Consider the following 144,179-nt stretch of genomic DNA (forward strand, 5'->3'; position numbering starts at 1 on the left):
CTACTATAGCCTCGTTGTGTTTATACTCGCGCACTTGCAAACTATTCCACCTCAAACTTTATCATTTATATTATTTTCCAATTGTAGTGATTTTTCAAATTGTATTTAGCCTTCAAAATTCATAAAAGTTGTGTAAATTTGTAAAGGTTATCTTGATGAACAAAAGGTGTAAGAATCATAAACTTTTGTTGGACACAGAGCTTATTTTCTGCAATAATCCGAAATCCAATGGAAAAATCCTATTGGCTTTTTGTCAAGGGGAACAGATTGATGCTAACTTCCGGGTTGGCCTACAAAAATATGTCATCCCTGCGGCACTCTACAAGCTGCACACACATATCCAATATCTGACACGCATCACATGACCGTGCACTTGGCAACATAGCAGTTACCTTGTACTGATGGTGGAAGACTATGTAGGACTTACTACAGCACATATTTAACAGTTTTAAATTTTGCCTAACATTTTGGACTTTAATGTTGTTAAATAGTCAAATAGATATTTTGGGAATGTCTCTGAATGATGGAACGGTATGTTTTGATATTTGTGATGGCCTGTAATTTGTTCTTCATTACGATTCCCCTCACATATCATGACAACAAATGTTAAGGCACTTTAAATGTAAATACTATTTTTAATCAAGCCATTATTTTAGAATTAGATCTATTTTTGTATATACAACAAGGCTTATTCGGAGCAGGTACTCTGAACAAGATATAAGAACATGAAATTGCGAGATTTTTAATTATTGATCGTGCGACAAAACTATTCCAAACAAAATGTGTGGTAATGTGTCAAATACAATGCACACAATAAGAAAATACATACGACAGCATCAATAATGTTTTTTAACATACATTTCATAGATTTTACTGCAAAAATGTTCTATTTTAGTGCTATGTGGAAAAGCCATAGTAAACGTATTTTATACTTTTGCCCAGCATTACATATTGTGTTGTAAGAGTTGAATTTTTTGACGTAAGTGTTTTACAGTGTTAAAGAAATAAAACCATTTCTTCAAAGAAACCACAATTCCAGGATAATTCCCACAGTATTCAACACTGTACAATGTATAAAAGTGCTTTAACCAGCATCATCTGTGCATAATTAAATGACACAAATAATTAAAAAATGTTCTATATCTCAGGAAAGCATTTTTGAAACTTATGCTAACTAACCAAGTGAGTTATGATGAAGTGATCACCACTTCCATCATCAACACCGTATAAAGAAAGGTATCATTAGCTGGCTGTTGGCGTTTCAGTAGCTTGCTAGGTTCTTTACATAGCTAGGCACACATGTTCCTTAGGCATGAAGCAAAGATGTGCCGCTTACGCATTATCCTGAGTGTTACCTATAAGATATTTAACACAACAGGCAACCGCTACTGAACATCGAAATGACATCTCAAGTATATATATATATATATATATATATATATATATATATATATATATATATATATATATATATATATATATCTCGAAACATAGTAAAAGTACTATGATTTAATTGTACTAAAAAGTACTCTTACATTGTCACATATACTCAAGTACTGTGAGGAGTGTACGTATATGTAGTTCCTTACTCTCCACTCCTAGACATGAATGTAATATGAATGTAATATCTGTTGCCATATGGGACAACAGATATTACTCCTGCACTGAACGGGTGAAAAGTGCTTTCAAATTGGCGAGTCCATGTGCAGCTGCCTAATGATCTGGATGTGTTGACCGAACACATGGTGAGCAAATCTGATCTATTTATGAGCTTTGAAAACAAAAACAAACCTCAGGTCTCCTTGAAGAGTGCACAATCATATAACATATTATACAACTCATACACAGTTATCAAGTGCTGAATCCACAGCCAGTACCAAGTGCTAACTTATAGACCTTTCTATACACTGTGCTGCTTCTATTTCTAGTGTGTGTGTAGTGTAGTGTGTGTGTGTGTGTGTGTGTGTGTGTATGTGTGTGTGTGTGTGAATGTCAAAGAGCCACTGTTAAGCAAGATCTTTAACCCTCGACTGCTTTAAGTCAGTTTATTTAAAAATAAACTGACTCTTTATGACACTTTAATAATACCTACTGATAAATTACTGATCACACCAACATTAATTCCCAATAACAAAGCCTTACTTTCCTCCAGGAGATCTACTACCTTAATATATATCAACCTATATAATTTCTTTCTTTAGACCTTGACTGGTTCAATCTATAATGACTCACATAAACATTTACTGTACATTTTAGACACTGAGGTTTTGGAATAGGTTGAGATATATACAGTAATTCGTATGTAATCAGTAATTAATCAGTAGTTATTATAAATGTGCCATATAAATGTTCTGCAGGGGAAATGCCAGAATCAGTAAATACTGCTTAAGACTCAGTTAACTACTGCAGAGTTAATAGTGAACTCCTACTAACATACTTACTGAGTAATTCAATAGTAGTTTTTAGTAGTTAAGGTAAGTGTTAATGAAGAACTACTACTTGCATAGTTACCTCTGAATTGTTCAACACTATTGTAAAGTGTCACCAAAACACTTGCATTTGTGACACACCCCTAATATCAATCTCATAATAAAGACTTAATGATTCTGATTTAATGGTTTATTTTAGTGCGAAATTGCACAGGTTTTATTGACTCTAGACAATCTGGGATATGAAAACCATCTGGTGTAAAGAATTTCACACCGATAAACATTATTAACCTACATCCACTCTGTCCTGTATGCAAAATCTTATATGCCTAACATGACAGATGCCACATCTCCAATCCTCTGCCATATCATGTGTAAACGGATGTGCTACAGGTGAATTTTGACTGTTTCTGAGACAAGAAATCCAAAATAAGAGAGCGGAGGGTGTTAAACACTATTTTCCCAGTCCTCTCCTCGAAATACAATGGTTGCCAGAATAAACGGCGCCAGACGTTAACCATGTCACTGGAGCCAGTTATTTTCCTTCTTTTCCCCTCCAGGTGGAATTTACTTAAGGCATGCAATTTTACCCTGTCATGCTGTGGAAAGAAAAATGTTTGCGCGCCTGTTTTCAGGTGCATCTTCCAAAGGACAGTTTAATGACATTAGTGTTTAATACAGTGTGAAAAGGTATTACCATTAGTGGTAGTACCTTAGCAGTGTGAGGCAATTAATATCAAGAGGGATTGTGGTCTCTTTTTCCTGGAAATAATAATAATAATAATCATCATCATAATAATAATAAAAACACCAAAACCGTAAGTAGATGTTTAAGGCTGATGTTTCCACTGTGCTCACTCCAAGTTCATACCAGGACCACACAAAAGTGCCTGAATTTCTCTCTACCTCAGCAGAGAATGAGGGAAGTTAGGACTATTAGAAAGTTTGAAATTTCAACCAACTGTGAGGACACTGCTGCAGTACAGCTTATGTGCGGTTTACAGTACGGGTCTGGTCTGCATTATATGCCACAAATATTTTATATGGTAGTATTTATAGCTAGAAAATACTACTACCATGTATGTACAGTATACTTGAGCATAAAAGTATGTAAACTGTCCATGTGAATGCTGCTGCTTGACATGCATGTTGTGCTGTTGAGTATCAGAATCGCAAAAGAGTTACTATCATACCGCATACTATCAAATTGGACACTTTTGCAAGCCCACTGAAGACAGGTGGGGTTACAGTTAATTAGGAGGGATAACTGGTCCGAGGATCTCCGGCTTTGCAGCACCCATTTCATCTCAGCAAAATAGCTAACTATCATATCAGTGATGCTAACTAAAAAAATTTACAGGTTTACCTTGCTCGTTCACGAAAATGCCTTTAACAATCCTATGTAGCCTGTCTAAAATCTACATCAAGAAAATAGCTAGCCAACGATAGATATCTGGGTCATGTTTTTCCTGAGGTATTACCTATAATAGGCATATTTATCTAGCTTTGTTCAACTTTGTACAAATTAGTTTATGGCACCTGATTGGGCAGCACCTCGGCATTCAGTGCCACAATGTCCTCAATGTTGTAATCGTAAAACATTACATCTTGAATGTGCCCTCAAACAACAAAGTTATAATCATTTAGAGAGTTGTATGCCTTTGAAAGTGTTAGTTTAACCAAATAGCACTCCCTGTATGTTAGTGCCAATCCATAGTAATGAGTGGCTAACATTTCAGATAATATCAGTCTGATTCCTAAATAAAATTTTGATAGATTAAATTCTTCATTCAGATTATAACCAAGTAGCGTCATGTCGTGGCTACTTAGGTCTTTTTGCAACCAGGATCTCTTTTTGTTTACAAACACCAAAGAGTTCTATATATTGTGAGCAAGCTGGAGTTAAGGCCTTTTCAAGCATTAATTTTAATGCAGGAATTCAGCAGTAATTAATAGTGATGGGGTTAGGATTAGAGCAAGACAGAGTTGAAACCCTTGGTTGATTGATGATGACAATCGACCAGGACAAGACCTAGCTGCTGGTTGTTCTTGCCAAGGGTAAATGTCTTCATATTAGCATTTGGTGATGCAACATTTAAGCGCAAATCTCCAGCAGACCTTGAAAACGTTCTGAATGAAAAGAGAAGACACATGTGGTTGCAGTGTAAGTTCCACCAAACTAATTTGTTTATGTCACATATTGTGTGCAGATTTTATGGCAAGTGTACATGTGCACATCTGTTTGAAAGCTGCAAGTTTAAATGTCACAAAAGCCTGAACTTTCCTGATAAATGCATGCTGATAATATCCTGGGTTTTAGGGGTTTGGGGTGTGAAAACAATGTAACATTGTCTTTTGTCCTTGGAGAAGCCTCTGGCTCTTTTTGGAATGCTGCTCTATGTGTTTTGGATGACTTCTAGTGGGAAACTGTGCTACATTTTAAGAACAGAGCCAATACCATGTTAACGTGACAATGCGCTTTGAAGCCTTCAGAGAAAACCAAATCCAGATGGAGAAAAAAGTGATAACGTTTTCTTATCACTGTGTTCTGTGTTCTGTGTTTGTTTGGGATTTTTTTTTTTTTTTAAACAATTTCCAATGTATAGACTCATTGGATAGTTAATGGTTGTTAGGTTTCTGAAAGGGTTCTGTTTCATATTTAGGTTTTTGCACAGACCCTTTAAAGGTTCTCCTAAGAGGGACAAACTGAAGAAGGTGCTAGATGGAAAGGTTTTTTTTTCCTACAAAAAATTTACTTTCTTTGTACTATCTTTGGATAGTTAGATAGTTACCCTCCTAAAGACATTCCAAAAGACCATCTAAGGTGTTAGATGGAACCTTGGTGGATGGGTTCTCTTTTTTTTTTTTTTCTTTTTTAAAAAAAGGTCTCTTATTTGAAGGACACTTTCTGCTCGATGGTTCTACATAGAACCTTTAAGGGTTCCCCCAATGGACAAATGAAGAACCTTTTTTCTGCGCTCTTAGAAAAAATGGTTTTTAGCTTTCTAAAGATGTTCTACATTTAGGAACATTTTCTGAAAAGAACCCTTTCTGTTGTAGGGTTCTACATAGTAGATCTTTTAACCGCTCCTCTAGATGGACAAACCAAAGAATTTTTTTTTCTACACTTCAAAAAAGTGTATGGGTTCATCAAGTGTTTTTTTTAGTTTCCTAAAGAAATTCTACCTTTAAGAACCTTTTAGAAAATGTTCTAGATAGAACCTTTAAGGGTTCCCCTAGAGGAACCAACACATTTCTTTACTACAGTTTTAGACAAAAAGGTCCCTCATGGGTTTCTTGTAGGTTCTTTGCATAGGGTTCCTGGCTTCCTTAAGAGGCTTTTTTGTAAAACACACTTTACCTACACCCTGTTGTAGGATTCTACATAGAACCTTTAAGGGTTCCCCTAGATGGACAAGCCAAAACGTTTCTCCATGGTTCTTTGGCTAGTTAAGTGTTCTTAGCTTAACCTTTTCTGTAAAGTTTTATGTAGAACCTTTAAGAGTTCCCCTAAGTGACAAATGAAGAAAAAAATTCTATACTTTTAGAAAAAAAGGGGTCCTCATAGGTTTTTGGTTAGCTAATGGTTCTTAGCTTCCTCAAGAAGTTTCAGCTTTAGGACTTCAAGGATAAATGAAATCACCCTTTTCTACACTCCTACCAAAAAGGGTTCCTAAAGGATTCTTTGGACAGTTGATGGTTCTTAGCTTCCTACAAAGATCTACTTGGAGCATTCTCTAAAAATGATTAAATCTGTTGCAGGGAGAAACTACGAGTTCTTCATCTCTTCATACCGTATTCACCAGACAATATTCATTAATATCAGTTAGGTTTGTGGGTTTTTTTGTTTTTTTTTCCAGATTCTCCTTCTCTAAAATATGGCCTAAAACATTTTACACTGTGTCTCTGGCAAATATTTCCCAGTTCATGTCTTACCTTAGAGTTCATGAAGAGTTTAAGAGTTCTAGAGTCTCTTTCTATTTCACAGATGCACATAAACACACACACACAAAACAAACCACAGAGCACTTTTGTTAATCACAACCAGAGGAAAGCTCTGGCGGCACAGCAGTATGAGTCTCAGGACACTTTTTTGGTCCTAACAAAACGGACACTTCGCCAATGTTTTCATCTGAATTTTCCACCGTGAAAATGGATCATGTATTTCTCCCTGTGGATCAATACACTCTACTCAAAGCAGAACAACGTACCACTAAGTACAGCATTAAGCCTTTAATGTGCAATCTCTATTTATTTAAGTTATGTCAATAACATCCTCTTTCTGTTGTCAGAGGGACTTGTTTGGGTCCTGAGCCTTAGCTGTTAGCCTTCATGGAAAACAAGTCTTAAACGGGCTGTTTTTGGTCTTTCTGATGACTTTCCACGCAGAAATTATGACATACTGTTCCACTGGTGCTGCAGAGTCTAATGTCACAGCACAGCTGTTTAAATATGCAGCTCTGCAAAGAGGCTTCAGGTACTGGCGGGATTGTTCTGCTGTGTAAACAGTTTCTCTCCACCTTCAAGCCATGAGTCAGTGCCACCACACCTTTGGCACCCTGCACTTTGGTCGTCGTCTATATTCAACACGTCTAGAAGTTATAAACAGATGATGTCTGTGATATTAAATAAACCGGTGCAGTGGATAATGTGCAATAATGTGCACAAGCCTGGACTCTCTCAAAAATCCAAAAACACTGCTGAATTGAATGTTTATGTATGTCAGTAATTTTGTGTTTGACAGGTAAGATGTGGTTAGCTGATTGGTTAAAGTGCATGTACTGGTGTCTATGGTGTCTGTCATATTCAAGCTTTGTCAAACTATAATGTGTGGGTGAATGAGACATTACTTAATGTGTGTTTTATTAAGAATGATCAAAACATCAGCAGGATACATGCAGGAAAAGCCAAACAAGGATAAGCCATATTCTGAACCAAGGGAAACAGGCAAGAGTTAAAACCAAGAAGTACAGACAACAAAGCTTGTATTTAAGAGTACAAATGGACGATACAACTTCAGCACAATACATTGAAACAACAGGGTATACATAAGCTAAAAAAAAAAAAAAGGACTAAATCCAAACAAGTGAACACACTGAGTAACAGACCAATGACAAGACAGGGCAGAAAGAGGAGCAAAATTACACGGTACACAGCAAAACAAGCAAACGCACATGATGTGGAAACAGTGCTCGATGTGCTTGGAACAGTAGTACATGCTAAGATGGAGAATTCATCACTCAAACATGTGACCTACATTTTGTTTTCTGCTTCCCCGTGTTTTCCCATATCAACGCAATGTTGTGTTCCCTCCACTGTCTCCCTGTAGTTGCCCACAAAGAACTTAAAATACTGATGCATACCTACAAAGCCAGAAACGGTTCAGCCTATGCCGACTTGAAGGCACTTTTAAAACCCCACTCTCTACTATGTTTCCTTGGACCCTGTGGCATGGCTTGGGTGGACCCACCATCCTACAGGACACAAGGAAGACCAGCATCAAGACTCTTCTCTGTCCTCGCACCCAGGTGGTGGAATAAATGTCTCCTGGCTGTGTGTTGAGTCTTTTTCAAACAAAGACTGTAGGCACCTCTTTGCTAAGCATTTAAAGCATTTCTAAAGGTTTCTTGATGACTACCTACAATTTCTGGAATCCAGAGCAGGTATGGGATCTACTTGCTGTCTTTAAAAGAAAATTTTAAACCTACATAATTGTCCATTTGAGTAAAGATGAAGACTTTTGGGTGCTGCATCTTTTCTCCTAACAGTGTTTTTCCACTGCAGATTTAGAGCTTAAGATCACACCCTTAATCTGTTTAGCACCCTAAAGTAAAACTCCTTTTTAAGAGTATACTAAAACCATATAAATGACCCCTTTTTAGAGTACATATATTTCCATCTCAGTGCTTTTAGGAGTGTATTTCAAAAAGTCAACAAAAACATTGACTCTGGGTACGTTAAACGTATGTTAGTGTGTTTAAAAGCATGCCAGCTAAACAAAACAGAAAGAAATACACACACAATGAACATATTGGATGTCAAACTTTAAAACACATGAAGCTAAGGTAGTAAATAAAGGGTTTGCTATTGTGCGCCTACACACTCTTTTGTTACAAAATGTAATGTATAGTGTATTGTGGTTTTCCAAGTTGTGGCAAGCACTGAAAAAAAAATATATACTCACGAAATGTCAGTATAAGATGAGTTTTATTTAACCCACATGGACATGAAAACATTCCAAACATGATTAATTGACAGCTTTTGGCAAGGGGATCTGTGACCTCAGACTGATTGTAATCAGTTTTGGTTTGATTACTGAGGAAATGTGATGAGGTACTGATTACAAATTACATTACTGAACATGTAATGAGTAATGTAAAATGTATTGTTAACAGAGAATGAAATCCCTCAATTTTCAGGAAACACAAGGACATGCTGTTTTTTCAGGCTGCTTATCAGAACCTGATATTAACCAAAAAAAGAAGGGGAAAAAAACAGTTTTGCATATTACCTTTCAGAGAATTTTGACGCAATACTTTTAAAATTGTCATAAATTGTTATTGCTCAGTGATTGGAGGTTATGCTAGTTATATATTTATGTTTGTCCCATCACCATCTACTTTGAACAGTTAGCTGGGATAATCATATCTACCTGCTTCTTATTTTCTCTCAGGCTTGGTGTTGCATAGTTTATGGTCACATTCATTTACAAATGTACAAACTATGATTTACTGCACTCAACAAAGTGTAATAACTGTGTTCTGACACCTGATTTTGTGTGTATTCTTGTAACTTGAGTATTTTTTCGTAAAATTATAATCAAATTATGAAATCAAAATGTATCCATCCATCCATCCATCTTCTATAACGCTTATCCTTTTCAGGGTCACGGGGAAACCTGGAGCCTATCCCAGGGAGCATCAGGCACAAGGCGGGGTACACCCTGAAGAGGGTGCCAATGAAATTAAAATTTACCCAACTGAAATTCATCCAAGTAATTTTCCATGTGTAGAATAACTGAGTTGTTTAAGTCTATTGGCTTCAGACAGATGTAGAGCTCAGGACATGAATGTTCTCAAGGTTTGGGCCAAGAGCCACTATGATATGGCCTCCAGTTAACAGCTGCTTTAAAAGAAGCCTATAATTTTCAACTCCAGCTTTTATGTCTAATGTCCTCAAGCCCCTCTGTAATCTGTGTAAAGTGCCTGCAGTGTGAAGAGGTCATGGCCACACATACTGAGACCTTTCTTTTGGAAACTGATTAACATTTGGTATCCTTGCTAAGTGTTTATCCTTTGAATACTGAGCACAGTATTGTGTCTCAGACTGGATCACTACATCAATTGTTGAATGACAAACTGCTGTTTGTTGCTAAGTTCATGCCTAACTTTATGAGCAAAACATACAAACAATTCACATGAGCATAATGCCAAATTTACGGAAACGCAATGACCTCGAGACGAAGGCCACTGGAAAGTTTCTCAGCATTGTTTCAACCACAGAAATGAACAGCATAAACCACATACTCCCTTTATACCTTTTTCTGGAATAAAAACAGCCTCACCCATATTCTTCATGCTTTCAGTTTGTCTCTCTGGGGGAACCACTGTAGTTACTATGTAGAACCCTATAAGAGAGAGTTTCCCTTTCAGAAAATTTTCCAATTAGACCCCTGTCAAAAGACCGAGCAAGGCTTTCCCCCCACAAGAATGTTAGTACTGGGTGGCTTTGATTTGCTCATCAACTGTCCAATGAACCCTTAAGAAACCCCTTTTTTCCAAGAGTATCTGAACTTGCTGGTTTTGGTTGGCCCATTAACCCTCTAAAGAATCCTTAAGAAATACCATTTTCCCAAGAATATCAGATGAATGATTTTAATTTACACACTAATCATCCAAAGAGTTGCTTTATATGTGCAATGCCACCCAAGATACTGTAGATACAGTTAGTTACCATGACATGACATGTTTGCTTGTCTCACTCCCTTCCTCCAAGGCTGTAGCTAGCTATTGTTAGTCCTAGCTAGTTTTTACCTCAAATTTCTATGAACAAAATGAATTGTATTCAGTAACATTATGCATCTGAAGATGTCAGTCCACTTGGACCAGGGAAGAAAAAGCACAAAATTCTTGCTGTTTATCTCACTCTTGGGGACGTACTTCCACACAGTAGGTCACTCACTGACCACATTAAACTTTTGTTGCTATGTAGGGAGAAATGATTGTAAAACTTTGGTCAGCATTTGGTCTTGGCTCCATTAGTGAAAGACATTAAAGATCTTGAGGAAATTGGCTCTGCCAGATGGACAAGCACTTTACTTGTCATTGCAGGTGATAATTTGATCATTTAGGTTCACACAACATCAGTGGATTTGTCAAAACTTTCAGCATGAGCACTAACATCTGTAGATCTTAACATCTGTAGATTTTGTGAAATCAATTGAGCAACATTGCAGCCAGCACCCCATTCAAGAGACTCACTCAGAACATCTGAGTCTTACAAGCAGCAAATTCAAAACATACACAAGTCTAATTTGGATAGTGAAGTTGGTGTTAAGTTGGATTCATTTTGATTTGATTTTGGTTAAGTTTGCTTCATCTGAATCCTGAGACCGGCACTCATCCTTCAAATCTTTGAGGTATTTAAAGATTTCTTAAAATATTTTTTTTGTGTGTGTTTTTTTTAAATTGACTTAATTTGATTTCATTGATGGTCATTCTAAATTGCTTGGGTGTGAGGTGTACACTGGCATGCACAATGATCTTTTCCCCTCCATTTTCTCTTCAGTTTGGTCGCCTGCCAATTCCCACCCACTTGCCAGCTCTTCCCCATCATATGACAGCTAGGAACTAGGGAGAGTTAAGGTGAACACATGCTTCCTCTGAGATACGTGAAGGTAGCCAACCACATTTTTTTTTTTAGAACTGCTGCACATATTGCATCACAGGGCAGCGTAACATACTCAAAGGAAAGTGTTATCTGCCTTCTTCTGCATACACATACTCAAAGATGCCATATTGGCTGGTGCTGCTGTCGACTGACTGAGGAGAGACAGTAACAGCATCTCTGCCATTCAGAGAGCATGCCCAATTTTATTCCCTTGGCTCCTGGCCATGGATGGCTGTGGCATCATTGGTATTCTTCAGGAAATTATGAAAATACAGTACTGTAAAAAGTTACTGGATTTTTCTTACAGGATTGGCTTCCTGACATGGACCTCATTTCCAGTCATAGTTAGATACAGTAATCTGTAAAAACTGCCATTCATCTCAAAACACACCTTTTCCCCAGCGATTTCAAATATTCCAGCTGTAAAACCCAGTAACTGTCATGTTTGTTGTTGAATTGTTGTATGTGGATCTACATCACTTTCGTGGTTTGTCTTAATTAGACAGTATTTTGTCATCAGCAGAGCATGTACTGTGTGGCGCTGCCCAATTTTTCTAACCGCACGTACTTTGTACACGCAGGTCATACATGCAAATTTAATTCTTTCGCACTATTTACTTGTTCCACAAGGTGGCAACAGTGACCCAGTGCTGTTGATTCTCAAGGTAGTCGAAGAAGAAACTGAGTAAATGGAAGAGAAGGAAAAGAGTGCAGGTTAGAAACTATCCGCATTTGCATAATTCTAGCCTTAAAGAGTATAAGGATTTGTATATGGGTGATAATCGTGGCAAGAGAGTGCCCAAGCATTGTTCTTCATGTTGATATGATTGTTCTTCGTTGTCGTCCTTTAGACCAAAAAGACCTGCTTTACTGCTCTCTACTGACTCTAGGCCAGGAGGGGTAGTGCAAGTTGTCGTAATGCGCATGCGTCAACCGCCTGTGTATGCGTAAATGCCAAATGGAGTATACTTTGATAGGCTATGCATACGACTGTGCATACGCTGTAAAAAAGTAGTATACCAAAGGCTTTAGATGTTATCGTAAAGCATATTACTGTAAACTGGTTTTGCTGTGGTAGTTCAAAACATATTACAGTCCAGTTCCCACAATCCCGGAAGTCAGACGTTATGTCACTCTTTCTGAATTAAGAGTAACACTTATTTACATACTGTATATATAAATACCCAAATAGTTACATAACACAGTTTTCACAGTGGTAAGCTGTAAGAGGAATAGAAGGCCCAGTGTCACTCAGTAGACAGTTTGTCCTCTAAACTGTGAGACACTTACCCAGCAGAAAATAATGCTGTCACTGAGCTCAGTTCCCATAAACAAACTCTGCAGCACAAGAGACAGAGGGGAGACAGCAGAGGCGTTTTAATGGCAGGAGCCCCTTGGCACAGTTCTCTCAACGTAATTAGAGAAGAATGGAAGTATGGGTCCAAACAGAGGGGTCTGGCTTGCTCTGCTTTTCTGCTGAGTTCATAATCTGCGGTTGCCTGTGAGCAGGGGAGAGCAGGACACAACTTGCAACCCAAACTAACAGAGTCCATATGGTGCCGCTGAAATGGGGAGGGTCAAGAGCTGTTACTACAGCTGCATGTGGTGCAAACTTAATATTATTCCTCTTTTTTTCCCTCTCATAGCCTTTTAAAAAAGCCTCTATGGGAGAGAAATGAAAGTAACAATTCCCATGTGAAATGTTGAAAAAGGATGAATGGATGCAAGATGGATCAACTTCATATCACAAAGCCTAAAAATCAGGACTAAATGAGCAATATTAGTGGGTGTGAGTGTCTAGAGATCAGATTGGGGAGGTTAGAAGTGACCTTGTTTTCTCTTTGCGCCACACCTTGATTATTTTGGCCCACACACCACCAAAGACAGCAGGATTTTGAAGATACCAGAGGAAAAATGATACCGTACAATGTCCGGTTTAATATACAACAGAAATGTATCACAAAAGACCCTCTGGAGATTTGGATTCGGTTCTTAAAAATGTTGTTGTAAATGACCTAATCCTGAAAGAACTCAATCTGTTCTGCATTAAACACATTCAGCAAATATGCATGACTGCGCTGATGGATACAATGTACTAGTTGTAAAGAGAATGCAGTTCAGGCCTTTTCGCCAGCAATTTCGATACAAAATAAGCGAACAAGGATGTGTAGGAAAACAGGATACCTTCTGGGCTTTTTTTTTTGTTTCAACAAGCACACCATGGTTAGCATGCTAGCCTTGAACCATTTAAACCATCCTGTGCCAGATGGAAGAATTATCCACCCTGACTTTAGTATAATTAAAGCTGATCCCAACTGATAAAGAAGAAAATGTACTGAGTTGGATATGAATTTATTCATAAATCATTTATATAAGCATGTACACACACAAAAAACCCCATTTGTATCCTACTCATGCCCCTGAATGTGTGTAAATTTCATGCTTAAGAAAACTAACCTTTGATTGATTGGCTTCATATCATATAATTTAGGATGAATCGCCAGAGTCACATTACCCTGCAGTTCTTGCCTGGTTTCCCACAGGGTTGAGTCTGGCCAGAATCTGGATGGAAGACCTCCTGGGGAAAACTAAGGTTGCTGCTGGTATTAGTAAGGCTAGCAGGGGGTGCTCACTCTGTGGTCTCTGTGGGGCCTAATACCCCATTATAGTGACACTAAACTGTAGAAACAGCATCATCTTTCGGATGAGACGTTAAACCGAGGTCCTGATTCTCTGTGGTCATTAAAAATCCCAGGACACTTCTTGTAAAGAGTAGGGATATAACCCTGGTGTCCTGGCGAAATTCCCCCATTGGCTCTTCTCTATCATGGCCCCCTAATAATCTCCATCTCTGAATTGGCTACATCACTCTCTCCTCTCCACTAATAGCTGGTGTGTGTGGGCGTTCTGGTGCACTATGGCTGCCGTCGCATCATCCAGGTGGATGCTACACACTGGGGGTGGTTGATGAGACCCCCCCCCACCCCCCATGCAGTGTAAAGCGCTTTGACTTTCTAGAAATAAAAAAAGCGCTATGTAAATGTAAGGAATTATTATTTTTATTACTTTACTTTTATTTACAGATTACTTTGTCAAGTTTAAATCACTTGTGTATTTCAATTACATGCACAAATTCTATAAAAAAATTTGTTCTTTCATATTAAATGCATTAACTAAGTTAAATTAAGACAAATAAAACCAGACATTCCTTTAAGAATGCAGCTGTGTAAAAGGACGGCAGGCTGCAATGGCTCAAATGGTGTGTAAATCAGTTCTGTTTACTGCAGCACCTCCTTTTAATGCTGTGCAACACTACATTAGAGCCAGCACTAAGTGGCTGATAAGTGACCGATCTGGTATGTCTCAAGATGAGCAGTTTCCCTGCATGATGTGCCTAGGGTCTCTCCATTAGTATTCTCTGTTTTCATGTCAAACCATTTTCTCTTCATCTTAATTCACATTGAATTCACCTTTTCTGTAATTCAGCTCTTTTCAAGGTGCTCTTTTCAAACGACAGTCTTTTTGCCGTTTACTCCTCATAAAAGTGCTGTGAGCTTAGGTTTTTATGGAGCTTTGTGGGTATAACCAAATGCAGATCAGCTGCGCTGTGCATATACTTGGTAAGTAGTCTACAAGGATACAAAGAAAGAAAGAAAATCACCATTTCTGAAACATTTGTAACTCTGGCAAAAAAAAAACGTTTTAGTTTGGTTTGACTTATGAACACGTTTAGTAAAAGACTGATAAATGAGGCCCTTTGAATCTAAATCATGTTTGTTAACAGTGATCATGATGCACAGCTGGATTTTAAAATAAGACATGCTACGGACTATGGAATTGCTCAGGGGGTTTATCTGTAGGAAGTAATTGTATTGCATCACTAAATGTCTTCCTGTAAGGTACAGGTATTAGGCCAAACAAGCACGGACTACACTAACCACACTAGCTAGTGAGCTAACTTTTTTTTTTTTTACAACCAAACTCTGCTCATGCAGTATATCCCACACAAGTTTGTTGGTAAATGGTACAGTAATCAATATATTTAAAATATTTTACACAGAAAAACTGGATGTAGCTGGAGAGAATGTATCGGCTAAAATATCTCTGTAATTAAGAGCCTGAACATGACCAATTTATTAAAAAAAAAATTCAGTATAACATTTTCTTCAGTATAACATTTTCTTCACTATACATTTCAGATACTAATACTGATACTAAATGTGGGGGAAGGGAGGGAGGTTTAGGTATTGATGTATACTGTACAGGTGAAACAATTTCATTTGTAATCTTGCTTAGGCTTTCTGCAGAGATGTTGTGTAAGGAGCCAGTTTAACAAATGTGGTGGTACAAACAGTCAGTCTGCCTAAAGCTGTGTAAAGTCTTGCTAGCTAAATGTGATTTCTTCACACAGTCACTGCCATGCTCTGATTTGTTGTTGTTGGATGGTTATGTGCCGCAGTGAAATAGACATTAGCCTTATCAAGCCTGATCAGATGCCAGCTGTCAAAATATTTGTGATGAACATGTGCCACAGTTAGAATGTAACCTTTAAATCAAAATTATACATTTTAAAATGCTAGACCTTTATTCAGAAGAGAAACATATTTCTGTTCAGGAACGCTTGTAGCATTCAGAACTATTTATAGTAGAAAATGTCAACGTTTCACCATTTCTGATGGGTTTTCCCAGGCTGCTACATAAATAAATAGCACACATAAACAATCCCTGGTTATAAATACTGTACATTGGATGTTTAACAAACATTCCTAAATGACGATGGCTTGGTGTGTCAATAATGGTTAGAAATGTTCCGTCCCACCTACACGCATAAACAAATTACCTACCCAGATAGCAAATGAGTGATTTCCCAATGCTGGCGCCCACTTCCTACTGTCATCTGGCTCACACACCTCCATGGAGGAATGGTGAACTCATTGGCGCCTGACTGCCAGAACACAGCTACAAGTCAGGCCTGGTAAGACCATATTTCAGACAGGATATGGAGCAGAACTTACATCTGGGCCACCTTTACATTACAATTGAAATGCTGCACAAGCTTTAGATATGATTGGTTACATTCAGACCAATTCTGACCAGACATTGTCTAAACTCAACAATATGGCACTGTTTCAAGCAAAATATACTGTTTGTATATCCTGATGCAGATTGCTCCTAGGGAGCATGAAGAGGTTTTAATTAGGGGTGTTGCAACATGAATGCAAAAGTGTGATGTAATTGTTTTTTTGACTGCAGCAAAGAAGCTCTATTGCTTTGTGTGTGTGTGTGTGTGTGTGTGTGACCCATGTCATGCCACATCAACTTCATAACTTCTTACTGAATGGCTCAAAACAATGCAATGTAGCCAAGTTAAACACTTTTTGACTAGAATTTAATGATGTAGATCTTTTGTATATGCTAATGGTAATGACATAGACCTATTTAATGGGCAATGTTTCAACACATTTGTTGCTTTCGTCCTTGTCCTCTATAACCTTAGTATTTGTGCCATAAATGTTATTTTTCTTTAAAAATTTTACTTTAAAAACCTGATATAAGTTTTGCTTGATTTTTGCCATTTTGCTTGCCAAAGTTGTGGGCAGCATTTCTGCTTTGAGAACCCTTGATTGAACACCATGTTTCTTTAGCAAATTTACTCAATACATAATTCTGAAAAATATATATATTTGATGCAACCCTACACCAATGTCTCAAATCACTTTTACACATTGTTTACATCTAATTTGTTTAATTTTTTAATGTTTTTTTTTAAAGGGTTTTTTTTGTATAAGATGCTTGCAGCTGCCACTAGGTATCCCCATTCCCATGCTTATGAATTGCACCTGAAACAACAAATTTAAAAAAAAAAAAAAGTTCTTTACAATAGCTAAAAGTATACTGTAATATGTCTGAGAAATATGCATGGATCGACCCAGGGCAATGTTGGCCTACTGTTAGCTAAATTTTAAACATTGTGTTAAGAAATTTACATTGATGTTGGTTGGTGTTTCATCGTAATGGCAAATCAGTCTAATCATTCAATTAAATGGGCACGTGCCCAATCGGGCCAATCCATCCCTATGTACCAATATCCATAAACGGCATGTTCTCTAAAAATCACTTACAGTTCATTTACAGTTTGAACAGCCTGGAATGAGTAAGGCTCATCCAAGACAAGCCAGATAACAGATGATTCCAGCATTATGCACATAAGGATTCAGGCTGGCAATGGTAGGTATATCATAGGGCCAAATGTGGCAAAACTGTTAGCACTCACATTTAATTTTTAAGTTTTTTTTATTATTATTATTATTTTTTTTTTGTTATGCGGTCCAAATGCACCCAGGCATAGCTAATGCATGTACAACCCTTCAGTTTTAGCCCAAAGGTGACCCATCTGGAAGTTCACGTCAAGCCTGAGATGTGGTCTCATTAATGCTGAATTGTAGCTCAATTTGGCAGCCAAATTTGGATGAGTAGAATGGAATGATGTAGGCCAGATAAAAGTGGTCCGGATTGTGCTCCAGCACTGGGACATCAATCGTTTACTATCTGTGTTGATTTGAACAGCCCTTTCACCAAAAGAATAAAACACCTCTAAAACACTTATGGCATCTTAACGGTGTCCTAATCCAGACACATTTTTCCAGACTTAAAGAGTTGCTGAATGAAATGGCAACCACTACACAAAGCCATAATAAATCTGTTTTGTTTCACAATGGATAGTAATAAAACAGCTTGTTTATCTAGCTGGAAATGACTTCCATACTATGGAAACTACATTGATGCATCTTTCTGACAATCGCCCAAACCACACTAAGTTCTGACTCTTATGCCAGCCTCATGCTACCTCCTGCTTAAGTACTTTCAGTGTGATTTACATCACTGGAAGAGATGAGGCCTTCAAACTTTGGCTTGCATATGGAATAATAAAACCTGACTATTGGGGCTTGGTATGAAGCATGTGGGGCCCAAATGCTGGAGCTCGTTCTGAAAATACCACCAGCTGACAAACATGTGAAGAATTATGTTTATCTGAGTAGCACAAATGGTTAATTAATTTTACAAAAAAAACCCAACAACTTTTGCTTATGAAAAACAAGGTCCAAATTCAAATCCAAAAGGTAACCCTGCCAAGCAAATGTCAAGCAATGCAGACATAGCCAAGTGCTTCAGGACAGCAGGAAGCTATCACATGTCTCCAGATTTCAACCCACAGCTGACCTGTTTCCCGCATGCCACACGCTCAGCAGGAAAAGATGTTTCGTGTTATGAGCTGTGAAGTGTGAGGTGATCTAGTTCAATCACCATTCTTTTAATATGGTTGGCATACTTTGTCTCAGGTACGATACTGTATCCTGAACTTTCAGATGGCACAGCATGAGCGTCATTAGAGAAAGACAACTGAGCACAAATTAGCAAAAGGGAGGAAAAGGAATAATAAATAATCCTTCACTGAACATCACATGCTGTTGGGAGAAAGCTGCTGGTCGGTGCCAAAAGAATTTGTGCTGTCAGCTGAAGAAGCCTACAAAGTCTTTGCTGTCTCAGATGCCTCTTGTGTGAATCAGCAGGAGGAAGTATGCTAAATAAAGTGTGAAACACTATGAAATGCATGTGGGAATCATGAAATTTACCACAAAATGGAGCTTCATGCATTCATATTCAACCCAGTCAGTGGACATGGGGTAGGTTTTTTTTCTTGTAGCACATCAATAACATTGAAATGGTGGTGTAATCTAATGTTTCAGCAATCATTTGAGGAGCTTTAATAATGAAAATGAGTCTTTTTTAATCACATATGCATTACAGCACAGTGAAATTCTGTTCTTCGCATACCCCAACATGTCAGGAAGCTGGGGTCAGAGCACAGGGTCAGTCATGATACAGTGCCCCTGGAGCAGAGAGGGTTAAGGGCCTTGCTCAAGGGCCCAACAGTGGCAGCTTGGCAGTGCTGTTGCTTGAACCTCCGACCTTCCAATCAGTAACTCAGATCCTTAACCACCAAGCCCCCACTGCCCCTCTCTCACTAATCAGCTCTCATGAAGCTTCAGATCTTCATAAGCTCATCACAAATGTAGCAGCTCAATGAATAATTAAGAAGCTCAAAATATCAAGATAATACTACGAGTCCAGTCCACTACCTTAATTTGCTATCAGTAGATATTTGTAAACCCATAGGCAACTAAATAGCTTCACAGACATAAAGCACCTTGCATAAGTATTCACCCCTTACACTTTTCTACATTTTGTAGTGTTAAAGCTTGGAACAAAAATGTATTTTATTGGGAGTACATGTAATGAATCTACATAAAATAGGTTATGATATTGAAGTAGTATTAATATACATTTTTGTAAAATTATTTACAAATAACAACCCTTGTTATTGCAGAAGTATTCAACCCTGCTGCTGTTCTGGTACAACTAGCTGGCATCAGAGAGGACTCTTGGTTGCTTTTCTGACTAAAAGCATAGACCCTTAACACTTAAGGGTTATTTGGTCATTCCTCTGTGGAACTCTTAATGGTTCTATATAGAACCTTACAACAGATCGCCTCTTTAGGTCGGTTCCAAGTAGAACCCTGTCAGGAAGCCATATACCTTTAACTGTCCAGAGAATCCTCCATGCATCCATCTTCTATACACTTATCCTTTTCAGGGTCACGGGGAAACCTGGAGCCTATCCCAGGGAACATGGGGCACAAGGCGGGGTAAACCCTGGACAGGGTGCCAATCCATCGCAGGGCACAATCCCAGAGAATCCTTTTTAAGGCTAATATTGTACAGTATAGAGTATATTCTGTGTCTTATTTATGTTAAACTAACTGTATATTTCTGAATCAATGATGGTGCTATTGAGGCTGCATTACTTCAGGTTCATAACCCTTTAACTGTTGTTGTTTTCAGTGACATTATCCATGCAATTCCAAGCTGTCTCTCTGAACCTCCACTCCATGGTGTGTGAACTGTTCAATCAGCCCCATGTGTGCACCATATTTCCTTGCATCACAGCAGCTCATCTCCAAAGTCGTTCTCCTCCGCCTGCATTTTATGGGCTTATTTGCTTTTGTTGGAGGCCATGCCAGCAAGCGGGAACACAGTTGAAGGGCACATCCATTTTTATTTGTGTGGCAGTCTACAATCCACACCGCCCACCAGCTATAGTCTTCCTATTCATTTTTAGTTGCCGTGTGTGTGTGTGTGGTCCTTACAAAATGTTTTGGCTCAAGCATATTATAGTGAATGCTGAGGTAAAGCTATAGCTGACCAGGGTTGGTATATGCAACTTATGGAGACCTTGCTTGTCTGTTTTTAAACAAGAAGGTAATGGACCCTTATGGTATGGTGGGGCCATACAGAACCTCAGACTCCCCACGTAGCTTAATACATGACAGCACATGACAGAGCATGTGGCATGTTTTGGGCAAATTTTATGTTCTTGGTGTTTTAATTTACCATAAAAACTGTACACTTAAAAGAAAACTTTATCTAAAGGTAAAAAACTAATAATAATTTTGGGTGGATTGCCCCTTTATATAACTCAATAATGATGGTTGTCATCACCATCAGCTCTCCAGCGAGCTGACATAGTTAGCAGTTAGCTATGAGTGGGTCATGTCAAGTGCTTTGCAATGACTAAATCTTTCTTGTATACACAAACTGGAGCAATCCACCCAGCTAAGGCCATTCGAGGCAGTTAAGGTCATATTATCCAGCCTGGCCTTCAGCTTTGCCAACATAGAAATGCTTCCTCCTCAAAATGACTCCTTTCATTTGTGACTGCAAATCAAGCTGCTTGGTGGAAATTTCTTAACAATCGTGACCTCAATGCGTCTAAGGGTTAGATGTGCTTTTTTGTAAAATAAATAAAAGTCCACCACTGAGTATGAAACATCTTTATAATTAGGAAATAAAAGGTGTGTGTAATTAAATACATCAAATACAGCTCCACGGTCCCCAGTTCAACCCTGGGTTCCCTGTTTTCCTCCTCCCTCCCAAGAGCATGCAGATAAGCAACCTGAATATGCTACTGTAAATTATCCCCAAGTGCGAATGATTGTGTGAACGAGTGTTTGAATGTGTGACCTCCAATGAACTGATGTCCCATCTGGGGTGAATGGTTTTGGGATATGTTCCTGATCCACCGTGACCCTGACCTGAATAATATCCTTAATGAAGATGAATAAATATATTTTGTTAAGTGTGTTTATTAATTTTTCTTCAGTAACTACTTTTTTCTGATCATGGTCATAGAGAATCTAGAGCCTGTGCTTGGAACATTTGGCATGAGGTGCGAATACACCCTGGATAGGATGCATGAATTGACAATCTATGTATATGTATATTTTACTTTATTCAAGGTGTTATGTGAAATAATAAATAATACTTGTTCTGTTTTATTTGTTTTCTTTCTATATTTTATTCTATTCTTTGTTGTAAAGTAATGGCAGGTGTTAAACAATGTTTATAGCGCATTTCTGCCAACAACAATGCTGGGATATAGAAATAAACAAAGCAATACATAACAGAGGACTGACCCATGATTCTTGTATCTGTTCATTATACTTAAAACAGTAGTTTGTCCAAAATGTACATAATTTCACTCTTAATTAACATAGAAACTCGGGAACATACAGAAGATTCCTTGTATGTGACTTCTATCTGAAAGATAATCAACAAAAAGGATATATTTAATCTGATATAACTTATTTCTACAGTTTGTCTGACTGAAATAATACTATGCAGTTTTTCTTCTCCTATTATGATGGTGTTTAAAGTTTGATTGAGCCATAACTGCAGCCTCACAGGGTGAAATCTGAACTCTGTGTGATCTCCTGAGAGCAAAGCTAAAGAAGCAAACTTCACACACACAAAACATGTCTTGACATTTGGCTAAACTATCACTTATACCCTAGAAAAACGCATCTGTTTCCCCTGTATGTTCCCCATGAAGATATAACCAGTTTCAGAGAACAAAAAAGAGAATTTCTTCTGAAGAAATTGCAATACATTCATTCTAAGAGTCTAAGAAACACTCGACCAGTCACTAATCCTTCTGTAGTTTAATTAATTTGTTTCAATTTCATGATTTAATTAAATAATCACTGAAATTCATAATGAAATTAATAATATGCTTTATGAGTTATACATGTGTATAACAAAATATTATATTTTATATATATATTTTAAATTATTATTATTTAATTTAGTCTATAAGGTCCTTCATAACAGGACCTGGGTAGTCCTTTAAGGCTTGTTAAACAAAATGCTGACACCTAGTGGCTTGGAGAGAAGTCACATTTTCTTTACTATTTCTTACTAAGTGAAAAACCACATACTCATGACTTAGCAATTTATTTATATCCACTCAGCAAAGCAGTAATACAGGACATACATAACAGAGGTCTGGAGTACAGGGAAATACACCAATATGCAGATAAACAGGAACCACAGATTATCAAGGGTATAAGTAGTAGAGCATGCAAGCCCCTAATGCCTATAGATATGACCTAGGTTTTTTTTTTTTGTACGTACAGTAACTAACTCTAAATCTAACTGGTAGTCAAATATTAACTCACTTGGTCAATTTTCTATCTAGTAATTGACTGTTAAATTTATTCAATTTTACAGTGTTTAAATTTGCAATTACTCTTAACCTGTCCGTCTACTGGTCTGTTTTTGTGGGGGAGGAGGAAATTGGAAAACCCATTATTGTCGTGAGATGCATTATCTATCATGTATTATGCATTATCCAAATTGTATGGAAAAAACGCTGTATCTATCCTATCCTGTATCCAAACTATCCTGTCAATACTGTCTGTAAACACAAACTCCAAGCACAAATACAAACAAATATAATGGTTGTTTTTTTTGTTCAACTTTATGAAAACACTCAAACAAACTAGTCACACTTGGTATATTCATACATGGAATAAGCTATTGCTTCGAGATAATAATAATAATAAAAAAAATCCTTGTTTTGTTCACTGTATTATTAAATGTTAATTAAATTAAATGTAATTTAAAATGTACTCATTTGTTTTGGTCCTCATCCTGATCACAGAATTGAGAAACCGGATCTCTGATTGCAAGAGCCAGTGTCCCGTCCATTTTCTGTACAAAATCCTACTTCCAATTACAGCAACTGCAGTCACAGCCAAGATACGCTTGTAACATACCTGCAATAAATAAGATATTAATTAATACAATATCCATTCATGAATATTTTATTTTATATTTCTCAAAATGTTTGATTTTTCAAATCTGATTGGTCAATAGGTATTGATAAATTTTTTAAATAACAGCAGCTCTGACCATATTTGAGGCCTTAATTCAAATCACAGGTTTAAATTAATGTGCTCTTTCCTAATACGTTATTGTTTCATAACAGCTAATCTACTGCAACTTGTATAGTGCAAGTAAACCAATTTTAAAAAATGTTTTGTTAGTTAACAAAGAAAAACATATATTTGTTCATATGGTGAGTTTTCTTGTAAGGAGAACAACTTTGTGCAATTGCAATTTCGCCAATTCAAGTAGTTTTCCACAAAAATTTTCCATTGCAATTTTTTTTTAACAGCCGTAGCAAAATCAAGCATTTTTGGCCACAACAATCACAAAAAAAAACCTCAGCAAAATCCTGTATGAACTGAATAACAAGCTACATAACAACTGTTAATAGCTGATATATCAGGAACTAACAAACATGGAACTTCCACAACATATCATAATTAATTAACTATAAATGGGTTAAAAAATATGACATTATTTTAAAATGAAAAGTTTTACAATGATTTTACAATAATTTCAACATCCAAGTGCTGTGGTATAATAGGTATAAAAGACTTACAGCACTGAGAAATGCTCTTAGTGGAAAATTACATTTAATAACACTGATAAACACTAATAATGAAACCATCTCTACTCATTGGTACTCACCTCACGCTGATGTTTGCTGTATGGCTTTAGCCAATTTCCTGCCGTGCTGATTGCTTCATTATTCTTTGAACAGTTCAGCAGTCCGGAGTCCTCATGGAACAACATGTCCACCATCTTCAAATCTTTCCTTTCATACCGACTGCTGCTTGGTGGAATGTAGTCAGTGCTGAAGGTGTGGTGAAGTACTACCATTATGGTTTTCTTACCATCTAGAAAGTCAAATAAATTAATTATAGGTGAATAATATACAAGTCTTACATTTTCAATTTTTCCAATTAATTACTTCATTTGATTAAAACAAATCTGTGCTTGGCTTTCAGAAACATAGCTCTTTGATTAGCATCCCCACTCGGCCGACCCTTATTTATTGTGCTTGATGATTAATCAGTCCTCATATTTCAGTTATTCTGAATGACTTTATCATTTTGTATTGCTACAAAAAAAGTCAGAATTGTGCGATATGAACTCATAATTGTGAGAAAAAAAATATAAGAATTGTGAGATGTTTACTCAAAACAGTGAGACATAATGTCAGAATTGTGAGATGTAAACTCGCAATTCTGAGGAAAAAAAGGCCGGATTGTGAGATATAAAGTCGCAAATGTAAGAAATAAAGTTGCAGGAAGACATAAAGTCACTATTACCTTTTTTATTTGTTTTCTCTGTGGTGGAAACTGTTTTCAAAACCTTAGCTGACACTTTAAGTGATAAAAACGTACCTACTGGATTCGTTATGTAAAGCAGGCCACTGAAACAGTTTACAGACTGTACTTACAGACCTGTCCAAGAGCAACATCGCTAATTCCATGTCCAGCTTCATTCCTTCATCAGTAATAAAATACTCCTTCTTGGATAAGCACTGCCAGTGTTTATCCTGGTGATGCATTTCATATCTTTAAGGGTTTTTCTGGGTTTTTTTTTTTTTTGCTTTTCTCAAAGCAACAGCATGGCTTCGGCCATGTTTCTCTTCTCTCCCAGTAAGCTGTGGTGGATGGTGGAGTGAAGTGGTGATGGAGTGTCTATAAAACGATTGACGTAAGGCCCATCCAAATATTCTGGTCCGGACTGTAGTGCATTTGCAGACCCCACCCCCAGCTACAGTATCTCACAAAAGTGAGTACACCCCTCACATTTTTGTAAATATTTGATTATATCTTTTCATGTGACAACACTGAAGAAATGACACTTTGCTACAATGTAAAGTAGTGAGTGTACAGCTTGTGTAACACTGTCAATTTGCTGTCCCCTCAAAATAACTCAACACACAGTCATTAATGTCTAAACCGCTGGCAACAAAAGTGAGTACACCCCTAAGTGAAAATGTCCAAATTGGGCCCAAAGTGTCAATATTTTGTGTGGCCACCATTATTTTCCAGCACTGCCTTAACCCTCTTGGGCATGGAGTTCACCAGAGCTTCACAGGTTGCCACTGGAGTCCTCTTCCACTCCTCCATGATGACATCACTGAGCTGGTGGATGTTAGAGACCTTGTGCTCATCCACCTTCCGTTTGAGGATGCCCCATAGATGCTCAATAGGGTTTAGTCCATCATCTTCACCCTCAGCTTCTTTAGCAAGGCAGTGGTCATCTTCGAGGTGTGTTTGGGGTCATTATCATGCTGGAATACTGTCCTGCGGCCCAGTCTCCGAAGGGAGGGGATCATGCTCTGCTTCAGTATGTCACAGTACATGTTGGCATTCATGGTTCCCTCAATGAACTGTAGCTCCCCAGTGCCGGCAGCACTCATGCAGCCCCAGACCATGACACTCCCACCACCATGCTTGACTGTAGGCAAGACACACTTGTCTTTGTACTCCTCACCTGGTTGCCGCCACACATGCTTGACACCATCTGAACCAAATAAGTTTATCTTGGTCTCATCAGACCACAGGACATGGTTCCAGTAATCCATGTCCTTAGTCTGCTTGTCTCCAGCAAACTGTTTGCGGGCTTTCTTGTGCATCATCTTTAGAAGAGGCTTCCTTCTGGGACGACAGCCATGCAGACCAATTTGATGCAGTGTGTGGCGTATGGTCTGAGCACTGACAGGCTGACCCCCCACCCCTTCAACCTCTGCAGCAATGCTGGCAGCACTCATACGTCTATTTCCCAAAGACAACCTCTGGATATGACGCTGAGCACATGCACTCAACTTCTTTGGTCGACCATGGCGAGGCCTGTTCTGAGTGGAACCTGTCCTGTTAAACCGCTGTATGGTCTTGGCCACCGTGCTGCAGCTCAGTGTCAGGGTCTTGGCAATCTTCTTATAGCCTAGGCCATTTTTATGTAGAGCAACAATTATTTTTTTCAGATCCTCAGAGAGTTCTTTGCCATGAGGTGCCATGTTGAACTTCCAGTGACCAGTATGAGGGAGTGTGAGAGCGATGACACCAAATTTAACACACCTGCTCCCCATTCACACCTGAGACCTTGTAACACTAACAAGTCCCATGACACCGGGGAGGGAAAATAGCTAATTGGGCCCAATTTGGACATTTTCACTTAGGGGTGTACTCACTTTTGTTGTCAGCGGTTTAGACATTAATGGCTGTGTGTTGAGTTATTTTGAGGGGACAGCAAATTTACACTGTTACACAAGCTGTACACTAACTACTTTACATTGTAGCAAAGTGTCATTTCTTGAGTGTTGTCACATGAAAAGATATAATCAAATATTTACAAAAATGTGAGGGGTTTACTCACTTTTGTGAGATACTGTACATAATACACTCCTGCTAAGGCAATGGCTTCAACCATTATTATTATTATTATTATTATTATTATTATTATTATTATTGATCATGTTCTGCACATTTTCCAGGATATTTGTACATAACTTAAATCAGTGATTGTACCTTTAAACATGAACTTTAGTTTCAGGATTTAGCACAGATGCTAATGGAATGCTCCATGTCCTATTTTACCTAAAATAATGGTGCATTTTAATTCATGTTAAATTAGTCAATTAAAATGGACTTTTTAATGTAGCATTTTCCTTAATTTACTGTAGTTTTTCTGCAGCTGTGTTAGGGGTTGGTGAGCGGAAGCAGAAGGACGCCATTTTGTCCTGTATGCCCTGTGACTCACCTGTGAGGCGAGACAGAACCGCTTCGATGTCGGTTCCTGCGCGAGAGACGATCGGACAGAAGACCACTTTCACATCGCACTCCTCCTCCTCATTACTCACACTGATACTGTTCGGCAATTTAGACAGACGTTCAATGATTTCAGCACAAACGTTCTTGATGTTACCGCGATTTTCGACATAAACCTTGGTCGTAAACGTCTCTTTGCACAAAACATTAGGTGTGTATTTTTTAAGTTGCTGGCCATAAAGCGCAATTCTAGCGGGAATTAAATTCATCCTGTGAAACACGTAAAAGAGGAAAGCTAGATTTACTTATTACAGCCTCTCCAACCTTTCGTATTTATGTCTGAGCTGCGGTTACTTTCACTTTTCACATTCGGTTTGACCTCACCGCTTCAAAGTGAAACTAAAGATCTGATTGGTTATAACAATGAACGTGGGAAAATACTCCTTTCTGATTGGCTGGCAGAAGTACATTTGCGTACATCTGGTGTAGCCTATATATATATATATATATATATATATATATATATATATATATATAGGCTACACTATGCTGACCATATATATATATATATATATATATATATATATATATATATATATATATATATATGGTCAGCATGGTGTATTTATTGTTTTACTCTTTTTACACTCAAATAACTGTACCATGTAATTTTCCACGTGTCTGGGGTGGTACTATTAAGTGTGCGTGTTTTGTACCTCTGGTATGTATCTTTCTGCTTTAAAAGTGATTTAATGTACATAAATAGACCTTTCATTTGGAATTGGAGTTACAGTTAAAGCTTTACTCACTTGCTCATTCACTCTTAGGAACTGCTTCATACTGGTCAGTGTCTGGGTGGATCCGGATCCTATCCCAGGAACACTGGGGATGAAATGGGAACACACCCTGGATCAGATGCCAGTCTATTGTACTCTTACTGACTACGGTTACATGCACATCAAATTTCGTTTAAGGTCTATATTCATATCGCAGCCATATTCCGAATACAACGTTTATATGCGTAATGTGCAGAAATGTGATAGAAATCAAAGTGATTCTGATGTGATAGAAATCAAAGAGCTATGGAACAACTAGATGTTACAAACAAAACAGGCAAAATGCAGGCACATGATCTCTGGCAACAGCTTTCTCATAAGTAAACATAGACATTGGTGGGTGAGTGTCTTGCTTGTAGGTTATAAAATAAAGTACAGATTCATGGAATTTATGTCATCTGTTAGCTTTTTACTCATCATAAAATGCAGCAGCTATTAAAAGAAAAACAGCCTGTGCTATCTTCCCAGATATCTTTCACACAATTCTGAAATGATAGAATTTGGATACAATATAGTGTCCGTTACGTATAATCCCTCTAATAAACCATGAACAAGGAAAGGTATGTGGTTTAAGATTTATTGTTTTGCATCCATAAGAAAAACAAACAGGAAATGAACCAGGGCTAGCATATATACGCTGCCATACATCACAGAGTCAGTGTGCTTGTATTAGCCTCTGGCTCTCATAACACCTCAAGAAAAGAATTGAGCCAAGATTTACAGCACATGAAACTACACAATTCATGGTAGACCAACATCCAAGCCCTGATCTTTAAAAATTTGGAAAGAAATGTGGCAATGTTGCAGAATCAGTTATGGAATAATAAAACCATGCCATTCTATCCCTCCAAAGCACAAAATGACAATCTGCACTGTAGAAACATCAACAAAGATACCCAGAAAAACAATCCTCGCTTCATGAACAGCCCCACCACATCAGATGCTGCTTTTTCTTGGTAACTGTTGGTAAATTTGCTCCAAGATGATCCAGGCAAAATGCTTTATTGGCACAGGTAGTGTTTAAGATGCACAGCAAGCAAATTCCTCCATTACAGCACACACTGGAGTTCCTCTGAGCATGCGCACATTTTTAAGATGTCAGGTCTGATTTGCAGATCTTTTTTTTTCCCAGTTACATAAAATCGTCAGAATCGTTACCGTCCTGTAAAAAAATTGAGAGTAAATGTTAGACATTACATATAAAACTTGGGCATTATATAGACCAGTGTAACTCACACCACACTGTCAATACTGTTAAAATGAAATAAAAATATGTTGGACCTGTATTTAATAGGCTACCAACAAATTACTTACATACATACAGTCATGTGTAAAAAAAAAAAATAAGTACACCCCATGGAAATGGTTGACTTTTTTGATACATTTGGACAAGCGAACATGTGATCCTCTTTGAAACAAGTGCCTATTAATAAAGTTGATACACTATCAAATGACACATAAAACTGACATTTTTTAGTGAATGTAGTAAAACAGTGTAGTATTTTTCATACATATTCATGTAGTATTTATCACACCTTCAAATCCATAAAATTAGAATCAGGTGTTCAAGATCGGGTGCCAGTGATTAGGACCTGCTTAGGGAGTGCAGGTGGAACCTTATTTATACCCCTCTCATATCTAGTGTCCGGTGTTCCCTTTGCTATTGAGGTGTGTGGTGTTATCATGCCAAGATCTAAACAGTCTGTAAGGCCTTCAGAATCAAGGTTGTGGATGCCTATGAGTCTGTCAAAGTATTTAATAAGATCTCCAAATTATTTGAAATAAGTCATTCCACTGTAAGGAAAATCATCTAACAATAATAATCTACAAAAAAGATTTCAAACGACTCGCAATTAATCCAGGACTGGCCATCCAAGCAAATTCAGCCCAAGAGCAGACCATCTGATGCAAAAAGAAGTCTCCAAGAACCCCAAAATTTCATCACAGGATCTGCTAGTAATTATATAAAACACCTACAAGAATTTATTTCTGCTAAAGGGGGCAATACTAGCTTCTAAGGGCAAGGGTGTACTTACTTTTTCCACAGAAGAATCTCACATCTATTGCTATTTCTGTTGAATAAATGATTGAAAAAGCTAATTTTCCTTGTAGTTTTGGTCAAGTATATCAACTTTATTGATAGGCACTGTTTCAAAGATGATCAAATGTTTGCTTGTCCAAATATGTCAAAAATGGCAACAATTTCCATGGGGTGTACTTACTTTTTCACATCGGTATTACATGTATTTTGGCAGGATTCATACCACTACTGAAAATTTCCACACCTATACATATTATATACACACATATACATATATATAAATAATATGTGTGTGTGTGTGTGTGTATATATATATATATATATACACACACACACACACACACACACACACACACACACACACACACACACACACACACACATACACACACACACTCTTAGATCAGGATAACTTAATTGAACAAAAGGTCCTACCTCATTTGTGGTCATGTTTTCACTCTTCATAAGTGATGAATAATTCCTGTAAAAGAAACACATTTGATGTATATACAGTTGCAGTCACAAGTTTACATACGCCTTGCAGAATCTGCTAAATAATAATAAAATAAGAGGGATGATAAAAGTTGCATGTTTTGTATATAGTTCTGCCCTGAATAAACTATTTCACATAACAGATGTTTACATATAGTACACAAGACACAACAATAACTGAATTTACACAAATGTTCAACCAGTTCAAAAGTTTACACACGCTCGATTATTAATCCTGTGTGTCGTTACCTGGATGATCAACAACTGTTTTTATATTTTGTGATAGTTGTTCATTAAAGTCCCTTGTTTGTCTTCAGCAGTAAAACTGCCCACTGTTCTTCAGAAAAATCCTCCATGTCCTGCACATTCTTTACTTTTCCAGCATCTTCTGCATATTTAACCCCTTTCCAACAGAGACTATATGATGTTGAGATCCATCTTTTCACACTGAGGACAACTGAGGGACTCGTACACGACTATTACAAAAGGTGCAAACATTCACTGATGCTCAAGAAGGCAACACGATACAAGGGGGTGTAAACTTCTGAACAGGATAATTGGTGTAAATCGTTATTATTTTATCTTCTGGGAAACATGTAAATATCGTATCTAGCTTCTGAGGGGTAATACTAAAGGGAAAAAAAAAGATCTTTGAACAAATTAATATTTTACACCAATCAACCTGTTCAAAAGTTTACACCCCCCTGGCTCTTAATGTATCGTGTCGCCATCTTGAGCATCATTGAATGTTTGCACCTTTTGAAATAATTGTGTACGAGTCCCTCAGTTGTCCTCAATGTGAAAAGATGGATCTGAACATCATGTAGCTGCTGTTGGAAAGGGGTTAAATATGCAGAAGATGCTGGAAAAGTAAAGAATGTGCAGGACCTGGAGGATTTTTCTGAAGAACAGTGGGCAGTTTAACTGCTCAGGACAAACAAGGTTCAGTTATTATTGTGTCTTGTGGTCTTTATGCAAACATCTGTTATGTGAAATAGCTTATTCAAGGCAGGACTAAAAAATAAAAAAATTAAACACAATTTTTATGATCCTTCATTTTTTTAAAATTATTAACATTTTGCAAAGTGTATGTAAACTTATGACCCCAACTGTAAGCTTTTAGGTTCAAGATTTACTGACTGCTCAAACAGTTTGATCCAGAAGCACAGTAAGTGAGTCCCTGTGATACCTCATCTCCTCCTGCTCCTTTTTCCTCTTCATTTCTTCCTTTTCCTTTTTCTTTATCTCCTGAATCTGAGCCTTTTTCTCGTTCCGGTCCTCTCTATCTCTGGACTCTTTCTCTGCTGCGAGATCGGGGTATTTCTCCTCCTTTGTCTTCTCCAGCCGATTGATGATTTCGTTGATTTTTTTTTCTACTGCCACAGTTCTCACCTGTTAATGACATGATGTTCATAAGTAATTATACTTGCACTTCCTTAAGCGATTCTAAACACAGTGTATATCAGCAGATCGATACCAAATTTTGTTCTATACGTCTGTAGACTGCTGTAAGTTACACTGTGTCCTAAACTTTAGTAGAAAGACATCACTGAAGAGCTGGATATGGACTGAGAGATATTTACAGAAAGATTTTACTCTTCTTATTTCTTTACAGTGAAAAAGCAAACACTGCAGAGTGGCATGTCTTAACTGAACAGCTATATTTGAGGTGTGTTCAGTTTTCAATCATGTACTGTGTACCTCTTTCTGGCGGTGAAAACCAATCTGACCCACGTCCATGTCTCCGGTTTTCTTCAGGTTGCCCCATGGCGTGTAAACAACATTGATGTTGTTCATCTTGCAGCCTGTCAGTGAAAAGCAGCTGTGTGTTAAATCAAGACAACATACGAAAACCAGAGTCCCTCCGGTTTTTGGTGATCACGGAGCACAACGCAACATCAACAAAATTTGTTTTGTGATCCTGCATAATTTGCCATTTTAACGCATAATTGGTCATTTAACCGCAAAATAATCACAAAAAATAGGCTACAAATGATCCCTAATCTAATTAGAGTTAACCTACTCAAGTTTGGTTTTCATAAGGCTACGCATGTCGCACACTTGATGTCAGTCAGTGGTCTGTGTGAAACATGGCAAAAGTGAATCCTTGGACCAGGCGAGGCAATATCCCAACGTATTACACGAGAGTGGGGGTAAATTGTTTTGCAGTCCACGTAATAAAATATCGGATCACAAAAGAAAGTCTACTGTTGACTTTTTTTTTTAAATTACCGTAATGTCACCTGCCTTTTTGCTTTATGTGGGACCACCGGAGATATAGTGCCTGTGTGAACTGGAGTTACATACAGTATCTATGTATAAATTACTACACCTGCTATTTGTGTGTTCACATAGGACAGGTGGGGAAATTTTCTATTTAATAGTCATGTACGAGTATTGTACATCTAATACCATACATTATATTACTTTATACACCATACCTATACATTTATTTGATATATTTCTGTAAAGCTGCTTTGGGACAATGTCCATTGTTAAAAACGCTATACAAATAAAACTGAATTGAATTGAATTATATGGTAAATGTGGTATCCTAATTATTAAAAAATGTCGCAAGTTTTCCGCAAAATTGTGGAAAAATGACCACCACAAAATCAGACTGCAAAAATTACAAAACAACAACAACAACAACAACAATAAAAACGTGAAATCCTGGTGGGACTGGAAAACTGTGCAATCTGATCTAGTGACAAAAATGTTGTGAATTCAAATACCAGGAATCTCATAGAATCAAACATAACCAGAGATGATTTACCGAACTTTATATATACACAAAGCTTAAATCACTTATTTATTTCAATTACACACACAAAGTTAATGAGAAATGTCGTAAAACGCAGTCATTTCATATTAATGATTTGGGGGGGGAGAAAAGAAAATCATTAAGTAATTCAAAACAAATCCAAAAAGAGAGACAAATAAGACTAGCCATTCAATGAGGATAAAAGTAATGGCACCCTATAAAAGGAGGAACCGTAAGTGTGTGTCTGTTGTAGCTGACATGCTGCAGTGGCTGAGCTGCATTACTGGAAATTAGCGCATGCTACATTTTGGCGTCTTTCACTGTTTACTTGTCGTTTTGTCATTCTCAGCTCTGTGAGCTTTGCCTTTTGTGGAGTTTGCAGTGCTGTGATCACGCTCTGTAATTTATAGCTCGTTGAAATTTATCAACATGCATGTGTGTACTAAGAAAATCAGCATTACTGAAATTTTTGGAACTCTGGTGAGAAATTTTTACATTTTTAAATTTTTAAAATACGCCAAAGATCAATTAGTATGCTTGTGTTTTTTTTTATATTATTATTATTATTTTTAATAAACATTTGATGATAGTAGCATTTGCTGCAGTTTGTAAGAGTGGAATGACATCAAGTGATTTTGATCCAAATGAATGCTTTTCTATTACAGATGCTCTAAACATAAACATGACTCAGCATTTATTCTGTCAAATAAACATTATAAGAAGCTTTACCTTGAATGCTGTTGTTCTTTACGAGCTGTGCACAGTCGATCAGGACCTCTTTGGGTATGTCGTCTATTGTCTTTCCCTTTTATGCAAAGAAAAACAAATTTAATTACAATCCTATTAGGACAAGAAACACCGAGCTTTATGTATAGCTATATAAATTAAAAACTTTACCTTGGGCATTCTCAGGTATACGTGTGCAGAGGAGAGTTTATCCACGTGAAACCTGAAACACAAAAGATCGCTGTTTACGTTTTATCTCCATCGAGTGTGACTTAAGCTTATGGTTAAGCCTTGAGCTCATTGAAGGTCAACTCCAGAATTATCGGCACCCCTCATGAAAACGTACACAGAACGACACAGGAAATTAACAGTGCATCCCTGCTGAAAAAACAACAGAAACCCTCATAGAATTTGTAATGGTTTTAATGGAAACTGTAATGGTCCCTGTGGGTCTCTACCGGTAATTTGTTACCTTCTATTGGTGGATACCATTAAGGACCAATAATGGTAATGGTTTTAATGGATAGTTGATGGTTTGTGATGGTATTTGTAGTGGAAACCATTAGAATTTCTGCGATAGTTTCTATTGGATTTTTTCAGCAGGGATGCAATGAGCTTAAGTCGAGTTTAAATTAATGGGGACACAATATTAACATATTTATATCAAAAACAAGTTTTTAAACTTTGGAAAGTCTCAAGACCATGGTTTCCTTACCAAATATCCTCCGGCCATCCGTATTTTATGAGATCTTCATCTGTTGAGAAAAGAAAACTGTAGTCACTAAAGTACAACCGTGAAAGAACACAAAAGTTCATGTGAGAGAACGAGCACTTACTTTCATATTTGTCCTTCCCCATGTAGATGGTATAGGCGGGTGTGAGAACTGCAAACGAGATGGAGGAAAAAAAAAACCCTGTTCAGCATAAACCATAAAGCCTTCCTTAGACAAGTAAATGTTTCCTATAACACACGTATACCACCACAGCTCTGCTGAAATCCTGATGTAGTACAAGAGGAACAAAACATTTCTGGACATGCAGTTATAGGAAAATAATCAACGTTGAGGTAGAAACAGTAACAATGCTTCTTCTCAATCTATAATCTTAATTCTCCGTGGTTTAAGATAAGCAGCTATTTTACAAATCTCTCTATCCTAGGTTATTTCTCCCTTGTCCATATTCCGAGATGAACACTTTCATTAGCCAATCGCGGCACAGACAAGGCTACCTTTAGCCAATCGCGGCACAGACAAGGCTACCTTTAGCCAATCGTAGCATAGGAGGCGGGACCTATTCGCATACGAGTGGATAAATACCGCTTATATTGCTCTCAGATCCCGCCAGCTCTTCTCTTCAGATCTAAAATAGCACTCACCGGCGCTGGTGAAGTAGAAAACCATGTTTCTGCGCTTGAAGAAAACACAGCTCCGATCAAAGAAGAGACAGGTGTGAACACAAACAGTAAACACTCGCGTTCAACATTACCTAGCAGCTAGCGTGCTACGAGCACTGACAAAACTGACACCGGAAGTGAATCAAACATCAGCTGTGCTAAGGAAAGGAAAGGTCATTTCCGACACCGCACGGCTACTGGTTGCCCCCCCATTACATTTCAATTGCACTGAAATCAAAAGAGCTCCCAGTAACTTTCTGACACATTCTCTAACACCTTTCATTCATTTTGCGATTTTATTTTCCATTTTGGTCGTTTTAGTGTGCTATAGTTTACTATTCATGCATATAGAGTGCTGCAGGGATGACGTCATTTTGTACCGGAATCCGGAAGTTAGCATCACACTGGTTCCTTCGACGAAAACCCAATTTCCCCATAGGTTTTTGGATTATCGCAAAAAACTAAGCTCTGTGATCGACAAATGTTTACAATACTTACACGGTTTGTCCATTAAGATAATGATCACAAATGTACAAAACCTTTATGAAGTTTGAAGGCTAAATATAGACACCAGGAATTAAAAAAAAAAAAACCTAACCGTATGCTATAAACGAACTACACCACGGTCGCTCGACTTCAACGTCACCATCACCAAGCTTCCGACAACTTTTCCAAATTTGATTTAAAACATTTTCCATAATACGGATTTACTCTGTGGACCAATCTTCATATACATTTTTTTGGGGAATTGTGCGCAGCACACCTGAACCAATTTATCTTTTTTTCCTGTTCGGCATGATGACGTTTATTGTCCCCGACAACCTCTGTAGTCCAATTTAGTATCATGTTAGCAACCGTCTTTTTCAATACACGTAAAAACTTTCAAAAATCATCAGTGGGGTTTTACTTATGTATTTTATGTCGTAGAATGAAACGTGGAAATATTTTGAGCTTGTGTTCACCACAGACCTTATTTCAGGCTTTTAACCAAAATCCCATTCAATAAACCCTCTGACTTTGGGAGGATGGAACCGGAAGGGCTATAATGCTAACTCGTTTCCGGGTTTTGGCATACAAAATTACGTCATACCTGCACTACTCCATTTAGCTTGTTTTTATTATTATTATTATTATTGTTGTTGTTGTCGTTATTATTTTAAAAATGAATTTCCTTTACCTTATTTGGCAGTTAAAAACTTATTACTTGCTGACCAGATTTTACTCCATTTATATTGTACTTGGGTCCACGTTTACTGTGTAATATATATATTTTCCTCACATTTGGGCTACTGGGACTTTTATTCTGAAATCACCTCTACAAGCAAGTCGTCGGAAGTCGTATCGCCGAGTTTGGCGCGCGGTTCAAAAGCCAAAATTGTCAGAGCGCGCGAGTGAGAGAGCAGCTTCACAGATATATAGGAGCTTTTTTTTAAGAGTTAAATTGAACCGAGTTTAATCATCGGATTGTCCCAGTAAGTGTTTTATTAGTATTATTACTATTATTATTCCACCACAACATGTTTAACCCGCTTTATCTCGGTGTGTTTGTTCGGTTATTAACGTCTCTTTCACAGCTAGAGCTGACTGGTGTTATTCGCGCGCGCGTCATGTTCGCCTTCCTCGCTAGCCGAAACATTTTACCTCACAGTCAGTCAAACACCGCCATTAACTGCCGTCTACAGCCATAAATATCTTATTCCACCTCCTATATCTATAGCATTATCTTTATTTAGAATACGTATTGAGTAATGTAGAGACCCAGACAGAAAACCCGGTCAAATTTGAAGTCGACTGTGAGCTAGCTAGCATTTTATATATATATATATATATATATATATATATATATATATATAATAAAAATAAAAGTGGGGTGGAGTGAGCTAGCTGCTTTATGACGACTCGTTTATTTATTTATTTTAAATAAAATAAAATTCCTGCTTGGTTCAGTCTTCTTTACATGGTCTAAATACCTACAGAAGACATTAGGAGTCAGTTTTCCGTCTTCACATCAGCTTCAGTTAATCTGCACTGGAAGCAAACACCTCACTGAGTTTGTTTGTTTGTTTGTTTGTTTGTTTAAGACTCTGAACTAGTGATTAGAGTTCAAAACCCAACCCAACACCCTTAACCCTTATGCGTCAATTAAAAAGTTACACTCGGGTCCATAAAGGATGATAAATGCTAAAAATACTATATATTAATATTTTTTTTCCCACTTTCACTAACTTTGATTCATTCATTTTCAGAATTATAACCCTTTAAATGCTGGGTTGTTTATATAATGTCACAGATGTTTGTTTTTTTTTAATGGAAAAAAATGGAAAATAGTAATTATTTTACATGTACTAGATGCTAAGCATAATCATTTCTTTGATTATTACAGTCTTTGATATGTCTGATTAACAACAACGTTAATTTGGATGCATTCATCATTTTTATGCAGTGTTGTGTGTGTGTGTGTATGTGTATGTATGTGATATATTTAAATAAACCTGCCACTCACGTCCATAAAGGCCAAAAATGTCCATGTGAAAAAACTGTCATAGGAATATTATATATTAATATTTTATTATCATCCTGTTCAAAAGTTTACACCCCCCTGTCTCTGAATTTTCTGCAGCTTTTGGGCCCAAGTGATCATGTGACATCATCACAATGCACATAAAGCCAAAGCCCTCGTCTATTCACGTGTTGAACATGAGTACAGCTAAAAAGCCTTATTTACCAACAAACATCACTGTGAAACACGTTCATGCAAATTGCAATTTCGCCAATTCAAGTAGTTTTCCACACGCCAAAAAAAAAAAAAAACTCTCTGCAAATTGCATCGCAAATTTTGCAAAAAGCCGCAGAAAAGCAAGCATTTTTTTGCCGCAACAATCTCCCGAAAAACCCTGCAAAATCCTGTACGGGCCGCTAAGTACAGGATGAGGAGTGCATTTATAGGAAAGTAATCAAATACGGGTTGTGTGATCTAATGTAGTTTTAGTTCAATGTCGTAGAACGTCCCTGACACAAGTCGGTTCCTGTTATCGCTTACGTTTTAATGGCTATAAACAGTCGTACCATCACCAGTTTCTCTCTTTTCTCTCTTAGTTAATAAGACAAAGGAAAAGAAAACCCCACAGCATGTTACGTTACTGAGAGACCGCAACCTTTTAAAATCCTTCATCTTGATGACTTTACAAATTCTCATTTTATTTGTCTCATACACAAACACACACACGACCATGCACAGTACGACGTGTAGCAAAATGCTTTTTTACGACTGTCTGTGACATAACATAGCGTTTACACAGACTAGAATTGACTTGTACGCAGATAGGAAAAGGAAAAGTGTTTTTAAAAAATATCTAATTTAAGGATATAAAAATGGGTGGCAACAACAGTCTGACTGCAGCGGGGATAAAGTGCAGATATGTTTATTCCCGTGTCGGAAAACTTTAGTCGGAAGTAAAGCTGTTACTGGAGACTCCTTCCTAAAATGTTACGCAAACCACTTCTTACAGAAAATTTCACCATATCAACAATTAAACACGCTTTGAAACATGTCTGTGTGGAGCACTTGTCCAACACGTGTAAGTTCATACTATTGAAGTGATAACATGTCAGAGAAAGTACACTAAAATAAACCTTGCAGCCAGAACTGCTGTCAGTCTTAAAATGGATGCATTTATCAGGTTAAAGTAAGAAAGCAGATGTACAGTTTAGGGCTAAATTGAGTTCCCTGCTTCAAACAGTTTCCATATGCATCCTTCTCTAACTGTATAATTGTCTGTTGTGCGTTTGTGTTCTCTTTTTTAAAAAATAACTTGTACACCGACACAGTGATGTAATGCTGAAAACTGTAATATTGGACTCGTCGTTCTACCTCGGTGCTTTTGGTTCCAGCTGAAGTCAAAGGTTTTTGGTTTTATTCCCTTTTTGCTACAGGCGACATGAAAATGTCAACCAGGACATCAAAGAAGAGAAAACCGAGCTCTCCGAATGCTGAAAGGTGTGAATAATAATAATAAAAATAATAGTAATGATGTTATTATTCTACACGGTGTCTGAAAAGTCAGGAACCATTCTGGATATGTGGAGAGAAATCGGCAAAAATGGGATACGGTGAAATGTAATGTAAATCATGTGTTTGTAAGTAACACGTACAAAATTAAGGACATGTAGTTTTTTTAGTCACAGTAGTTCCTGATTTTTTCCAGACATCCTGTACATACTACATCTTGTTGTTTTTCTCCTGATCCCACTAAAGCTGTATAACTTCCCTCCCAGTAATCCAGCGAAGAAGAAAGCCTTAACTCTGCTGAAGGAGAACCGCCCGTCTCTGCTGAATTCCCCCGAAAGGATGCGTTCCCCATCGTGCTCTCCCCGTGCACCTAGAAAGGTGGCGCGCACATCCACGTTGGAGTCTCCTCCTAAAAGAGCGTCTCCTTCCAAAGCTACACTCGGAGCAGGGTCGTTTTACAGCAAGCAGAAACCCCTGTACCTCACACCACTCGAAAGGAAGGTGCTCAAGGAAACCAAGTTGCCTCCCTCGAACCCGGATCAGCCGAGCGCTCCCGTGCCGTCACGGGGCAACGTCAAACCCAGAAAGCCTAAAAAGAAGGAGAAACCGAGAGCGCAGAAATCTAACTTAAAGGGCTACTTCGCGCCTAAACCCAACTGGAGCACGAAAGCGGATTCCTCCACAAACGCGCTGGAAGTGAAGAAGCAGGCCTCGATCACGTTCGGCAGTTTGAAATCCAAAAACAAACCCCGGATCGTCATCGGCGCTGCTTTCTTCGGGACCGGAAAAAAGCCAGCGTCCATGTACAAGCCTCAAGCCGTGAAACCGAAGCCCAAACAAGCCAACTGTCAGAAACCTGCAGCGGAGAAGGGCGTGGCTCTAGCACAGAGAGACCGCTCTCCGGTGCGCCAGGCTGTTTTTATTCACAAACCTAAACCGAACCCTCAGCTGCCGCCTAAACCCGGGGACTGTGGTGTGTCCGAGGGAATAGACACCACGACACAACGTCCTCAGTCCTTGAGCTCTCACAGTCTTTCACAGACCGCCGCTGAGGTCATCACGAAACCTCGTTCACCAATCAAATCCTTAATCCCCACCGCTGATCACCAGGTAAGTCTCATATCACGGTCCTGGTTGTCATAGTGATGTCCGAGTACATTCATGGGGGGGAGAATGACTCGGTTCTTTGTTAGTTTTGTATCAGAGCTGTGAGACAGATTAGTCTAATTGTTGTGTGTAAAAATGGACAAAAGGATGTCACAGATGAAAAACTGGAGCAGGTTAACCTTGGTGTGCAGAAATTTCTTTATTAATTGTGTATTTTGTGAAACTTATTAAGCAAAATTACACACAATGCCAGCTGGATGCTTTAAGCTCAATTGACTTTGTCACTTGAATGGTTTGTCCGTTTAAAAAAAAAAAAAAAAACAACACCTTTTTAGGACACACCTGCCGATCCTGGTTCGGACACAGAGTTGGACATCAGTGAAATCAGCGCCTCAAATAACAGCAGCTGTTCGGATAACGGTAAGTTCCACCTGCTCCTAAAACAAACCAATGTTTTGATTTGACAAGTAATGACTTAAAAAGTAATGTGTCTTGTCTTCTCAGAAACGTCAGCCGTGTACCCCATCTTCGGCTCCAGAAGGTAAAATAGATTTATCAGACAGTCAAAGTCTGTGTGAGCGCACGGTGTCCGTGTCTCCGTCTGAATGTTATCTAGAAGTTCAAGTCGTGTCGAAATGACTAATTACATGACCGGTCAAAAGTTGAGACACACTCATTCTTTATTTATTTATCCCCCCCTACATTTTATAATAAGAATAATAATAAAATCCTCAAAACTCTGGAGTAACACAAATGGAACTATGGGAATTATGTTGTGATAAAAAAATCCAAAAAAAAAGAATATTTTAGCATCTTCGAAGTAGACATACTTATTGCCTTGAATTTCCAATGTATTCTTTGCATTTTCTCACCCGATTTCTTGAGGAATTTCCCTGAGCTTCTTTTTAAACAGGATTAAAGGAGTTCACACGTACGCTGGACTCTTATCGGCTGCTTTTCGGAAGATTTCGCACCGAGTTGTCCGTTTAAACAATATATTTTTTTGTAAATAAAATGTTAGTTTTCTAATGAAATAAGTGAGTACGTCAGCACGATTATATTTTTGTCTACAACAAAAATATAATCAAACATTTAATCATACACCTTCAGATCAAAAGATTTTTAAGCTCATGAAACATTTGTCAAGTGTCCACAAACTTTTGACCGGCAGTGTATGCGAAAACGTTCTCAGAAACGAGTCGTTTCTACGGCAACGTGCCTACGCCAACTCAGGCAGATCGAACACGTTTTGTTGTGTAGTTTTAATTTTTATTAAGTCAATTTTTATAATATATTTGGATGTTGCAAAAGGAAACGAGAGTGAGACGTGTACATGCTTTTAAGCGAAAGACACGCTGGTGAGTGAAAACGGGAGTAAACAAAGCAACACGTGCACAAACACAACATGGAAACCTAAAACAGGGTGTGGAAATCTGAGTTGTGTTCAGTCTTGCATGCTAAACTACACTGTATTGCTGATCAAGGTCGTTACAAGATCTATGACGTTATATGTCTGGTTATGACGAATGCCCTTTGTTAATCTTTAATAGTATTTTCTGTCGTAGGTCTCAGAAGAAGCGTGGTCTGTCCTCGCCTCTGAACCGCAGCACTCCGTCTGTCTTGGTTAAGGAGAGGAGCTCCAGGAGGAAGAAGGAGACGAAGAAGCAGAACGATGAAGATCAGCTGGTCATTGTGAGTCGGAGTGATTGTAAGTAAGCGGAAAAAGCAGCGGGTTTATCCCAGGTAAGCTGAAAGATCCTCTCTTTCTGAACAGGACGCCGGGCAGAAGCAGTTCGGTGCCACGACGTGTAATTCGTGTGGCATGCTTTACAGCACAGATAGTCCAGAGGATAACTTCCAGCACACGCAGTTCCACCAGCGCTTCCTCGACACCATCAAGTTTGTGGTGAGGAAACACACTCTTCTCGAAATACATTTGCGTCGACTTGGAAGACGTTTTAACGCTGCATACAAATAATACTTGTACAATCTCAGTCAGCACAGAGCTGTTAAAGGTAGTGCTTCAAGCCTCTGTGTCCACCTCAAACTGAACAGAAGAAAATCTTGGTTCTAGACCGCTACAGCTAGAACCTAACCCTAACCTTTATAATAGCTTTTCTAATGATCTTATTGTTGGGTTTGTGGAGGGTGGCATGGTGGTACATTGTGGTAATGTTGCTGCCTCACAGTTCCAGCATCCCCAGTTCAATCCAGAGCTCTAGTTACTTTCAAGATGGAGTTCTCCCCATGTCCATTATGGGTTTCCACTAGGTTCTCCATGTTCCTTCTACCTCCCAATACCGTGCAAGTAGGTCAAAATTGCCCCAAGGAGGGAATGTGGGTAAGGGTGTGTTCCAGAGTGTATTCACGCCTCACACTCAGTGGTCCCGAAATAGGCTCCGGATCCGAGAGCCTGACAAAAAGAAATGGAACATACCTTTACAATATACAGACATGCAAATATGTAATGTTTTTCCTGAGTATTGATTTTGCTTGTGTGGTTCCATGAAGGGCTGGAAGAAGGAAAGGGTTATGGCTGAATTCTGGGATGGTAAAATCATCCTTGTTCTTCCTGACGACCCAAAGTATGCAACTAAAAAGGTATGTGGGGATGTGTTCAGTATTAAAGAGTCCATCGTTAAGCCTTATGTTCTGTTCAGGTTTGTTTGTTTATTTATTTATTTATTTATTTGTTGCATTTTTATTACAGAGGTTACATTTAGGATGTTTTGACACCGCACAGTTCGGCTCGGCTCGCTTTACTTTTCTTAGCTTGCTTTTCCGCTGCGGTTTAGTACTGCCTCAATGCGGGTGCCATCTTCCACTCGCCTTCACACAGGAATAATGTTATTATTGAAGCCCTGTACAAATACACGGTCAGGCCGTATTCCAAATGCCTTACCTGTTCATTGAACACGGACCCTATTAAGGATGTAAAATAACAGCGCTCTAGAACCTGCGTAGTGCTCTATATGACTAAGTTAGATTCAGCCACGACAGGAGTGACTGATAAACGCCTGATTGGAAATCAGTAACGAGCGAGATGTTAAAATCTAAGACAAAATAATTTTGTTGTAATTTTATATCTGTAATGGGATAAACGATGCATAATTTTCCATTAATAGAATATTACCATACGCAGTGTATGTATTAAATGACACACGTTTATTCAGGCACAATACAGAACCACTCATTAAGGAGAATTCCCTACTTGCTCAGTGCGTGGCTCACATTTAGTCTCGGCTCGCTTGGAACCTCGACCGAGGTGGTACTAAAAAGTACCGGGTACTATCCACAGTGGAAAGCCCCCAAAAAGTGGGCAGAGCAGGGTTGAGTCGAGCTATAATGCGCAAGTGGAAATATAAACATGTCTATATAACCATAAGAAGGATAAACCAGGAATGGGGGAAAAAAACAAACTATATATAGAGATTACTGTTTGTAAATCTGAAAGAGAATAGTGAGTTTATTGTGGGTTCTCCTGTTTACCCACCACCTGGTCAGACATGATGAGTTTTATGCTTTTATTACTAATATATTTGTGTTTTAAATTAAGGTAGTATTTATAGAGGATATTCAAATGCATTTTCTTGCTTAAACTCTAAAGACTTGGCCTGCACTATTTATTTGTCCCCCAGTGGAGTTAAATGAACCTGTCTGACCTGTGCTGTTTGCTTTCAGGCAGAGGACGTGAGACGTATCGCAGATAGTGAGCTGGGATTTCAGCAAGTCAACCTCAGCAGCCCCAGTGCTGCCAAAACCTACCTGTTCATCAATAGTGACAAGATGGTGGTGGGCTGCCTGGTGGCAGAGCCCATAAGACAGGTGTGTAAGTGTTAGTAGTGATGCTCACTTCCACGAAGTACCTGTCAATGATCAGATCTTCCCATATGTGCCAAGTCTCATATTACCACGTTTTGGTCATTACTGTAACTTTCATACATATTTATAGTAATAAGTAGTACTCATTTTTGTATGTTCATTTTGTACATAATTGGTAAATTATGTCCAATTAATCTACATCTAGCTCGACTGCCACAAAGACCAAACTGTAAGCATGAAAACTTGCACTGCTTTAGCCTAACTGCTAAAGTCTTGTTGTGAAGTTCATTTTAATCGGTCCTATATTTTAGTAGTTTCTGTTCTTTATGATCAGGTTAATTCACTAATGAGGTATTAAATCATAATGCAACACCTGAGCTTGTTAATGTAAATAAATATGTTTTTGTGAAGTTGTAATATTGCAGTTAGTAATTATTTAGGTTTCTTATCAGCTTTGTGTTGGCTGTAAATGTTAACTTCGAATGTGGAGTGGAAAATCACGGAGGAGAAATAAGCTGACAAGAAGAGCACAGATCAAACGGAAACGCATCATAATCTGTGCTTTTTATTCCAGCAGCCAGCTTTATGATTAAAGTGTAATTCTATAGAGGCTTTGCATTGCAGGCGTTCAGAGTGCTGGTACAGCCAGATAAGCCCAAGGACATGACCAAGGACGACTTCATGGAGCGCCACAGAGCCTGGTGCTGCTCCACCATGCCGGAGAAGGCCATCTGTGGAGTGAGTCGAATCTGGGTGTTCAGTCTGATGAGGAGAAAGGGCATCGCCACGCGTCTGCTAGACACCGTCAGGTACACACCTATCAGCATCTCTTAAAATACTTGGTACACAATTTTTATGTTGGTTTCCCCGAGTTATACGATTGTTTGTTTTTGGCCCTCTAGCAGGTGTATGAACACGACTGCTGCACGGAAAAAGGATGAACATGTAGTAGTTTTAGTATTATGGCATGCTGTTATAGGAGAACAATCAATAAAGCATGATGTGAGGTTATCACCCCCCCAAAGTTGATTATTTTCCCAAAATATATATATTTTTTATTCCTCGTACTGCAGTAATTTTCCAACAATGATCGGGAGTGTGATTATTGCTTTTATACAACAGTTCTATAAACAAGAACTTTTGGACACATTGCCAAATGTTCTGTTTGTTTTTGCTCAGTTAGTGGAAACAGATCTCGAAGAAGCTACACTCCCCTTCTAGCAAGATAGCTTTGTTATATTATACATTCCTGTTAAAGGTGCTTCTGGTGAAATTGGTGTCTCTTCTTCCTTTTCATCTGACAAGCTTTTATATTTTAACCCTCCACCAATCAACGTGTGTCTTTGGGGGGGGAGGGGGGGATTCCTCGTGAGAGACCTCTCTTTTATGGACACACTCTATCTACACTATTGGTCAAAAGTTTGTGGACACTCGACTGAAATGTTTCTCATGATGTTAAAAACCTTTTGATCTGAAGGTGTATGATTAAATGTTTGAAATCGTTGTTGTAGACAAAAATATAATCATGCCAACATATTCATTTCTTTCATTAGAAAACTAACATTTTATTTACAAAAATATTTTTTTAAACAGACGACTCGGAGAAATATTCCGAAAAGCAGGCGATAAGAGTCCAGTGTAGGTGTGAACTCCTTTAATACTGTTTAAGAATCATCTCAGGGAAATTCCTCAAGAAATCGGTTGAGAAAATGCCAAGAATACATTTCTGGAAGTTCTAGGCAACAAGCATGTTTACTCTGAAGATGCTAAAATATTAATTTATTTTGGTTTTATTTTGGATTTTTTATCACAACATAATTCCCATAGTTCCATTTGTGTTACTCCAGAGTTTTAATGACTTTTTATTATTATTATTATTATAATAAAATGTGGGGAAAATGAGTGTGTGTAAATTTTTGGCCAGTAGTTTGCATTGTCAGTAAATAAAATACTTTTTTTTAATTCAAAAGTTATATTCCTGAAAAGTATTTATATTTGCCATGTTCACTGCTGAAGTAATGGGACTGCAGTAGTGTAGTTTTGAACTAGGAAGTGGAATTTTCAGTTGTGTACACAGACAAGCAGAGTGAAACACACAGTGAAACGTCCCAGTGCACTTATAGGAAACGTAAGCGCTCTTCAAACACCGCTGTATATCAGATTATTGGACTAGAACTAACTGTTGTATAAACGTCTATTAAAACAATTACTATTGACTTGCTATATAAACTCTTCTTAAGTATCAACATGTAGACAGATCTAAAGCATATGTACATTTGTGTGTGTGAACAATAAGGGACTTTTTATTTAACTTCTTACTTCTATCTTGTTTCAGGGGATCATTCATGTACGGAAGCCCACTGAATAAAGAAGAAATCGCCTTCTCCGACCCCACTCCTGATGGCAAGCTCTTTGCAACGAAGTACTGTGAAACTCCCAGGTTTCTTGTCTACAACTTCATTGGCTAGTTTTTGTAAACATGGTTTGCTCACTGTGTTATCCTTTTTAGACTGAGAAATGACTTGCTGCTGTTCTGCTTTATAATGTGTTTAACCGTTTAGTTCTGAGCCAATAGATGCTTTTGCCAACACGCATTTAATGGGACAGTTGGTTTAAAAAAAAAAAAAAAAAAGACAACCTGACACGTTGCCTTGAAATACATTTGGCTCAGCAATCCAATCTGTAAAGTTTCATAAATCTGTGTATATATACACGTATAAAACTATTTCTTTTAAAGACATATACAAGTGAAATCACATGCCGTTATTTAAACATGCACACACTTTTCATTAGTCATCCAGTGATGAGCAAGAAGCAAAATTCAGACAATGATCCAATAAGTTCACTTTTTAGATGTGAATGAGTACATTTCCAAGTTCAGGCAAGGTTGTTTTATCTCCTGTTTTAAAGATAAGATCATTTGGAGTAGTTGAAGTCATCAGGTCCTCATGTTTTGAGAACAATCTGCTGGTGTAAATGATTTATGTGCAGTCTTTATTTGTAAATATTTTAAATAAAATGTTGCTGCTAAGTGTGTGTGTGTGTGATGTCCCATGTTCTTTCATATTAAGTGATGAGTGCCACATGGGGTAATAATCCTTGAATATCCATTACAGCCCCAACACCATCGCTAATCAGTTCCTACATGTCCAGTATCTGCTCTTGGCCAGGTCTGGACTGTCTCATTAAAGGCAAAAGCAGAAACACTAGCCTGCTATACACTCTTAAAAATCAGCGTTCCTCAGGGGTTCTCTGGATAGTTAAGTATTTGGTGTCCTTAAAGGGGTTTCACATGGATTTTAAGGGTTCTGCTTGAAGGACAATCTAAAGGGCCATAGATAGATTTTGTTTCCTATGTACAAACAGGATTAATCAGTTTACTGGTGTCCAGTAAAATTCACCAGCCCAAAACTCTGGTGTTAATACGAATGTGTTTAATTCAGTCATCACTGCAGTCCAGATTCCCATGCCGTATTCCAGCTACGGCACCTTTCACTATATAAGTAGAGCAAGTGCTAAAGTGCATGATGCTAGACAATCTACAAAAAATCTACCCCTTCAAAATTCAAGAAAATACACCAAAACAGATTACATTAATGTTTAATAACTGGAACACAAGTCTAAATCTACATCCAGTAAAGCCAATAATAAAGTTGTAGGTGATAACTGTAGAGTGAATTCTGTATAGTTTTTAGGGAGAGGTTTAAAAACAGGACAGGAAAGAATTGACACTGAAACAAAGACAGACTTGACAGTACAGTGAGAAAACACTACAGCAGACCCATCAGACGTTAATCTATAACAATCACCTCACTGCGTTCATCATCCAGCTGGCTGTTGGACTCCAGAGCCTGAACGATCTGAGCAGCTGATGGTCTTTTGCTTGGATCTTCTTCAGTACAAAGACAGAAAAGCTCTACCATCCTCTGGTAGGCGCTGCCCAGAGAGTCCAGTGGCGGTCGGGTTCCCAGCCTCTCGTAATACGCATCCTCATCAAAGTCGTCCTCGTCAAATGAGTCGTCTAGAGGAGAGAAAAGTGGACGCTTTATAAAATATTTCAAATAGAGAAAAGGCCATATAATCAGCATTTCCTTATTCTGGTCCTGGATTATCACTTCACCGTTATTCACACACCTGATTCAAATCAGGAGCTCACTAAAAAACCGTTATGGACATACAGTAAAGGACCAATATTCTGTAAATGATATCGAGCCAATGCTAAATGCTAGTTTTCACAACACAAATCCTAGCATCTTGCGTTAGTCTAGTAGCTCTAGTGCAAACTTCAGACACCAAAGTCCTTCACTGACTGAATGACAAGTTCAACAAGTTTTTTTCTTTCCTTCCCAACATGAGGCAACATCTCCATAGAAAATCACCCAAGTATCATGGAACTGAATTTTTTGATAATTTAGTAATAATAATTATTATGCCTGTAATTTTCACATACATAGATGTCTATGAGCATAAACACTACTGAGCTTTGGTAGTAAATGTTCAGTGTAAATAAAAATGGAATCTAACCATCGCCGCAGTCCCCCTCACTGTCGAGCATCTCTAGGTGAGGCACAGAGAGAGTCATCATCTCCCATAGGGTGAGTCCATACGCAAAGATATCCGCTTTGTCTGTGATTAGTCCATCCTCCAGCGCCTCTTTGGGTTTCCACGGCTCGGTGCCGATGTAGTGGGCCTCCGGGTCGCTCACTACAGAGACACAAATGAAAAACACAGCAAACAGATTACAAACTGATTTTTTTTTTTTTTTAAATATAAATTTTATTTTACCTGCGCTTAAGGTTTACTTACCTTGCATATTTTCATCTAACTTAAGGGAAACACCGACATCGCAGATTTTGATCGTGTCAAAGTCGCCTTTAATGACGACGTTGCAGGATTTCATGTCTCCGTGCAGAAGCTTTTTCTCGTTGTGCAGATACTAAAGGGAAAATTGTAGTGTTTGTTATACAGTGGAATGAAAAACTATTGGACGACAAAAAAAAAAAAAAAAAAAAAAACCACACACACACACACAATCAGGTGTGTCGAAACGTTTGAGTCAGACGATGATGGATAACTATAACAGGAAGGAAGAAGGCTTTATCTGTGCAGTCAGTACCTGCAAACCACGAGCTACATGAAGAGCCACTTTTTCAATAGTGGCAACTGGGAAGGCCTGTAAGCCCGCCTCTCTCCTCTTTTCAATGAGGTCATTGAGAGACTGCTCCCCTCCGTACTCCATTGCCAAACACTTGGAGCCATCCTTTGCGGTAGTGAAAGCTCTGAAACCTGTCATTCAAAAAAATTGAAGAAGAAGAAGAGCAACAATCTAAGTGACTCCTGTAATGTACACAAAGTCCAGTTGCGACTGAAAGATATCATTACCAACAATATTTGGGTGTTGCAGTTCCTTTAAGATCTCTGCTTCCTCACACAACCGCTTCTGGTACACATTCTTGTGAATGTTTGCACACTTGCTGCTGATCTTCTTAATGGCCCACGGCGACTGAGTCTGTTTCCCATTTCTTGAAAACAATTTCGAGACCGTACAGTGTTAACGGTGTTCCTTCAATCCATTGAATAATCAAATCAGAGATTTCGACCAAGCGTACCTGTTCATGAGGTAGACGTTCACACCGGTGCCATAGCCGAGCTTCTTCATAAACGGAGACGCTGGAATTGTGATTGGGGTTCCACATGCACTAACTGCAATGAAAGGGGGGCTGGGGGGTTAACCATTGAGTATTATACAATTAACTGTTCAATCCAATAGCACAGTTTTCATGAAAGTCATGAAGCCAGTAAAATAGTACATTTTGTGAAACTGCTTTGCTTCAAAGTGAACTTGTTTTTTGGATTGCTCTTGTATACATTTTCTGTTTTTCTCCAGGAATGTTTATTCTTTAAAAAAAATAAATAAATAAAAAATCCACCAAAAATGACGTGCATATTAAAACAAGTAAGCCTAGCTCGTCTGCTTTCACTTTGGTTAACAGTTTCCTACACGACCCACAATGCTGTTCAACTACTTGCTGATCGTGTTGCCAATGGGAATCATGCTGCATTTGACTCACGGTCGCAATTTCCCGCAACGTAATTCCCAACCTCCAACCGGTAAAATAAAGAGAACACCACCTCAATCTGCGAACCTGTCGCAAGGTTGCGAGGGACTTTAACAGCAAACATGCCAAGCAAATCACACACACGACACTGTTTCCAAACTTATTAACAAATTCAAAAAGACTGGAACATCCACTGATGAAGGTACAACCGACGTGGTGCTGGCAAACACATTCTTCTGTGTATGGAGACTTTTGGGACACCCTGTACAACACTGACTATAAAGTTAATTGCTTTTCTCATCACTCATAACAGTCATCTGACTAGATTGTTGTTAACAAAAGGCGAACAATGGAAGCATCCACGTTCCTCCCTTGTACGTATACGAAGCAGTGTTTTAGTCTGTCCAACTCTCTCCCCTCTTCATGTGTACACTCCGCTCAAACACATCAGCATCCAAAGCTTCAACTTCCACTAATACTGTTTATTACACCTCACAGATCATTAACTAGCAGAATCTTTCCTCTTATATTCTGAGATAGAAATCTTTTTTTTTTTTTTAAATCAAACAGTGCAGGTATATTGTTTTTATTGTACAATAAAGAAATTATATTTCAACAAACTGCCCTGTAAGTCTTTCCCAAGAGTGTCTTCACATTGAAATATATTTATATTTTTACGTAGTATGCAAGTTTCTGCGTGTTTAATTTGCATAAATAAATGTACTTACTTTACTGGCTGTATTATTTACTGGTTGTTCTACTATCTATGGCCATCATTATAATTTTCCATGCAAGTGGTGGCAATTTATTTTTATTTGGAAAATATCTAAACGGACATTGTTGAATAAAATAATCAATAAAATTGCGTTATTAAGGTTAAATTACTCGTGAATATAAAACTGTGCTTAGCAAACTAGATACCATGCCACCAGGATTAGCCCTTCATTACTAGGTGATGCTAGTGTTAGTTAGCTAATTAGCTACAACAATAAAAGCTATACTCGACAAAAAAAAAATACAATCTTTAAGTAGTAAAGTAGAAAAATTTGTAAAGATTCAGACGTTAAGTTTATGATGTTTTACCTGGACTCTTCATCTTCGCCGGTTTACACGGAGTTTTAAACGCGTCCGGTGACTTGGTCTCGGCCATTTTACTGAAATTACAAGCAATAAACACTGTAACTGCTAAACAAACAGCAACACATATTTATATATTATATGGATATAATGTTAAATATTTTGTCGTTATTATATTATTTAGTCAGACAGCTAACTTTACTCAGCTAGCAACAAACCTGTTTCTTCCTCTTTTTTTTTTTTTTTTGAAAATCCGCGCCCGTCTTTCAAAACTCTTCCGTTTGGATTAGCTGCTGCGATATTATTGGCTACTAGGCTACAGCGTCTTGCGTTAGGATTGGCTACAATTTCCAATAGTCGCTTTAAGGCTGAACTCACAGCCAATACTAGCACAGGAGGCGGGATCTTCAAAATCTTACAAAACGGGTAGGGGAAAAATTGTAATGATGACAGTTCAGTTAAGGACACAGCGACAAACTTTGAACTGAGTTTCGAAAACTAGTCTAAATCTTCAAAAATGATATATTTTCCCCTGACCTAGTGAGAAGGGAAGCAGAAATATACTGGCGCTTGGGTTAAACAGTGTTCGAGTCAAGTAGTTTTAAATCACTATCACTGGATGAATCATTAAATTGTACCCGTTTTAGTTCTTCGTTAAGGTGTTAAATCGTTAGTTATAGTTATAGTCCATTCTTATATTTTAACTCAAAATGTAAATGTAAATTATTATTGATATGTGAATTTTTTTTTTTTTTTAAATGAAGAACCTATCAATGGCCACTAGATGGAGGCTTATATCAGAAGGCTTTTCCTGGAAAACTGGAGAGTGGATAATTGCCAGGACTATATTCAGAGTCAGATCACTTGAATCAACTCACCAATAAGAGTCGACTCCTTCGGCTTTCAAATGTCCTATGTTTGTTTATTACTATGTTTGTTTGTTTGTTTTGTTTTCCATCCTATAGTTAGATAGTTTGTGATATTTTGACCAGTGATTTGGAATTGTTTCGTGAATTTTTATGCTGACTTTTAATAACAAATGATAATTACTTTAAATTGCAATTTACAAAATATACACAATATGGCCAAAATTATTTGGACGCCTGATGGACCCCAATATGCATTCCTTCAGCAAACATTTTCTATAAAGTTGGAGGCACATAATTGTATAGAATGGCTTTGTGTGCTGTAGCTTTACAATTTCCCTTCACTGGAACTAAGAGGCCCAAACCTGTTCCAGCATTACAATACCATTGTGCACAATGCAAGCACCATGAAGACATGATTTACCAAGATTGGAGTGGAAGAACTTGCTCAGACCTCAACCCCACTGAACACATTTTGGTTTTGGTCAAAGTATTCGTTTAATTATTTCTACAATCAATTGATCGGCCGTATGGAGATGAGGGCCCATTTTCCCAGCCACGGCTCTGTAGATTGCTAGATTGCAGTGAAATGGATCAGTGTGAACACTCTCTCTAACACTTTAGTGTACAGTATGTGAGTACTTTATGATGCTCCTAGGAAACCAGGATCTTCTTTTTTTGTCTCTCTTTTGTTACTCTGAGGTCAAATTTTCATTTCATTAACTTTTCATGTGTTTGCCTTCTAGGTCCTTTGTCATAACTGTTTCTGCTAAATGATCCACACATAATATGCCCTGAGCCAAAAAATATAATGCATCATATGGTGCTTTTAACCTGGTCTAACTGCACATGGCAAGAGCTCATGGGGTGTACTGGAGTTATACGGGGAAAGTGAAAATGAAACCTGGGGTGATGGTTTCAAACTTTTGGTTATGCAGGCACATTTTGTTGTTTTGATATAACACAAAGATGAAGCTGTGAAGACGCTGATGCTCCTGTATTAGCATTTTCTCTTCCATGGAAAGCTGGGAAACCGTGGAACTTTGTCAGAAAAGACATACTTTATACACTTTTCTTCTTTTTTTTTTTTTTAAATAATTTTGAACACACTCTCTGTGGGGATTAACACAAGCCCCTCTACATCAGCTCCAACAGAGTTAAACATGTCTCTCTGTTCTCCTCTCTACAGGAGTTTATTTATACTGACAACTTTAGATTTGCCCTCATTTCGCCTTCCAGTCACTAATTTATCCAGTGTTAGGCAGAATCCAATCAAAGCACAAATCTGAGCAGTGGAGAATTAACATCGCTTTTCAAAGGTCCAACAACTATTTCTTAAAGGAATATTCCTGTTGTTGTTTTTTTACTTAAACTCTATTTATTGTGTCTGTAGCTTATTGGGGATTATCAAAAAAAATTCTAACACATTTCTGTGCAGAGAAAACCCCCCCCCCCCCATAAAATTCAATTCACTGCCATTCATTTATAAATCAAGTCTAAGGGCAGTTGTTGAATTCCGTTGGAATGCCGACTCCACACCAGGTCTCCTCACCCAACATCAGTGTCTGATGTTCAACAAGCAACTGGTCCTGTTGTATTAGTGTCCAGTGTTAAGTAGTTGGAACTGATCGCCTCCCTTGAGAACATCTTCAAGAAGCCTAATAAGCAATAAGCGAATGAAGCACATGGCTCACCATTAACACCGCTGTTAAATGTTAAAAATACACCACTACATTATGCAAATTCAAAACTAGGCAGAATGAGATAAGGGGGAGAGAAAGTGAGAGAAACTTTCAAACCCAGTAAAATGTTATTATTTACTTTCCCAGAAATTATATTGTGTCCAACAGACCAACACAACTAGCGTTAGTAACACATAACTGCAAATTCATCCTTCTGAAGAATTTCTGTAATTTAAGGCTTGATTTCCAAATCCCTTTGATTCAAATCATTCATTCCTTCATTCCTTCATTCATATATCTTCAGTAACTGCTTTATTCTGGTCAGGGTCACTCCATATGGGATCCTGTCCTGTATCCCTGGTACACTGGGTGCGAAGCAAGAATATACCCTGGATGAGATCCCAGTCAATTGCAGGGCACCACACACACACACACACACACACACACACACACATATTCACACACTCGTTCACACATTTGGCTAATATAAAGTAGCCAATCCACCTGCAAGTTTTTGGGATTTGGGAGGAAACTGGAGAACCCAATGGAAGGGTTTCATGGACATGAGGAGAACATGCGAAACACCACACAGATAATAAGTCTAGTAGCACATAACTACAAATTCTTCCATTTGAAAAAAGTAGGAGAAATTATACAGACTAAACGCTTCATTTTCAAATAACTTTAATGGACGAATTAATGCAATCAGTTCTGCATAAAAGTTTATCGACTCAATTCAACAACTGCTCTTAGACTTCAATTATGAATGAGTTTTGAATAAACGTTTTTTTGTTTTCTTTATTTTCTCAGTACTGGGAAATGTGATGAAATGATCGTCTGTGGTAATCACTCATACATAAAGGTGTGGTGGATTAAGAGATTGAAAACTGCTGGAGCATTCCTTGAATATAGAACGTTGAACACCGAGCCACCACTGCTGATCTCCTACTGCCTGGAAATCGATTTTCTTTGCTCTTCGTGTTCGGTTTTTCTAGTGAGTTTTTTGTGCGCCTAGAGGGACAACATCCACTCTGTGTATGAGTGTTAGATAAGAGGAAATGTAACCCCTTATGTTTGTGTACATTTTCAAAACCCAAGGTTTGTTATCCAGTAACTGCAACAAAATGCAAAATGAGTCATTATATTATATTACTAAGAGTAAAAAGGAAAAGATTTAAACCCATCTGTGGTTCATTAAGGGATAAAGAAAAAGTCTGGGAAGTTTTCACATTCATATATGGGCTCCTTTAATCACAAAGACATACTCGTACGAGTCAGAGATAGTAAAAGAATCGCAATGCTAACGGTCTCAGAAGGTGGTCGCATCCCGGCGTCTCTCGACTCGGACCCCCCTCAACTATATAAACTGAGGTAATATTATCTAATGATGCTGACTTCAACATAAGGGATAAGGGAATGTCTTCTTGCCCCCCTGAGTGGATCTTTCAGAGTGAATCCAGATTGTTTTCATGTTCAGTTACCCTTATCACAGTCATCCGTGTGTAATCAGAACTATTCATTAATGACAGCGCGAGCAGGGCAGCTGGCAGGGATCTCTGATAAACGCTCGAGCGGTAATGGTGACATGAGCATTTCGAGCGTTTCCTATAAAACTTGTTTGAGATTACTTTTACACAACACATGCACATAATGACCATGGCTTCTTTTTTTGATATCTCATTTTCTCAGCTCGAACAGAACCCAGACCGGGACAGACAAAATGCGTGCAGGAAATACAAATAAAATGCTAGAAATATACTAGGTAGGAAATCAGATTCACAAATGATCAGAAAATCGGAATGATTCTTTTCTTAGTTATATTTTTGTCATTAAAAGAATGGTTTGGCAAAACATCAAATTTACACAGGAATCCCCCTTAAATACAGTCAATGAGCCAAGACATGCCTGATGTGTGAAGTTTGCGTTTGCACCAGAGCTATGATTCTATTCAGACTCACTTTCAGTAAGCACTTCATCCTGATCAGGGTCTCAGTGGATCCGGAGTCTGTCCTAGGAACCCTGGGTGTGATGCGGGAATACACCCTGGATGGGACACCAGTCCATCGCAGTGTTTCTACTATTGCTAACATAAAATTTAAGTCTCATGTAAATTCTTTTCAACTAATCATTGCTTAAACCTTCATATACTGCCTCAAACGACAAAACTAACTCCTTTTTTTTTTTTAAATAAATGATTTTGTTAAAAAGCAGCCTGTATTTACAAATTTAAGTTCAGTGTAGAACTATATTATCATCCGCATCACTTCCAGCTTTCTGATTCTATTCCTCCTTTAGACTTTGGAATCCTGAAATGATGCCAAACTGTTAATGGTTGAAACAAACAAACAAAAAAGGATTTGTATTACCATCATTGTTATTATTAATTGACATAATAGTCAGTCTGTGCAGGATTTCGCTGAGTTTTTATGAGATTGTTGCGGCCAAAAAATGCTTGCAGAGGGTTTTTTTTTGTGCTTTTTTTGCAGAAAACTACTTGAATTGGCAAAACTGCAGTGATGTTTGTTGGTAAATGAGACCTTTTAGCTGTACTCACGTTCGATGCACATGAATCAAAGAGGGCTTTGGGTGAATGCGTGTTGTGATCACGTCACATGATAATGAAATAATAATGAATTTATATTAATTTAAAAAATAAATAATTATTGCGTATTTTTAAGATAATCGAAGAATATTCTTGAGAATGAAGTCTTATCAATAGGATATTGCTTTATAAAATGGAGCTAAAAAATATAACAAAATATAAAACCTTCAAAAAAATTATATTGTTTGTCTAGAATAGAGGGTGAGATGGAAAATACCAAAAAAATACATTTTTAAAAGACTGTATCTGCAATCCAGATTTTAACGTTAGAGTATATGGGGAAAACATGCCAAATGCCATATTTTTTCTAAAATAAAAAACAACAGAGCCAATTGACATGTACAGGTGTTTTGAACTCGCTGATATTAACTGACACTCTCTGGCAGCCCCGCCCCTTCCCCCGTTTCACACTTGTACTGTTTTGGCCCGTGATTGTAGTGCTTGAAAGATGCACTGATGCAGCACCCTCATTTTCTGTCGAGTTAAATGGATGTTTTGTGTTTATCGAAAACTTTTGGCCGAAAATAGTCAAAATTCCCTGTTTTTATATACATACATAACTTTGTTTTTGTAGGATGGTGGTGACAGTAGTGCAAGTTCTCCAAAAACTGAGATGTAGGCCTCATTGGGAAAAAGTTTGAATAGGTCAGGTCTAGAATATACAACTAAACCCTGTTTAGAAAATCTCGAACCTGTTTAGCTGTCAAAACGCATTATAAGCAGAATTCTTTTGGAAGCTGAGAATACTTAATTATCCAGTGAATTTCAGCGGATCACTTGAATAACGCTTTCTAAGAGCGCATGAGCAAAATTTCACGAAGGAGAAAAGTGATTTTGGGTTATCCAAGATGGCCGTCCTGTTACAGTTTTCAGTTACACTGTGAAGTTTGCCCATGTTTATAGATTACAGGAAGTCAGACTGTGTCATGCCTAAACCGCATCAGCAAGTCCGTGTGTGATGTCACTGAATACCAGGATCAGATTTACGACAGATAGATATTTACAGAAACAATTTTGGGTGAGACAGACATCTATTACTTGCTAGCTACATTTGCCAGACCTAAATAAGCAAACTTCAGACACCAAACAAGTCTTGGCTGATCAAATACATCTGCTGTAAGTTATAAGTAAAACTGTGTAAATTTCATTTTTTGATGATATACACTCCTTTAATGTGGATCAGTCAACTGCCATATAAGACACTGAGAACTGATCAGTCATCGTGAAACTCCAATTCTTAAAAACAGCCAATATATGATTTCAGCCAACATACAAACAGATCATAAGGTGTTTTTAAAAAAATACTAACTTTCCATAAATCCAGGTTTAAGAGAGTGAGTAATAAAAGGCAACATTCCTCTTGCTCACACAGTCAGTCTGTGAGAATGTTTTAACTTAGCATGCATCTCTCTTAACCTTCATCAAGGACTCTGCACCTCCATGTTATCCAGTAAAGTGTCTTTCTTAAGGAACTTTAAGGTGCGCACTGATCTCCACACGCCCACAAAATTGTCACTTAAATTCTGGTTTTCAGGTTTGCTCTCTGGCACCTGCGCTGATGTTTGTAACTCTATAGACTCACACACATGACCCCGGTCACTGTCTTCCTGCGATTCAGTCAGGCAGCCATTTGGAAAATTCTCCACATCTCCATCAGGTTTGGAAGGAGGATCCACGTATGGCTCTCCGGGTGGTTCCTCGTCCTTCACGGTCTTGTCCATGTCCTGGTAGCTGAGCTTCTTCTGGGTCTCGTAGTACTTCACTATGCAGTAGGTGATGGAGCCGACGGTGTTGACCACCACGCCGGCTATAAACAGGTTGGTGGGCTCGACATCACTGAAAGCCAGCATGCCCACTGTGATGGTAGCGATGCTCTTTACCACCCCCACGAAGCTGGTCGTCACTGCCGAGTTGATGTACGTGCAGTGCAGTGTGGTGAAGTTCATGGCGCAGCCAATCACGACGCAGACGCAGAAGATTCCAGTGATGGATGGATTATTCCAGCCCTCGTAGGTCCACATGTCGATGGCGTCCATGCTCACGAGGGAGCAGACAAGCAGCACGGGTGAGGCCACCAAAGCGATAATGTATTGAGCTGTCAGCGGGCCGTACTCGCTGTCCACGCTCGTCTTTTGGATGAGCACCAAGTATGAGGCGTGGATAATGACAGCTAAAACGCCTGTCACGTAGCCAAAGGGGTCGCCTGTGAGATCTCCTGCACCTGCACCAAAGAAAATATCAAATTCAATATCAAAATAATATCTGGTCACCACCTATGGTGGTACCCTTTCAATGCACAGTGTTGATAAACTGTGCAAAGCAAAAGATGGTTACAGGCAGTGACTGTACACCTACAAAGTGTTAGGTACACGTACACTGCATCCACTAGGTGTCACTACATGGTAGCATGGCTGTAACTAGCTATGAGGAAGTCCAGACCGTAGTAGTTTGGACCATTTTGTTTTATATCCAAATGTCAACTTATATATCCAAACACTAACATCCTTATGTGGTGTCATTATATTGTCAACTATGAGGAAAAACTTCCAAGACCCAATCAGCAGTAATGACTGGTTCTCACCTGACCCCAGAGCAGCTCGGGGGGGACACATTATATATTTGTCTACAGACCTAATCGCCAATTGGGTTGAGTTTTCATGAAATGCTACACTATACCAGACTTTAACTTCTTGTTGGGAAGTGCACATACTGTATTAACATATTAAAATCTAACATTCATAGATATAGATATGATAAAAAAATGTATGCATTAATGTAACTTACGATATAACCATGAGTGTTTCAGTTTGTGAAATGCAAACCTCAATTTAAAAAAAAAATAAAATGGACGACTTGTAACATTGCTAGACAAGTGAGCTTGCTAGTTGACAGGGTTATATCCATAGTTGGCTATGAATAAACACTTAATGTTAGTTCATTGTTAAGTTATTCTACAGTATTGTGTTCTATTGTGAACTAATGCTACTCATTAATAATATATGATGAACATGATGTTCATAGGATAGGCTCTAGATCCACAATGGCCAAGATTAAGATAAAGTGCTTACAGAAAATGAATGAATGAATGAATGAAGTACACATTCATCATTGATATATTAACTATGACACATTTCTGCAATGTCGAATGTCCTCACTAAAATTTGAATCCTGTCTTTGGCTTAGGCACACCTACCTTGTAGCCACTAAGTGTCACTGCTAGGTACCTAATAAACTCGCTCTATGTGAAATATACAGTATAATATATATAAACGGATCATTTTAACAGTTCATATGATTGCAACATTTTGCCATTTTCAATGTATTGGGTTCGTTTTTCTATATCGCTTTGCATTTCGTTTGAAAAATCGACAGGATCCACACACAATCAGTCAGATCTTATGTGGTTTAAGAGTCTTTCTGAGTGTCTACAAGAAAATAGAAATGCTCCAATGAATAATAATGAAGCCTATTTATGGCTGATCAATATGACGGTATGATAAATTATGCATTGTACTTTACGGAGAATTTCACAGGTATCACCACGTGTCAGCAAATCACTAAGCATTTATAGACATTAAAAATATGACCGAAACCATTGGTTTTCATAAGGTTTCTAAACATGGTCACCTATTGCAGGACACTTTTATTTTTTCAGCACAACTAAATAATCTATTGCAGTGGTTCTGAAAGTGGGATTTGTGGACCACAGGAGTCCATGAGGCACAGCCAAGGGAAATCGTGTGTAAATCACAAAAACTCATCAATGTCAACGTTGTTTATTATTATTTATTGTGTTTTTATAGTTTTTAGCCTGTTTAGCTGGTCACTTGAACTAAAAGAGATTAATTCAAATCTTAAAAACAAGTCGCCGATCATGTCGAAATTATGTCAAATTGGACCCTAACTTGCTCTAATCAACAGACAAGATGTTAATTATATTGTCCTCACTGAAATGATGTTCATGGAGTAAATCAGTACTGTGGAGTTTCTTTTACAGTTCGACGATTGAGAACTCCTGATTGATTGTATCCTGGAAATGTGTTTGGGTATAGTGAGATGATGTTTTTGTCAACGCTGGCGAATTATTTTCCTCAATAGCCTAAATCAATGACCAAGTATAATGTTTTTGTCGCATTCGTTTTAATTGGGTTCTCTTTGTCGAGTTTTAGGACTGGTGTGAAAATCTGATGATGTTTTAGATCATATTTATGCAGAAATGTAGAACATTCTAAAGGGTTCACAAACTTTTAAGCACCAGTGTAGGTACTACAAAACTAGTTAAAAAGGCAGTTGGAGATTTGAATGGATCTTAATGCGTTTTTATTTTAATCAGTACTGTGTGTCTGTGTGTGTGTGTGTGTGTGTGTGTGTGTGAGTTACCCGCCAGTGCCGCTCCGCCGGTGGTGATGAGCACAGCCACGGTGACCCCGACTGAAGGCGCTCCGTCCCGCAGCACACACACCCCGACAGCGAGCGTGACGAGCGGCAGGCAGCGCTTAAACACCACGTACATGGGCAGGCTGAGGCCGCGCAGAGACCACAGGGTGAGCGTGGACTGCAGCGTGGAGAGCGCGCACACTCCGGCGAACACCCGGACCAGGCGCGCGCTCGGCGGCGGGATGTTCACGGCACCGATCCGGCGCAGGATCTCCAGCGTCATCACCGCCGTGAAGCTGGTCAGAAACTGGATGAGGGTCAGGTACGTGAAGTGGTAGGTGGTGATGAGGAACTTCAGCAGGATGTTGAGCGAACCGGAGAAAACGCCGTGCGCGATCGCCACCGAGATGCCCAGCATTCTCCCTTTGCAAACTTCCATCGTGCGCTTTTTTATTTCTTTTTTCAGTTTAGAAAATTTCAGTCTCCTTCCTGCCCGAGCGCTAAATGAGACCTGGCAGGTGAAATTTCTCCGAAATGCTGCATCAAAGTCCAAATCCACTCAGACTCACTCATCCCACTGTCCCGGTGACACGAATCCCGGGGATTTCCTGCAGCCCTGTTATCTCATTCTACACTCTGTCCGGATTTAGAGGGGGAAAAAAACTGTGTGTGTGTGTGTGTGTGTGCGTGTCCTCCCTACCCTGAGTGTGTACGTGTGTGTGCGCGCGCGGGAGGTGCTGATCTGAACTCAATGCGCCACACACTGCGCCTCCTGCAGCTCCACGTGGCTGATTGAGACTGAGACTCACTGCAGCCAATCATCTTACTTTCACTTACTTATATATATATATATATATATATATATTGAAACACCACCACCACTACCATAGATTTGAATAGTTTATTAAGAGCACGATGGTGTAGCAGTGTAAAAATGAAAACAGGTACAGTAGTAACCAAAAATATTGTGGTTACAAGTATTGTCTGCGCACGGCCCGGGGTAGATTTACTCATTACATTACTTCTGTTCCGAAAACAGGCTTCAGAGAGTAAATACTAAAGTTGTGTCCCAAATGACGAACTGTACACTTACACTATGCACCATGTACTCTACCATCTAGTGTATGTATTTTAGAAAGGTAATATCGTCTCAAATGGAACACTAGCGAGTTTTTTACTTCCCGGAAGTATAATCCACTTCCTAGTCGACGACGCATGACGTCATACGCCGCTAGCCAGAATATCCAATCACCGACAATGACTTTCTACAGTTTACTGTTTATATACTTAGTTTACAAGTATTTATGCATTATTTTTATGGATGCACCAAAAGCACAGAAATAAACTACAGTCCTAAATAAATAATCTATATTCTGGTGTGTGTGTGTGTGTGTGTGTGTGTGTGTGTGTGTGTGTGTGTGTGTGTGTGTGTACTGGGTTCTTTTCAGTCTTATATAATTGGACAAACAGTTGTGTAAAGTTTTACTCTGAACTTTATATTTGTAACACTCAGTTTGCGGATTTTATTTTAAATAAACAAAAAAATTTACTTAAAAGTTTCCCCCGCCCCCATCCGATTAATCGAAAAATAATTGGCCATCTAATCGATTATGGAAATAATCGTTAGTTGCAGCTCTAGTTTTATTCTTTACACAATATATAGTACATTGTGAAAAGTTACATTGTCAAAAGAACATTGACCCCCCCCCTCCTCCACACACACAGACCCCACTACTATTTAAGCGAGATGTTGGGCAATATTCAAAGATGAATGTTAACCGAAAGAAGAAGAGATAATGTCTAGGCTTTATATATTTGCTCCCTGTTCTTCACGTTTAATGCAGGCTGCAAATCCTTACGGAGGAGGGATCGCATCTTTATTATGTTACGCATGGTGATTTGCATTCAGCGCAACACACTCCTCCTGGGAGAAAAAGGGCACTTTTCCTCTTAGTCCTTTGGAGATTGCGGGAAGATAAAGAACATCTCAACAGCAGTGAGAGAAACAGTAAATTTACTTACATTTTTTAAAAAGCTTTAAACACATCCAAGGATATAAAGACCCTTGATTTGTCATCTGTTAGAAATAAACAAAAAGAGCAGGATTTTTATTTTAAAAACAGTACAGGCATCTGATTTATAAGTGTCTGCCTGTGTTGGAAAACCTGTTAGATGTCATGTGACTAAATTCTAGCAAACAAACCCCCCCCCCCCCCCCCCCAAAAAAAGCTTATTTTTGGGCTATAACATACTGTATTATTGATACCTCAACTTCAAGAATCTATAAATATATTTCACCAAAATGATGTAGAAATGTTTGTACTTTCTAGGCTTTCTGCAAGCATCATGCTGGATAAAGAGCTGGTTTAACTTCCTAATACAGGACCATCGCCTGCGGTGTTATAGCAGAAAATCAATAAAAGACAAAATGTGCTCTAGTCATACATACATTTACGATCACAATCAACAATCAAAGCCAAGGTCTGAGTCTTTATTTATAGGCCTGAGCTGCCCGATTTTCCCACTGTGAGAAGCAGGGCTAAATTAGAACCCTACGGTTCCTGTTAGCGGATCTTAATGGCTCTGATTTGTGAACGAAAAACTGTGCTATAAACAGTGAGCTTGCCTGAAGATGTCGAAAACCTTGCTAGCCAAGTGTGATTTCCTCACACGGTGAATGTCACGCTTTGATCAAGTTGTCCATGCTCCAGACTTGAAACTGCTATAACGTTACTTCCGACTGAGATACGCGGAAAAGAGGAACACATTTCAGTTCAAGTAAGTCTGTAGGTTTTAGTATATGCAGTAGAAAATGTCGACGAAATGAAATTTTCACTGTGTAAAAGGTTTTCCCAAACATGATGAATATCCATCATTTTAATTAGAAATGAAAAACTTTATTTGGATTAGTCACTTTCCATGTAAGACACTGATAACATGGATCGGTCTTTAGGAGTCTAGATCTTGTATGTGTGTGTATCATCTAAAAGGAGCCAATATGATTTCACCCAGTTCAGCATCAACTTTCATGAAGGACTCTGAACCTGCATGTGGACCAGCAAAGTGTCTTTTTGGTGGAACGTTACGCTCCACACAGATTTACACATTGACTTCAAGACCAGGTTTCATGTTCACGCTGATAAGAAGACTTGTTTTGCTAAACTCTCTGCGCTCTAACACTCATCAGCAGCTTTCTTGAGTCTGTTTCCCTGCTTTAGCAAGAGTGCAGCGGCAAACCTCTAGATTCAAAGCCCTGCTGTGTTCAGGATGTTATCTTCTCTTTACGCCAAGCTGGGTTGCATAGCAGCCAGACATGGAGGGGTGTAGATTTTTACAGTTTCATCCCAGGAACAGTCCACCACCTACAGAAATAAATATATATATATAAAAAACACACAAACACAATAATACTGAATTCAAATGTATAGTTCAAATTAGAAGCACAGGAACAGAAATCACACTGATTATGGCCCATTTCTTAGGTGCTACTGAAATCCAGTGACATGATTAAGCATCATTGAAAATTAATCTCTGGTTGTTGTTCTGGTGATAACACACATAGTGTTGAAGCTCATCTGATTTAAGTACAGTATGTTGACTGGAGTCAATGATTGTTAGCATAGTAACATATTCATCCCTCTAGCTAAGTAAAATCAGTAAAAGTTCAACAGGACTTGCTATTGAACAAAGTTGATCCAAGCTTCATTCTGATTGGCTTTTTGGATCCTCAACATACACTATAGTCCCCATTTGATATTATAGTAACCTCCACTCTTCTGGGAAGGCTTTCCACTAGATTTTGGAGCATGGCTGTGGAGTCTTAGTGAGGTACTGATCTTGTGTAAGGAGGCCTGGTGAGTATTTTATGTTCCAGTTCATCCCAAAGGTATTCAGTGGGGTTGATGTCAAGCCACTCAAGTTCTTCCACTCCAACCTTAGTAAACCACGTCTTCATGGCGCTCGCTTTGTGCACAGAAGCACTGTCGTGCTGGAATTTCCGGTGAAGGGAAATTGTAATCCTACAACATTCACAGACATTCTAGACGATTGTGAGCTTCCAACTTTGTGGCAACATTATAGGGAAGACCCCATATGGTTATGATGGTCAGGTGTGCACACACTTATAGCCGTATGTTGGTTGTAATCGTATCATCATCTTTTCATCGGTCCATGGCTTAATTTTCTCCATTTTAAATCAGAAAATCCAGTCTTCTGAAATCTCAGTGCTGTATCAGTCACAAAAATGTGTCTTGGCCCACATTAAGTATCACTAGGCCTTCTTCTTGGAGCCATTATTGCATGATCGGTATTTGGTGGAAAATGTACCAGCTTTCACAGGATATTTGTGCAGGGAAAAAAGGCTCAGTTGTTGGGAAAAGGACAATGACCCTTCAATGGACTTGGAAATTTATACAAAATGGTTTATTATTATTATTATTATTTTTAAAGGTAAGCCTGTGTAGAGTTTCTGTGAATTCTCTTCCTGTATCTGTTTGTGTTTCCTTCAGGTTCCTCACACCTCCTAAACAGATGGGTAGGTAGACGAGCTATTCTAAATTGTCCATGAGTGTGAATGAGTGTGTGAATGTGTGTGCATGCTGCCTTGCAATGTACTGGCGTCCCATCTAGGGTGTACTGCCTTACACAGTGTTCCTGGGCTTGACTTTGGATCCGCTCCAACCATGACCAGGATAAAGCGGGTACTGAAGATGAATGACTAAATGAAAACATTTTGTACCCAAAAATGTCTTTCAAAAGTGTGCTACTTCATGGGCAAACATGGTGGTCACATGAGAAATAAGATAATATCACAGGCTAAAGATAATCGATAGAATATGCTACAGTTTAAAGGGATAAACATAGTACGCTGTCTCTTTCAGTGACCCCTAGCTATGCATAGAATGAGAGGCAATAAGGAAGTGAAAACGTCCAGTGTTAACCATGAAGGACAAGTTGCTCTCTCTGAGGTATATCCATATCTATTTATATGCAGCGTTAGAGAATAAAATACAGCAGGCTTTTACAGAGCGACGCAGACTGCCTTTGCCAAGTCCAGCAATGCTGCACCAGCACTGGCGGTATCACTCTAATGGACTAAGCACCATCGCTGAGGACGATAAAAATTCAATCCCAGTTTTCTTTACTTCATTGCTTTAAAGGGCATTGAGCTCTGAATTTGAACAAAGGACACTAGCTGACTAAAAGGCATTTGTCTTGTCTTGAAATGCACGATAAGGACGTTTTGGCTCAATATGCTCGAGGTACACATTTAGGACAGATGCCATTTGTTCTTTTGAAGAAGCTTCAAAGAACGAATCATGAAGAATGAAAAATAAAGTTGAATTTGCATGGGGGAAGTGCATGTGAAATTTATTCGTGTTCACCGCTCCTTTATTCTCTTAGACAGCGATGAAAAAGCAACAAAGCGTCGCAAAAAGATGAGGATGTCCAGAAAACTATGCAGCGTTTGATCTTTTGAAGGCAAAAATGAAAGACGCCAAACATGTCTTGGCTAACTGATTACATTTGGGGTGAGGGCAGAAGTACAATACACAAGTTCGGTCATCGGGGAGAACGCGTGTCCTCGTACACCAAATGGAGGCAGTTAAGATTGTACGAGTTAAGACTGTATAAGACGTGTTGGGAGGACGTTCACTCAGAAACAAGCAGATAGATTGGGTTCTACACAGTTACTTAAACAGTTCACTGGGTTTCATACCAAGCTGCATAATACTGTACAAAACGGTGTGTCAAAGAAGTATGCCAAATATGTACAAGCAATAGTGTGCCATTTATGAGTAAGAAATAACACCCAACACGAAATGCTGTTATAGGAAAATAATTACTTTTAGCACCCTGAAGAATGTTGTTTTCCAATAACAGCACGTCCCCAAGTGTTCCAGTCGTTTGCTAACAGTTTGCTAAATTTTTATTTATTTTATCGACACATCTTACTTTTTTATCCATTTATAATTACATTTAATGCTGCAATAAAAGTTAGTTCCTGTTATCACTGACGTTATAGCGGCTATAAACAGTGGTTCCCTCAAATCCTCATTTTCCCCCCCTTTCTATTGACATTAATAAGAAATTAAAAAAAAAAAAATAAACAAAAAAAAAAAAACAGCTGGTCATGAAACCACAAAGCACAAAGTCCCTTGTCCCAAAGATGTTCCCATGTTGGAAAACTTTACAGATTTACCCTGGACTGTTACAAAGCACTGATCTGGAGCAAATAGCACGTACATGTTAAATGACACTTTTTTATGCATTCTTATTCATAAGCATCAATCTGGAAGTTGTTACTACAGAAAAGATAACAACAAAATAAACCTAGCAGCCGGAACTACTTCTAACCAATCAGAATCGAGCATTCAACAGCACTGTGGTATAACATACTATATTGTATAGTACAGGCATACTGTAGGTTGCACATTTTTTTATTAAATTGTAGCTTACTGGCTACCTTTTAAATGTGCTAAAATTTCAGTTCTGCTTTGGAGCTTGTGAGAAACTTTCCTTGATATTTAACACTTCGTGATGGGTCAACATGAGGTACAATTCTGACCTGTCACACGTCACGAATTCGAGCACACTGCTCACACTGCCTGGAATTTTTTTTTTATGTTTAAAAAAAACAAAACAATTTGATAGCCCACACACCACTCAGAGGAAAATAATATATCTTGCACATTGCAAGCAGGGATGTAGAGCACCAACAGTTTTCTAAAGATTCCGTCCCAGTGGTAAAGCCATTCCGGACCACAGAAGTCTAATCTGATATCACCCGGTGTACGCCATCCTGAAGGGGAAAACTGTGCAAATGTAATTTCTGGCCGAACTATGACTTTAAATACATGGCAGTTATAGTGTACAGCCCACTCTCCGTTCTGGCTTCTGTCCTATAGAGGAAGTATGGGGGAGACATTCATTTAATTAAAGAAGCCATGAGATGCATTACTTTGTCGTTGCAAAAGAACGAGAAGTAACAGAGGGCACGACATTCCCTTTGTGTAAATGTAGCATATGCATATGGAATGACAGCACGAGTAAAAGAGTGTGGGGGCTGGCTTCAGTATAATGCACAATGATGTAGTGAATTTAGTGGTCTAGGACAGATGATATATGGCTCGGTCCTGTTTCAGTGCTGCTGTTCTTTCGTCTCAGTCTCAGAAGGGAGGGAAGCTCATTATTCCAGAGTAGGAAAGGAGCCGGTGCACACCACTGCCAGGCCCGTGACTCATCCATTGAAGGAAAAAACGACTTCCATTAATTACTTAACTACACTAGTGAGACTGGACAGCATAGAGAGGCCAGTGCCGCAGTGAGGAGGGACAATAATGTAATGGCTGGAGCCAGTGGGTGTGAACGCGCAAAGGAAAGTTCCATTTGAGGGTGAGTGCTCAGATTCGATTTGAGACGCCACACGACGTGATCTTTTTGAGAGGGCCCAGCTCCTGTCTGTCTCTGGCTGTCTGTGTGTGATGTGATACCTGCAGCTGGAGCAGAGGGGCTGATGGGATATAACCGCAGTGTGGAAAAGTCATAATGACTACACAGGGCTGCAGGTTAGTGGCTGGTGGGAGTGTGAGGTGTCATGAGTACAACTTTCAGTAAATGAATTCTGAGACCAAAATTAATCAACTACTGAGCAGTGTGCTGTGTTACCACCCTGAACTGTTTCATTTTCAATAACAGCATGTCCTGGAGTGTTTTATTCTGCTTAAATTATGACTATTTGCACTAAACCTTTTCTGAGAGAAGACGCGAACAGTCACAATGACAGCAGTGGAAATGACTGCATCATCGTTTTGAAGTGCATCAGTGACATTGAAATGTTCAACGATGAAGCAGTGCAAGCTTTAACATGGTTCCTTTATCTGATTGGCCTTTAGGTTAATACATTTCACATCAACAAAATCACAGAGAAAAAGGCTAGCCGATGAAGGGTTTTAAGTTCCTCGTAATAAATTATACGAAATAATAACAATAACGACAAGAAAACATACAATTCCAATAGGGTGCCTACATACCTTCGATGCTTGGCCTCCTAAAAATCTATACAGTACCAAAATTACAAATATTTTCATTTTAACTGATTGTTGATTAAATGAAAATAAAATTGTATGTTTATCAACACATAAAAAAAAAAACTGTTAGGTTGGTACCATTAGAGCACAAAATGACTGCCAAAATAATAATAATAAGAAGAAGATAAATTAAAACTTAACATCTGTGCAGGTTTTTTCTTTGTGTCTTTGTTTAAATTGCGTTCGTCTGTGTGTATGCTGTCACAGTAATGAGCATGCATCTAGCCCCACCCATGAGTACCAACAGTTCTTGTTCTCTATCTTGAGAAGCTATTAACAAAGTTCCAGTTTTCTAGTGCCAAAAGTTCTGGTACTTTGTAGAGAGGGAAAAAAAAGACCATGTTTACTCAAATTCATAATCTGTTACAGGCTTTTTATGCACTCACCAAACAAAAACAGTTCTACTATTTCAATTTTAGTCTTGACTAAGAAATCGGTGCCAAAAACAACGATTGAAGCATTCAGAGCTCTATGACCCTCACTCCTATTAGTAGTTGCCACTTTGCTTCACTTCCTATTTACATATAGTTAAAATCTGTTTGACATTGTCCACATCCCCGATGGTCGCTATACCAAGTGTCTTTGTGAATTCCTATGTTACTGAAAATGAGTTCTGAACATCAATGCCAGTGTGAACCCAACACATATATACACTATGTGGCCAAAATATTGTGGACACCTGACCATCACACCCATATGTGGTTCTTCTCCAACGTATAGAATGTGTTTGTATGCTGTAGAATTAGAATTTACAAACCTTCACTGGAACTAAGATGCCCAAACGTGTTCCAGCATGACAATGCCCCTGTGCACAAAGCGAGCTCCATGACAACATGGTTCGCCAAGTTTGGTGTGGACGAATGCAAGTGGCCTGTACAGAGCCCTGACCTCAACCCCACTGAACACCTTCGGAATGGACTGGAATACTGACTGACTGCACCACAGACCTACTCACCCGACATCAGTTCCTGACCTCAATAATGCTCTTAATGAACACAAATCCCCACAGCCACACTCCAAAAATATAGCATAAAGCCGACTCAGAAGAGTGGAGGCTATTATAACAGCAACGTGTGGACTAAAATCTGGAATGGTTTGTTCAACAAGCTCATATGATTTTACTGGTTAGGCATCCACATACGTTTGGCCAAATAGTGTAGATATCAGGGAGCAGTAGAATAATATACTGTATTATGATATGGTTGATTATGGTAAAGGGTGGAAGCAGAACCTATGTAGTGGAACTGACTGGGTGTGAGGCAGAGGAGTGTGACAGGTTGTGTGTGATTGTGTGTAGGGGGATACAGTAGAGAAAACCAGTTAAGCTGTGCGCTTTTGTCTCTAATGAACATCCCAGTCCATTCACAGGCTGCCAACAGCTGAACGTTCTGATGTGGAATGGACAAAAAGAAATAATCCACAAACATGTGCTCTATTCTTCAAGGCCTCATCCTATAATTTGGCTTGGGCATCAAGCAGCATCTTTATATTCTTTGTCTTATTTCTCAGCTTCTTCCTGCACTGTGGAAGAGTTCTTTTAATATATATATATATATATATTTAAAAAATAATGAACGTGCAGTCATTTTTATTTTGTTTTTCAATTTTGAAACCAAAAACGAATGAACGCAGCGTACACGGGCCAGAAATAAATTAAATTTGATGTACAAACATTTATTTAAAAAAAAAAACCCTCAATGTTACAGTGGATTGTTTACATTTCTTGAAGAAAGGAGGATATTAGGTATAAGACCGCTTTTCAGATAAAACACTGTATGAGCTGTTTTGAGTATTTGAGAAACTGTTAATCTGCTGCTAATTTTCATTCACAACATTTTCCACAGAATAGTGTGAAAAACAAACACACACACACAAAAAAAAAACATCCAGAGGGCAACAGCAAAGCATCTCAGAATGCACAACACATCAAACCAGTGTATGGACTACAGCAGAAGACCACACTGGGTTCCACTTCCATCCAAACTGGACAGGTGTAGACTAGAAAATTACCAGGCAATGTTTTTCCAATGTAATCTACACGTTCTTAACCATCCCCCCCCCCCCCCCCGCCGCCCCCCAAACAAACAACAAAAAAACAAGTGGCCATGTATAAACCCATTCATTTTAATATTTTGAAAGCGTTTTTGTTTGACAGGTTTCCTTTACATGTGCCTAAGACTTTTGCACAGTACTGTACATATCTTTTGGAAGAACGGTGTTAGTTAATCGCTCCAGTACAGTTCCAGAGACTTGAAGAATCTGCACCAAGGAGCTTTGAAGCTGTTCTGGTGGCCCAATGCACCTAAGATGCTATGTTAGTTTTACCTTGTGTACACACGTTTTTTCCTTACTTGAACACAACTGATCGTTGTAAATAATGTTTGGACCACTGCACCGTGCTCTATAATGTCATGTTTCAGTTTATATTTGAAGTCTTTGATGCAGTGACCCACAGAGCAATGAACAATACTCACTTTATTTCCATCATGTTTCAATTCCACAGCTGGAGATGGAGGAAAATGAGCCTGTAATATTGATTGTACTGAAAGACTTCAAAGCAGCACTGAAAGGGTGTGTGTTTTGTGCAAAGTGTAGCTCAGTGGGACATCATGCGGACGATCAGTTGGGTTTGTGAGTGACGGTTCATTAAATGATCTGACCTCAGGCTTGTTCTTCATCAGTGTGAGTGCTGGAGTCAGGCAGGGCCGTATCCCCTGAGGCCCGAGGCTCACACTGCTACTCTGCGTTGGCTGGTATATCTCTGTCTGCTGCCAAACACACTCTGGCTTCATCATGAAACCTGTGTGTGGGTGTGGGTGTGTGTGTGTGTGTGTGAGCAGGGTTTATTTTCCAGGAACAATCAGAATGTCGAGTTTATAATCGCTGATTAGGCCTGGTTATTATTACAAACGTAGATTAGGATGGCGTGATGGAAACAGTGATGCGGGTCTCAGAGATTAATAGCTGTTTGCTTACAATAAAATGACTCGGCCATGAAGAAAGAAATCTTCCGCAACTGGGAAGATTAAGGTCGGTAAGCAATGAAATGAAATGTGAATGCTTACACATATGTGAATATATTTAAACGATATCCGCTGACTACTGTATTTTCTGCCCAGTAATTCGCAATCCGTTACAACTGCTAGAACAAGACTAGGCAAGTCGAGTCGTGCTGGACCGCAGTCCACTGATCGGACGCTGGAGAAGTCACGACTCTGGAAACCGTTGCGAAAAAGCGGAACTCGAGATGCATGAGAGTCGCTGGATATTCTGGTTTGTCAAAACAAAATCAGACTCTAGAGAAACAGCTTTACCTCAGTGCAATGATTTCTTTTATAAATGGTTAAAAAGTCTCCACAGGAAGCTTCACCACGTCAACATGTATACGTTTTACATTGTTATAACACCACTATTTTAAAATGTGTTTATTGTTGGGCTCAAATTCTGTGAGCGTCCGCCATACAAGTCTCTGTGAATTAACTGTTGCCATAGAAACAATTGAAAAAAAAAACCAAGCAGATGAATATAAACCTGTGATTTACCTAACAGCCGACACTCTGCCATAGCAATGCAGTTATAGTAAATTAATCAACACCTTCCGACCAATCGGATTCAAGAATTCATTTTGTGCATGTCTGCTGGTAGAACTTAAATCTGTTGATCTAGAACATTCTGCCATGTTTCCTATTATAATCTTTAAAATAGCTGCAGTGTTTAATCTCTCCTAGATATATTTTTTTAACATAGAAGTGCTGCTGTAATCGTAAAGACTGTCGTCTGTCGACTCATCCCAGGACTCTGCTCGTACTGAACATCCTTTCAACACATGAATACTGTAATGATTTATAAACATACAATCTGCTGTCGTCCAGAAGAGGACGGGGTCCCTTTTGAGTTTGGTTTCCTTCCTCGTGTCATCTCAGGGAGTTTTTCATTACCACTCTCGACTCTGGACTTGCTCATGATCAATCTAAATCTACATGTGTATTTCTGTAAAGCTGTTTTGGGACAATGACTGTTGTTAAAAAGTGATATAGAAATAAAACTGAGCTGAACAGAGTTACTTCTGTTGGATTAAGTACGTCTGAAATCTTCAGTAATGAAAAATCCATGCATCATAACTATTATTAGAATAGTTATATCACATTCATGAAGGGACTGGACTATCATCTTAACATACGCTATATTGCAACTTAATGAATGAGCATCTGTGAAATACACTTGATACACTTTATTTTCCTAAAATTTTTATTTTGTTCAACTGTGAGTTTACCTGGTTGGGGATGTGCAGGTTGAAGTCTAGGCCGCACACGAACTCCGAGTGGTGCTCCATGGTATCGAGCAGCGGTGGACTCCTGGAGAAATCCCAGACCCTGCAGATGGAGAAGCAATCACACTAATTGAGTGGTTGTTTTTCTTCCTCAGTGACGGGCCGAATGGCTCAAAGCCCTGACGCAGCTCTGGCTCAACGCGCCTGGTCTCATCCATTCAGCAAAATTAAATCACCTCCCTGGTCTTGGCAAAACGTTAGGCGAGCATTAATACTAGTGTCGCTCACAGACCTGGATCAGACATATTACTTAAGTGTGATTAAGACTGCGGAATAATGGTCTTTTAGGAAAAGATGTCAGATGTCATTATGGATAACGAATGAATTAAAGGAAGATGAAAAGGTGGTGCATTGTAAGTTCATAAGCTTACAAATCACTATTGATCAGAAGAGAAAAGACAAAAAAAAAAATCCTTGAAAAGGTTTTGTGTCAAACATTAAACCAATCATAAACTGATTTATATTCATTTCCTTTATTTTCAGGAAACCATTTTCATGAAAGCTGTTGTTCACGGAAGCCCATCTACCAACATTCTTACCATTAAAGTAACATTCAAAGGGAATGTTATAAAATATAAAATCTTATAAAGCACGTAATAAAATGAACAAACTTGTTTCGTAGGCGTTCCACGCCATTAAATGCAACTATAAATGGCTCAATAGTATGACGTGTCACTTTTAAATTCTGAATTTAAACATTTCGTTATGAAACAATGGTTAGTATTGGCAAATTGCTGTTTTACTCCGTACGTGCACTATCTAGTTTACCGGGCCGATAATATTCCAAGCACGGTGTATGTGTTTTCTAGATTTTTCATGTGTTTTCCATGACAGGTGTAATCCAGTCATTTAGATCTTAGCTAAACAATCCTTTCAGAACAAACACACACACACACACACACACACACACACACACACACACACACACACACACACACAAGCATCGTCTTGGAAAAATCAGAACACTTTCCTAATATCCATGTGGGGACATGACTGAAGAACCAATTTCCGTTCCTAATTAACTCTTCAATAATGCAAAATTTACCCTCTGAAACCAACCCTATGTAAACAGGCCAGTTTCTATGACTAAGCCTCTGCACGGCTGCTCGTGTGGGCAGTTTATTGTGACGGGAACAGGAAGGGTTATCTCTGGTAAATATGGAGACCTCATGCTTTTGAAAGCGGCCTGAACAGACTTCGGGTAAGCAAACAGAGCGGTGTGTGTGACAGCAGGTGCCTCTCACGCTCTCGTGCACGTCATCCTTTACAAATGAAGACGGGTCGGTCGAACAAGCTCGCTTCACGTTACAGAAGGGGAACAAAGGATTTTCCTATATATGCAAAATTAGTTGTATTGCCTCGGTGAGATTAGTACAACATGGTGCAACATTAATTTAATTCTTTTTAAGATTAAGATTATTCAGTTTGGCTGTAATACACATCCTGTTATCTTGGAAAGCAGACAACAGAATCAGCTACAACCTGCAATGCTAAAAGTGATAGATTGTGTGATCAAAAATATACACAATGTCCCCCGTGTTCGCTTCTTTAGCTTTGTACTGAAACTACAATAGGAAAATAACCCATGATTAAGGGAATGGTTATAACATTATGCAAAGTGCACATGTAAATAATCACACATTTGCCTCAAAGGACAATCATTTGGTTTAGTATCGTCATTTGTACATACGCAGTTTCATAAAACAGAATAATAGAATCTGAATTAAATACACAAATCAAAATAAGGACCCATATAATTACCCATATGCACAATTCACCATTCAAACCTGATGCTTGTATAAAGTGAATAATAACTATGTGCTGAAACTACGTATTGATTTACTTTCAATATATCTGCCACTGTTTTCAGCTCTGTGACATCTTTTTGTCTGTTTTTGATTCAAGCGTTTCACTCATTTACATTTCTGGCATTTGCAGACGCCCCTTATCCAGAGAGACTTACAGAAGTGCTTTGAAGCCTCCATCAACAAATACACCACGATACTGGTTCACTAGGTCACGGACTAAGAATACCATCAGTCTTAAAACTCTGTAGGGAGGTAAAATAGTAAGAAAAACAACAATTTTTTTTAAATGAAAAGTGCTAATTTAAGTACTTCATGAAGAGGTAGGTCTTTAGACGTCATTTGTACACCGCCAGGGACTCAGCAGTTCGGACATCTAGGGGAATTCATTCCACCACCTAGGTAGGAAGCCAGTGGAGGGAGAGTAGCAATGGGGTGGTGTGGGAGAATGTAGGAAGGTTGAAAACCAGTCAAGGAGCTGCATTCTGGATCAGTTGCAGAGGTCGAATGGTGCTCGGAGGAAGACCTGCCAGGAGTGAGTTGCAGTAGTCCAATCTCGAAATGACAAAAGACTGAATCAGCACGAGTGGCCTCTATGGATAGAAATGAACGAATCCTTCTAATGAATCCTTCCACATCCGCTCCCCTCAGATTCTTCACTGGTGTCCCACAAGGCTCAGTACTTGGTCCTCTTCTGTTCTCCATCTATACTCGATCTCACCATGTCAGGATCTTGTGATCTCCCTGGACAACTCTCTGATCCCACCTTCGGTTACTGCGCACAACCTTGGGGTAACCATGGACAAGCAACTGTCCTTTTCCTCTCACACTGCTAATAGGACACGCACATGTCAATTTGTTGTAAAGGAGAAATCGACATGAGCGTGTGCATAAAATACTCCTCAAAACGGCAGTGATTATACAGTGAGACGTCACATGAAACACAAGGATAGATAACAGGGTGTCCTAAGAGTGTCAAAAATCACATGAGCTTGAGATACTGAGCAAGATCTGAGGCAAGTGTGTGATGCTTTCTGATACAGCACTTTTTCCTTTAGGGCCTGACTGATATATCGATAGAAATCATGCTGATAAAGCATCATTAATGTCTCATTATATATTCTACAGGACACACATTATGGATGTGATGCTATTTTGAAAACAACATCAACAACCACCACCAAACACACTACAGGGTGCTAATCACTCAGAGAAACTTGTTTTTGTGGCATTCCTAAAATCTGAAATGGGTTTTAAGCAATCTTTTCATGGTAGGATAAAACTTTAGCTTTGCCCCTCAAGAGCCTCCAGAAAGTGACAGAAAGTTTAAAGTTGCTCATTTGAGATTTCAGCGCTCTGCGAGTTCACTGTATTTACACATTTTTAATTTCCGTTGTGTTAATATCTATAATGTAGCTTGTTCATACATTTGTATTGGATTTTGTTAAGCAAAAAAACACTTGTGGGTGTGCCGTTATAGGAAACTCAATTCAATTCCATTCCATTTTATATTTATAGTGCTTTTACCAATGGACATTGTCACAAACATTGTTAACAAAAAAAACAAAAAGCGCAAAATCCTGTGTGCTGAAGACTCTCCCCTGGTGGAAAACTTACTGACTGTTAAAAAGCATTAATACCCGATACTCCTTCCGTAAATGTCACCATATCATTTACTATACAATTTTTTTGTTAAGTAACACATTAAAAAAAAAAAAAAAACTGTTTATTAGCCTTACATTATTGTAGCGTGCCCTCTATACAAATCCTTGTGAATGATGCTGTTACTATAGAAACAATAATATATTAGAACAAACACATTAACATCAACCTATCATCTAAATTACAGGAACTACTGTCAGAGCTGCTGTTATAGAAAATTAATCAACACCTACTGACTAATCAGATTTCAGAATTCAGCAGCCCTGTGGTATAATTGAGTTTAAGAAATACACTGTAAAGCCCTGATTCATGAAACTATTACTGCCTGTTTATGTATTGAAGCTAAAAATGTATTTATATATTTCATCAACAATAAGAAGAATTATCAGCTACTTATAATTAGTATGTTTAGCAAAAAATTTCCTATCGATTTTCTTCAAGGGTACATTACTGAGTTAGGATTACTGAGTAAAACTGGTACCTGAAAGATCACAATAGGAAAAAAAAAAGGTTTTTGGACCTGTCTGTGGTGTGTCTGTAGTGCGTGTGCGTGTGTGTGCGTGTGTGTGTGTGTGTGTGTGTGTGTGTGCGTGTGTGTGTGTGTGTGTGTGTGTGTGTGTGTGTGTGCGCAGCTGCTTGAACAAATACGAAGAAACAATAATGATGGAAACGTAATTGGCTAGCCGGTCTGGCCCCGAGAGTAAAACACACTGACCTGCTCCTGAATGCCCTAGGCAACAATTACTGCACTACAGCCAAATGATGTTCCTTTAAAAGGACTGTCATTGCAATAAAAGATCTGCTGGCACACAGCTGGCATCAGTTCAAAGAGTCATGAGCTGGGTTTCCAGGTACAGGTTAAGCCCAATTTCAGACTGAATGACACTGTCGATATGGAGTCTCCATTAAAAATGCTCCTTGTAATGACATGACATTAAGTAAATTGCCATCAGTTTGTCTTTAAGCTTTAGGGTAAACAACCTGACAAAGGCACATTATTGATCTAAATTCTAAATCTTAAAGAATTAGTGAATGATTCTGCAGACATTCAGCTAAAGCTTTATTCAATTTATCCATTGGCATAAATTTGAGTGCTTGAACTAAACAAACATTTTGAAGTAAACTGCTGACCATTTCCTCTAATTCTGTCATCTTCATGTAACAACGTCAGGACGGAACCATGAATAATTCAAGAGCAACTTGATGACTTTTATTGAGCTATTTATCATGGACATCATGGTGGGTGTCTTTCAAGTTTGAATTCTGGGATTAGTACTAATGTCTGGAAAACCCAAGTTTTCCTGGAACTCAAATAACTTTAAAGCAGAGAACCAAATGGGAGCAACTCTGAGGATATCTTCGATAAAACACTGCTCAGAACTAGGGATGCATCAATGGCATTTTTTTCAGGTTGAGTATGAGTACCTGTTTTTTGGTATTGATTCAAGTCAATTCAATTTTATTTGTATAACGCTTTTTACAATGGTCATTGTCTCAAAGCAGCTTTATAGAAATATATAAACACGGGATACAGATTTTAAATGTGTGAATTTATCCCTATTGAGCGAGCCGGTGGCGACAGGGGCGAGGAAAAACTCCCTGAGATGTTAAGAGGAAGAAACCTTGAGAGGAACCAGACTCAGAAGGGAACCCGTCCTCATTTGGGTAACAATGGATAGTGTAGAAATAAAGGAATGTTTATTGTGGTTTCATATGAAGTCTTGATATATGAAGTATTATATTTATATAATACTATATTATATTTATATGAAATATTGATACGGTAATAATACCAAAATGAGTAACACACTTAGTAGTAATCAATCAGAGGCATCATGAAACATTACATTTTGCTCTGTTGATGTTGGATGCTGTAGTGTGAAATCCACAGTTATATATTATAGATGTAATGGGATTTAAACAGCATCTTTAATGACGAGCGCAAGGATAGCCAACCAGTTTGTGCAAGGTACCGTGAATTGCACTTTGACATGTGAGCAAAGCGTGGACCCTGGCAAGTCAGTGGAAATGACGTGTGTGTCTCAGTGCTCTCATAACTGAAGTGCTCTCCGTGAGACAGTTTTTCTGCACACTCGCTTTACTGCTCCATGCTCAAAAATACCGTTGTATGCACGCAATTCATGGCACCTTACGCCCGTTTTGAAAGACCACGATCACGGATACGGCTCTGCGTGCTCAGGTCGGCCATCCTCGCACTCGTTTTTACGCAGGTTACTTGTGTCGTAGAAAGAAGCTGTTGTTCCTCCTCTTGATATTTTCGCAGAATATGAAGGGAGACTACCAAGTAGAGTGTTTGAGTAGTCAAGTCTGGAAACAACTTGAGCACAACCACTGCAAAGTGCAAATGTCCATCCATCCATCCATTTGCTTATCTCGCACACAATCACGGGGGAGCCCTATCACAGGGAACTTGGGGCACAAGTGGGGGACACCCTGGACAGGGTGCCAACCCATCACAGGGCACAATCGCACACCTACGGACAATTTGAAATGCCAATCAGCCTACAACATCTTCCTGGGGAGAAAACCAGAGTACCCGGAGGAACCCACACAGCATGGGGTGAACATGCAAATTCCACGGACACACGGCTGGAGGCGGGCTTCAAATACCCAAAATCCTCACCCCCCGCCCCAAGTGCAAGTTCAGACATAGCTATATATGCCAAATGAAAACCTCCTAGGGTGTATTTTCTTTCTCCGGTTGTTGAACCTATTTGCCCACTGGGCAACTATGAATAAAAAAATTGAATAGCCCAGACACAAATTATGCTTGCACTGTTTACCCAGGCAAGTGATTTTCCCCCTCCGGGCAAGTGATTTGACCCCCTGCCCCGGTGATTTATCGTATCAATAGCCCCTGAAAAGTGGGGCAGTGGTAGCTCCACGGCCAAGGCATTGAGCTACTGATCGGAAACGTTGTGAGCTAAAAATGCCGGCACTACCAAGCTGCCACTGCTGAGTCCTTGAGCAAGATCCTTAGCCCTCAGCTCCTCAGTTGTATTCTGTCTCAAGTGTAAGTCACTTTGGATAAAAGCATCAGCCAAATGAGGTAAATGCAAATGAGGTAAATGTTTACAAGGATCAAGGACACAAAAAGTTTTCCTTCAGAGCTTCAGTGAAGACCAGTTTCAGTAGCTTGCATGTACTTATATCGAACTGGTTATCATCTAACAGGGGGTGTAGTTGGAGTTATTAAGATAGCTGTGTGAGAAAAGCATGTAAAATGGTTTCAGATGGCAATGAAAGGTGGGAAACAGGTCTGTACTCGATGATAACAGGCCAAGCATTGGGCATGTAAGCAGAGACTTGATGACAGAAGAAACCAGACCTCTGACAGTGCGTTCATCATAGTGGTAATACACTGTGCCAGACTGTGTGGATACAACTCAGTAATAAATGGCAATACACTGTATCATAGTCATGTGCTACATTACATACAATATATAACTAAAAATACTCACTGTAAAGCATGAAAAACAAACCTGGACTATTCTGAACATTCACTCTATCATCAACACAGTGTTTAAAAGCTGTTCTATGAAACTGTTATTTCAGGCTGTAAATTTATTCCTGCACACATATGTCAGCTGTACAAGCTACACAGAACAGATGCAGTAGCCTAAAGCAAAAGTGCTTACAATGAGCACACATCTGTTTTTATTTAAACACTACTTATATTTCAAAAAGGCTTATTATTTATATTTTAAATATGATGTATTGAACTGGTTACCTAGAGAACATACATGACTGAAAAGTATAGTGAAGTTAAATACAGCCCACATGAACAATTTTTTAGTGTATAAAATGAACATGTGATATAATTCTGTATAATTCAGAGTTTATACACTGGCATATGATATTACTGAAGGCTTTGTGATGAACACCACACTGCACAACAGCTTGAACTGCAAAATGAAGCACATTCGTGCTAAAAAATAATATGCAAACAGATCATACGTGAAACTCTTCAGAATCTACACAGTACTTGGAAGATTAGTTCCATACATCATAAGGCAGTATTTAGCATTTTAATGTTAAAAGTAAACTCTCCCTCACAATTGAGCCTCCAAATGGGTTTTTACAATATATATCACACACACTTTATCACTGGTTTATCCCGGGAAATCCATGTAAAGACATGGATTATTAATGGGTGAACAATGCGGGCATATATATGTGTGTGTGTGTGTGTGTGTGCCAAGCTCTTCAGCATAATATGCTGTAACCCAAAAGCCCATTTCTCCTTTTCTCACGCCACTGTAAGCCCTGCCCATGACCGCTACCACTTTCCAGGTCAAAAACTAATTATAAATATAAACATTTTAAGAAAATAAACCAATTTCTGTGGAAGTGAAGATTGAACATGGCTTATCGCCGAAACGACTGCTTCATCCTTACTCTTTCAGACAACTTTTTCTTTTAATATTAAATCCTGCAGACAGAAATAGGAAGCACACCACACAATCAGCATATTATGAAATTCTTGCCACACTACACACACCGCTGAATTTATTTTATCATTCAAAATCCTTTTATTCGTTTTCAAGCTGACTCTCATTCTATGAAACTGCATGCGGATGATTATCGGTGACGTTCTTCTTTAAACCGCTTTCCGTCGGTTTAAAAACCCGCATGCTGCGACATGATTTCTTTAACACGTTATTCTACAATACCATACGATGATATCTACAGAAATATCACTCGCACTAATGTAATAAAAGAAAAGATTCACTTTCAATTCCCTCAAATGCAGTAACTGTGGTTGTAAGCGTATCACGATCGGAGGCCAGAACAAAAACGACGATCTGTAATCAGAACACGGTGCAGCATGGCTGAAGAGCAGTGAACCGTTGTAGCCATGAAGTCATTAATATCTTTCACAGCCTGTGGGAGCAAATATTATCTCCACATGCATTATGAACACAGCTGATGGCCCTCTGAAAAGCAAATAAACCGGTTTAACCTGAAATTAAAATCAGCATCTTTCACAACTCCATTAGATTGAAAAGGCACTCGTCCATCCTCCTGCTTTATCCGCACCCCACACGCTGTGATATATTGCTGCTCAGCATCACAAACACTGATCTGTCTGAACAGGGAAATGTCTGAAAATGTCACAGTTCAGTAGCGTTGGGGCGGGTGGGGTGGGTGGAATGTTGGGAAGCAAATGTAAGGAAAATATCGGAGAATATTGAGTTCTTCCTATATATGCGTGTGATGGATGAGATCTCATTTACATATGTAAATATCATTACCAGTCCTGCATTCCCAGGATAGGTTTCAGATACACTGTGCATAAAGCTCTTACTGAGGATGTGTAAATGAGGGAATTAGTATTTTGCTAGCTTTTATTATTTGCCTTAATTTTACTGCCACATTACTTTTACATTATTAATTAAAATTATTAGATTTTTATTAAAATTTTTTTTATTTCTGTCACTGATATCGTTTATTGTATTTTTATTATCAGCATATTTCTCAATTTTATTTTTTGAATACCTTTTGTTTCATTCATTTTTTTTTATATTTATTAGATTTATTATTTTTTTAATTCGCATTGTAAAGCAAATAATATTGAATATCCATCCATCCACAGGGTCATGGGGGAGTCTGGAACCTATCCAAGGGAACTTGGGGCACAAGGCGGGGAAACCCTGGATCCATCGCAGGGCACAATCATACACACATTCACACATGCATTCACAATTTGGAAATGCAAATCAGCCTACAGTGCATGTCTTTGGACTGGGGGAGGAAACTGGAGTACCCGGAGGAAACCCAAGCACGGGGAGAACATGCAAACTCTGGGCACACAGGACAGAGACAAGATTCGAACCCCCAACCCTGTGCGAGACAAACATGCTAACCACTAAGCTACCATACACACACACACACACACACACACACACACATACACATATATATATATATATATATATATATATATATATATATATATATATATATATATATATATATATATATATATATATATGTTTATGAAGACCATGAAATAAATTCTGTTATAAATCATGCATGCAGTTTGATATAAATTTGCTTTACCTGACGGTGAAGTCATAGGAGCAAGATGCCAGCACGGTCTTGAATAATGGTGAAAACTGTAAAAAGTTAGAAGAAAAGATGAATAACACAGCTGTATGAAAGAATACACTGTTGTATAAACATAACATAAGGCTATAAATGATATGACCCTGCGTCTGCACCGATTTGCTGTGTTCTCAGGTACTGACTATAATCAATCTGTTGCTTTTCACATCCAACCCAACATCAGTGGAAAGGGACCACCACAATTGATAACATTCTGTGTTATCAATGCAGTCTTTATGCCTACATAATTGTCCATTTCTCTACAAAATTCATTTTAATGTTTCATTGAGGATGTGTAGCATTTTACATCTACAGGATTCACCCTCTATTAAGATTAATAAAATATAGAATTTTTTTTTTAAAGAAGTGTTTTTTTTTTTTAATGATTAAAGCATGATGTTGAGTTAGTACTAAACACTACAACAATAATGAAACCATCACCAAACAGTACCCGGGGTGGACAATACACTGAGAAATTAAGTGCAACTGAAGTGAACATATACATGACGTGTCAAAATGAAAAAAAAATTACATTTCAACCTTAAAATAAAAAAAAAAAAAATTCAGCTGAAAAATATACGCAAGTCAAAGTAAAAAAAAAAAAGTTGCTACTTTCAAATGTATTCAAATATTAAAAACTAAAATGGTTCTAACTGTTGAAATTAAATTAATGCCATGTTTTCGTGTGAAAACTCATCAGAAGATGATTGTTTTAAAGCACCTATGCTCTTTGGCCTGAACACATCATTCAGTCTGTTAGATTGCAATATTTTCCCCTTAGAAGTTCTCTTGTTGCCTAACTGATTTATGTCAGCGACTGGAAGACTAGTCGATGGTAATCTAACCAGGCATTATCAAAAGAAAACAGACTAACTTAGTTAAATATAACCAGTTAACGTTACTAAATGATCAACATGCTTTTTCAGATTACATTCACTTCTTCTAGTGAGGCACATGGGACGCCTGAGTTTTTGAGTCTTTGCTTACTCTGGCATGCTGAAACGTTTTCTTGAGGTAGGGCCAGGGACGCACATACTCAAGTTCATATTTATATCTTAAGTTCATATCTTGTTCATATTTATATGCACATAAATAGCTATAGCGCTAAATTGTATAGAACGAGTTCATGATGAACTGGTACAATTCTTGAGAGAGTTTTCTGCTTTGATGAACCTGTTTGGATGATGTACTGAGCCCATTCGACTGATATAGAGCGTTCAGACATTGGTTGGTCGAGAGAAGAAAAGACCTTCGAGATTTGTAATGAGTCTAAATAAAAATGCAGGAAGTAAGAAATAAGGGGTTTTTTACCACCTGGTTTTAAATTTCAATAATACTAAAGTAAACTTTACTAAAAGGACACTATAAACACATCAGAATAATACTTGTGTTGTAATGAAGTATACTAAAGTAAACTTTACTAAAAGGACACTATAAACACATCAAAAGTATAATTAGTTTAAGTATTTTCCACCCCTGTACAGTATGAGTTGTTTAAGACAATTGCTATACTTCACACGGTAATAAGATAGTAATCATATATTAAGTATATCTAGTTGACTTTTGAGTCCACCATCAGAACTGAACTTCAAATATAATTCAAGTCAAACACCAGTTTTGTTTCCCATATTCACAAACCTGGAACTAAGATCAGTTTTACTTGTTATATTCTGATGCATTGTCAGGTTTCAATACTCTTGTAACACAGATCAACTAACTGCACAATATACTGTATGTTTCACCACAGTGGTTCATTTAACCACTCATCAAAGCTGTCTGGGGAACGCTGATGAGAGGCTTTTAATGCAGAAATCTATAGTGGTTAGCGGGCTAAAATAACACGCTGACAACTTCAGACAGAACAGCCCAGACAAACTAGAGGAACCTACTGATTACGCTGGCCTCTCACACCCAGCCTCTCATTTTACTGACAGTTAGGTAATTTATTAATCAGCTCAATATTAATGCATCATACCTTTAATTAAAATGTGCAGAACTGTAGAGGATGATGGTACGAGTTTAAAGTGGCTATATGAACTGCAATGAGTTATAGATGAACTGATTAATCGGTTTTACTAAAGTGACGAGGCTTTGGAGAGACGGTGAGGTTTTATTTATGGCAAGTATGACAGTGGTTATGACAGTACTCTAATGGCAAGTCACAGGTTTATATTAATGTACACAATCTAATATTTCAATATTAACATGCTTAAATAGTCAGCTTGAAATGAGTAAAAATGTCTAAATATTAATGATTTGATCACAGTGCCATAATGAGAAATATTAGATACATTTACCTTTAGATATTTTCACTTCTTAAGAATCCTTTTTTTTTTTGTTATTGTTGCGGTGTATAAAGTTATACACTACAGATACAGGCTGTTTTGACGCACAATTCACTGAGCATCTAGTTCGCTGTCGGAGCTTAGGCTTTAATCGACACCATTTCTCGATCACAAGGTGACGCCATAACGGCTGTGTGTTGGCGTGATCGAGGCTCACGTTACTATAATGTGAAAGGAAAACGAAAACTCCAGATATGCTGAATTCTGCCAGTTATCACTTATTGAAGTCTGCTAATGCATCAGAACAACAAATCTATGGACTTTTGTATTTTGCTGGAATATTCTGTATGACTGGAGAAGGCTGGATTAGTCATTCAGCAGTTTAACCTGAAGTTGATTATTTTTCTGTAACAGCATGTACCTTTAACACCACAGCAATTCGCCAATGTTAACAATCTTTTATGTATTAAAGACTGACACTTCGTACTGTTTATCCATTTATAGTTACCAGCCTCTCTTTTTTCCTCTTTCTTGAAGTTAATAAGACAAAAAAAACCTGCAGATCAGGATCGAGTATTCAACAGTACCGTGGTATAAAATGCATTACTTGATGTTACCTTTACTCTCCGGATGGCATAGGAATGGCCCAGCATTTGCGCTACAGGCTGGCGGACGTTTCGCAGATCCCACACACACACGCTGCAGTCGACGGCTCCCGTCGCCAACACATTCTGTAAAGAAAAAATATGTGAATGTTGACAGCACTGATGAAAAAAACCCCAACAGAAACCCTTGCAGACTTTATAATGGTTTTAATGGGAATTGTATTGGTTTTAATGGAAACTGTATTTGTCCCTGTGGGTCTCTACTGGTAATTTGTTGTCTTCTATTGGTGGCATGTTATGTCTAGTGGATACTAGGGCTGCACAATTAATCGAATATCGATCGCGATTATGATTTTGACTGCCCACGATTAAATGAACATTATCGACTGTGATATTGATGTTTAAAGTTCATCCTCCGCTCATAGAAAACTCCGCTGCAGATCAAATCAAGTTACAGTTACAGCCAATCACATAGAGCGACGCAGGGATGACATCATTTTGTAGTGCCAAAACCCGGAAACGGTGTTAGCCTTTTAGCGCTCGAGCTGCCAGTTTTGCTGCGAGCTCCAGCGCTTTGCGCGAGGAGAAATCATGACATTAACATGATGCTTAATGGCACTACAGAGGTTGTCGGGGACATTAAACGTCATCACGCCGAACAGGAAAAAACTTTGCAGATAAACTCAGGGCTCTATAGTGCAACCATTTCACTCGCATTTGTGACTGAACAGTACTTTGTGCGACTGTGAATAAATACTTAGTCGCACCGGTGCGAGTGACCTGTTCGGAGTTGTATAATACAATCAGGATAAAAACTACAACTCCAAAATGCATCTACACCACACAACAGTTACTTTCACATTGCTTTTCATCACCTCAGTCAACTGAACAAGTGTGGAAATACTGCAGAGAAGCCATTATGATGACAAGAGTAACACTGAACATCATCTGCTTCTCTCAACTTCCCGATCTCACAAACCGCCATCTTTTATTGATCACGCAAAATGACCTGAACTTTCACCTGCTCGTGTAGACACAGTGGCGTCGGGTGGAGTAAATTAATAATAATGCTAACGCTACAAGTTGGGTTTAATTCAAACTTCTTTATTAAATAACTCCTCACCAATCATAATAAAGAGTAGCAACTGTTCAGAAGGAGTACGTTGCTGCTCTCCTTCACGCTCTTCACTAACTCTAATACATAGCGTATTCACTTCATTTAAACTTAAGATTGCCAGATATCACTAGAAAAGTTAGCTCCAGTTTCCATGTTTTGATTTAATCCCCCAAAAAACAATATTATCAGCGGACATGGCAACACTGTACTGGAGAACCGATCTAAAAGGAACAACTGATAAACAAACAAACAAACAGAAAACTAATAAAATGTAAAGAAAATGTGCTTAGTTATAAATAAATCATTTAATATAAAAAATAGATATTATAATAACTTCATAAAATATAAATAAAATGAGAAAATAAATGATGTTTAATTACTATGGGTTGCATTTAATATCAATTTGACATTAAGCTTAGTTCGTTATCTCCTTAGAAAGCTATTAGCCTTTTTCCGAATATGGATCATGCTTGTGTTAATCTACTTTTAATTAGGACTACTGTTTAAGATATTTCAAAATAAATATTTTATGCTTGTTTATTTATCAATTAACCAACAGTATTTCTCATTGCTATTATTTAAACTCAATTAACAGTGACCATGAGCAGAGAGCTTACATTTAACTGTTTATGACAGACCTCCTGATTAAAGCTTAAATAAAAAAAGATTGGTATCTGGATCGGTTTCGGTCGTAAAAATCCTGAATGGAGAATCAGTAATGAACACCATTACACTAAAGCGCTTTGCATCTGACGGGTAAATACCCGATACTCACCTAATCACATCCTATATAAGATTATTCAGATATATACACAATATACACAGAGCGGTTTGAGAACTGACTCCAGCCCAGAACCATGACAGTGGGAAATGTCTAATAGTGTAGCTTTAAATATATTTAAGAGGAGCAGACTTCAAAGACTGAACATTGAAGTTTATTGTATTTGTTTACAAGGTAAACAGGTTAACGGTTGTTTTTTGCATACAGTCTGTAAAATTAACTGAAAATGTTACATTTAGTTTATCGGAAGGTAAATTAATTTGTCATGGCTCACACTATGTTCCTAAATTCTGTCATAATTGACCAGCTCAAGTTTTCTCATGCTACTTGTGTGTTATATTGTGCACATTAATGTTACCATCTCTAAAAATAATAATAATAAAATGAAAATAAAAACCCTCAACTTCAACTTTGCTCCTAAATTTTTGTAATTGAAATTGAGAAAAAGAAATTGTCTTGCATCTCTCCTCCTGTAAACACTGTTATTGCCTTTTCTGAATTCACCTGAATTGTTTTCATTTGGTTGCATATTGTTATATTTGATTTCATATTTTCATTTGGTTGATGGCATTTTTATTTATTTACTTATCCTATATTTTGGGTACAATTTTATTTATATTTTGCTTCTACGAGATGATGCACTTTAAGGATCAGTCTAATTTGATGCAAAGATTTATACATCAGCAGGAATGTAGCAAAACATGGAGGTGAAAGCAGCGGTCTGTTTATTTAAATGTGAAATGCAATAAAAATATGTTGTCCCTAAAATCAATGAATAATCGTGATAAATAATCGAGATCTCAATATTGCTCAAAATAATCGGGATTATCATCTTGGCCATAATCGTGCAGCCCTAGTGGATACCATTAATGACCATTACGACCTACGTAATGGAAACCATTTGGTAACATTGTGGTTAACAGCTGATGGTTTGTAATGGTATTTGAAGTGGAAAACATTCGAATTTCTGTGATGGATTCTATTGTTTCTTTTTCCAGCAGGGAGATTATATTAAAATGTATATACTAACTAAATTTAAAGTCTTGATTGTCAGAAAGCGTTTCATCAGAGTTTCATCATATACTCCAAGACTGACAATCATGTTTAAACACAATGTGAAAATGGATGGATTAACACAAAAGGCAATCAAATAAATTAGATTTACCTTCAGATTTCAACCAGAAAGCATTTAGTTATTAATTCTATAAAAATTATCCTTAAGCAATAAATATTAACTTATAAACCTAGTTGACTGTAATTGTTTTATTCCCTGTATGTATGTTAATTTCATTTCAAGTTTTTATTTGCCTTTTGTTATTAACTCAGCTCAATGAATAATAAGTGAAACCTAAGGTGTTTTCCTACAACATGAGAGACGAAATTAAACCCCTACTGTGCATTACTAAGGTCACCTGGTCATATTTGCACCAATCACAGCTAAGGACCTCGGCTTTGTGTGCCGGAATGGCCAGTTGACACGAGCCGGCTTTCACGTCCCAAACTCTCAGCGTGCCATCTCCTGGAAACAGACAAGAGAGTATTATTCACAAAATATACAATTATTCCACATATGATATATCAGTAATTCGTGGCTTGATCCTTCATGATTTAGTGAAAATCACCCATACAACCCTGCAAAATAAGCTGAAAACTGTCTATACACTTGGATATAAAGTCAGCACATTTTACTACTGTAACGCGTGGCATATAAAGTGCTAATTACTGTATGGCAAATCCATACATCGTCATCAAAGTCAATTACAGGGTTCAAATATTCATAAACCTAAAATATGAACACAAAAATATTCATATAATCATAAACGTAAACATGGGTGTTGGTCAAGACCTGCAAGTCATATGAGGAACGAGGAAACAAAGGCATGCTGAAACACAGGTAACCACAGCTCTGAAATGCACACATACTATGGCAAGACTTCGCAACAAAACTAAGACACATGTGCGCATAAACAGACAAACTAATCGGTCACTCAACAAGCAAGAGGTGGCCACAATCAGGATCAGCGCCAATCGCCAGGCAGGGGTGGAGACACGACGCAAATCAAAACAAAATGCAAATGATGAAGTAAAACAAAAAACAAAAAAACATGCACAATGTGCTCCTTATGGAGATATTTCTACGGCCAAAAACCTACTGTCTATTACAAAGAACTGACACTGGAGACTCCTTCCATAAATGCTAAAAAACGGTCTCCTTAGAGAGAAGCGTTTTTCTTTGTTAAATAACATTTATTTTTGAAAAACAATCATTATTAATCCTAGGTTATGTTGTGTGTCCATCATACAATTCGTGTGAATTAGTTGTTACTATAGAAATGATAACAAGTGCAGAAACTAGACAAACAAATATGAAAATTTGAGGCAGGTGCATGATGATTTAGGCCCAGTAACTTGCACACTGCTAAACTACTGACTATACAGTCTTTACTGATGATGTAACTCATGATGGTAGCAGCAGAATGAATGCAGAAGTTTAATCTGTCTTCCAATTTACAGAGAAATGCAGCCAATCTAATTGGGAAGACCTTCATGCAGCAAGAGAATGACACAAAAAGCACTGCCAATACAACAAAGGACTTCATCAGGGGGAAAAAGTGGAATGCTTTAGACTGGCCAAGTCAATCACCAGACCTTAACCCAGTTGAGCAGCATTTCAGCTCCTGAAGAGGAGACTGAAGGGAGAAACCCCCTGAAATAAACAACTGAAAGAAGCTTGGAAAAGCATCACAAAAGAAAAATGCAATGTCTTGATGCAGTTATTGCAAGCAAGGCATATGCAACCAAATATTAAGTGTTATTTACTTTAATACTATATGTTCCTTTACTTTTGCCCACCTAACAATTGGGTGGTCTGGCACCAAAGTTGTTTAAAACATCTAGATGTAAATATCGGAAATCTATCGTCTCATTCATCTTTCGATCTCCCACCCAAATGTCTTCAATGTATAGCGAAAAAATAGCATTTATCTTGCTGTTCCCATACTTTTGGAGGGGACTGTGAACATATATTAGCAAGCTAGCATCATTAGTCCTGTACCTCAAGTGCAAAACTAAAGAAGTGAACTTTTTGAGTCCTGATCAACTGATTTTGGGAAACAGAGGAACGCTGTGTACAGTTCATTTTTAGCTGAACTGCTCTTTTGAAATGAGACGCTACAATCAGCAAATGGTGGTCTTGCCAACTTCTCACAGTTTCAGGCTACAGCAATGCTGTAATTGCTGTGCACACAATAGTGCAGTGAATGCAACCCATCTCTAAATCTCAGAAATATTCCCTCTACAAACATTCTGCAAAATCCTGTGAATCATGACATCATTTCAAGGAACACTTAGGCATGAATGGACGAACAGCAGAACTGACAAGACGATGCATCAGTGTGTCAAAATGTACCAGCCAGACACTGAATTTCAACAAGCACCTTCTCTCTCTCTCTCTCTCCGTAAAACCCTCTATGACCTTCATTCACATAACATTAAACCCAAAAAGGAGGGGATTGCCTCATAAGGAACTGTACACTACATTTAACATCCTGTAGTCAGCAGTAAGTGAGTTGTGTGCTGGCCATTCATCGTATAGCGTGTCCGTGGAGACCTGCAACATCAGCGCCATTTACAGCACTGAAAAACAGTCTAGAGCTGACAAGAAAAACATCATTCTAGTGGTATTGATTATGGTACATATGCTCTGCGTTAAAGTCATGATCAATGAACTCATCAAGCATTGTTCTACCGTTATCTAAGTCAGGGTTTTAATTTCAGTTCTTCAGTTTGAAGTTTTCCCCTGCTCACACACCCGACCCCGAGTGATCAGATAATCACTAAGCCTTTAATGGTTTGGCAAGGTGTGTTGAGATTAGGAGAACTTATTAACTTGTCAACCCCAATGAAGGAGGTGTGGCCTCTGTACCTGTCAGTCACAGTGAAGGAGGTGTGGCCTGTGTATCTGTCATCCCCAGTGAAGGTGTGGCCTTTGTGCCTGACAGTTCCAGAGAAGGAGGTGTGGCCTGTGTACCGCTCAGCCGCAGTGAAGGAGGATTGGACTGTGTACCTGTCAGTCGCAGTAAAGGAGGTGTGGCCTCTGTACCTGTCAGTCCCAGTAAAAAAGGTATGGCCTCTATACCTGTCAGTCCCAGTGAAGGAGGTGTGGTCTCTGTACCTGCCAGCCACAGTGAAGGAGATATGTCCTCTGTACCTCTCACCCCCAGTGAAGGAGGTGTGGTCTGTGTAACTGTCAGCCCCAGTGAAGGAGGTGTGGCCTCTGTGCCTCTCAGCCCCAGTGAAGGAGGTGTGGTCTGTGTAACTGTCAGCCCCAGTGAAGGAGGTGTGGCCTCTGTACCTCTCAGCCCCAGTGAAGGAGGTGTGGCCTTTGTAATGCTGCTTTTAATATACTTTTAAACTCACCATACACAATCAATAATCACATATAAAAACATACAATGTTCTGTCTCAGAAGAAGAGACAATGCAATACAATAATGGACAGCTTTTATCATAATCTTTTATCTTAAAGGCTGTTTCTTAACACTGCTGTCGAGAACCTTATAAATTTTCCATGCTTATGCGACACGCATTCACCTCTCTGCATACTAAACAAGCCTCTGCTTCGAGTAGCTAAGTATGCACCACCCAAAATATTGTTCTCATTGACAATTCAATAACTCACTACTTAAATAAATGGCCTCGATTTACTTAACTACTGCTGGGGAGCTTTTATGCAGACGGTATGCACAATAAGCCGCAGTCGATCAGAAATCCGCAGTGCTGAGCTCGAGCCGAATGAATGCCTGCACAAAACTAAAACTTGTGTCTATTTCAGACTGTCACATTCATCCAAATGGATAGCTTTATTCAGCCTGGTGTGTTTAATGGATTCTCATTAGAAGGACAGGAAACTTCTGTTCCTTGAACTACTGCCATTCTTCTAAAGTGGATTGCAGAGATTCCAGAAGAAACTAAGTTCTGAGGATAAATTAGCGTTTCCTACAGGGCTGGTCTGCAGCGTTTCGTTAAAACCTTTGATTTGCAACCCGCTCTGTGCGCTGCTGACTTTAATTGCGGCTAAATGGATCTCTCAGCGAGATTGCTGGCACGCCAAGCCTTTGCCTTTAAAGCTTTCATGGCATGGTTGCCAGCCGAGGCTGAGGAAGTCCGTATCTGCAGTGTGCGAGGGGGAAAAAAAACAGGATTGCTGATAAGCTTTAATCTTGTAGTACTGCTATTGTTTCTCTGCAGCTCTTCAAAGCAAACCTTCACTGTAAACGACATTATCATTCAGCCATGTGCCACAGTGCTGCTGTAGAACAAAAAAAGGCTAGAAACACAGCACTACGTAGCCTTTTACATTAAAAACAGCAAGAGAATTTGCTTCCTACAATGACACAATGGGACCGAATAGATGACTAAAATTAAGCTCTTACTGACAGTATAACGTAACGAAAAAGCAAAACATGACATTAACACAAAATGTTGAGGTCACAAACAGAGGAATATACACCGATCAGCCATAACATTAAAACCAATGACAGGTGAAGTGAATAAGATTTATTATCTCGTTACAATGGCACCTGCCAAGGGGTGGGATATATTAGGCGTCAGTTCTCAAAGTTGATGTGTTGGAATCAGGAAAAATGGGCACGCGTAAGGATCTGAACGACTTTGACAAGGGCAAAATTGTGATGATTAGATGTCTTGGTCAGAGCATCTCCAAAATAGCAGGTCTTGTGGGGGTGATCCCAGTATGCGGTGGTTAATACCTACCAAAAGTGTTCCAAGGAAGTGTACCAGTGAACCAGTGACAGGGTCATGTGCGCCCAAGGCTCATTGATGCGTGTGAGGAGCGAAGGCTAGCCCGTCTGATCCGATCCCCCGGCTATGATGGCGAGATTTCAGAACACACAGTGCATCGCAGCGTATTGTACCACCTACCGTAACATTCTTGCAGAACAAGTACACCCGTTAGAGGCCACGTTACTCTCTAATGGCAGTGGACAGCAGGGGGTGTGAACTGAACCCACCAGCCTGTAGGTGCTCTTTCATCATCGAGTAAAGGACAGAAAGTAATTTCATGGTAGTGCATATGATGAGTGGCTCACAATTAATGCATGCGAGTGGTTGTTTGATGTACTAGGACCCCATTTTAATGCATGTTAATGGGCAACTTTGGCTTGAAACTTGGGTTGGTTAGGCACATGAAGGATATTGCTGGTCATGTGTGATTACAGTTCAATTAGTTAGTTAAAATATCGACTTGATAAGTAGCTCACAAAAGTGTTCACCCTGTCATCAGGAGAGCGAGTTCAAATCTCGATGATGCCACCGCAATACGTGGCCGGGAGTCAAGACAGCAGAATTGGTCATGCTCTCTGGGTGAGAGGGATGATACATACTCTCTCTCCCCTGTCAATCACAGCACCACTAACCAATCGTAGCCGTCTATGAGCTCATGTATGCAAAAAAGTGCAGATTCTTCAGCGTGTTACCCTTCCCTATATCTGTAAATATTTTACCACTCACAAATGGTTTGGAGTCAAGCCAGAGAACAGAGTTGAAGAGAATACTATGAACAGAAGCTCTAGGTGTAAGGAATAAAACACTTGGGACGTGCCGTAATAGTATTTAAAGACTAATGATGTGGTGTTACTGTGTTGTATTCATCGCAATTTGCCAATGTGGACAAATTTGTCATATGGTAACAAATAGCCTGTACCTTTTAACCCTTTATAGTTACATTTTTAATGTTGTGGCATGCCTGCAGAACAAGTTAGGTCCTGTTATCACTTGCAACCCTTACTGGCCCCTTTTTGTTTCTCATATTTCTTGAAGACTGGCGGGTAACTTACTCACTGTTACCAAGTACTGACACCAGAAACTCTATACCACAGCGTGTATAAATGCTCGAATCTGTTTGCTCAGAAGGTGTGCGTTATTTCCGTATAACGGCACGGGTAGATACAGTTGTTTAACTTATTTGATGTCTCTGCATAAAGTACTAATATTTTTACTCAAAAGGACTGCTATATTAGTTGGGTGGCTGTGCCTCAGGTGTCCACTAATCGTAGGGTTGGCGGTTCGATTCCCGGCCCACATAACTCCACATGCCGAAGTGTCCTTGGGCAAGACACTGAACCCCAAGTTGCTCCCGATGGCAAGTTAGCGCCCTGCATGGCAGCTCTGCTACCATTGGTTTGTGTGTGTGTGTGTGTGTGCGTGTGTGTGAATGAGACACAGTGTAAAGCGCTTTGGATAAAAGCTCTATATAAGTGCAGACCATTTACCATTTATAATTAGGATCATCATGAATAATATTATTCAATATATTTACTTTACAACATATAACTTAAAATAAATGTTCATTAAATACGTGTGATTTTTTTTCCCCCTACTTTGAAGGTTTTATTTCTAGAATATGTCCTTGTTAGACAAGAACGTTCTACAACAAAAATTAATTGGCATCAAACTTTATAGCATTCTGTCCTCGAATCCTATTTACTATGTACACACGGTAAAAGAAATGAGAAATCCTGGCGGTATTGATCTTTTAGAAAAAATAAGATTATAAAATGATGCATGTTCCTCCTACAAATGATGCACAGATCCATTTTTATAGTCGATGATTTAACTCAGTATAAAGACGACACATTTCTGCAACATAACACAACATAAAACCCAGCTATAAAGCACAATGCCATGAACTTTATTCGCAAATATCCAAAATGCTCAAATCAAAAGCGGCACGAGAGTATGAATGACGAGCTTCGCAGCATGTTTGTAACCTTTGAGAAACGCTGTATCAGCAGAGGCACAAACACTTTTTCCACATGATCAAATTCAGCACTGTTCCAGCATCGATTTTCAGACATCTCTCACTACACGCATGCTTATGGCTTCGGCACTCCTATTTTAATAAGAAAGAAAAGGGCTTTCAATCAACACGTCAGTGTGTAACATTGTGGCTAAATTCCCTCTAGATGATTTGAAAACAGCGGGAATAAAGCAACGTGTGTGCTTTCATGTGAGCAAATGAAACCTTACGAATGATTAAAGTGTGCTACTAAATCCTGCAAGGGCCCAAATGTGGAGTTACAGTGGTCCTCTGCTGTTGGAGTCCATCTGCTTCATGTTTCAATATTCTGTAGGGTTTGAGATGCTTTTCTGCTCACCACGTTAGTAAAGAATGGTCATTTGAGTCTTTCTGTAAGCTCGAACCATTCTCCTCTGACCTCGCTCATCAACAAGGTGTTTCCTGATTGGCTGATTGGACAACTGGAACCTAATGAAGCGAACGGTGAAGAAAATTGAGCAAATACACTCACAGAGCACTTTATTAGGAACATACAATAATATATTCATCCAATCATTTGGCAGCGGTGCAATGCATAAAATCACGCAGATACGGGCCAGCAGCTTCGGGTAATGTTCACATCAACCATCAGACTGTGGGGAAAAAAACGTGATTTCAGCGATTTGGACCGTGGCACGACTGTTCATGATTGAAGCACGTCAGAATGCACAACACCTCAAACCCTGAGGCAGATGGGCTACAACACATTGGGTTTCACTTCTGCCAGCCAAGAACAGAAAGCTGAGGCTGCTACAGACTATTTGAGTATTGATGCTGACCGTGTGCAGCCCTTCATGGCCACAATTTACCCATCTTCTAAGGCTTACTTCGAGCACGACAAAGCAAACGCCATCTCAAATTGGTTTCATGAACACGGCAAAGAGTTCCGTGGTCTTCCGTGGTCACCGGATCCGAATCCAACAGAGCACCTTCGGGATGGGGTAGAACGGGAGATTCGCAGCATGAAAGTGCACGTGAAAAATCTTCAGGAACTGCTTGACGCAATCATATCCACATGGACCAGAATCACAAAAGAATGTTTCCAACATCTTCTGGAATCCATACCATGAAGAACTGAGGCAATTTTGAGAGCAAAATGGAGGCCCTACCGAGCATTAGTATAGCGTTCCTAATAAAGTGCTCAGTGAGTGTATAATAATTATTGACACCCCTAAGAAATATGTCAAACAATTTGTCATTCTTTAAAAAAATGAAAAAAGGAGTGTCTTTATTCATGATCTGCTATATTTACGTATATTTATCTACAATAAATAAAAGAATCGATGATAACCTTCGGCTGTACAGGCCACTACCGTCGAGAGCTTTATTTCTGAAGCACTGGCGCGCAGCAAGGTTGTGACTTGCTTTATTTGGAACACAGCCGCTGGGTGAAATGGGAAGGTAACTAAGCGCATAAGCTGCAGACTCTCTGTGTGAGCTGATAAGATCTGAACAGCGCAGCTGGGAGCTGAACAACTCTGGGACATGATGACAGAACCTTGTGATTCGCTCAAGAAGTACGTGTACAAACACACACGCACACACACGCGCACACACACACACAGCAATGCCTCTGGCGCTCTCAACTTTCTCCTTCTCTGTTCTGATAAAACAAATAATTTAAAATATTTCTCTCAAAAGAATAACCGCTCTAAATGAAAAAACCTTTACCCTGGTTAAGGAGAATATTCGTTCACTTTAGGAACTCAGGGCACAGGTGTTTGTGTAACTAAACTAATTTTGTTGGAATGAAATGAAAACCTGCACCCACACCGGCCCTTTCCGGATAAGACTGGACACCCCTGTAATAGAGCATTACATCCAGAACATCCACCGTCCACCGTCCACCACTCCCAACCTCTTACACACAGTGCTTTAGTGAATGTATAAATCCTGCAGAGTGCACTTTACAGTGTGCACACAACTATACCAAGATCAACACTTAAGTTGTCTTAAGCTGCACAATACTTTGCGCCATATAAAAAAATATCACCACAACTACTTTAACCGCCTTTTTTTCACACAACATTTAATGATTTATTTTATTTATACAAGTTATTAGCATTATTTATCGGTTATTACGTTAACACGTAACAGGTTACAGAAGAGCATGTCAACTTCTGACGCTCGCACTTAAACCACCCCCCACCACCACATGCCTGTAAAGAGAATTCAGCACACTTTCGCCCCCTGCTTGTGAAAACAGAGAACATGTCCATACACCATGCAGAGTTCATGGATTATCAACTCAGAATTAGGACTATTGATCATTTTGGTAATAGATTAATCGATAATTTTTTTTTCCCTTTTCTGATTAATCCATTTTTGGATTATTTAAATATATATATATTTATTTAAAAAATATATTAAATTCAATAATCGAACTCTTCTACAGCGCTCTTAACTAAACTTAATTAAATAACAGGTCACTAAACTACAATACAACATTACTGACATTTATCATATAATCTGTCACAGCATGTCAACCAAACGAGACCCAAACTAGCATAAGGTGACTGCAACTTGTTAAATTCAGCCAGACGAATCCAAATTAAAGGCAAAATAATCATCCTCTGCCTGCCTCTCTAACTGGAACCCTCCGAGGCGAAGTTTGTTTTGCATGCTGAGTGTGCGCGTGAGGTGAATCGTTTTCAGCATGTGGAATCGACTCCAAAGCTTTTGGGGTTGACTCTTGGTCTTAGTTTCAATGCCTGGAATCGATGAATCAGCTCTTTTTTTGGGATCGGCTTCGAAGCAGGTGAACCAAAAGCAGGTTTAGAGACTTGATGACTCGACACATGCATTTAGATAAACTACAAGTTACCTGACTCAAATAGTTTCAAACACTGCATGATGTACATGCTTCATGCCGTGAGTTTGATTTTGAAATCAGAAAACGTCCATCACCTAGACTAAACATTCATTTTATTTATTGGGGTTGTCACACAAGCTAATGATGTTTTGGTCAAAGTAGCATGAAATAATGCTTTCTGGTAAATATACTGTAAATATCACCTGATAAATATGACCATAAATTTGAGATACAGCTAGAAAACTATCAATATATACAGTGGTTAATAAGCATGATTCAACCTGGGACACTTCCTCCGTTACCACAATCGACACAAACGAATGATCACTAAAATCCAAAATATCACTCACATGAAAACACACATTGGTCATGTCATGAGAACTGCAGTGTAGTGTAATGTAATGTAGAACTCCCATACATTAGAGAAGGTTTTCACTGTGTTAACATACCCAGTCTTTTATATGAAATGTGCTTGAGGGAAGTGAAGTGGCACTACAGCATGCTTCACAACACGGCCCAACGAATCGATAATGAAATTCATTGCCAACGAATTTTATTATCGAATTGGATTGATTTTGTTGATTAGTTGTTGCAGCCCTACTTGAATTAGATTACTGTAATGCACTTTTGCACGAATGCCAACGCATCCATTACGAAATTCCAGTTAGTCTAAAATACAGAACAGCAGGTCCTCATAAGAGCTAGAATGTTTAAACACATTAGTCCCATCCTATTCAATTGATGTTGGTTTCCAGTTACTATACGTTTGGAGTGCAATGCTTGGTATCTAAAATAAATAAGACGCAGCACTTTCTACAGCCCGGGTCACTTTCTAACACACAAATCACTTGACATGTTCATACTGCTGCTCAGGACTATTAACAGAGTGTATAGTATCAATACAGTGCAATATATCGTACTGTATAGTTTATTGTATAGTCTGTCAGTAATGCTTGACTTTTGCATCAGTAGGCACTGTGACACTTAACCTCTTGTCTGACATTACAAGATTACATGATGACATGGAAGCGTTATTTACTTTAAGAGTGCTCAACTGAAAATTGGGTGGTCTGCCACCAAAGGTGCCATGTTCCACATTTAACACAGCTAGACGTAAATATCAGGAAATGAAAGCTGGATTTCTAAACTATCATCTCATAGTCCAATTCCAGATCATTCCAGAAGTAACTGAACTTCTGCTAAAAACAATCAAGTCTTCCCTTAGCACTGGTTATGAACACAAATCATTTAAACTAGCAGTTATCAAACCCCTGATTAAAAACCCTGATCTCGACCCCTGTCAGTTGTCCAACTTCACGCCAATATCAAACCTCCGCTTTATCGCCAAGATCCTAGAAAAGAAGAGGGCCGTTTCCTTAATGCCAACAACATAGTCTAGTCTATTAAGGAGAATAATGTAGTATGATCAATGGTATATGCGCTAATGTCAAGCAACACAAGCAAGGAGTGCCCCTGATCAGTGGCCAGTAGTGGGTCATTTACCACTTTAACCAGCGCTGTATTTGTGCTATGATGAAGCCTGAATCCCGACTGATACATTTCATGAATGTTATTCCTGTGTCGGTACGAGCATAACTGCTGTGCTATAACCTGACTCAGGTCTCATTTGATTGATCGTTATCAGTTTGTAGATGTACATGGTGACTTCCCTAAGCGTACTAAGGTAAAATTTGGTGTTCCTCAAGGTTCTGTTTTAGGCCCACTGTTTTTTTTTTTCTTATACAGTCAGTATATACCCTACCTATGAGTAAAATTATTTGAAAACATTTAAATAACATTTTACAGTTGTAAACTACAAGCTTTTTAAAAATGATATTATTATTCCTTTGCGCTACCTGTTATATCTGAAACTTCCACACTAAAACTGTGTATTGGTCTCTGTGCCTGCTGTCCTATTTTAGTAATTACTGTACTGTCTAGTACTGTTTGTACACGTTTGCACGTGCACTTTATGTAGAAATGTGTAGGTTTTATTTAGCTCTGTCTCCTCTCATGTAGTCCTGTGCTGTTTTATGTAGTGCCATGGTCCTGGAGGAACGTGGTTTCGTTTCACTGTGTACTGTACTGGCTGTACATCGTTGAAATTACAATAAAGCCACTTGACTCGACATGACTTGGTATTAGCTTCCACTGTTATGCTGATGACACGCACTGGTATGTTTAGGTAAAGCCAGATGACAGACATCAGCTTAATAAAGTTGAGGAATGTGTAAAGGACATCAGACACTGGATGCTTATTAACTTCCTTCTACTTAATTCTGACAAGTGAGAAGTACTTTTACTAAGACCACATGCAGCTAGAAGTAAGCTTTCTGATTACATATTAACTCTGGATGGCATATATAAAACATGGCAACCACATGGGGTGTGTATCTACAGGTGCATGTATATACTGGCATTAACTGGCCCTGTTTGTACATTGTGGCTCTTTTTTAAAAAAAAATAATGTTATATCTTTAATCACGATCAATAAGCTCACTCACCTGAGGTTGAGGCGAAGCAGGCTGGGATGTGTGGAGACCAGATGGTGCTGTACACGACTCCCTCGTGACCCTGAAGTGTGCACACGGACTGAGGGTGCTCTGGATCCCACTGTGGAAAAACATATTTTACTGCAGACATGCTCCATATCGTTCACAGCTTACAGTACTTACAGTCCTTTTTTTACTGGGTTAAAGTGGGATATTAATTTAAAGGTGCACTGTGTTTAAGATTTCTTAAAATTTGTCAAGATTAGGTCTCTTTCGGTTAAGTAGGTGGCGCTGAATAAGGCTCAACTAGAGTTAGAATTAGCAAGGATTGCCCTGACATCACTTTCAAGCACACTATATAATACTAAAAAGATGCAAAATCGGACTCAATGATTTATGAGAATGGTCACGTGGTTGCAGTCGCTGTCCTATCTTTCCCTTCGTAATAAGCTCTTGTGAGTGCTAAGCTGTGATATTAACATGTTAGCAGGGTGCGGAGTGGCTATAAAATGACTGACAGGATGGCCGTGTAAACACAAACATACATTCCTGGCTGTAACGCAGTTTTCCAGAGGAGTTTTTCTCAGCCATGTAATACTTTTCTCCTTAAACTATCGTTTGTTTGGTTGTTTTAATCACATTCTACATAGTTTCCAGCTTATTTGTGTTATTATTCTTTTTAAAACAGCTACTTCACCGTAAAACTATTGCACCGTTAAGCTGACTAGGAAATTCTTCTCAATTAAAATGAATTCCGCTGCTTCTCAGTATATACCTGCATACAGGAAGGAACAACATCTGATATTCGCTCGGATTTTTTTTCTCTAATACTTTCAGTCAAAAAGAGCCCAGTTTTCTCGAATCATGTTTGAGAAATATAATCTGACATACCTCTCAACAATATAGTTAAAAACTGAGCAAAACTGACAAAATAAAAACGCTTGTGGTGAATTACATTGATTTTTACTTGATTTCACAATGACAACTTTCAACAACTTGAAAACATACAACCTTCTGTTTTAATTAAAGTGGCACTCAAATGTTTGTGAGTAATCTATATTTCAACATTTTTGTTTAAATAAGTGTAGTGGAAATACTCGAAAATATCAAAATCTAACCAAGAAATAGGTACAAGTGAATCAAGAAAAAAAATATTATTAAACAAATAATTTAAAAAATGACGATTATTTAAAAACAAAAAATTATAGAACTAATTTAATCTAGGCAAAAACCATGACCACTCTTACAACTCAATCTACACGTTTATGTTTTAATCTACACACATTTTTTATCTACCGGTTTATCTACCCTTCGAATTCTCCTGACTTTAATCAAGCTCTCATTTAGAATCGCATGAGGATCTGAGAGTGAGCAGTTAATAAGCTCTATACATGTAATAGTTGTTTATGTATTATATTGTTTGGTGTGTAGCAGTAATAATGATTAATTAAACTGCAATAAATCCTAAGTAACTTCAGGTGTTCAAGCTCTAAGGCCCTGTGTACACTAGTGCGTTTTGGTTATAAAACGGCGTTATAAAATGAAAACGATCCTCGTCCACCCTGGCGTTTTCGCTGTGTTTCAGAAACGATCTCCATCCACACTACATGAATGAATATGCATGTCCCATTCGTGCACACTGGGCATGCGCATACAAGTGTAAACAGGAAGTTGGTTGCTAGTCCAAACCTGCGTTCCATGTAAGGCTTACGCTGCTTGAAATGAGATTTGTTGGTGATCGCTCTAATTGTAGCTCGCCTCTTGCACGTGTAGGCAGCTGCAGTATTATAAAATACAGAATTTAACTGCACAATGGCTGCTAAGAATGACAAGAAAGCCGGCAAAGCTTGCGGTTCAGTCTCCGTGTTGTTGTGTATACGATCAAGGCAGCATAATGGTCATATGGTAGGGGCTTGACGAATCCAAGAAGGATACACAGTGATCCAGAAGACCCAATCAGGGGACGAATGTAGGCGAAGCCACGCCTTTTTATGCCTTTTTACACTGAAACGCTAGCCCGGAGTTTTCAAACTAAAACGTCCAAAAAGTCTCAGTTTTCGAGGGATTGAAAACACTGGAGTAGTCGACAGCGCGCTAGTGTAAACAGGGCTTAAGAATATAATTGTCTTTTCAAAAAACTGTCTGAATTTTAAGTCAGGATTTGTGCTGTTTCTCACCACTTTGGCTGTGTGATCCCAGGATCCCGACACCACCAGGTTCTCGGTCCGCGTCTGGCTCCAATCCACTGCGTACACCTGAACACACAGAGTAACACTTCAACACCACTGTTTACTTCTTACCGATGTCTCACTAACTCAGGCAGTGTCTTTAAATTTAACAACACACCAAGAGAAATAATAGTAAAGCATCAAATATCTGTATATCTACTAACAGTATGTACGGAAACAGACAATGAAAAGTTCTTCCACGGCTTTGGGATGTTCTTGAGAGTTTAAGGGAATAACAATAAAAGCTGCCATTTCTTTTTATTTCGCCTAATCTCACGGCAAATCTGCCTGACCGTCATCTGTGTCGTTTAAATATCATTTTAACAGTGTATTTTGTGATGTTTAACACAGTTCATCAACCTATAATGGCAATTTCAAACATTAGAAAAATTGTCACAATAGTGCTATGAGAGAAATCTGTATATTTTTCTAGCCCTAAGATTAGCTCCACCCACAGCCAAAACAGAGCTGCTGTTTTTTTCTTTTTCTTGCCATTAAAAAATAAATAAATATATAAATAAATAATTCACTTGGATCATACTGACATACACCATGAAGAAGTGCTACATCATGTAGAGAATCCAAACGAGTAACTAAGTCGTGCATTTCACCTCTTGAGTGTGCTCCTTCAGCACTCGGATAGGCCCTTGCGGGTTGGCTGTGTCCCAAATCTGCAGTGAGCCGTCACCAGCTCCGGTCACAAGCACGTGCTCGTTGTTCTCGCTCCACGTCACGTCAAAAAGCCCATCATTCCAGTCAAAGCTGTGCATAAGGAACACACAGCAAGGGGTTATTAAGAACTCTGTGCCAAATGAATAAACAGAAATGGAAAAGCATGTCCAAACCACACCTTCTCATGAGCACAATGTCCGCTTCCCTCTGCTCCAGCACCAGCAGCGTTCCACATCCTGAAACATACAGAGAAATTTTAAACACTCAAAATCAACACTATGTACAATGGGTACATTAAAGGAAAGATTTACCCTGAGCAACATGCATACTGATTTATATAATTAACATATAACCTTCAATAGCATGCAAGATTTGTTCAGAATGTAATTCTGAGCTGCTTTTATTTAGTCTAAAATTCTTGTTGGTTTATTTTCACTTTGGCTGACGGTTTTACCGGAGTTTGCACTTTGTGCTTGCTCGCTAACATGACAAGGTGCACCTTTTTTGTCTTATTAACATTAAGAGAAAGAAAAAGAGACACTGGTGAGGGAATGCCTGTTTATAGCTGGAGGCATGACATGGGGCGGAGCCGGCATGGGGGCAAAACAATCCTTTCCCCCTGACTGGAAAAGCATGGTGTTAACCCAGTATGGCCTACGTAGAATCACTTCTGCCGCTCGACAGAGCAAGATACATAGAAAAACTGAGCCATATTGGGTCGGATTGTCCGTACAGTATCTGTGACTGGACGAATGACTCAACAGCCAGAGGTGCTGTTTCCCCACATTTTTTGTTACTTGATTGAGTTTCCAGGTAAGAGACAGCTAATCTCAGATTATTCAATCTGACTGTAATATCAGTATCCCAGGGTCAGCCAACAGTTTATATTGTCATCCCATGTCCATTAAAGCTATGAAATAAAAAACTAGTATGTCTTAGCATGTTAAATGAATACATTCCATGCACAGTTTCAACTGTAGCAGTGACATTCCTCAGTGCTACTAGCCTATATTAGCCAGCGGCTGTGTCTCAGTTGGTAGAGTGGGTTGTCCACAAATCGTAGGGTTGGTGGTTCGATTCCCGGCCCACGTAACTCCACATGCCAAAGTGCCCTTGAGCAAGACACTGAACCTCAAGTTGCTCCCGATGGCAAGTTAACGCCTTGCATGGCAGCTCTGCTACCATCGGTGTGTGAATGGATGAATGAGAACCAGTGTAAAGCGCTTTGTAACCGCTAACGTTAAAAAAAATCGCTATATAAGTGCAGACCATTTACAACTTGTATATCGGCGATGTGATAGATCACACAGGAATCTACTCGCAGAGCAACATGAAGAATTACAGGTCCCCAGAAGCTCACAATTTTTCCACCAGTGCCACACAGCAACTTTTCCTCATTGCACCAAGCAAAAATCAATCATAATCATTACAAAGAGCCTAACACGGTCTATATGCGTTAATTTGAATAGCCCCCCCACGGTATAAACGGATATGACGTTTTCGTGGGCGTTCCCAGTAATACCAACAGCAGTAACTAACTTGTCTCTCTGATGTTTCACGACATTAAAGGTAACTATAAGTATGAAGTATCATCAACTAATAAATAAATAAATAAATAAGTGCTGTGGTATAATAGGAATAAAGCACTCTGAGACGTACTGTTATAGGAAAGTCAGTTTGATATGCAAATGACCACGACGATGCAATGAATATGCAAATTAGGGTATGGCGTCTTCTGACGACTCCTAGTGACATTCTGAGCATGTATTACCTACTGAACTTTCCCCTGAAAAGAGTTGTCAGATAAAGATGTAATACCTGCTATCCCGTAATACTGAGCTGTAGCGCAGGCCATTGTGTTGTGGAGAAACGGGGACATTTCCACCGCATAACCGTGTCGAGCTGGAAACCTGAACCCCTTCATCCTCCCTCTCCTTTATCTACACTGACATGACTCCGAAAATATCCAGAGAAACCGCTCCACCGTTAACTAATGCTAAAGCAGTTCCAAATACTACCTGGCTAACAACCATTATTAGCTCCTATTAATATTACAAAAAAAATACGAAATGACACCACTCCTCAAAATATTATTTCACATAATTAGTGTATTTTTAGTTCATAATTCAGTCCGTGTATAACGTATCCAGCGCTAACTTCGCTGCTTCACACGTTTCCTTACTACTTCCTTGTTTTGGTTCTTAGGAAGAAAGGCCAAGTTACAAATGGCTCCAAGTCTCTACATATGTGCACTACATAGACTATAAAATAACGGATTATAAACGCTTTTGTAGTGCACTAGCTAGCTAAGAAGAAGTCGTTTGGTATTGAGCCCTGAGAGTCTAGCGGTTATTGGTGGATTGGTAATTACGTAATCAATATTAAGAGCATTCATTGGCTGAGGAGATTGTCATCGTTTCTCCACCAAAGGCTAGAGTTGTATCTGTCAGATAAATAAGGATTATTTGTTTGTTTGTTTGTTTGTTTGTTTGTTTTTAAAGCCACCGTGTTTGTTCTTGTACAGATGGTTAATCACACCACATACTTCCGTTAATACAAGTAGTCTTACTTTACAGTCGTCATAGCAACCGATAGTCTCAAATATATGTATTTAAAAAAAAAATGCTGGAAAAAATTCCCGGATGTTAGACTTGTATACTATGGCAGTATGGCAGTACACAGAATTCAAGTGGTTATATGAATTGAAAAAGAGCCACACTGCTTTTATGCCCCCCGCGGCTTCAGTTCTCTCAAACTGGACTCAAACACTTGTCAGATTATTTAAGTAAGGCATGAGGTGTAGTACATAGTTTATCCACTGTGTGGAGCCATTGTTCTTACAATACGCATCGAATAGCTGTGTGTTCGGTTTTAAGGACAACTCGATCCCAGATGAAAACACATTCATAATGTCTATGTTGAAATATTTGTGACCTTCTTAGCGATCCTGTTGCTAATTTGTTGGTCAGTACGGTATTTTCGTTACTCCTCTGAAAACTCCTTTTGTGATACTCTGACGTCACAGGGTGACGTCGCTAGCGTGCTTAGAATGGTGTTTAGTAAGAGAAATAAAATCCAACAATCTCAGAGACATAAGGGATAAGAGTCAGGTTTTACTGCTCCTAAAAACCAAAGCGCATGAGTTTCTTTTCTCACTCGCCATTTACCAGCCATGTTCAACATCATATTAATGAGAAGTAGTGGAGATGTTAGACTGAAAGTCCCAGAATGCAGGGCAGCACGACAGAGACTCGGCTCGGCTATTTAACAATTTTTAGGAGATGACGATGAACACGATGACATTGATGGAGATATTAGCATGAAAGTTGAAGCTCTGTATGCTGATCTGTTTGAGCAGAGTGTACACATGAAGAGTTGAGAGAGCTGGACAGACTGAAGGACTAAAGCGCTGCTGCATCACTCTCTTTAGCTAGACATGAAGCGAGAGCGAAATCTCACTGGCACCACGATCATTCAGAAGATTAATGTGCAAGTCGTTTCTCGTTTTCTGCTGCTAATTTAGCATATGGTGTAACCCTGTAAAACCAGCTGGACTTTCTCACACCGGTGTTTATAGTGGTGAAGATCACGTGTGTGTCTGATATACGGCGGCCTCTTCAAAGCCGTGGGCCTGGCCTGAGAAACAGTGTTCTAAAGCAGATAAGCGGCGGATTTACGGCCCCGCTCCGTTCCCATGCGTGTCTGCGGTCTGCAGCCGCCGTCTGCCCTAATCCCTATTCACTTGGAAATGCTGATACTTTTCCCTTTTAGGAATGTAAGGACAGGGTTTAATGGCGTGACAGTGATTTACTCGTGTAAAACTGTCCAGCATAAAGGGAGTGGATTAGAGGGGCACAGGGAGCCATTTTGGGGAGGAGTGACCTCTCTTGTTTTCAGTTAATGCTTTGAAGGTTGCAAGTTTCGAGGCCGGAGGTTCACACACACCAAAACGGCTGCACCTCATAAGCGTGTCGTTTTGAAGTTCACTCTGAAGACGCATTCTTGCTCTTTACGCGGCTTGAACGACGTCTTCCAATGGAGTTCATTTAAGAAAAGCCAATGAAATTGCTTTGATTGTAGTCGATCAGTTTAATATCGCTTTAATCAGAGAGCAGGTCTAGGGTCTGTAATACCTTCTTACACAAAAATCATACGTATTTCAGGTGACATGGCATTGTGTGAACAATACAGAATTTGGAAAGCATGTGAAGCTGCATTTTAGCATGTTATGCCTTCAAATTGGATATGTGAATTTAAGTAAACACACATGACATCATGGGGAAAATACCTGATCACGTTTGAAAATAACACCACACGCCCTACACGTGAAAAATGAATGAATCTGGGGGAAAACAAATCAGATGTGGAAAATTTTTTAAAAGGCCACAGTCCAAGTGGGAAAAAGTGTATAACATGAAATGGTTAAAAGCCGCGTGTGAATTTCATATATTAATTCACACGTGAATTACTCACAGCATTCATCAAGAGGTTTTTTTGTTTTGTTTTGTTTTGTTTTGTTTTGTTTTTTAGGAGTGCTAGTTTTCCTAAAGGTTTCTACCTGGAACTCATTCTGACAGGAAATCATACTATTCCGGGGATCAACGACGAACCTTTAGCAGTTCTTCCACCTTTAAAAGTTCTGGGAAATGAACGTTTATTTATTTATTTATTTATTTATTTATTTATTTAATCAAAACTGTCTCCCCAAATTTTTCATACTTAGTTTATACGATAGATTTTGTATTTTTCAGATCGCCTTTAAGAACGCCTTTGGCAAAAGAAGAGCGTATTGAAATCATCCTCATGGCTGGATCGGGAAGCTGTCGCAAGGTTGCGATCCACTTTAAGAGGAAGCGTGGCGAGCACGTCACACGCGACACTGCAGCCAAACTTATTAACAAATTCAAAAAGACTGGAAGACTGGACGTCCATGAACTTCCACTGACGAAGACACGACCGACGTGGTGCTGGCAAACTCATTCCCCTGTGTATGGAGACTTTTGGGACACCCTGTAGATCAAAAAATGTTTCTAAGTGAACTCAATGTATAAAAGGATGGTTTGGTGAAAATGAAAGAAAACAATGATAATATTCCATTTACCCAAATCTTCAGGGCATGCTGTTATAGGAAAATAATCCATGATGGTGTAGTGTGATGAAGCCCGATGCTGAGCCCAGCGTTGACTATTTTCCAATAACACCATGTCCCAATTTGCCAAAGATTACAATTTTTTTTATTAATTAAAGAACATCCTATATATTTTTTAAATTCTTTTATAGTTATGGAGCGTCTATAGAACAATGAATGTTTTTGTATTCTGTAATTCTGTAAGGTTACAACATTATAAACAGTCGTTCCCTTACCAGAATCTCTTTTTCTATATCTAAGTTAACAAGACAAAAAACAATCGCAGCTTGTCAAGTTACACACCAAGCGCAAACTCGTCTGTCCTGAAGACGTCGGAAAACGTAAAGTTACAGCTTTACGTCTGACTTCTACGAAGCCCTGACACTGACGACTCCTTCCGTTAATGTTAAGTAAACATCCCCTTACATAAAACCCTCACCATATCAACGACGATACATTTTGACTTCATTTAGTTGGTGCATCTGTTATTATAGAAACCTAATCACCACCATGTGACCCACTAGAATTGATCCTTCAACAATATTGCTCTGTGGATTGTTTTTTTTTTTTTTCAGCAATAATTAAAGTGTTGTTGTAGCCACTCTTGAAATGCATGAAAGTAAATGAAGGAAGTGCTTCTCTTCTTGGAACACATTACTTCATCTGTTTGTTCCGTCCTTTGATGGTTTCTTTTTGCGTTATTACAAAACCACACTAAAGCATATTATTTCCTTCACCAAACAGTTTCTGGAACTCGGGTCGCGTTTCAACAAACAAGTCTGTCCTCCGGTTTGTGGGCGAGGGTGAAAGAAAGGATGAGGACCAGGGCAAATAAAAAGGGCTGAATTTTAATCTGTGACATCTGCTTTTCTTTTTTTTTTTCTCATTTTGCATAGAAAAACAGTTACATATTACAAGAGCAGGATGGGGATTAAAAAAAAAAAAAGAAAAGATACAGTAGTGTAGTTTACTGGCAAATCTGACATACAACACGAGCGAACAGTGAGAGCAGTAGCGCAAATATGATAGAGAGAATCCCGTCTCTCCGGGCAGTAGTGACCGAAGTGCATCATCATAACAATATACAGCTTCAGTATAAACTCTAGTTACACTCTTACACATGTACATATTTACAGACCGAGTGGTTAGTTCCTCACAACACACACTCTCATTCACACCTCATAATTCATTGTTCTGTGATTATCTGGAAAACCTTTGGTTTATTGTTTGTTTTTTGTTTTTAAGTGAAAGTAAAAGATTTGAAAATCAGACGTTTTTTTTCCTGATGGTTAAAGTCACTAAATCTGTGTTTGATAAAAGGTTTATTAAGGTTAAAGTTGGTCTTATGGGCACAATGTCAAGTATGTCTACATGTACTCAGAAACTGTAACGTGGGTGGGGCTTAGATTTGCGTAAGTTTAACCGCCACCGATGACGAGGCCGGTGTCGTCACACCGCTTTCAAAAACAACTTGTTTTCTGTGTCCTTCGCGTCTGATTAAACTTGCACCAACGGGTGTGGCGTTGTAGGCTGGGCGTGTCACTCATGCTCATTAGAATACTAGGCCACACCCAATAAGACAACTTTAAATCGGTTTACTTCAGCTGGAGTGGTTAGTGTTAGAGCAGGTTTGTGTTATTATTATTATATATATATTTTTTTATATATATACCATGGCCAATAAATGCAAACCACATTAACAAACAGCAAACTTGAAAACACATCGATATGAACTCGAACTGTAAACTGGAATGGGTGTGTCCTTATTAAACGTCCCATACTCGTTGCCGATTGGTTACAGCGCGTGTCAGTCTGAGACCGTGGGAAACAAAAAAAGTTGAAGGATGTTTACAGTAAGATGAAATATGAACCTAAATGACTCTACTTATGCTTCTATTTGTGCTTCTATTCATCAAAGTCATTCATATGACGTTATTATAGTTATTATAGATATGCCGTTAAATTTGCATGGCATTAATATAAATATGAGCTGAAAACCTGCTTAAAGGAAAGAAATAATAAAGTAAGTAGCGTCTCATTAAATCGCTTTGACTAGGTTAACTAGATACCAGACTGAAAAAGTGCCTTTTTTTTGTCATAATCACACGCCGTGTCCAATCACCTGTAAGAATGTGACGCTTAATAAGGAACCTCCATTTTGAGTTCATGTCGATGTGTGTTTCTGAAATTTGTTTTTCGTCATGTTAAAGTGTTTTGCTAGTTTTTCCTCATCCAACCTTTTCTGGATGTTTAATATAATAAAGAATGTTAGACCATTTTGCACAGTTTCCTGGGACTTTATGCGCAGACATGATATTTCAGTACAACAGTTGTAGCTCAGCAGTGAAGGTGACCGGAAGGTTGTGAGTTCAAATCCCACGAGAGCCGCTACTGAGCTTGGATTTGATTCGGCGTTAGTAAGGTCTTAGTTTTAAGTTGTATTTCAGGTCACACCGTCCTGCAGAACAGCATCATCCCTTCATGTGAAACAAAAATCATGGTATTTCTCCATGGGAAATGTCAGGGTAAAGATAAGAAGAAGGAAAAAAAAAGACAGCGATGGGCCTATTTCATTGAAAATACCAATCTATCATCCATGTGTGATGCGTACAAAACATGATCCACTCTGTTTTCCCCTCCCAGGTGAGGTTGAGGTTTACTTCAATGATACACACAGCCAGGCACTTGTCGAATTGATTGTGGCTGAAAGAGCAGCGTTTACAGTTCACAGTCTCAGAGCTCAGAAGGCTCCCACTTCAGTCCCCCATGGCCGATACGGTTTAGCAGAGCTGGAGCCGGAGCTGCTCTGCTGTGACGTTGATGACGTGGATGAGCTGGAAATGGAGGGGCTGATGGTCGCCGACGACGTCATGCCAGGAGCGAAGAGCGGGAATCCAGCAGGAAACGACAGGGGGAAGGTTGCCGAGAGCGAGAGCAGGGAGGTAGAGAGCGGCGGTGCTATGCTGCTGGCGTGAGAGAAAGAGGATCGATGTGGCTCTGAAGAGGAAGACGAGGAGGAGGCCGATGGTGTGGCGCGTGCTACAAAGGCTGCGGGTAGCTGGTGCAGCGGGTGGAGCGGATGCAGGGCTTGAGGATGGTGTGTGATGGATGAGGCGACGAGTTGAGCGGCACAGCTGCTGAGGTGTGAGACGAGGCGAACGCGCAGAGGGTCACTTGAGTCCAGTCCTTCTACCGAGCTCAGGTAGCGAGCCACTTCGGTGAGACACTCACGGAAACCGATGCTCATGAAATCCATGGCCAGAGAATGGAAATCGAAATAACCTGATGAGGAAAAAAAAAGAGAAAGCACGGTTAGCCCTTTACTCTGAGAGTTATCATGCTATTAAGATGGTCATGAAAACAGTATATGATATTGTTTGTTGGATTAACCTACAGTCTAAAGAACCATGAACGATTCAACATTTTCACTTACTCCCCTGATGACATGGCAAAAAGTGTGGAAATGTCAGAAAGCAAATCCAATAAAAAAAACCTGTGTATTATCCCAATAATCAGTTGATTCAGTGTATATACGCCGCATTAACACAGTATCTTTCATTTTTTGTACATTTACATTTATTCTTTTGGCTGATGTTTGTTTTTATCCAAAGTGATTGATTATAATTGAGACAATCTGAGCAATTAAGGGCTTAAAGATCTTGCTCAGTGATACTCACAACCTTCGGAAACCTTCCCACAGCCTTAACCACCACTTTATTTCCAAAAAAAAAAAAACCCAACAAACAAACAAACAAACAAACAAACAAAAAATTCTACTTTTTTTTTTGCCATAAAACAAAAAAAATGATCAAAAACACACCAGGATGTTAGAAGTTTATGTCACATCCTCCTTCTTGTTGTTTATTAGAGATTTAAAAATCTGCTGTCGAGGCTCAGACATTAAGTATTTAGCACAGGGATTTCCGACATTTTTAGACAAAAAGGGTTCCTCAAAGGTTCTTTAAATAGTAGACGATGTAAAGATTTGAGATGTACCGTTTTTTAAAAATAAGAATCTAGTTACTAAATGGTGGGCACGGTGGCTTAGTGTTTAACACGTTTGCCTCACACCTCTAGGGTTGGGGGCTCAAAACCCCGCCTCTGCCCTGTGTGCACGGAGCTTGAATGTTCTCCCCGTGCTTCAGGGGTTTCCTACAGGAACTCCGGGTTCCTCCCCCAGTCCAAAGACACGTCCTGTAGGCTGACTGGCATTTCCAAATTGTCCATACTGTGAGAATGGGTGTGTGAGTGTGTGCGTGATGGGTTGGCACTCCGTCCAGGGTGACCCCCGCCCTGTTCCCTGAGCTCCCTGGGATAGCCTCCAGGTTGCCCCAGTTCAGGATAAGCGGCATGGAAAATGGATAGATGGATATTTACAAAATAATTTGCTTTATGATAAATCTAGTGGTACAAAGGGATTAAAATTCCCTTTCTATACTGTTATCACAATTATTTACAATTTTTATGAACAATGTGTACAAAAAGCTTTTCCCATGCTGGGGGTTGGGGATGCTCCAGATGGAAGATGTTTGTTCACAGATGGGAGTGGAAACAAGAGACAAGGAAACATATATATTTATTAGGATGTTTATTTTACTCTGTGAAATCATTCTTTAAAATCTTTAACTTTTTCAATCATTTATTTCCTGATATGTATTGTATTAGGACTGTGGATTGTTTTATTCTTGATCTAATTTGAAACATTCACTTTGAGATTTTTGGACTCAAAATGAAAAGTGCTATATAAATATAAATATGATTATTATGATTACCATTACCCGAACCTATGGGTTAAATGGTAAACACCTATACAGACGGCTCTTCGGTCAGGTTAGAATGGAGCCAACAGCTGATGCATGGAGCTGATCCCCTCTGCGCTGAACACTCGGACTGTTTGTGTGTTTGTTTTGTCTCCCCAGTGCACCGAGTTTACACTCGCTGTAAAGCGCAAACACACCCCCGGCGGTGGGGTGTGTGAATGCGGCCTGCTCGCCTCCCACTGGTTTATCAAAGCAAACACAAGCTCGGGGTCAAGTGATGCTTTTGTCCTGCCTGCGCTTTCCCACGGGCTCAATCCTGCCATTAGCGTCGACTTCCACTCCTTTAATCTGAGCCGAAAGGAGCCGAGCTCTCATGTTTCACAACACACACACACACAGACAGAGAGAGAGAGAAAGAGAGAGAGAGAGAGGAAGTCAATTAACTCTTTACCTTTTCCTCCTGTAGCTTGGAGCATCTTTAGATGATCTACTGTCATCTGCAGTATTTCAGCCTTCTCCAGTTTAGCAGAGCCCTAAGAAAGAGACAATCTATTTTGATATTTTTCTTTATATTTAATGTAACGCATCTTTTTCTTGACCTGCACTGAGGCTATTTTTCTTTTGACGTGCAGAACACATATCAGATCTAATCATTTCATTTACACTCACCTGTTTCTCGAAAGCAGTAGGCACCAGGCGACGCAACTCTGATAAGCTGTTATTGATCCGGTCTCTCCGTCGCTTCTCGATGATCTGCAATAATAAATCAGCACTGTAATGTAAACATTCCACTGTATATACAGTATACATGTCTACATATATATATATATATATATATATATATATATATATATATTGTGTTGATGCTGAGTTGCTCACCCCTCTGCGTTTTTTTCGGGCCATGACCTGCGAGGTGGTGGTGGGAGAAGCACATCTCAGAAAAGAGCTGCTGCTTTGGCTGTAATGACAGAGATGGAAATGGATTAATTAAATGACGGTCATAAATTGACCCTTGCAGCGTTGAACTTACTCTTAAAATATTGAATCAACTCTTATAGTCTTGAATCGACTCATACAGTTTTAAACTGACTTTACAATGTTGAATCGACTCATACAGTGTTGAATCGATTTATACTGTGTTGAACTAATTCTTAGAGTGTTGAATCGACTCTTACAGTGTTGACTCAACTCTTAGTGTTGACTGGACTTATACAATGTTGACTCGACTCATACAGTGTTGAATCGACTCATACAGTGTTGAATCAACTCTTACAGTGTTGAATCGACTCATAAAGTGTTGAATCGACTAAAGTGTTGAATCGACTCAAAGTGTTGAATCGACTAATACAGTGTTGAATCAACTCATACAGTGTTTATTATCTCTAACAATCTTTATATACAAGTCCAGCTTGACACAAAGGAACCCTGTAGGTGTAATTCAACAGGGGCTTCCCTTGTGTGCCAGTTCCTGAAAACTGATTCATTTTAATTATCCTCTCTATTCATTATTATTATTATTATTATTATTATTATTATTATTATTAAGCAAGAAAATGATTAAGGATCAAATCGTGGCCATTATTATAAAGGACAGAGTACATGGTAACATGCACTTCAGTTGAATGAAATCTTACAGTATTACATTAATACCTACAGGGTTACAATGTTAAGATGTTGTCCTCATTAGGCACGGCCGATGTAACGACACAATACTGACACATACATTTTTTCTGAGATATCATGTTATTGTGATACCTTTTGAATCAAATGTTAGAAATTTTAAATAATTACAAGTTAATTAAAGGCACTTGTATCTTTAAAATGGCGAACTGTTAGTCAGACTTTTACAGATTCTCATTTTCAGCATTACATATTAAAAAATGTTTTTAAATATAAAACCATTCTTTTCATAGCAATAAAGTATCATCAAACAGTTTTGTACAATGGCACACTACTGTTTTGCTGGCAGTTTGCGTGCAATCCTATATATCATGATACATATCGTATATCGTAGAAATGCCTTTTAAGAAACGTGATGTCATATATTTGCCCATATTTCCTGCCCGTAGTCCACATGCACAAAATTAAGAATGTAAAGGATTGCAAAATCCTTTGCAATGTTATCTCCATTTTTTAACAGATCTTTTATCTTTTATATAAGTCTCAGTGCTGTATTTCTCCAACTATTCTCGAGGACATATGGTTTCAACAAATATGAACTGTAGACAGCTAAAACTATTGAATCAAGTACAAGAAATTAAATATATATATATATATATATACACACACACATATATATATATATATATATATATATATATATATATATATATTCTGAGTCTAGCTGGACATAACTGAACACTGTGGGTGGTAAATCATTCATAAGGACCTTTTTTTTTTAAGTTGTGTGCCAATTCCAACATCATTTTTCTTAACTAAGTGAAGTTCAATAAGCCATTTAAATTTTTATTGTTAAGGTATTTTTAAAAAAAATTATAATAATTAAAATAACTAAGGATCAAATCATGGACATTATAATCTGGAATTACAGAGCACATGATAATATCCACTTGGATTGATATCATTGAAAAGTATTGGCACCCTTCAAAGCAAAGCAAAAACAAAACAAAACATAACAAAAACAACCCAGATTTTTGCACTGTCCAGGTCAGCCTGTTGATATAAACCCTGCCTTTCAACAACAATAAATGTTGTAGTACAAATGAAACGGAGTTTCTAGAAAAACAGGAGTTTTTTGGATAAAAGTAGCAAGCAGTGTCCTGAGTCCTGCAGAGTCTGTAACAGGCACTTGTTGGAGGCACTTGTGCAGTCCACTCCTCCATGCAAAACATTTTACACTCTTTTATAGTTTTCTTTTTGTGCATGTGGACTTTGACATGTCCGGCTGGACAGAAATGAACTCATTAGGTGTTTATCAACTTTTTTTTTTTTTTTTCAGTGTGTCATTTCCCATACAGAGTTCCTAAGCAACCTGTATCTGTCTCCATTTTCGATCAAACCAAACACGCATAAGTATCAATAATAAACAATAAACAATCGGTAATGAAAGCATAATATTATTTTTTTCTTCCTCCAAAATGAAAAAAAAAACGTGTTTCCTAAAGCTTCTAAAGCTTTTTTATTTTTCCACACTTGGCTGTATATAATATTGTACTTACGCGGGGTAATTATTCTCACTACCCACGTCGATGGTCTCGTCCATGTCGCTGTCGGATGTGGTGTCCTCACAGGGCCGCTTCATGTCGGCGCGAGCGCGAGTTTCTGGGGCTGAGGGATCGGAGCGCGAGCGGTGTGCGCACAGCTGGTCGTGGCGCGCGCGCGCCTCTCTGCGGATTTTTTCTTCTTTCTTTCCTTTTCTTCCCTCCAGAATCCCTCTGAGCTTCTTTTCCCACGGAGCGCTCGAGCCTCGGGCGCTTTCCCGACACGCCCACATCCCTTGCCGTACACGCCCACTACCCACTTTTATGGCACGCCCACGTCACAACAGCAGCAGAGGGAGAAAGAAACTCACTGAGGAGTCAGGAATCAAGATGTGTTTCGTGGTAACTCAATAATGAACAATAAACAGCAACGTGCAGGAAACGTGCATTAATCACACACTGACCTTAAACATGTATATAAACACATGTACAAATAGAACTCTAGCATATGCAAATACACACAGATCTGTTTTATTGTTTCTATTATTTTTATTTCTATTATTCCTATTGTATAGGTATTTATGGAAATGTCTTTCTTTCTTTCTTTCTTTCTTTCTTAGTTTCTTTCTTTCTTACTTGTGCTGCTGTGTCAATTTGAATTTCCCTTACTGGGGATCAATAAAGGTACATTTGATCTTTTACACTGGGTTAGTGAGGGCAGAAGAGTATGCAGTAGGACACATCAGAGATGGTGCAATACATCTTTTTCTTTTCTGATGATGATACTGATACTAAAAGCTTGCGTTTTGGGCGATATCGATACCCATCTAATATATATATATTTTTAATGTTTTAAAACCTATATAAGCCCTTTGATTAAAATGCATAGCTAAAAACATGACTTACACCAAAACCGCAGATTTTTGTCACACATACAGTGGGGTACAAAAGTCTGAGACCACATTGAAAATCTGGGATCTTTTTTTTTTAATATTATTTTTTATTAATTAAAATTGTTTTAATACTTAAAACTAAGAAAGTAAATGTTCAATATTTTGAATATTTAATATCCAAGATTCTGGACCATTTCTAGGTCTCTATTTAAATGTAAGCAAATGTGTGATGTTGACAATGTTAACTGCTTTGTACAAAAGGTACAATTTTCCTCGTGTCTAATCTCTTCTATTGAAGCGTGTGTTCAAACGACACTCCGATGGATTTGATCTAAAATGTATCATAAGGTTTTGCACAAACTGTTGGAGTCCATGCCAGCTCGAGTGCACACTGTCATTAAGCAAAAAAAAAAAAAAAAAAAAAAGAAAAATAGGGGACAAACCTAATACTACTTCTATTTTTCTCTCAAGTTGGACAGGGTGCCAATCCATCACATACACATTTACACACCCATTCATACAATACAGACACTTTGGACATGCCTGCCATGCGTGTCTTTGGACTGGGGGAGGAAACCGGAGTACCCGGACAAAACCCCTGCAGCACAGGGAGAACATGCAAACTCCGCACACACAGGGCAGCAGCGGGAATCAAACCCCCAACCCTGGAGGTATAAGGCGAACGTGCACCCTGTAATGAAAATTGTTCTATTAAATTAGATGAATTAAATAATTAATAGATGATAAATTAGATGTAAATGAATGCAAAATAGAAGCATTTTCACTAGCGCTCTCAGATTTTTGGACCCTACTGTACATGGCAAATATATGCTGCTAAATATAATAAAGTATAAATATAATAAAATCAATTATTACAAACAATTGTCTTACAATGACTCTTTATACACAAAAATTTCTAGTTCTGTAAAAATCTTTTCAATTTGTTACAAAATCTGATTAAATTTGTTCGTTTTCCCCCTCCTCCAGTATTGCTAGTATCTTCCCTATCGCTACTGAACCTGGGGGCCTTCTCTATTATATACCGATTAATTACAGTAGATGTGTAATGACTATCTGCGGAATTAGAATTAGTAGTGCAGATTTATAGATAGAGTGATGAAGTACAGATTGAAGAACCAGCAGTTATGAGTTCTCTGATGTCAGAAAGAATTCAGAAACTGCTTCTGAAGCGTCTTGCTGTATTTATCACCTGTCTGTATCTTTTGCCAGATGTATATGGGATGAAGTAATGTCTACATACTCTCTCAGAAATAACGCTACCAAATTGTACATTTTCCTTGTTGCCCTTGTGGAACCCTTAAGAAGACATGGTTGTTGTTGTTGTTGTTGTTTTTTTTTTTTTTTTTTACTATTAGTATTTATCATTTAACCTTAATAAATGAAGATACCTAAAGACCCATTGATGTATCCTGAAATCATTACTCTAAAATCTAATTAACTGTATAACATGCATCTTTCCAGGTAAAATGTACACACTAAAGGTACAAAAGATGGTATCACCACAGCAACAAGGAAAAGTACAGTTTCTGAGCGTGCAGTATCGAGCTGTTTGGGATGTAGCCGTAAAGTCTCCTGTGACTCCAGCCAGCTTTAAAGCGTGAGAAAGACTTCAGGAGAAAAAAACCCCCAAAACAAGCCATTCATTTTGATGACAGTTGTTCAAAGCTTGCAATTTTTTTGGACTTCTTCAGCCTGTTGTACATGATCCACTCATTTGTAAATTTAAAATGCATCATCATTATAATTTAGAGCACCACATAGAGCTACAATAAACACTCCAATAGGCACTTTTCACTTTTAAGGCAAGATATCAGCTTATTTATTTAATTGTTAATGAATGTTTTAAAGATTTTCCCCCCCTTGACCCTTGAAACGCAATGTGAAGAGTGTGCATCAGCACAAAATGAGTTTTTCTGAAATTTCTAATGGATATGATTGAATATGCAGAGATTGAAATATGCCTCCAAAATACAGCAAGATCTATGGTAGGTTTAGTTCAAATATCCAAAATCACCATCTTTGCCTGGTCTGGCAAAGTCATTTTAAGTCATTTAAGCGCTATTTATTAAAAGTTCACTGTGACTCTGGAGAAACTTTCCTGTTCTTAGTGATTTCTTGGTAAACCTGGTTTAAGCATAAAATGCAGTATTAAAGTATTAAAATTTTTGCAGGGGAAAAAGTACATTTAGGTATATTTCAAGATCATAATAAATACTTCTACATATATGATTAAATAAATGTCTGTATAAAAAAAAAAAAAACAACTCTCCCATATGTTTTCTAGCTCTAAAAATAAACCTAAAGTTGGGCAAACTAACTGCTGAAGCTCACATGGCCTTCCCCTGCCTATTTTGTTTATTTCTATAAGTAATTAGCGGTTTTATGGAGACTCTAATGCACAGACGCTAGACATTTTGTTGTCTTGAAAATCATTACACATTTTGTCTGAGGCAGCACTGATATAAAGATATAAGAAATATACTGTGGGCTACATGAGATCTACAGCATTATAGATTGGGTAACATGTAATTAATCAGTAATTATAAAATATGGATGCTCATAGTTTCTACTAAACTTGTTTTATTTAATTTGTGTAAGTTATATTAATATAATGAGTCTCTAGTGTGGAGTCTGCTTTTTTTTTTTTAGTGAATAAATATTTAGAAAACAGTGCACACAAATTAACACATGTACCCACACAAGCGCATACTGGAGACTCCAGCTCAATGAGCGGGTCCTGGGTTAACAGGACATTGTCTGGGGGCACACACACTCCCTCCTCCCTCCACACACATACACACACACACACACACGCACACATGCACACACACACCCCTCTGTCATGTGCCTTTGCCCTGGTGGAGCGTAACACACTCTCCCAGGCATCCTGCCAGCGTAACAGGCTCTGTTCCCACAGCTCAGCGCAACACTGAAACCCAATCACCATGTGAGAGAAGGCACAGCGAGGGCCGTCAGGGGCCACGGGGATCTCGCTGCCAGCCGTGAGGCGCCCGCTCGCCACCGTATTCTCCACACTGTTTGTGTTTGCTCTATGCCCAATTGAACCAACATGACATAAAACCAGGGAAATGCCCAGCTACCATTGTGAACCGGGGCAGCGCTTGACCTTTCTCACGTTAATTTTTCACAGCTTAGTGCTTTGGATTGTTTCTGAGAAAGTATCTAACTGTCGTGAGAAGTCATAGACTACTTATCCCGTTTTCTCTTAGTCTAAAAACTTCTAAAAGGTCTAATCATGAAAATACTAAAACTATCAGGATATTTCAGTACAGCAAAACCAATACGATAAGAAAACTTTCCATGAAAATGTTCCAAAGGTCCTTTAAGTGAGAGCATTAATACGATACACACTGTGGCTTCAGTTTAGATGAAAAATGCATCGTAATACATATCACTGATTCATTACATACAGAAGCAAAATGTCAAATTTTGGCTACAATGATATTAAAACATACTGTGCATTTTTCATTAGAGAACACTGTGCATGTGAAGTGTGCAGCCTTTCTTCTGCTTCTTCTTCTTCTTCTTCTTTTTTTTTCTTCAAAAAAAAAAAGGCTCTCCAACGGATTTGGCTGCCACAGCCCCCTCAATCAGCTGCCTGGTGTGAAAAGAATGATGTTTCAGCTAACAGGCTCCAACAAGTACCATGACCAATAATTCTGCCATGTTCCATAGAGTAACTGCCAGGGGTCCAATATTTATGCCCAGACTTCAACTAGGCATTTCAGTTTGGAAAGAAATTATTTAAGTTTTGTAACGAAACCAACCATGTTAATTCAGTTGCCAAGGGTGCTAATGTTTCAATGTGTCTTGTTTAAGCTTTAAGTCACACCTGATGTCTGCTATATGGTCTGAAATGAGAACTCTGAAGACATGATGTAGTGTAAATGTATAGTCAAATTATTAGAACAATCTAGATGCCAGAAATCTAACTGTACAGAAAAAACCCATTTAAGCCACTTATGTACATACAGTATCTAGCTAGAGTTTCTACTAACGCTACTGTGAACGAGTCATTACTACAGAAACTACTGTATATACCATTGTCAGAGCTGCTGTTATAGAAAATACATCAAAACTTTTTGACCAATCAGAATCTAGGATTCAACAACTTCATGCTGGCTATCAAGCATAAACGATCTGTCTAGCTGTTTTTTTTTTTTTTTTTTTTTTTTTTTGTAGATGTGGTATCTGTAGTATGTTTTGTAGATGTGGTATCTGTAATATTTGTTTTTTTTTTCCTGAATCAACAAATTGTTGAAAAAAAAAAGAAAAAAGGTACGGGTGGATGAATTGAAATGAAAAACATTTTAGGGCACATAATGACTTTTCCACCTATTTTGAGGTACTCGTGTTCAGCATTGAATTAATTTGTGATGTCACATTCTACAGTAGTCTTTCACACTACAGTAATTTTTCATAAGTATTACTAGGCTTAAATGTTATCATTTTATTGTGGCAATTGTATGCGGTGTTAAATTATCAAAAAAGCTGTAGTTGTGCTGTTTGTTTTTATCTCTTTACCAATGCTATAGTGGAGAGGTGTGAATTATTTGCCCAACAGGGGGCTCACATGCCTTCCCTTTCCCATCCCGCTGCTCACAAGCAGCTAAACACAGAGTCACGATACTCTGCACACAGAAACCCAACAGTGTCCTGACTAATCTTATACCAGACTTGTCACGATAAAATAATTCATTTCTTTATACTGATTGAAAATGTCCAATAAGTCGATTGTTCTGTTAGAAAGGGTTCATCCAAAGAGAATGTTAGAGATGATTTGATTCCTTTTTTTCTACTTTGTGTTTACGTATAGTGTCACGTATATTTTTTGGATGAACCAGTAAATCCAGATCTGCTGCAGTGCTTCCTGCTTTCCTTCTTTATCAAGTGATAAATGATATTTTCCGTCCTGTCATCACTGTGACCAGGTGAAGCTTTAATAGCTGCAGATTTTATGGGTCATGCTTCACCCCGTGCCCCTGGCTCTCCGCCCGTCATCCTGTCAGCAGCCTCTCATAGCACAGCTCTGTCCCAGGTGTGCGTGAACTCACGAGCTAATTAAAGCCTCTTTAGGCACCCCGGAGTTTCCCTCGTTTTCCCTTGCTGATAGATGTGTCCCTCTATAAGGTTTATAAAAATCTTATGAGGTTATGAATTAAGGACAGTACTGCCCACATAAGTTGCTGGAATCTTATAGTAATTTGAGAGGACATCTAAGTAGTCTGAGTCCTTTCAGTCTCTTTAAAACTATTTTCAGCCCTGAATCCCATTTTAACCCTTTAAGGTGTAAATATTAATGTTAGAGCTGGTGAGTTATTTTTGTAACGCTTTTTTATTATTATTAATTATATAACAAATGTATAATAAAAAATAAACATAACAACTAAATACTGAATAATAATATAAAATATTTATAAAATACTTGCTTATAAGAGAAACTCCGGGGTTTGTGGCATCCCAAGCTCTGAAAACAAGAGAAGTGGACCACCAGAATCTAACCAGTCAGAAGAAGGAAGTGTCTCAACTCATCTGTCAATCACGTTTCCTGTCAGATCAGAAAGCTCCGCCTATTTCATTAGCATTCAGCTGTTCTGCATGGAGAGTGTCATGGAGAGAACATTTGTTGTTAACTGCATTTGTTTGGATTTTGTTTTTCAGAAACTCTAGCTTTAGGTAATTTATGGCAAAATAGCTGGAAACACCTTTAATGCTTGCAGGATTTACAGACTGAAGGCTAGATATAAGTATGACAAGAGGTGAAGCGCTAAATGCCTTCACAGAGCATCTGCGCTGAATTGTGGCACAAATTGTGGTTTAAATGCCACGCTGAAGTGGTGGTCAACCATAGAGCCTTCAAAAAGCTCGGGAACAAAAAGGAAATGCCTGTTCATTAAAATGATCATTTGTTATTGTATGAAGTCTTCATTAAATAATTATTGTGTCAGAATAAGTAAAACGTGGCATAAATATGGATGATATGAAATTGTAATTACTAATTGGATTTAAATCACGTTTGCCTCACACCTCTAGGGTTGGGGGTTCGATTTCCACCTCCGACCTGTGTGTGCGAGTTTGCATGTCCTCCGTGCTTTGGGGGTTTCCTCCGGTTTCCTCCCTCAGTCCAAAGAGATGCACTGTAGGCTGACTGGCATTTCCAAACTGTCCATAGTGTGTGAATGAGTGTGTGATTGTGATGGGTTGGTACCCTGTCCAGGGTGTCCCCTGCCTTGTGCTCCAAGTTCCCTGGGATAGCCTCCATGCTCCCCATGACCCTGTGTAGGATAAGCGGTATGGGAAATGGATGGGATGGATGATTTTAAATCAAAATAACAAAGATGGCTTTCCCTGCCATCTGTAGCTGGGAACCAAAGGAGCCATTTTGGTCATGCTATGTGGGTAGGAGAGATGGCATACTCTATCTCCCCTGTCAATCACAGTGACACTAGCTAATCATGGATATCTGTGAGCTCATGTATGAGGAAGAGTAGAGGTATCACTTTCCACCACCCTGTGACGCAGCACGAAAAGGACAGCTTTCCTTCTGAGTCTGGCACTTTTCCAGCTTTCTTCCTCATGTCCACTCAGGGAGCTTTCCTCACCACTTGGGATAGAAATCTACATCTTGATTTCTGTAAAGTGACAATGTCTATTGTTAAAGGCTCTATACAAATAAAACTGAATTAAATACTAGTTAGTGAACCGCAGTGTTTGTATTTTCTTTTATTATGACATTTGTTATTTGGTTTGTTTGCACAGTCCATCCTTGGACCCAAAAAAACCCCCAAAACAATAGCCACTCATATTAGTAGAGGGACAGGAGTGTGCAACGATGATTTAGCCTCCAGCAGAGACTATGACGCTGTGCCCTCTGGGAATAATTAGGGCATGATTCAGAGCGGCTCCAGCCTTGCAAGACGGCTCAGCGTGAAGGTTCAGTCTCTGTGTTTGTGTGTTTCTTCTTTTCCCAGGCAGGAGGAAGGATTCCTTTCATCCCATACATAGTTGCCGTGTGCAGGCGACCGACTCGGCCCCAGTGCATAGAGAGAGACGCCCGGCCCTTGTGTGCCATGCTATCAGCAGTTCCCAAGGCTGGCCAGTCTGGGAAAAGCTGTGTGGATGAGTTCCAAAATCAGCATTACATGCATTATTGTTTTTTTGCCCTCCCCACATCCCGAGCACACAATGAAAACAACAGCAGCGGCCACGGTCTCGAGCCCTCCCTCCTAACACAAGGCTGCCCTTAGTCACTTGCAAAGTGGCCGTTGCTTATACAAAGTTAACTGCTTCGTGGCAAGCAAGTGTTGCCCAGGCACCAGCTTCCTCTGCCTAGGGTCTGAAGTACCAGTGGACAAATAATTCAGCAGTAAAATCTTAGAAACATTAAAAAGGTTTTGAGGTGCCATTTAGCCCATGTAACTCTTAAAAGTGTAGCTTGTTTTTCATGAAAAATCATCTCCGACAACAATCTCATTTTTTGAAAGTAACAAGGTTGAGTTAATGTTTTAGAATAGAACAGAATTAGCAAATATATCAAATGTAGTTAACTAGCATCCATGCTAATGATATGAGAGGACATTAAGGGTATTCCGATGATTTACTGACAATTATTTGTAACTAAAAGTTTACATTCAATCGATAATTTAGGTAACAGTGCTGTACTTTCAATGTGACCTTGCCAGTCACTGTCACACAATCGACAATAAAGAAAAATGGATAAAAGTACCTACTTTTCTTCTTCCCTTGATCTTCGGAAAATTCAACGATGAACTCCCTGTTGAACATGTGACTTGTGGAATATACCAAATATTTCATAGGGGTGAATGTGTTCAGGTAACAGGACTAATAGGTCCATTTTTCATAACTGTTAATGGATGGCTAATGGAAAAAGTATTTTTGAAGCCCAAGATGTCATAAAAATGTATTCATATATTGGATAAAAGATGTCATGTAAAATGTAAAATGTAAAATGTAGTTTGTTGGGCTGAGACTTTGTTTGCTGTAGTCTAGCTAACTGTGGCCAGCGTACCCATTTTGCACATAAACTACTCATTTCAGAATAGCGTATCAGTGTCGTGATTTGGACACAATGCGAATGTATAATATTTAGATATACAGAAATGTACACCATACACAGACATCCTGATTACTCTTGACATTTGGCAAATATTGACCCTTTTGATGGCTTTTAACAACACAAGCTCATAGTGTGACATCATCCAAGGAAGTGATTGTTTCCATCGGAATATGAGCACAAGAAGAGTTGTCGTTACACTTACTGAAACAACAGCCTCTCTCTGAGCAAACAGAGTCTCAGGTCTTTCTTATTGTTGTCCAGCAGCTCAGAGACAAACCGGCATCTTTTTGTTTTTCCAGTAAGCAGGGGCCTCACAATAGATCTGGCCACCAGACTAGGCACCTCTTGACTCCTGGGACGTATTATAGACCCTTTATTAGTGTTTAAGGTCACACAGAGACAAGCGAGTGCATCCTATATCAGGAAACTCTGTTCGTCTCAGGAGTGAAATATTTGGCGTTGAGTGGGAGCGGCGGTCGCGAGTCGGATATCCTGGCGAGCGAGAACATGGCAGACGGGCTCCAGGCGTCGCACGGCTCACCGTTGCACAGAATGGCTTAGAATAATAGGGCCCTTCCTGCCATTCTCAACTTCAGCGCAAGATTTTGGTCCAGCTAATCTCATCCGCTGCTGCCTGCTGCTGCATGGCTGCAGAGTGTTTTTGAATTTTGTTTTTTTTTTAAAGTAGAAATACAGAATAGCTCTTAAAGAAGTGCATCATGTTACTTTAATATGAGAACTTTTAATGCATGGTCTGTGGACCATATTCACAGGCTGAAAAAGGGATTTACATACAAGACAGGTACCCCCTTTCTATTTCCTGTTCCTAGGACCTAAGCTTCCTGTCAGGATACATAAGCGTAAGGAAGCTTTGGACTTCCATTCTATGCATACAGCCTCCATTGTTCAAGCGCACCCCCAAATCTCCCCTACCAATGACACACACATTTCATGATGTGTGTGGCACCAGCCGAGAACACACACTTTCTCTAAGCTGTTTTGAAGTTGTTGATGTGTCTGTTTTGCCTCTTATTTTTGATCCATAATCGCCGCTGGAATAAAAGACGTCATGAAGAGAACTGGCCTAACGGTTTCCATTAACCATTAATATCATTTGATGTGGCTAATGGTAATACCAGTGGTTACAGTTAACCATTAAGCATGGTCCATTTAGGAACAGTTTTTTTTTCAGCAGAGATATGAAATGTATGGCAATCTTGTTGTCTTCATGGTCAGTTCTGTAAAGAACGAACACAAAATGAGGAAATCCACAAGCTCTAACCCCCTCACACAAACTTCAACCATTTCTAAACCTTCATATGTGTTGGAAAATTACATTTGTGAGACCATAAACATAAACCATAGAAAAACTAATTATAAACATAGCTAGCTAAGAGAGAAAATGTTAGAACTACCAGTTTAGTCTCATTTAGCTCAAAAGACAGAATTTGCCTATATATATATATATATATATATATATATATATATATATATATATATATATATATATATATATATGTCATCAGCAAGTATAAAATTTGGATCTATTTTAAAGTAAGTGTGTGATGATTTAGATATGCAGTTGGCACAACATTAAGCTAGAGGCTATAAGCTTTCCTTATTGCTAGCTATATTTGCCTTGTAGCTCCTGTGCAAATCTAATATGCTGGCAGGTTGACTATGTCTAAGCGGAAGCTGGATTAGTGGCTGTCTGCTCCCGCGCCTCCACACTACAGCTGCTTTGGACACCCAGGGCTAGATGTAAATGTGTTAAAGTCATTATCAGCCAAGAGGGAGGAAGTCATTGGATGCACATAGAGTCATTGAGTGACCCAACCGCTGTGAAATCTCAGGCTCAACCAGCAGGATACATTCTGGGAAAGATATATGCATGTGGCCCTGGCCAACATAACCACAGCCATGTTTCATCTCCTCTGCAAAGGACATCTAACTAAACGAGGGAAGAGAAGATGTCAACATCTGTGCTCAGCATTACTCTTAACCCAACACTCAAACAAAATAAACATGACACTTGTGTGTACTAGTCCCAATCACCCGAGATATAATATGATCAGCTTGGATAAATTTAACCCATTTTTAAAACACCGTTTTAAATAGAACAACACTAAAAATATTGTTCCAACATGAAACGTTCCACATGAGTAAATTTTTCTAATGTACTTTAAAAAATATATATTTTTATGTTTTAGAATAAATGTTCATTTTTCCAAAGTGTTATTATGATCATCTCTACTGAAAGAGAGAGAGAGAGAGTATTCTTTGTGATGCTCACTCTACCATTTAACAATGATCTGTGTACTACGATCCTTTTGGGAAATGCAGCCCTGATCATTTAACACTGAGGCTACGTCTACGTTAATCCGGATAAATTTGAAAGTGCATCCTTTTGTCTACATTTTGGCCTTCTGTCCACACTGAGACGGTGTTTTGTCCAGCGAAAAATAGGGATGTAAGCATGTTCAGATGTTTCAGTGTGGACGAACAATTAAAAAAAATTTTTTTTTCACACATTCACACCATTTTTCAGCAATTTTAGCGAAGTCATTTGGGGGTTCGATTCACCCTTTGTGCCTGGAGTTTGCTTGTTCTCCCTGTGCTTCAGGGATTTCCTCCCCTAGTCCAAAGACATGCGTTGTAAGCTGAATGGCATTTCAAAATGGTCCGTGGTGTGTGAATGTGTGTGTGTGTGTGTGTGATTGTGCCCTACGACGGTCTGGCACCTCCGCCTTGTACAGTGAGTTTACTGGCATAGGCTCCAGGCTCCCCGTGACCCTGTGTAGGATAAGTGATATGGAATGTGGATGGATGGATGGTATAAATTCTACAGATGAACTATATCTAATATAGTCTAATCATTGCTAAGTTGTGAACAGAACATATAAAGGATACTCTCCATAAAATTAAAATAAAAAAAAAAACAATATAAATACATGTGTTCTAAACAAGACCATTCCGTTCTTATAGCAATGACACAGGTTTGAATATTTAGAAAATCCGCTTTTGAAGAAAATCTTAAGTAAAAGTAATTTTTGATGAACTACAGCTATCAGTGTGGAGATCAGGAGGATATGGTAAGAATTTCCTATGTGTGATGCATGCTGGGTATCGCAGTGCGAAGGCATTGATTAAAGAATAGACAACAATATGAAATTCTGTTGAAACACTGAGGCTAAGAGATACAATGTGCTACAGAACACCACATATTTATAATAATATACTGTATGGTATATAAATTCATAAAATTAACTACCCTGATGTTTTAGGATTTGTATAGGATTGTGATAAATATCTAAAAATAAACATAATGTAAACTTCCTGTACAATGAACTTAAAGTGTGAGCTATGACCTGAGTACAAGGTAAAGTGTATTACCAAAACATCGACGCGTGCTCATTTTTACCATGTTCCTTCAGCACCCCTTTTTTCTATGTAAGAAACCCAAACATCCTTTGATGAAAAACATGGCTCGTGGCCTCCAGACAGCAGCATCCCAGTCTCACGAGCTCTCCTTGGGTGAGGCCTTCACATTATTTCATCCGCTCAGGAAACTTCCCATTATCAGAGCAAGACTCGTCAGCGCCACAACACTGATATGGACAGCTGGTGATAAACAACACCGGGTGTTGTTGTAAAGAGCCAGGTTCATCTGAGCTGTTCTAGAGAGCATAATTCAAGTTAGAGGGAACTGAGTGTCCTCAGCATGAGCCCAGCAAATTTACCTCAGGAAATTCTAAGTAAGAAACATCTCAGTAAGTTATTTTGCATTTGAGGATAGCAAGGTAGGTTTTGAGGTAAATTCTACTAGTTAATTTTTATTCTGTTAAAAATTGAAATGAAGATAAGATCTTCATAAGATCTTGGGCATTTAAAAAAAAATCAATGAATAGGTCAGTGGGATGCAGTAAAAGTACATCCATTACTAAGTTGTAAACAAACCAAAATGATTAAATACTTTACATATCATGAAAATAGAACAAAAATTTAAAGGAACTTTACCTCGTGAACTTTAGTTTAAGAACATTACCTCAAGAGCTTTACCTCAGAAACTTAATCTCAAGAACTTTAGATCGTTAGCTCAGGAACAATAGCTCAGGAACAATAGCTCATGAACTTTACCTCAAGAATTTTAGCTCAGAAACTTTACCTCAAGTACTATACTTCAACATCATTATTTCAAGAACCTTGCTTTAAGAATGCTGCCTCAGAACTTTATTTCAGAAACCTTAGATCAAAAACTTTAATACAGAGTCTTTACCTCAAGAAATTTACCTCAAAATCTTTAGTACAGGAACTTTATCTCAATAATTTTAGTTCAGGACCCTTAGCTCAGAACTTTACCTCAGGAACATTAGTTCAGCAAATATACCTCAAAAACTTTAGCTTAGAAACATTATCTCAAGAACTTTATTTCAGAAACCTTACCTCAGAGTAGTGTACTGTATTTCTTAAGTAAATGGCACATTCATTATGAATACGCTTTTCATTATGATAAGCTTTGCCTTATAATGCCAATGCTGCTGACTGAACATCTCAACCTTGGTTCAGGCATTCAACCTTATCAGTGGTGTGAGCTGCTGAAAAACACTAGCACACATGCTTGACCCTCTAAACCTCTGGCCTGCTGCTGTACTTTCAGATACTGCTGAATCTTCAGCTGAAGGTGACGACATGGGTTCAGCTGGTGTTATCAGCCTGAGAGCTGGGCACAACAGCTATGCACAGACTCCAGATCAGTTATGTGAACACTAGTCCTTCACAGATACAGCAGGGGAAACCTGGTTACATTCCCTGCAGCTGTGACTGTGGTGGTCCAGGCCTGGAAAATACCTGTCATCAGAAGGGCTGCAATCAGGAATCTCCACACTTTCACACCAGCAATGAAATAGAGGGCGAGGTGTTCACGACATCTCCCAGATCCCTCCTTCTCCACTCTCTTTTCTCCTACAGGTTTTTTTTTTCAGCTGCTTATCACCATTGAGTGCAGGGTCACTTAATGTGAGAGATTATCAGTTGGAGATGGTTTTTTATTACTACTGCCTAAGCAATAACTTACTTGAAACTATTATCAATTTGTTTTAATGAGAAAAAAAATCTACTTAATATTTATTCACGTCTCTAAACTGTTTATTTCTTAGCAAAGTTTGTCTTATATATATATATATATATATAGGTTTTCTCACGTGTCTTTCCTGTTACCGCAGTTTATGTATTTACACAAATTCTTGTATTCCATATTATATCTTATATGGTGGTCACCTTCACCTATTTCAGCAGTGTCAGCCATGACAGTGGGACATAAAAGGACACCTAAGCCAGACTTGGCAAAGCTAGTGTAGACTTCAGTACAATCCATCTGGAAATCCAAGCAGATTACTGTTAGAACCAAAGTAAAGCTGTTCAACAGTAACATCAAGCCTGTTCTCCTCTATGGATCTGAGTGCTGGAAGGTTACAAAGATAGATATGAGACTGATAGAAGCATTTCACCATTGATTTCAACATCTTTTGGCCAAACAAAATCAGCAACATCATGCTATATCAGCGAACAGGTTGTCGCAGCATTGTCCAGGAGATCCAGCAATGCCATCTGAGGTGGTTGGGCCATGTCCAAAGGATGGCAGCTGAGAGGATCCCAAAGAAAGCACTACATTGGACACCACCAGGGAAGAGCATACCAGGCCACCCTATAACAACAACTGTGCTTAAAGAACTAGATAGAATGGGACTCTCATGTGGCATGGCATGGGAAGCAGCCCAGGACAGAGATAGATGCCGATGTGAATCTTTATGTCCCAGCAGGGTTGAAGCAGATAAGTAAGTATGTATTATGTATGGTGGTTACTACCTCAAAACATTAAGTTACTGTATATTTTAGAGCATCTTCTTCAACTCATATTCCGTTGCTTCCTGTTCCTTTAGTTTCTATTTGTGTATTTGTGTTCCTGATGTTTTCTTGTGGGAACCCTTATCTGTCTAAATTGAGTACAATGATTATTATGGCTTTCTGTGTATCTTGATCAGCTGTTCTGGGAACCCCGTGGGATCTGTGATACAAATACAGTAGTGTATGCCCAAGTCCCACCCTTGCTTCAGTGGATAAGCTCACCTGGATACTGTAGATTTGTATCTAAGAACTGCTGCTGTAATAATAAAGATTGTCCTGTGCTTATTCAAGCACTCTTATTCAGAACATCTGAAAATCCTTTCAACACACTTAGTACTGTTTGCTTTTACTCTTCTACATCTGTATAGTGTCATGATTTATATTCCCACTATCAGTTGTCAGTTGAAGAGGACGGGTTATTCTCAGCCAACACCTGGCTCACTCATTATAGATCAAGATGTACAGAACATCTGGATTTCTGTAAAGCTGATTTTTGACATCTATTCTTAAAAGCAATATGCAAATAAAAATCGAACTGAACTTAATAAAAGCTCTATTAGTAGCTCTACAGTATATGGGATTAGTGAATCCACATTTAATGGCTTAACATCTGTATTTTTCTGATCTATTCACTTTCCTGTTGATTTGCTACTGTGCAGGACTTTTCCTTGACTTTATTGTTTCTGCCCAGTTTAGCTGTAGCACAATGAGCATAGGGGACAAGTGGCTTGCTCTAGCGTGCTCATTATGGATCTAAATCTATGTCTGGATTTCTTTACGGCTGCTTTCTGTGGTTAAAAGCTATACAAATAAAACTAAATTGAATTGAAATGTAGTATTATTATTGGAAAATAATGCTCTCTGGCATGTGAATGTTTTATATGTTTATGTGCTTATGCGCTGTTGTTCCTCGGTGTTCCCCTCATAAATGATACCAGAGCTGCAGATTGCCACCCTATTGAAGAAACTATTTTGATGATGTCAGTGAGAAAGAGGGCAGTGAATGGAGGTGGAAGTGGCAGTTCATTGTTTGACCGGGTAACAGGATAAGGCCAGAGCACTATGGAGAATAATGACACGCTAGACTTTTATTACTACCATTGACCAAACAGCTGTGTGGGGCAAGTGGTTTGCTGCTGTGGAGCTTGTTGCTGCTGCATCATGGGATATGGCAGGCTGTGGCTGCTGTTGCATGAGGCAGCACAGAGTATAGAGAAAGTGTGAGAATAGCAGCTGACAGGCTCACTTACTATAACTGAGGACATGCCCAGGGTTTGGGGTTTCAAAAATAGCATTCTCTACACAGTTCAACTAATTACACCCACACCGCACACACACAAAAAAAGCAAAAAAGTAAATAACAAAAGTGCACCAGGGGTATAACGCAGCCTTATCTGTATATGCATCTTATTAAAGCTCCAAATATCCATATCTGTATTTTGATTTGAATCTAAAGTGGGCTAAACCAGAGTTTTTATTTTAAATTAAGTTTAAAAAAAAAAAAAAAAAAAAAAAAGAGAGATAGAGATGCCAGCTCTGTCATCATAGTGTGTAAATTCTGGCTGTGACAGCTCCTCAACCTCAGCTACATCACTCAAGTTATTTGGTATAGTTGGTTTCTTCTAGAGATGTGCGTGGGAATCTTAGTTTAATCCTGCTTACACAATTATTGTTTTTCATCTTCTATTACGTACCTGACTGTGATATTAAAATTTAGCTGGTTTCATTTCGAAAAATAAAAGCGGTAAGAGTGGTAACCCAGGTAACCTAGCTAAGGGAAAAGTGGAATTTTTCCATATATTTTCTTCACTGCTGTATACATTTAATTATAATTACATTGATCCATAATACAAGTTGTACATGAGCTGGACTTAAATTAAAAAAATTAACTCCAAGTATTCCTCTTGCCACTATTTTTACACTCAAAATAAAACACTGTAACACATCTCTGGAATAATAATAATAATAATAATAATAATAATAATAATAATAATAATAATAATAAAAATCCCATATATTCCACCTATAGTTATTTAGAAGGGCCCTTTTTTCAAACTTGAGTTTGGATCCTACAAATGGCTGCTGTGTGCATTCTCACTTCAAACTCCCTTAGGCACTCTTCAATTATTTTGTTTAGACCGGACCACAGGTGAATTGGGGGGAGGGAGAATTTCTCCAAAAGGAAGTGGGTCCCCAGGACAGGGGTTAAAAAACTCTGATGTAGAAACCCCCACTAATTATGTAAATACATGTGTTAGTCAGTAAGATGTGGCAATAATTAAGGTGATGATTTGATTTACTGTACTCTATAGAAAGACAGTAAAGAAACATATTTAAAATGTGTAACTTAGATGTCATGAAATGCTGTTATGCTATTATAGGAAACTAATCAAGGACAGGGTGGTGTGATGCCGTTACTACCCTGAAGTAGATTCTTTTCCTATAACAGCATGTCAGAAGTGTTTCATTTCTCCAATACCATAGCAGTTTGATGCTTTAATAAACTTGAAACAAACATTAAAATTACATCATTCTTTCATTCATTGAAAAATGAAAATAATAATACCTTTTTTTTTTTTTTTTTTTTTACTTATTTATAGTTATGCATGATGTTGTGTATAACAAGTATAACAGCTAGAATCAACCTTTCCTTCACCAGCCTTTCATTTTTCTCTGTTGAAGAAACTGTAGCTAGTCTGTTTTCCACCATTATGAAGATGCTCCTGGTTCAGACAACTTTGACTGTTAAAAAAATTGTGACACAAATGACACCATATGAAAATTTAGACATTTTTAAACATCTGTTTACGTGGACAGTCAAATGCGGCAGAGTTGCTGTTATAGAAAATTAATTAATATCTTTTAATACCAATCAGATTAGAGAATTCAACAGTGCTATGGTAGACATTCTATACAGTGCAAATGCACATTATACATATATACATAGTACATTCCATGTACTGCATATTGCATACATACACACACACACATATATATATTACTACTGGACACTTTTGTATGTTTTGTCTATTATGTGCTCTTCTTATGTGTATATAGTCCATACTTGATAAGCTTGGAGAGTTTCGATTTCATTTCATTGTACATGTATAATAAAGGCATTTTATTCTGTTCTATTCTGTAGAAAATCCCTGTCCTGTGAATATACAAATAGCAACCTGTGCATCTAAGGATAAACACAAGGAGAGGAAGTGAACTCTTAACACCTCAGCAACTTTATGTTATAAAGTAGAAGTGCAGCTGTTTACGATGGACCAGAGTGGTCACTTCCACACAGTCACGATCTCACATCCTGCACGACTGCTCTGTTTGCCAGAACTTCAGGAAAATCCATCACACACATTCAAGAAGTCATCTGCTACATCTTTATCTGCACTGTGAACTTCATCTCACTGATGGTGAGAGTTAGGGGTGTCTTAGTAGTTCATTCAAATCTGAGTGCACCACAAAGAACTGCTTTAATTCCTTGGATATACTGTATAACATAAGAACTAAGACTAAATCTGGGAGAAAATTAAGGGGGGAAAAAGATCTGTTCAGAATCTGTGGTGGGATTTAAAAATGGTAATGTCAAGTGCAGCTATGAACCATTTACATTTACAGACATGAATTTACCAAATTATTCATACCTAGGTTTAACATTCAATAATGCTCTCATTTCATATGGTCTTTTGTATTATGTTTTCAACACGGATGATTAACATAAACCTGTAGGTCTGATGGGTGAGAAACTGAATAAATAAAAATACAAAATGTCCTCAGAGTGTTGGTTTATAATCCAAACCAAATAACATCTTGTTTTACTACTAAACTGTGAAGCAACACACATGGCATCCCCATTAATCCATGGATCGCTTGAAAATTTAAAGCAAATCTCTGCACAAAATTATTCCTAAATTATTAAATGATATTTAAGAAAGGATGTTTCATCACACACACAGGCACCATCACAGATTTTTAAGGGTAAATTATGAATATTCAATCTTGTTTAATATTATATTTGCTTTAGTTCGAAATATTTTAAGTTAAATACATGACAACAAACATCAACTATTGAAATCCTACGCAGAAAAAACAAACCTATACTCATAACCAACAAACCTATACTTATTCAATATGTTCTACACAGTATTTGTTAGAAAATGCCGGTTCTTTGTGAATGCGGTTCCTGCAGAGACCTGTATTGTCCTCGGGCATCTGTTTAGCTGAAACACATCAATCAAGTGGAAATCGTGTGTTGTTTTTAATTTGCCTTAGCATGTGTGTGTTTCCTGTCCTGCTGGCTGATGTCACAAAGGTCAGGGCCATACATCATGCTTTGATTGGTTTGCCCTCTGCCACATTAGAAAGCAAACGACATGTTAAAGTGCTATGATTAAAAGTGTTTTATCTTCCTGAAGTCGATTATAGGATAATATAATAATATGAAATAATACAAGAGTGAGTATTATTTACACCATGGCTATTCTAGTTGGATGTTACCAAGAAGATGTCAGGAAAAGCCTATAGAAACAGCTGTACTTTATTTGGGGGTAATCAGTCATTTTAATTGAAGGCAGGTGTATGCTTAATAGTATTCAACATGAGGTTGAATGTGATTGGTTGAGTTTGAACACTGCCACATTCCCAATTATAAAAGGGTGTGTGCACTTATGCAAGCTGGGTATAGGCAGTTTTTTTTTCCCCTCTAACTACCACCCCCCCCCCCCCCCCCCCCTTTTCAGCGTGTTGCAATTTCACAATAAAGGTGAAAAAAGTTCTGACATGATTTCACTGTTTTTTTTTTTGTTTTGTTTTTTTTTACATCACAAAAACCTGCCATTTTAAAAGGGGTGTGTAGAAGTTTTATATCCACTGTAATTTGACAAACAGTCTTTATGCAAATCAAATTATTCAAACAAATGAGTCAAAACTGAGCAGTTAAAGGACAAGGACTCATGGGTCTGTACCTGAAACTATCCAATCACATGCAAACAGCTGCTTTAGTTAGACATGTCCTTCCATGGGACCTTTTCATTGGACCCCTTTCCGTGTCAACATACTTTAGCAAACTGAGATTTTGCCATTTTTTTTCTTCACTATTGCTTACTCATTTATTTATTTATTTATTACAGATCCAGATCCTAAACTACTATCCTTCCGATGCTGAACTACTACAATATGGAGTGGGAAAATAGCTAAATCGCTAGTTAGTTATGAAGCTAAAAATAGCTAGCTCTTTTAGCACACAGTCATTTAGTAGTTGTCAGCAGCTGAAAAATGCTGACTAGTTTATTGGTTTAACCTGAGAATGGTGTTAGCTCTTCTTCTGGTGCTGAAAGCTATTTAATTATTAATCATTTTATTAATTGAATAAATTATTAATAATTAATCATTTCTGCTTATCTTACGAACTAAGGCTAATTCTGCGTTCAAGGCAAAGTTGCAACTTGTAAATAACAGTAAAGCCCCCTCAATTTGAAATTTCAACTCGTCGACTTTGGGTAGTCTTCTCAACTACCAGTTCCTTCTCCATTTACAGAGTGATCAAATCAACATGGCCACTCAGTGTAAAGTGCCCCTTCTTTACTTTTAAATTAATTAAGCACTACGGGCTTTAGATCAGTTAATATACAGTCACAGTACTTGGTTAAATCTATAACAGTGACCATACTGTTTTGAGAAGGTAATCATCAACATTAGACTTATCATTCAAATTAGCTGGTTAGCTTGTTGCTAAGCTACTTGCTATTGTGCACTGTTGTTGCTATGCTGCAATTTCAGTCCAAAATGTTGCTTGAATGTTCAAAATTCATTGTAGTTGAATAGCACCAGTAGCCACTCAGGCCTTTCATTGTAAAAGTGCATTAAAGTATCATTTTATGAGCTTTACATGCTTTCATAGAGCAAAAAATAAAAAAAGACACACTTTCATGTTTTTTTCCCCCACTTTGCACGGCAAAAGTTCTGAGGTGGGAAATGACATTATTACAACTTGCAAATTACCACTTACAAGGCACCATGAACTCAGCAAAACTACACTATCAAGCTAAGTTTGGTAAGATGCATAAAAAGCTAGCTGCATAGGATAAAATGCTTTGGTGCTATGTTTGCGATTTAGTTTTAAGCACAAATTATATGAACACCAATGTACACACTGTTATGGCTAGCAGACAAGTAAACCACTCGCATTTTTGAATGAAGTTTTTCTGCCATGTTTGTTGAAAAAATTATTTGCTTACACTGAGAAGGCTACCTGCAATGGTTCCCTCAAATCTGACCAAAGTAAAGGACCTTAGACGGCAGCTTCCTGGTGAACGGCCAAACCTTTATCTCAGGAGTGTGCAGATAATGCCAGAAAAACATTGTGATTGGGATGCAGTCTCCACAGCTGTGGTGTGAAATTCGGGATGCAGTTATGAGCCGTGTTAACATCGTCTGACCCTAAGCTGTGTTCTGGAAACAGCATGGGTCACATGAGGTCATGTGAGGTCACACAGAGTGTCCAGACAGGCCACTGAGGCCTTGATGTAGCTCAGCATGGAAGCCATAGGACACGTGTGAACGTCTCTTCTGCTTTTCGTGTGTGTGTGTTTGTGTGTGTGTGTAACAGCAGCTGGAGCTTCAATTACTCTCTGATTCTTTATAAACCTGCCCTGCTGTGTCATAGACAGGAAACATGGGGTTACAAAGACCCTTACACACAGGACAAAGAGATGAATGAGGTTAAGGCAAAAACAGCTATGTAGACAGGAGATTAAATCTGAAACCCTGCCACGAGGGGCCACATTTTGTCTTGCAGTTGGTGGAAGTGTAGGTGAGACCGGTAACAGCAGCAAATAGTAATAGCCAAGAAGACAATCATTAAAAATTAAAGAAGGGATTCAAAGAGGATACAGCTAAAGGATTGAGAACATTAGGAGCTTGGAACGTAGCTAACTTTAGGATTTGCCTATAAGTACGCATTTATCAAGCTAACTTTGTTCAACTATGTTTATTAAGGTATGTATACAGTAAGCGTAAAACATGTCTTGAACATGCCCACAAACAGCAAAGTTGTAAGCATCAAGAGACCTGTATGCCTTCCTTTTCCTTTTTTAGTATAAACATTCAGAGGTTCTATGAGATATGTATATATATGTCCAGGCATTCCATGACGTGGCATTGTTTAACTACTGACAGGATGCCAAGCCATAAGGATCCTTTAGAGGTACACCATTTAAAAGTGTTCGTTTAGCCCAATAGCTTAGTTTAGCCTGAATTTGAATGCTAATCCATAGTAAGTGGATAACATTCTAGCTAACATCAGTCCGATTTTGAAATAAAATTCTTGATAGATTCTCCAGTTAGATTATTTCCAAGTAGCGTCAGAGTTTCCGCTGCACAGAAGTGCAGAGAGCCTATCAGATTTCCCCTTCAAGATCCTGAAACTTGTACCAGAAAAGTGTACCAAGCTTATCAGATGTTCAATGGCCAGAGTGCAGCGCATTTTTGAATATAGAGAAAGTAACACAATTACGGCGAGTAAATAGGGCAGATTGTTATTTAAGAAGGCGATATCTTGTTGTTGTTGTTGTTGTTGTTTCATTCATTATGCACCATTTAAGGTGCATTGCATGAATCAAAAAGATTTTTAAAAAAATGAGAACAGAGAGTATGTCACGTCACGTGGTATGTCACATGGTGAGAAAAATTGTGTTGGTTATGTAGTATGTGTAGTCTGTGAAGGTTTTCACGTCATTTTGAAATGTCTTATAATAATAAACTAAGGACATTTTAAATTTTAAAATGTAAAATTTATATCCGTATTTCTATAAAGCTGCTTTGTGACAATTTCCAATGTTAAGAGTGCTATATAAATAAAATTTAATTGAATTGAATTTATAATCTTACCAATTAATAATCTTTCCATATATTTACCATACATTTTTTAATTTTGAAGCCTACTGTATACAGTATCTTTTGTTAAAAGGAAAATTTGTGTTCTAAACAACGTTATGGAAAACATTTTGGTCAAAACTGTGTCTGATTGAGTCATGAGTTAAACAATTAGACTTAATTTTTTAATGATATTTAAACTATAGACTAACTAACATTTTGTCCTTGTGCAAACAAACATTAGTGAAGCAGGATAGCACATTTTATATACAGTGGGGGAAATAAGTATTGAACGCGTCAAGATTTTTTTCAGTAAATGTATTTCCAATGAGGCTATTCACATGAAATTTTCACCAGACATCAGTATTAACTCAAGAAATCCGGGAATATAAAGAATTCACAACATTAAAGTCCACAAATAAAGTTATGTATAATAAAGTGGAATGACACAGGAAAAAAGTACTGAACACGTTAAATGAAATTTATGTAATACTTAGTGGTGAAGCCTTTATTTGTAATGACAGCTTCAACCTAACTCTAACCCTAGATAGATAGATAGATTGATAGATAGATAGATAGATAGATAGATAGATAGATAGATCGATAGATAGATAGATAGATAGATCTTTTTTAATGAGGGTAATTTGCTATTGTTGCAGTAGTAAAATATCAAAAGTTATTATCATAATGTTATATTTAAATATCTCAAAATATAACCAAACATGTTAGTTCTATCTGTATTATAAGATGTTTTACTTATTTTATTTTATAGAGCTCCAATGCAGAAATGTTCTGTCTCAGGTACATATTTGAAATGAATGACTTTGATCATGTGGCTAACTATGAACATGAAATCAAGACAACTATTTCAGAGCTTTACAAAGCGACACAAGGGTGACTGCCAGGATTCAGTGGGTTACCGGTCTATTATATTGTGGAAAATCCCCTTCTTATATACAAATAGCAACCTGTGCATTTAAGGATAAACAACCTACACAAGGAGAGGAAGTGGACTCTTAACATCTCATATTTTATGCCATAAGGCAGACGTGCAGCTGTTTACGATGGACCTGAGTGGTCACTTCCACATAGTCACGATCTCACATCCTGCACGACTGCTCTGTCCATCAGAACTTCAGGGAAAATCACCTGCTACTTCTTTATCTTCACTGTGACCTTGATCCCACTGATGGTGAAAGTCGTTGAGGAGAATTAAAGCAGTATAGTGGGGTCGAAATGCCTGATGAAACCCCTCAAATGATGAAAAGTGCACACTGAAAGTTGTAACATTAAATGTTTTTTTAAAAAATTTAATTAATACAAACGAATCTCTGGTATTATTATTACTATTATTATTATTGTTAGTAGTAGTAGTAGTAGTAGTATTTAATTGTTCATGTTTCAGAACCCCTTTTTGATCCAGAAACATGAATCTTCCATTGACGTCTAAGACTATGTGCATCTTTTGTGACACAAAATGTGTAATCTTATCTTATGTAAGATGAGATTGAGCTCATCTATGTTGAACCTCTTCACCAAAAACTCCCTCTTTTCCAAACTGTTATATTTGGAGTCCTGAAGTTTTTCTTTGCTTGCTGTTTCTTTTAAAAAGGTTCACATTTTCGTGCTATTATTACTTCCATTCTCATTAGGATATTCTAAATGATCTTCAATGACTCATTAAAGGCCCATTTATCACAGACTTGACCTTAGGAGAGAAACAATGGAGGTGTCTCAGGAGAAACGTTGCCCGGTGGGAGTGTGGGTCGACTTGCTGTGGCCGCGGTGATGTTGCTGATGCTGGTGTACAGAGGACGAGGAGGAGGAGGAGGAGGAGGAGGAGGGAGCCACCGTGGTGGCGTTGGTGGAGAAAATAATAGCCCCAAGGTAGAGCACGGCAAACAGGAAGGGTGTGGACAGGATCCGAGTGCAGCTGCTGTGCAGAGTGCCCGTCTGTTCCCACAGTCTTTGATGTGCGGGCACACTGCGCTCTGCGCCATGAGATAAACACCCTGGGAGCGCCACTTTGTTTGTGTTACGCATAGCTCTGTAATGAGACGTGGCCGCACTGAGCCTGGGAGAAAGGCAGCCGTCGGCCATCCACTTTCAATGGCCGGTCAGTGAAAACTGACCTAATGCCCTGAGAAGCTGAAAAAAAACAACAACAACCCAGAAATGTTTATCGCTTGTGTTGAATTGTTTGCTTTTGCTATGTACTCTTTACTTTATTGCATTCACACAGCAGTGTAATCTTTTCAGAACAGACTCTTTTAGTTTTAATTGTTTGTACCTTTTTAAATGTATTCTTCTTCATTACAGGCTCTCGCAGATCCATTCTATTCCTCCGAGGTGCTGTGTTTGGCTCAACTCCCCTTTGTCCTTTCGCACTCTGTAAAACGTTATACTCACCTCGGGAATACCAAGTACTGAGAAAAGCTATGGTATCACACAGGAGGGAGGTAGACATTCTTCTCAGAGCTAAATAAAGTCTCTGAGACACGCTTTCTTATGGACCCAGTGGACTCTCATGTAGCAACAGCGAGCAGCGTGTGGACGGCCCTGTGTCAGCACTTAGAGCTGGAAAAACATTGCGTTATAGCAGGAGTGCATACTGATGACTGCAAAGACTTGGAAATAAACCTATGAGTAATGCATGGTGCTCTGAGTAGAACATGACTTAAGTATGTGTTCTTGGTTGCGTGATGTCTGATCTCTAAAGGATAAACCTAGAGTTCCGTATATGACTTAGGGTCAGATGTCCATCACTTACTTGACTTAACTGTTCCTTTCAGTTGACTCACAGAACACTAATTTACTTCTTTTATACCACAGCGTCATTGCATTCTTGAATCGGATCGAATCATCTAATCTAATCTAATCTAATCTAACCTAATCTAATCTGGTCAGAAGGTGTCGATTCATTTTCTCTAATAGCATCTCTGGCAGTAGTTCCAGCTGTAATTCAAATCACAGGTTTATATGAATGAGCTCATTTTCATATGCTATTTCTATAGTAACAGTTTGGCGAATGATCTCTCTAAGACTAATAATAAATATAAAAAATGTCTTTTTATTTAACAAAGAAAATGTATAGTTGTTGATAAAGCTTTCAGCAAGATGATTATTTTTAAGATTGATGGAAGCCGTGTCCACTGTAAGCGCTATGTAACAGTCAGTGAATTTTTTTCTCTGTTTAACTTCAAGAGAGAGCAATAAGAAAGGCTGGTATGAGGAAAGAATATTTATAGCTGCTATAATTTAATTAACAACAGCAACTAACTTTTTTCGTGGACGTTTCAAAACATTACATGTATGACATTGTTCTGTAAAAAAAAAGCAACTGATGGCAAATTGATGTGACATACGAGGAATAAAACACTTCTCAAGGAGCTTTTATTGGAAAATAATTAACTTTACATTGGACCGCATCACACCACCCCATCGTTAATCATTTTTCTATAGCAGCATGCCCCAAAAGTGTTTTGTCCTGAATTAATTACTATACATATTGAGTGAAATGTCCTTCTTCTGACTCCGAAACTGACTCTAGGACATGTCCTACATGACAGTTACGCAATGCACAAAATGTAGTGCTTTAAAAAGAAATGTTTCCTTAAGCAGCACATTTTCTGCTGAATACACTCTTTTACACATGGCAGACATTTCTGTCTCAGCCACACACCATTGTCATTCCAGTCCTCCGGCTTGTGACACTTTTGTGGTCTACTGGGCAGACAATGCTTTTTTTGAGCCATTGTTCGTGCCTATTTATAAAGCAAGAGAGCGGTGAGAGACAAACAACCACCCAGGTCCCATAGGTACAGGCTGTGGCCAATGTTTCAAAAGACCCAGGCGTGCCAGAAACCTCTAATTAGGCTTTGGTAGATTGGGGAATAATGAAATATCACGTTTGTTTTGACTACCCATCATGAGTCATCATGAGAAGGGAAGCTAATGGCTTACTTTGGAGTATATGTTGAATGCAATATGTGAGGAAGTGTGTGTTGTGCATCCTTTATTGCCCTGGTGTTATGAAACTGCAGTGTAGATAAACATCTCTTTATGGTTTTTATTTCCATGCACATGTAAGGGAAATATCAAGAGTCTGAATAGCTCTAGCAAACATTTAGTTTGGGGGAGAAAAAAAAAATGTTCTGCGTTGAAAATGTAAATAATTACAAGTGTCCGATTCACTTTTACAGTGTGACATTAGAGCGCCTTCACAAGCCTGCGATTTATTATTATAATGAAATCCGAATTATTCATTACAAA

General features: G+C 38.5%; 8 protein-coding genes across 9 annotated transcripts in view; 2 read left to right on the forward strand and 6 right to left on the reverse strand.

The window, feature by feature from the left end:
- The window catches only part of scara3 (scavenger receptor class A, member 3), a 14,562-nt gene extending 13,407 nt beyond the window's left edge, over positions 1-1,155 (forward strand). The window contains exon 7 of the mRNA XM_053614466.1: positions 1-1,155. This exon is cut by the window's left edge and continues 947 nt beyond it. The gene's annotated coding sequence lies outside the window, so the exon portion shown is untranslated.
- Positions 1,156-20,528: 19,373 nt separating this feature from the next.
- On the reverse strand, positions 20,529-27,710 carry LOC128601474 (uncharacterized). Its single transcript, XM_053614704.1, has 3 exons — positions 27,342-27,710; positions 24,255-24,463; positions 20,529-23,494 (listed from the first exon to the last, which is right to left on the reverse strand). The coding sequence occupies exons 1-3, from the start codon at positions 27,616-27,618 to the stop codon at positions 23,327-23,329; spliced, it is 654 nt and encodes a 217-aa protein (XP_053470679.1). The 5' UTR covers positions 27,619-27,710; the 3' UTR covers positions 20,529-23,326.
- Positions 27,711-28,748: 1,038 nt separating this feature from the next.
- Positions 28,749-36,403, reverse strand: ccdc25 (coiled-coil domain containing 25). 2 transcript variants are annotated; one of them, XM_053614245.1, is made up of 9 exons: positions 36,200-36,403; positions 35,045-35,092; positions 34,924-34,963; positions 34,380-34,431; positions 34,212-34,287; positions 32,420-32,523; positions 31,908-32,110; positions 30,662-30,707; positions 28,749-29,347 (listed from the first exon to the last, which is right to left on the reverse strand). In XM_053614245.1, exons 1-9 carry the CDS (start codon positions 36,297-36,299, stop codon positions 29,318-29,320), a joined length of 699 nt encoding a protein of 232 aa, XP_053470220.1. In that variant the 5' UTR covers positions 36,300-36,403; the 3' UTR covers positions 28,749-29,317. The 2 variants fall into 2 exon arrangements, with proteins under 2 accessions (XP_053470220.1, XP_053470221.1); XM_053614246.1 differs by lacking the exon at positions 36,200-36,403 and adding an exon at positions 35,584-36,179.
- A 424-nt stretch (positions 36,404-36,827) lies between these two features.
- On the forward strand, positions 36,828-47,564 carry esco2 (establishment of sister chromatid cohesion N-acetyltransferase 2). The gene is made up of 11 exons (XM_053614242.1): positions 36,828-37,073; positions 39,535-39,598; positions 39,877-40,720; positions 41,053-41,137; positions 41,222-41,258; positions 42,283-42,409; positions 42,492-42,623; positions 43,229-43,318; positions 44,399-44,542; positions 45,164-45,348; positions 46,875-47,564. Exons 2-11 carry the CDS (start codon positions 39,540-39,542, stop codon positions 47,005-47,007), a joined length of 1,836 nt encoding a protein of 611 aa, XP_053470217.1. The 5' UTR covers positions 36,828-37,073; positions 39,535-39,539; the 3' UTR covers positions 47,008-47,564.
- Positions 47,565-48,123: 559 nt separating this feature from the next.
- pbk (PDZ binding kinase) lies at positions 48,124-51,948 on the reverse strand. The gene is made up of 8 exons (XM_053614244.1): positions 51,894-51,948; positions 51,682-51,752; positions 50,149-50,242; positions 49,922-50,061; positions 49,656-49,825; positions 49,346-49,475; positions 49,064-49,243; positions 48,124-48,560 (listed from the first exon to the last, which is right to left on the reverse strand). Exons 2-8 carry the CDS (start codon positions 51,746-51,748, stop codon positions 48,331-48,333), a joined length of 1,011 nt encoding a protein of 336 aa, XP_053470219.1. The 5' UTR covers positions 51,749-51,752; positions 51,894-51,948; the 3' UTR covers positions 48,124-48,330.
- Positions 51,949-58,208: 6,260 nt separating this feature from the next.
- Positions 58,209-62,034, reverse strand: LOC128601535 (solute carrier family 35 member D3). The gene is made up of 2 exons (XM_053614798.1): positions 61,206-62,034; positions 58,209-59,046 (listed from the first exon to the last, which is right to left on the reverse strand). The coding sequence occupies exons 1-2, from the start codon at positions 61,639-61,641 to the stop codon at positions 58,247-58,249; spliced, it is 1,236 nt and encodes a 411-aa protein (XP_053470773.1). The 5' UTR covers positions 61,642-62,034; the 3' UTR covers positions 58,209-58,246.
- A 1,415-nt stretch (positions 62,035-63,449) lies between these two features.
- On the reverse strand, positions 63,450-106,280 carry pex7 (peroxisomal biogenesis factor 7). Its single transcript, XM_053614160.1, has 10 exons — positions 105,886-106,280; positions 104,246-104,303; positions 104,007-104,157; positions 103,345-103,422; positions 101,180-101,288; positions 89,419-89,525; positions 86,121-86,234; positions 83,174-83,229; positions 73,566-73,665; positions 63,450-64,564 (listed from the first exon to the last, which is right to left on the reverse strand). The coding sequence occupies exons 1-10, from the start codon at positions 105,989-105,991 to the stop codon at positions 64,484-64,486; spliced, it is 960 nt and encodes a 319-aa protein (XP_053470135.1). The 5' UTR covers positions 105,992-106,280; the 3' UTR covers positions 63,450-64,483.
- Positions 106,281-110,406: 4,126 nt separating this feature from the next.
- Positions 110,407-117,500, reverse strand: hey2 (hes-related family bHLH transcription factor with YRPW motif 2). Its single transcript, XM_053614675.1, has 5 exons — positions 117,135-117,500; positions 114,835-114,913; positions 114,625-114,708; positions 114,407-114,488; positions 110,407-112,477 (listed from the first exon to the last, which is right to left on the reverse strand). Exons 1-5 carry the CDS (start codon positions 117,407-117,409, stop codon positions 111,936-111,938), a joined length of 1,062 nt encoding a protein of 353 aa, XP_053470650.1. The 5' UTR covers positions 117,410-117,500; the 3' UTR covers positions 110,407-111,935.
- Between the last annotated feature and the right edge of the window lie 26,679 nt (positions 117,501-144,179).

The sequence above is a fragment of the Ictalurus furcatus genome, chromosome 25, assembly GCF_023375685.1.
Source record: "Ictalurus furcatus strain D&B chromosome 25, Billie_1.0, whole genome shotgun sequence".
NCBI lineage: Eukaryota > Metazoa > Chordata > Actinopteri > Siluriformes > Ictaluridae > Ictalurus > Ictalurus furcatus.

Bases quoted from the DNA above. Each gene is read 5' to 3' on its own strand.
- LOC128601474 (XM_053614704.1), bottom strand. From the start codon at position 27,618: ATGAATTTAATTCCCGCTAGAATTGCGCTTTATGGCCAGCAACTTAAA. The intron at 24,464-27,341 runs GTGAGTCACAGG...TTGACTTTCTAG, and splicing joins GGTTCTGTCTCGCCTCACAG to ATGGTAAGAAAACCATAATG. The intron at 23,495-24,254 runs GTGAGTACCAAT...TATTTATTGCAG, and splicing joins ACAGCAAACATCAGCGTGAG to GTATGTTACAAGCGTATCTT.
- ccdc25 (XM_053614245.1), bottom strand. From the start codon at position 36,299: ATGGAAAATGTTTTAAATCAAATTTGGAAAAGTTGTCGGAAGCTTGGT. The intron at 35,093-36,199 runs GTTAGGTTTTTT...TCTCGTTTGCAG, and splicing joins TAGTTCGTTTATAGCATACG to TTCTCACACCCGCCTATACC. The intron at 30,708-31,907 runs GTATCACAGGGA...TTTCTTTTACAG, and splicing joins AAGGAGCAGGAGGAGATGAG to GAATTATTCATCACTTATGA.
- esco2 (XM_053614242.1), top strand. From the start codon at position 39,540: ATGAAAATGTCAACCAGGACATCAAAGAAGAGAAAACCGAGCTCTCCG. The intron at 40,721-41,052 runs GTAAGTCTCATA...ACACCTTTTTAG, and splicing joins TCCCCACCGCTGATCACCAG to GACACACCTGCCGATCCTGG. The intron at 42,410-42,491 runs GTGAGTCGGAGT...CTTTCTGAACAG, and splicing joins ATGAAGATCAGCTGGTCATT to GACGCCGGGCAGAAGCAGTT.
- pbk (XM_053614244.1), bottom strand. From the start codon at position 51,748: ATGGCCGAGACCAAGTCACCGGACGCGTTTAAAACTCCGTGTAAACCG. The intron at 50,062-50,148 runs GTACGCTTGGTC...ATTGTTTTCAAG, and splicing joins AACGTCTACCTCATGAACAG to AAATGGGAAACAGACTCAGT. The intron at 49,826-49,921 runs GTAATGATATCT...TTTGAATGACAG, and splicing joins GCAACACCCAAATATTGTTG to GTTTCAGAGCTTTCACTACC.
- LOC128601535 (XM_053614798.1), bottom strand. From the start codon at position 61,641: ATGGAAGTTTGCAAAGGGAGAATGCTGGGCATCTCGGTGGCGATCGCG. The intron at 59,047-61,205 runs GTAACTCACACA...TCTTTGGTGCAG, and splicing joins CGGCGGAGCGGCACTGGCGG to GTGCAGGAGATCTCACAGGC.
- pex7 (XM_053614160.1), bottom strand. From the start codon at position 105,991: ATGAAGGGGTTCAGGTTTCCAGCTCGACACGGTTATGCGGTGGAAATG. The intron at 104,158-104,245 runs GTGTGGTTTGGA...CCTTATGCACAG, and splicing joins GACATTGTGCTCATGAGAAG to CTTTGACTGGAATGATGGGC. The intron at 86,235-89,418 runs GTGACCTTAGTA...TTTTCTTTACAG, and splicing joins ATTGGTGCAAATATGACCAG to AATGTGTTGGCGACGGGAGC.
- hey2 (XM_053614675.1), bottom strand. From the start codon at position 117,409: ATGTGGGCGTGTCGGGAAAGCGCCCGAGGCTCGAGCGCTCCGTGGGAA. The intron at 114,914-117,134 runs GTAAGTACAATA...CTGTCATTACAG, and splicing joins AGTGAGAATAATTACCCCGC to CCAAAGCAGCAGCTCTTTTC. The intron at 112,478-114,406 runs GTAAAGAGTTAA...TTTCCTCATCAG, and splicing joins CCAAGCTACAGGAGGAAAAG to GTTATTTCGATTTCCATTCT.